A 118,052-nucleotide genomic window follows, 5' to 3' on the forward strand; every position below is an offset into this window, starting at 1 on the left:
CTAGCATTCATATGCTAATTATAATTGACTAGAGGATTTTTAAAAGTTTTAAATCACGCAAGTGGCAATTTCATATGTTAATTAGAGTTTTTAACATTTACTTTACTATCATTCATATGCTAATTATAATTGACTGGAGAATTTTTAAAAGTATTAAATTTAATATATTTTTAAAACTATCATTCATATATTAGAGTTTTTCACAATTTAATTTACTATCTTTCATATGCTACTTATATATGACTATTCGAATTTTTAAAAGGTTTAAATCATGCATGTGGCATTTACATATGTTAATTAGAGTTTTTAGCATTTAATTTAATATAATTCCTACGCTAAGTACATATGATGATTACAATTTTTATTAATTTTAAATCATGCAGTATGTACATACATATCTTAATTAGAGTTTTTACCAATATAATAATATCATTCATATATATGCTAAGTATATATGATTATTGGAATTTTTATTAATTATATTTGCTTATTACGATTTATCCACTTAATTTATTACAGACAAAAATAATTTTTTGAAGTAATTGTCATTAATCTTTGTACTTTAAATAATGTTAATGCATTAACTTCTATTTTATAAACACATATGTAAGCGAAAATCATATGCAGTGCTATAATCTTTAGTCCCGGTTCTTAACCCTAACCGGGTTTAAAAAGAATTTCGAAATAGCGGGAAAAGATATTTACTCCCGGTTGTTGAGAACAACCGAGACTAAAGATATCTTTAGTCCCGGTTGTTGAGAACAACCGGGAGTAAATATCTTTTCTTTACTCCCGGTTGTTCTCAACAACCGGGACTAAAGATATATGTATGTATATATATATATGTATATATATATATATATGTGTATATATATATATATGTATATATATATATATATATATGTATATATATATATATATATATGTATATATATATATATATATATATGTATATATATATATATATGTATATATATATGTATATATATATATATGTATATATATATGTATATATATATATATGTATATATATATATGTTACTTCGCATTTATCCTAATACATTTTTTTGTATCTTGCAGAAAAGACGTGTTGTCGGAGTCGTCCGTCAAGCCTGAGTGGAAGAGCTAGCCCTAGAAGGAATTGGAGCAGGCAAGTGACGTAATAATATAAATGATTGTTATATTTGTAATGCAATTAATTAAGATTATTAGACCTGTAATTAGACTTATCATATAAGATTGTGTAGTGTTCTAATATTATTTGAGTTTTAATATAAGATTATTTTATTGCAAATTAGACTTAGTATGACATTATTGACTACGAAATTGGTGCGACTCCTAGCAATTGACTATTGTAGTCTTAATTAGACTTAGCATATACGCACGAAACACTTAGCATACATTACTATTTTAGTCTTAGCATGTAATATTATTTGAGTTTTAATATAATATTACTTTATTTGTAATTAGACTTGGTATGTAATTATTGACTACGGAATTGGTGCGACAAGTAGCAATTGACTATTGTAGTCTTAATTAGACTTAGCATATACGCACGAAACACTTAGCATATACATGACTATTTTAGTCTTAGCATGTAATATTATTTGAGTTTTAATATAATATTATTTTATTTGTAATTAGACTTAGTATATAATTATTTACTAGCTAGGGTTGTATAATATACGTCACCTAGACTTAGCTTATATCACGATTTGTAATTAGACTTAGCACGTAAGGTTGTGTAGGGTTCTAATGTACGACATTTACACTTAGCATACATGACTTAGATTGTTAAAACATAAATGTCTCGTGACTTAGCATATACGCACGAAACACTTAGCATATACATGACTATTTTAGTCTTAGCATGTAATATTATTTGAGTTTTAATATAAGATTATTTTATTTGTAATTAGACTTAGTATATAATTATTTACTAGCTAGGGTTGTATAATATACGTCACCTAGACTTAGCTTATATCACGATTTGTAATTAGACTTAGCACGTAAGGTTGTGTAGGGTTCTAATGTACGACATTTACACTTAGCATACATGACTTAGATTGTTAAAACATAAATGTCTCGTGACTTAGCAGATGTTTCTTGTATCAACAGATGGCTGACCGCGATGAGGAACAGATATTGTACGATACAATCGCGGAGGGAAGCAGCCAGTACTGGAATGAAGAAGAGGGGAACGAGGATCCAAACCAGTACTTGAACGAGGAAGGGAACGTGGAGAGGGATGCGGAGGGGAACCAGCAGGGGCACGTGGAAAGGGATGTGGAGGGGAACCAGGAGGAGGAGGCTAGTGGTAGTCAACCCTCCGTTGGACAGAAGAGGGCACGCGGGCAACGAGGTGCAGCGAAGAAGCTTGAGGGTCGGCACATCATAACGGAAGTGGAAGAAGATGGACGTCCTAGTGCCCCGGCCGAAGCCGCCAAGAACTATGTACGTCACAGCGGTTGGGTTGTGCGGGATAACGTGCCTGTCAGTACGGTGTACTGGCGAAGAACAAGGGCACGCGGAGATCATGAGAGCTTTGTCCCAGATTCGGAGAAAGAGATGCTGTGGACCACAATGCTCGAGACATTCACCCTTCCTGCGGGTACAGAGGACAAAGTGAAAAGGTGGACTCTGAAGAAAATGGCAGAACAGTTTCAGAGCTTCAAGGGAGATCTGTACCAGAAGTATATACTGAAGGGGCAGACACCGAACTTCGACACATTCCCAAAGCTAAGGGATCACTGGGATGAGTTCGTTGCATATAAGACAGGTGAACAAGGGCAGGCGATGATGGAAAGAAACAAAGAAAATGCCGCCAAGAAGAAGTACCATCACCACTTGGGGTCAGGAGGCTATAGCGTCGCGATGCCGAAGTGGGAGCAGATGGAGGCTAGCTTGATTGAGAGGGGTATCGAACCGGCAACAGCCAATTGGCCGGAACGATCGAAGTTCTGGTACTATGCTCACGGTGGAACGCTCAACCCAGCTGATGGCTCACTGGTCTTCGGCTATCAGATACGAGAGGCTGCGCGACGACTAACAGATGCAGTGGAAGCCTCCTCTCAGGGCACGTTCCGACCAGACAGAGATAGGGACGAGCTGACACTCGCCCTGCAGACTCCAGAGCATCCAGGACGAACTCGAGGGAAAGGGGTGATTCCTTGGAAGATTGGTTTCAAGGAGGACATCCACACGTACAGGAGTCGGATGAGGAGCAAGAGAGATACCGAGGCGAAGATTGCAGACCTAGAGTTCCGGGTATCGAGCTACGAACTCAACATGCAAGAGGAGGTGGCAAGGAAGGTTGATGAACGCATGGCCGCACATCGGTCCCATGATCCCCAGCCGACCATTCCTCCTGCAATGGTGAGCCCGTCAGGAAACCGTAGCAGCTGCGCCTCAACGGGGCAGGTAGGATCACAGAGCATGGACGCCATGCAAACACAGGACGAATCGACCTGTCCCGTTGATGACATCACTCAGCGGACACCATGTGAGCTGCATATTCCTTTCAAGAACTTATCAATAAAGGTAAGATTTAGCCATTCCGCTAGTTGCTGCTTATATATGTTGATTACTAATAAATAATCTCTCACAACATGAAGGTGGCGTCGGGCATGGCCATCCCAACGGATCCTTCAGGTACTTACCACTGCAGGCCGATTCCAGCAGGATACTCGAAGGTCGAAGTTGAGTTGGTCGAAGGCGCATACGAGGACCTCGAGCTGGATTACCCTGGAGGAGACGGTGAGACGCATCTACGAGACACATGCCATGCCATTATTCTATGGCGCAGGCGGTACATCATCCTCCCTGGGCGACAAGCGGCGTCTCGTGCACCATCTCCTCCGGCTCCGCCATCTCCTCCTCAGGATCCTGCACCGTCTCCTCCTCATGCTCCGCCAGCACCGTCTCCACCTCAGGCTCCAGCATCGACTCCTCCTCAGGATCCTGCACCGACTCCTCCTCGTGCTCCTACACCTACTCCCCCGCAAGCTCCTCTTCCGGCACCTTCAAAGTCAAGGGCCCCCCCCCAGCTCCACCGCCTGCCCACACAAGGGCAACGAAGAAGGCGAAAGTTGACGCCGCCAAGAACAAGGACCCGGGGTACGATTGCACGCAAGAGGAGCTTGACGCTTACGTTGCATCAGAAGTCAAGAGACAATTCAAGCCTTGAAGTCCAGAAAAGAAGATTCCTATAGACCCCAGTGTCAGGAACTTCTTCAGGGGTATGTCTGCATCTGTCAAGGAGGCCATCAAGCTATCGGACTATGAGCGAACGCTGAAGAAAGCATCTTCTAGAAAGTCCAAACCAGTCCCTCAGCTTGGAGAGCAACCAAACCAGGAGATCGAGCCGTTGGTGACCGGTAAAGAAATGACGATAGAACAATTTATTACTGACACCGGTCTAACTACGGATCAATTGCTAGGAGTCGCACCAATCGAAAAGGCGGAAGTGAAATACATGTACGAACTCGGTAAACCGCTTGTCAAGCCTGAGCTGCTGCAGTCCCTACCCACACAAATGTACAAGTTCCATCAGCTGTACATGGAGATGAGCGCCACCGGTAGAGAGATGATCGGAGCAAGGATCAGGGACACGGGCTTCTTGCAAGGAGATGACATTCTCTGGATCAATTTCAGGGGAATCTATGAACTATACCAGCTGGACGCCCTCGACGTCTCTATTATGAGTTGCTGGATTTTGTAAGTATATCGTTCAGTTAGATTTCTTACTATACGTCTCCTTTAATTAATTAGGTCCTTGTATATAAGTAGACCATAGAAAATAATATACTCCCTTTTATCGTTATAGAATGGAGATTCAAAGGGCCCGACGGCGGAGGGTTTTCGATACTGGATTCATCGACCCTCGGAAAGTAAACGTCACAATGCTCGACCAATATCCACAAGAAACAGAGGACAATCTCGTCCATCTCCTGAAGGCGCAGCATTACAAGACGTTCATACTGTTGCCATACAACACAAAGTTAGTTTAATTTTACTGTCTTCCTACATACCAAATTTCATTCCCGTACGAACTTGCTAAGTGTTTCATATGTAATGCATCCCACGCACATTGCAGATTCCACTGGGTGCTTTTACTCATCGACCTGGAGGCCTGCACCGTCAACGTATATGACTCAATGGATAAAAAAGAGTCTACGTTTGACAAGGTTTTCGAACTTATAGACAGGTACCGTCATAAGTTCCTTTGTTAATTAAGAAAATCTTGTTATGTTAATTGCTACTACGAATCATAGCTTTAAACTCCATGTAGGGCTTGGTATCGGTTCCGTCATTTGGTCCGCGGCAAATGGAGAGAAAGACTTAGGCGGAAGTTCAAATTTCCTGTGAGTACACATGCTCTACATTTATATTTCTCCGATTCAAATACATACAAGTGTATATTAATTAGATCTCTCGTTGTTTGTCATTTATTTGTAGTGCGCAAAGCAAAAGCAGGGAACTAACTTGTACGGCTATTACGTGTGCGAGTATTGCCACTGCCTTGCAGACCAAATCATCACCACAAGAGAGCTCGATGTACGTACAAATAAATTCAAAATTTCATTACGTAGCGATTTCTTGTTTAATTACTAATCAATTTCATACATTCATATAGTTTATTCGCATGAGGGATAACCTGACCACACACAAGGAATTTATCGCGGCGGTTCAAGAACAACTCATGGGATTCATCAACGAAGAAATCCTTGATCCCAAGGGTGAATTCTACTACGACGGAAACACAATTCACCGGTCCTTAGCTTCTGAGCTAGCAGCGAGTACTACTACGTCGAAATCGTAGCTAGCTAGGACATATAATGGATTATAATTAATACATGACTACATATGTTTCTATATGCATGTGTACACATTTTCTATAATGTAAATATATTTTGTTCATATATATATATCTATATACATATGCATTTGCATAACATATATATGTATAAATACATATATATTATGCATGTATATACATATAATATAATATAATATAATATATACATATATATATGTATGCATATATATGTATTGAAACATATATATGCATGGTTTATATATATATATATATATATATATATATATATATATATATATATATATATATATATATATATATATATATATATATATATAAACCATGCAGCAACAGGGGCATGCAAAAAAAAAGGTCAGCTCGATCTTTAGTCCCGGTTGGTGTTACCAACCGGGACTAAAGATCGATCTTTACTCCCGGTTATTTCACCCGGGACTAAAGATAGCGATCTTTAGTCCCGGATTGGTACTCCCGGTTTGGAAACCGGGACTAAAGGGGGGTTACGAACCGGGACTACAAAGGGTTTCTCCACCAGTGGCGGTGAAGGAGCTCGACACGGACGACGAGGAGATCGAGGAGCGGGAGGCCGCCATGGCTAGCAACCAGCATCCTCAAGCTCTACCGCCGCAACCTCATCGAGTGCCAACCTCATCTACCGCCGCTCACAGCCGCCTCCGCGCCCGCCCGCCTCCGGCCTCGTCTCCTCGTCCGCCGCCCGCCGCCATCCTTGCCGCCGGCCGCCCGTCGGCGTCGGCTCCTCGCCCGCCCGCAGCCATCCATGCCGCCGGCCGCCCGTCGGCGTCGGCTCCTCGCCCGCCCGCCACCCGCAGCCATCCCCGCCGCCGGCCGCCCGTCAGCGTCGGATCCTCGCTCGCCCGCCGGCCGCCGCCATCCCCGCCGCCGGCCGCCCGTCGGCGTCGGCAGTCGGCTCTTCGCCTTCCCGCCGCCTGCTGTGTTCACCGAGAGAGAGGGGGAGAGAGGAGTGAAAAAGAAATGCTGACAGGTGGGCCCCACCTGTTTTATTTGTTTTTTTTTTGCTGACTGTACCGCCACGTGTGTGCCACGTAGGCTGAAAACCGCTTCGAATCGAGTTAGGGTTGTAATTTATCCGGTTTTAAGTGTTTGGGGTGTCAAATGTCCGGTATTGTAGTTTAGGGGGGTAAATCGTACTACCGCAATAGTTTGGGGGGGTAATTCGTATTTTTTTTCCATTAATAAATGTTTGCAATAATGATTTAATTAATTGTGGATGTCTAATTAAGCTTTAAGTATCTGCTAAGCACTAATACGATGATTTGTAAATGCTTCAGAGTTAGCACCCTTTAACAAGAAAAAAATGGTAATTATTGTTTTCTTTAATAAGTGCTCTCATCAAAGTACCTGCATTAATCGGAGATGGTTGAATTGTTAAAATGGTTTGTATGATACTATGATAGAAATGTGGAAATAAACCATAACGTACGGCCATTACATTACTACTGACTGCAAAAATAAATTTTGACACGAAACATAAGAACTTTTTATTCTTGCTGACAATATATGTGACATATATTTATTTTCTAGAGAATATATGGGAGTATTTTACTCATGACAAAAATCCATAAAAAAAATTTATTAGCATCCCGTGGGCTGTGGGCCTTGTAGCCATAGCAAGCAAGCAACGGCTGCAAGGCCAATAGGCCAACAGTAAGCAACCTGACAGGTCATACAAACCAGGCCCGCAGTTCACATGCCATGACAAAGAACCTGCCCACAAGATGACATTGTTTCAGGGGCCTATAAGTTAATTAGAAATAGTTTTCTGCCACATCACTCCCATAAAGAAACCATGGATGTGTCCAAAATTCATTTTATGAACATTTTTCAAGGTTATTCGTATCGATTTTTATAACTGGTTATTTCTCGTTTTCCATTAATAGGATTAATTGCATAAACAGAATAATATTCACGTGTATCATGAATAGCAGGGAATTATGTTTTTTAGGATTTTAACTCGAGAGTGTGTAACATAGTGTATGATGACGTCTCAAGGGTTTGGATGAAAATAAGGACAATAAATTTGTTTCGGAGTTAAAGGCATAGTCATATTATGAGACAATTTCGAAGGTGGGATTTTATGGCTCTTTTCAAAAGTTTGGATACTTTTTATAGTGCTCAAATGTTGGCTAGAACAAACCTAATGTTTATGAATGTTCAAATCCATCAAGAAACGAGTTTTGGGAATCATGTTAGATTTTGACAGAACAAATGGTTAGGAAATTCTCCCTTTACAGACATATCTATATCTTTATAATATTGTTCGTACGACAAGTGCTTTAATTGCAACTGTTATGAGTTCTGTTTCACTTAATATTTTCTTTCGAAGAGTGTTGAAACGTAGATAATCGACATAATTTTAGTTGCTTGCATATTCACTTGATTGATGAAAATGATATATTTAGGTGCAATCTTCATCGACATGGTCAATTTTTGATTCGTTTTGTTTATCTAGCATTAATTTACAATGGACACATGGCGAGAAATAAGATTATGTGGAAACTAAAACTTTTTATTAAAATAAATATTTTTATGTGGTATTTGTTCAAAGGCGTAATTTTAATCAAAGATAATATTTAGAAGAAGAAATTGGAATGGTAGTAAGAGATGTTACTTTTATATGAAGAATAAGACTAGCTAACATTTATTCTTCGGTTGTCATTTTTCTAAATTTCTTAAGAGAACAGTTCATATTTATTTCATCTTAAAACCCGCAAATAGTATCTCATATATCTGGAAATTGGCTTGTGGGTATTCACTTAAAAACCAAAAAAAAATCAAGTAGAAGCTTTCTCTTTATATTTCCTTTTTGATTTAATAAAAAATATGTTCTTAATAAATCTTCAATTAAATCTTATATACATGTACTACTTTTTAGAAAAACATGTCTCCAGTCTGGACACAACTTAAAAAGGTATGAAACTTGAAGTCAACGACCACGTAGATTTTTCCATTTTAATAATAAAATTGAATAGATGTATTTTTTTTCCATTTGTGTTGGAGTTATTAGTCTTATTGTCTCTTCGTATTGGAATTTTTAACAGCCCGATGTTGAACGAAAAATGCTTATAATAACACTGTACATGTAAACTCTATATACGCGATCACTAGAATTATCTAGGATCATTAGAATTACATAAGAGTACTGTAGGCAGCTCAAGTACTTCGGTCTCCAAACCGTTCAAACTCAAGACTTTATGCAATTTCCAAAAATTAAAAGAATCGCTTCTCATTTAGTAGGATGTGCTATTTTCTTACAAACTTTATTTGTCATAATCCCCACATGCCAAATACAGCATGGCGGCTAAGTACAGTAGCACTGTAGTAGTACTCCACCGTACTCCCTCTTTCCTATAATATAAGAGATTTTGAGTTTTTTCTTGAACTGTTTTACCACTCGTCTTATTAAAAAAATTTAGAATTATTTTTTTTGACTTACTTTATTATCCAAAGTACTTTAAACATAACTTTTCGTTTTTTATATTTGCATAAATTTTTTTGAATAAGACGAGTGATCAAACACTATAAACAAAAACTCAAAATCCTTTATATTATGGGACGGAGGGAGTATATAAGAGGTACGTACGTGGCGAGAGGACTTTGGTTGGAGTATCAGCAACAACCAGTCGGCAGCCCTATAACTACACTGGGTGCTGCTAGTACTCCTCAGTCCTCACCAATAAATAAGTAGGAGTAACAACTTGTAATGCATGCATTTAACATGTTGAGGGTCTTTGATTTGTAGCAAAAATATAAAAAAGTTTAGAGGATTTTAATCCTATGAAAAATTTTCTATAAATTCCTTTGAAACAAAGAATTGAATCGTATCATATATTTTAAATTCCTATGGACTATGGAATAGGTAATCTTATAGATTTTTTGAAAAAAGTTAGCAAGAGGTCCAATCTCTTGGATATTTTTAGTCTATCTCTCTCATCCAATTTCAATGTTTTTCCTATGGTTCAATCCAACATTTATTTCTGTGTTTTTTTTCTCAATCTTCTGTTTTATACTTGTATTCCTGTTAGAATCTTGTGTTTTCCTATTCATCTGTTTTTCTATTCATGTAATTCAAAGGGACCTTAAGTTTTTAGCATCAATTTCTCTTTAAACAATTCATCTCAACTTTTGAAAGTGACACGGTTAGATTTATCATTTCAAATTGGTTTTGAAACTTTGTCATGTTCTTTGTAAGTTTTATACTTAGTAATTAATAATCAAATTAGTGATGGGTGAATAGCCAAGTTGGTCATTGATGTTTCAATCTATTCATATTAATCATTCAAGTTTTTATTTTAATTCAAACTTGTCTTTGGATCCCCGTAGAAAACCATATGGCTAAATCTAATTAGCATCTCTCTTGTTAAATGACCCTAATACATTATTTTATATATATATATATGTATATATATATACATATATACATATATATATATATATAAGAAAAATAATGGAAATATATGCTGTACTGTTAAGGCGGTGAAAATATATGACGAGACCCATATAGACCTAACTTTTGGACATCAACAATCATATGATTTTTTTTCTTTCAAAAACTTATGCACAGTGAAATTTGTTATAGAGATAATGTATAGTAATTTATTTATGTATAAGAAAAACAATTATGTCTATGATAGTCATTAAAGCTCTCACAACCTTGTGTGAATAGGCTAAAGTAACGGCCGAGCAATACATGTTCAATACTACTCCCTTCGTCCCATAATATAAGAGATTTTAGAGAGATGTGACGCATACTAGTACTACGAATTAGACATACTCCTAGTCAATATTTGTATTAGAAAATATCCCTTGTGCCCCTAATTTGCATAGACTGAAAAATTAGAGGAAAAAACCAGATAAATATTCCATCTGTCCTAAAATATAAGGGATTTTGCTCCTGTCTAGATTCATGTACTAGGATGTGTCGCATCCCTCCAAAATCCTTTATATTTTGGGACGGCAGGAGTATTTATCTGTTTTTTTCCTCTAATTTTGTAGTCTATGCAAATTAGGGGCAAAAGGGATATTTTCTAACACAAATATTGACTAGGATTAGCCATGTGGCACATCAAGTGAATCCAAAGATGATCATAAGTCAAAACATATACTTACCTATGTGGATAAAATAAAACTCAAGGACTAATTGAACATTTGGTAAAACTTAATGGATTAGATTGCCTATTCACCCATTAGTATTTTAGTGCCTGAATACTTGTTGAAAACATCGTTTGTTTATTAGGACTTTTGCAGTTGGTAGAAATAAAGCAATGGATTCGAATATCCAAAAATTAATCTATATAAGTGTCATTTGGTTTATATGAATGAACTATAGAGAAACACAAAGGAATTTTTTTCTTAAAAATTGTAGAGAAAACCTAGAAATTTTTACATCCACTCAAACCTCTTAAATTTATTTATGGATTAATACGTACATGCATTTCTATTTCTTCAATTTTTCTTATTTTTATGGATTCAAATTCCTTTGAACTTAATGAGTCCTTATGACTATAGACCCTGTTCTTTTCTGATTACTTTATCATATTTTACATCAGTTTTTATTAGCACACTTTTCAAATTGCTAAACGGTACTTTTTTTAAAAAAACTTTCTATATAAAATAATTGCTTTAAAAAATATCAGATAAACTTATTTTTTCAAATTTATAATAATTCAAACTCAATTAATGTTGTGCTAAACGCTTTCCTATTTTCGTGCCCTAATTCACCTTCGCGTTCATCTTCCGTAGAAAACAAACATCACTGCGATACTATTTGAGAAGCTTCTGACAGCTGCAGTTTCTTCTAGAATCTTAAGATGTACGAAGCTCTCTCAAACAATTTATATTTTCATTTATATTTTGAGAATCTATAATTATAGAATTTAAAAGATAAATTAGAAGGTAGAAATTAGGAAACCTAACTTTTTCAAGTTCCCAACGACTGAATCTTCATCGGCTACTTGGGATAATCTTAATCTCCTTCAAAGGAATCCATATATGACGGCAGGTAGTAAGGCCTTTTTTGGTTTCCAAACAAAAACTTTTCACCCTATCACATCGAATGTTTGGACACATGTATGATGTCAGGGTTATGGATACTGCATACCTAATAGTAGTTGACTAAATCTCGACAGGACCCACCACATACCATGTTTTATACGGAAACAACCTTCGGATATAGGAGGAGTTCCGGATAAGAAAAGACAACTAGAGTTCTACATGGAAACCACAAGGACTACTCGGATTGTATCCATATTGGTTTCCCTAATTCTACTTGGACAAGGGGACACTTATGAGTATAAATACAATGCCCCCTAGGAGGAGACGGAAGACACCCACCACAATCTACGGAACAACAGAAGCCACAACATACAAGCCAACATGCGCCAAGACAAGACACCGGATATCGACTTCAGGGATAAGCACGACTAGTCCCCTACGGTGTCTCCGGATATTGTCAGGAGAGATGAAAGCGCTATCTCTGATCTCGCTGGGCACGGATTCGAGGAGGAAGACTACAATGTAGTCGACTACGAGTCAGACCTTCAGACCGCCATATCGACAACAGTTAGATAAGCTACCCCAAATATTGTACTGGTGTGATTATGGTGAATAAGAGCAACGACCGGCTTCGGCCAACAGGATGTAGGGTTATTACCTGAAAATTCAGGGACCCGAACCTGTATAAAAATCCTCGTCTCTGTCTTTTTTACCTCAGTCTCATATATATCCTAGTACCAACGATCTCCATACTATACAAATACCGGAATCGCGACATCAAACATGGACACATGGAGTATTAAATATAGAAAAAAAACTAATTACACAGATTGCGTGTAAATTGCGAGATGAATTTTTTAAGCCTAATTGCGCCATGATTTGACAATGTGGTGCTACAGTAAACATTTGCTAATGATGGATTGATTAGGCTTAATAAATTCGTCTCGTGGTTTACAGGCAGAATCTGTAATTTGTCTTATCATTAGTCTACATTTAATACTTTAAATGTGTGTCCATATATCCGATGTGATGTGCCAAAATTTTTCGGCTCGCCTAAAAGACATGCCCTACAGCTGCATCTGCAGTTTCAATGACTCCCCAGCATCAGTCGTTGCAAGTTGATACTACTACTAATTGGCATTCAATGAGGGTGATGCCAGTTCCCATGTTGCCCGGTTCTCTCTCTCATTCCCAGGCAAATCATCAATCACTGCACCCCCACCGTGCGGACAAATCTACACATAAATTTATACGGAGTAGTGATATCTATTTTTGAAGCCAAATGTACCCCTCGTCATAAAACTTGTTGCGGTTGAAACAACCTAGCTAGTCTTCAAAACACAATTTTTACTCACCGATCTCTATTGCAAAATATCGTAAAATGTAATATAATTATATTTCTATGAGGTAGCACGTTCTTTTCAACTTATTTATCTGATTATTGCCACAAATGATTTGCTCCAAGCTTATAAAAATACTAATATTTCTGAAAAAACTTAGTTTAAGTATATTGCTTATACCATCTGTTCTATATTATTTGGTAGTGTGATATATTTTATTTATCAAATAGATCACACATCAACTTTCATATGCATTTTATCATTTTAGAACACTATTTGAAAGCATTTTTCAAGGTGGATTTTAATTAATACACATGGAGTAAATCTTGAAAAAGGTATTGGCGTCTAACTTTTAAATACTTGACATGAAACATATTCAAAATGATATGCCCTCCTGTATGGATGAAATCATGAAAACAATCGAAAACGGTATATTGTCTTCGGAGACGATTTTCGATCAGTCGATGACCATGTTACCAATTAAACTATTCAATGTCGACAACAATATGACGCTGAAAAATTAGAAAAAAGACGAACACAAATGACACTAATACAGAAATAGCATCGGTCAGGAATTTTCATGACCGTCGTGACCAGAGCGAGCGGTGCGGGTGCCTACACATTTAAGGATCCTGTATGGTACATACATACATACATACATACATACATACATACATACATACATACATACATACATACATACATACATACATATATATATATATATATATATATATATATAGATATATAGATATATATATATATAGATATATATTGTTCAGGCCTAATATATAGTAGGGAAAAAAAGAGTTCTGCTTGATTTAAGATCCATGATGCTGTTGAGCTAAATATTCGGCCTCAAATCTCCATCTTCTGTGGCATGATGTAAAGGCAAAATGTCGGTACACTGCAGCAAGTAGCTTCATTTGGCCAGCTGAAGCCACAGAGATGCAAACAAAGTACAGAGCCACACTTTGGCAACCTCTGCTGTGTCCTGCCTGAGCCCGTGATACGGTGATAGGGCTGAAAGAGAACACAAGCGAGTCTTTGCCATTTTTTCCCCATGCTGCAACAGGAGAGTTTGATCATTTGGATGTCATCGCCAAGGGAGAAAACTCCAGCCGTTTCGGCCCAGAATGAGAGAGAGAGAGAGAGAGAGAGAGGATCATTCAGCTAGCTAGTAAGCAGGTGTGCATGTAGCTCTAGAGCTAGCAGTGTACTGCTGATTCTGTTCCTCCTGCCCCTTCTGTGCTTTATGTGTTCACCGAATCAGGTTTTTCAGCAGCATTGTGCACATTTTATTCATGGATCTATGTTGTGTAAGTGGATTTCTGGAAATTTCGTTCAGCACTCTTTTTTTCATAGAAAGTTTGCTTGAAAATTTAAAAGAATTAATCTAAAAAGAACAGGGCAAATTAATTAGCTGGTTAAGGGCAACTCACATTGCTTATTCTCTTTTTAATATAAAATTAAGAATGGGCGAGCTCGTTGAGTCCTTACAAAAATGTTGTGTTTATCACGTAGTATGGAAAACATGTCTTCACATGTTTATACAAGTCCTGCTAGGAACGTGAGAATTTCCAAATAGAGCGTCAGAAAATCTGTACACTTGCTGATGAGATATGTGCGAATATACTAGTATCAAATTGCATGGTGAAACTTATGACATCAAATCAGCCCAAATGAATTCAACGCTAATGAGGCTACTTGACACTATACTGAATTAAGCTATGACCAAGTAGTAGGAGCACTACAACTAGCTCAAACCAGACCAACATATAGTGTACTTATGGTCAACGGTGTTAATGATGAAGCAACTCTATCTGAGCTTCATTGAAACTTGGCACAAAGCCAGCAGTCAAATCGTTTTTTTGGCACAAAAGATACTTTAGCATACAATTACGTTTACTCAAACTAAGTTTGTCATGTATGTGTTCCCAGCTTTTCTTAAACCGAGAAAACTCAAACGTCACATCAAGTGAACCAGGACCACGGCCAATATGATCGTAATTAATCTCGATCGGTAAATTTGGCTTAAAAAACCCCACGTACTGGTTCTTAGTAAAAACATATTCGCGTACACATGGTCACTTGCTTGTATTTACGTTCTCGTTTTGTTTAAAAAAGAACTGACCTTAAATTAAGTTAATGTTGGTTTATACATTTGTATCAATACATCTATGTAGATTTTGAGGCGAAGATGATGGTAATAATTGAACCAGCCATAACAATTATAAAGTTAGAAAATGTAAAAGCAAGATGCACTTGATAGTGTAGTGGCAATGATGTATCGTACCTCGAGGTCTTGTGTTTAATTCCATGCTCACAATTTCTTTTTTGAAAATATTTGGAGGGACATCTCTCCCCCCAAATCTCTTTCTTTTCTTGAAAAGGAAAAAGCATTTTCTATTTAGTTTAAATATCTAAATACATGTTATTTTAGACTGTAATTTTGAACTTTACTGTTGACTTTTAAGAATTTTTGGTGGATTTTAGCTTGTTAATAAAAGTGACTAGGCATAGCTTATTAACTGGTTAGGAATCTTTTACTGAAAACAGTGATACAGGTGTTCACATTTACGGCTAATTGTTCTTTCAATAGTAGGAGACATAACTGTCGATAAGCAAGGCGTCTGTGATGTCACCCTAGTCTTTCAAATATACTCAAAAGGGTATGGTGTACGTATGTGCGTTCATAGGGGGTGAGTATGCGTGTCATATGTGCGTTTACATGGGTGACTAAGAAAATCCCATGTAAATTCAAATTCCAAAATTAATAAAAACATTGTTTTGGATTATAAATCCAAAGCACAACTCTAATTATCTTTAACATTGAGTACATCATTTTAATTACATTGTGTTACTTTATCTACCCATAAACCAAAACCCTAACATCAAAATCGTTATCCTGGTAGACAAACCAAAACCTAAAATCCTTTATATTTATGGAAATAGATAGTACTAGTAATTTCAATTGGAATTTACTCTGTTGCGGGACTAACATGTGAGTCAACAATATAACCATAATTCAACAATATAAACTGATCAATTCTTACCAACTGGTTTAGCTGAAGCAGAGAATTTAGTTAGAGTCAACAAAACAACCACTCAGTCCACATAAGCACAGTTCAAAAGAGAGATATATATTATAATCATGAGAAAAACCACACAAAAACCCAAACGGTGTGTAAACCAAAGCGTGTGGCCGTAGCAGCAGGGGCATGTGGGAAACAGAGGAAAAAAAATGATATATGGACCCCGGCAAAGACGGGAATGGATTTATATCGAATATAAAAAGGACCAGAAATTGTCGTGCTGTCAGGAAAGATCGAAAGCAAGATGGGAGAGAAAAAAATAACAAGAGAGAGAAGCGCGAAAGCGACGCTGCCCCCCGCCCGCCGCTGCGTAGACCGCGCCCACGGTGGACCAAAACCCTGCTCAGATTCAGATCACATGCGTGCGTGCATGGCGGTCAAGGCACACGAGATGCAGATCGGTTTCTCTGATTTTATGGTGGAGTGGAGTAGTAGTTGTTTATTAGTCAGGGCAAGATTTATTTTATTTTGTAAAGGTTTTTTAGAATTTTTACACAGTGTAGTTATTTCACTTGCCATTTGGTAGTACTAAGACTCTGTATTTTTAGAAAGTTGCTGGGGGTGTATTAATTATCTGTGCAAGTAGTATTGCCGTAAAGAAGATTAGGGTAGATGCATGGTAGATGTGGTTTAACATTCAATGTTTCTTGATTTTCAGTTGATTCTTAATTGCATGATATCGAGCCGGATAAAATGATGTATAGATTACAGAGATGTATCCTGCATCACATAAACATGTGCGTCACTGTTTGTGTATTAATTTGTATACCATATGATATGGTGTGGAAACAGATCAATAGTTATAGGTGTATTATCATATATCTTAGCCCCTGTTTAGATGGGACTGAAACTTTTTAGTCCCTGTCACATCGGATGTTTGGACACTAATTATAAATATTAAACGTAGACTATTAATAAAACCCATTCTATAACCCTGGACTAATTCGCGAGACGAATCTATTGAGCCTAATTAATCTATGATTAGCCTATGTGATGCTACAGTAAACATGCACTAATTATGGATTAATTAGGCTTAAAAATTTGTCACGCGAATTAGCTCTCATTTATGTAATTAGTTTTATAAGTAGTCTATGTTTAATACTCTAAATTCATCCGATATGACAGGGACTAAAGTTTAGTCCCTAGATCCAGACACACTCTTACAGTGGCTTGTGTATTAACTTTTGGCAAAGTACTTGTGCTACTTTACCACAGTGTCAACTTTAAGTTTTCTAATGTCATTTGTCAAAACTTTTATTTAATCAGCTAAAGTTAATAGTTCAACATTAAAAAACTTCAAATCTTCCAGATAAAACAAACATAAATTATATACCCTTTGGTAAACAACCTTTTGATGCCGCGCGTCCACATTCTAGGTGTTTGACGAAATGTATTATTTTACTATACAAAATATGCATCTAGAAGTAAACAAGACGACGATCTAACTCCATGGCTGAACAAAAACTAGATTTTAGCCACTCTCGATTTGACCAAGTTGTAGCACACTGGGGATGATATTTCTAATTAAAATACAAAAATACAGATTATATCTCGGTTTTCATTAGCACACTTTTTAAAATTATACATAGTGTGTTTCGTGTAAAAACTTTCTATATAGAAGTTGCTTTAAAATATTAGATAAATCCATTATTCAAATTTGAAATAATAAAAACTAAATTAATCATATTTATTCATACTTAATCTTCATCTTCATTAAGTTCGAACGGGCCTATGTTCTTTTCAGCTTATTTACCCAATTACTACCTCCGTCAAAAAAAAAAGAATTTACAATTGGATGAGACATTTCCTAGTACTACGAATTTGGACTAGGAAATGCGTTGTTATATTTTGGGACAGACGAATACTTTTTCGTAAAAACTTTTTTCTCCCGTATTTTTTAGACAACTTGTTCATATATTTATCAAATATCTAATATATTCATGGATTGATTGTTTATTTGAAACCCCAAACAATAGTAGTATTTTATGAGGTGAATGCACAGATTAGTTAGTGAGGTGGGCTCTCACTCAGCGAAAGGAGAGGCGCGGTGGTAGCAATAATTCGATCCCCAATTTGATAGACCCAGTCCACGCACCCCACCCATCGTCTTCCTCCCTCTCCCCTCCGGCCCTCCCCCAAGAGGAGAGAGAAAGTAAAGAGAGCAGCAAAAGTTAGACCCAGCCGTAGTGGTTGGTGCAGGTCACTAAGAGAGAGAAAAAAAAGATAGAGATAGAGAGAGAAAGAGAGAAGCAGCAGCAAGCAAGGCAAGAAGAAGAGAGAGAAAGAGTGATAGAGGAGAGAGAGACGCAATCGCTAGCGATAGGAATTAAACAAACAAAAGCGGCCTTGGAAAAAAGAGGAAGGAAGAAAGAAGGAGAGAGAAAGGAGGCAACTTGGCCAAGAGGGGGGAGTAGTAGAGAGGAGGAGGAGGAGAAGCCAAGAAGCGGACGGCACCAGCCATGCCGCGGTCGCCGTCGCCGCCGCCTGACAGGCACCACCACCACCACCACCCGGCGCGCCGGAGGGGGCCCGCCGGGGCGGCGGCGCCGCCGCCGCGGTCGCTGCGGCCGAGGAGGGCGGCGGCGCCGTCGTCGAGGCCGCTGGTGGACGACTTCTTCCCGTTCCCTTCCTCGCCGTCGTCGTCGCCGTCGAGGCCGCCGCCGCCGCAGCAGCAGCAGCAGCGGAGGCCGTCGCCGGAGCCGTCGAGCTCCGACTCGGACGGCCATGGCGGCGGCGGCGGGGGTGGGGGTGGGGGCTCCTCGGCCTCTGACCGACGGCGGCGGAAGCTCAAGCTCGTCGTGAAGCTCTCACAGCTCGCCCCCGACCAGAACCACCACCGGCGGGGCCCGCCTCCCCCCTCGTACTCGGACTCCTCCGGCGGCGAGCAGGAGCAGGAGGAGGAGGAGGAGGCCGGCGGCAACGGCGGCGACGACGTCAGCGGCGGCGAGGAGCGGGTCAAGCCGCCCAAGAAGCGCCGGATCGAGCCGCGCGGCGACAGATCTCGCCATCGGGAGGTGCGGGGAGAGACCGCCAACCCCAAGCTGGTCCCTTAGCTTCGCTGTCAAGCTTCTCTCTAACGCGAGATCTACTCTTCTCTTCTCTTCTCTTCTCGTCCCTTTCAGGTTGGTGGGAGGAGCGACGCCGCCAGCGCGCCGAGGACGAAGCGCCTCCCGGTGCCAGGTTCGATTTGCTCGCTCGCTCGTTCTCCTGCTGATCTCGCCGTGTTCGATGATGGGATTATGAATTTACCACTGCCTTTTTGTTGAGAAAAAATTTTTGACTTTTTTTTTTTGCGCTGATGGGTTTAGGGATGGCGAGGACGACGCCGCTGCCTGACCGGAAGGCGCTGGACATGATTCTCGACAAGCTGCAGAAGTGAGCTTTGCTTCTTGTTTTTTTTTTTTTGAAGCTTGGTTTACACTGCGAAATGGGATTCGTTTCATGGCTTAATGGGCTCGATTTCTGCTTGATTCTTCTGCAGGAAGGATACTTACGGAGTGTTCGCGGAGCCCGTCGATCCGGAGGAGGTGAGGCCGTTTGTTCGATCGTCATGCTTTGTTGGAGTTGCCAATTTATTTGAGGGGGAGTTATTGAGTGCTGATGATGCCATCCATGGTTGCTCTCATTGATGCAGTTGCCTGACTACCATGATGTGATTGAGCACCCAATGGACTTTGGCACCGTCAGGAGGAAGCTTGCCAGGAATGCATATCGCTCGTTCGAGCAATTTGAGGTCATACTTCCATCTTTTGTCCTATCTTTAGCTCGTTAAGTAGAGTTCGAGTTGCCGTTTTTGTTGTATCTTGAGCTGGTTAAGTACAATTCGAGCCGCCAATGGAGCATCGTCATTTGCTGGGTGTTGCTTTAAAGGATGTTACTATGCTAGCAAATGACACTGTAGATGGGAAGAAATGGCATTTCAGTTCGTGCTATATTTGTCTAGGTGAATTTCTCCTATATGTCCAAAACAGGAAAGTAGGAAACAGCAGTTGGTATGCTTTTCCGTTACGTTAGAAGCTTAGATAACGGATTTTATGCTGCAGCTTGACAAGTCCATTGGCATAGCATGGGCTAACCAACTCATCGCATGTTTACAGTTACAGCCCAACAGATGCAATGGCATAGCATTATATCAAATTAATCACAGGTTTACAATTACATCTGTAGATTTCGTCTTTCTACTGGTACTAGACAAATGACTAGCGGGTATCCTCAATTAGCCTTGTCTATAACAACTGTTTCATTATGAACTTTGGGGTTTTTGTACTAATTCATGCACACTATTAACTGTCTGTTTGTACTAGTTAGTATGCTGCTGCTTTTAAATGTCTGTACTAAGTGATTATACTATTTCAAATTGAGCATAGACATGACAGATTTCCCCCCATACTTTTCATTTCAAATTATTTGGTTTGGTTGTAAGATTTTGTCATGTTTGCCCTGATAACCTTGCACTGTACCAATATTATTGTAGTTAGTGATTCCAAGCCATATCAGCAAGTGTGTGGCCATTATTGTCTGCTAGTGTGAAAGAGTTCGGGCTAGGCACTACTTGTATAGTGTCAGGATGGCATCATATCGTCTAAGACTATGAAGGGTTTATCATGGAGGTTTAAAAGAATCTGAGTTAGCTTAGTGCATTTCATGAAGATCGAAGAAGGTGCAAGGGTAGCTTCATAGCTTGACCATCATCATATTCAGATATACAACCTTATGTTGACTGTAGACTGAACCAAACTGGCCTGACCTATTAGCTTGAAATTCTAGAAGTTAAGTTTTTTTTTGTTAGCCCGAAAAATCAAGATACTCTGCTCTCTTGAGCCGGAGTCAAGGCTGTAGGTTCAACAAAGTAGTGTTTGTTACTGCTGCGGTGCTGCCTGTTGTATGCGTTAGCTAATTGAGTAAACTAGCACACTTCATTGTTGGTTAATTTCTTTGTTTCCTTTCTCCCTTTGGTAAAAACCAAGAGCTTGATGTTGTCTATCAAAATTATGAATAATACATTGCACTCGGAGAACCTAGCAATTCATATGATATGCTTCTTTGAACTGCAGGATGATGTATTCTTAATTTGCAGTAATGCGATGCAGTACAATGCACCTGATACAATCTACTTCAGACAGGTGTGCAAACAGTCTTTTTTTCTTAAAAAAATTATAATGCTCGTGATACCGTGATTTGGCAATTTGCATTGAACATTTCTTCATGCAGGCCCATTCCATACATGAATTGGCAAGAAAAAAGTTTCAGGAACTGAGAGATGAAGGCATTCCCACTGAAAACCTAATAAAGAGTGAACAGAAAATTAGACCACACCCTAGCAATAGAGAACCAATTAAGAAGCCTGTTTTGAGGTATTCAGATGATGATCTAGGCTTCATGTCCCACAAAGAGCAAGTTAGTAGACCAAATTCCAAAGACTTAGAGGATGATCGAAAGTTCAAAGATCAAGTTAAGAAGACAATTTCAAGGAATTCTGAGGATGTCTTAAGTTCCTCTTTCCAGAAAGAACGAGTTAAGAAATCCAGTGTCAGGAATTCAGACGATGATTTAAGTTCCTCCTTCCAAAAAGAACAAGTTAAGAGGCCCATTTCCAGAAACTCAGGGGATGATATAAGCTCTTCATTCCACAAGGAGCAAGGAAGGAAAGTCATCTCCAGAAATTCAGAAAATGATAGAGTTGCATCTTTCCACAAACAGCATGACAAGAGACCCACTTCCCGGAGTTCAAAAGATGAATTGCCATCGCAGAAAAAACACATAAGAAAGCCTGTTTGCACGAATGGTGAAGAACCAGATTTCTCATCACACCGAGATTCAGTAGAGAATCCAGTTTGCACAAATGGAGAACATGTAGGCGTCTTGTCCCCGAAAAGGCTAGTTGAGAAGCCCATTTGCCGAAATAGAGATGACCTAGGTCACTCCCACAAAAAAGGGTTGAATAATAAGTCTATTTGTGGAGATGGACAGGATGATATGGGTTACTCCTGCAATGGAGAGACTGTTAAGAAGCCAGTGCGTATGAATAGCCAAGATGCTTTGGGTTCAGATGTTTCTGCTGCAACCATTGCTTCTGCAGGAGATGATTCTAATGGTTTAAGCATGTCGCAGGCAAATGCTGTTGAGCCCCAAGATTGTATTGCAGCCAACGGGTTTATGGACAAAGATATCAGTTCCCCACTTGATGAAATAAGATCTGAGAAGCCAGATGATATTTCAGGTACATATGTTTGTCCCAAGAGCTGAACCACCTCTCCTGAAGTGATCCACTAGTTAAAGTTGTCACTGACATACTACGTATTCATTGGATGGTCATACCTCGCCTTTTAGAACTTCAAAAAATAAGCTAATAGAATGGATCATTTTTTTTTCTTTTTTGCGATGGTGAATGGATCAGTTAGCAACAGCATGATATGGATAAATTCCCATGGAAAGGAAACTAGTCACCCAAAAATATCTTGGTCTTCTTTTATATACATAAAGTTGATCATCACTTCTTAAATCGTACTATATGTATATGGACTTCCTGTGAACTATTTAGTCAGTGATGTTAGAAAATGCTTAGCAATTACCAAGATAATTAATTTAATCATAACCGAGTTGCATATCTTGCATTTCCATATGAAGAACTGATGGAGCTAAACATTTATTTTTGGACATGTGATACTTCTATCTACCCAACTTCTGTTGTGTAATGACATCCTTGTTCTTTCCTTCACTCTTCAGCTAGGGAAAGTTCAGTGAAGCCAAGCTACAAGTCAATTGTAGTAGATGAGACACGACGCAAAACATATGATACATATGAAGAACAGCCTTCATCGGAATCTGACACAATTTTCGACGTATTCTGTGAGGAGCCAAAAGAGCTTGTTAATGTATGATAAACTAAAGCCTGACTCTTCTATGCTTCTTGGACCAATTTGATTTTCAGGTAAGCTCATAAGTTTATATGTGCCCTGCAGGTTGGACCTCATTCTGAGCACTCATATGCAAGAAGTCTTGCTCGTTTTGCTGGCTCACTTGGTACTCAAGGCTGGAGACTTGCTTCTGAACGCATTCAACGGGTATTACCCACTGATGTAAAGTTTGGACGTGGTTGGGTTGGAGAATACGAGCCACCATTACCACCTATTCTGTTTGTGCAAAACCAACCGAGAAGTCTGGTTAGCTCAGAGGCTAATGTACAAAGGAGTGCTTCAATGACTAGGAATAATGAAAGGATCAGACCAACAGAAAGTGTCAATCCAAAGGATATGAGTTTGAGTCTACTTAATCGAATAACCACTGGTAATAATGTGGTTGGAGTTCCTGGCCCTCTTGAAAGTCCAGAAATTAAGCCAAGATTATTCGGTGTTACAGCTGAGCCCCAGCAGAGGAGCACTGAAGCACCATCTCTGCATGAAAATCATCGGGCGCCTGGAAGTGTTGCAAAGACCAAAAGGGCACCCAGTGAACAAACAAGGAAAGGGAGCTCGTCCTCCAGTTCTCGCCCTCTTCAAAAGCAACCACAGAGGCCTGAAATTTCAAAAGGAGCTTCCAATGTGCTTGATATGCCTTCTTTGAACAAAATGACTGGCCAGCCCAGACCCTTCTTCCAACCAGCAGAAGCAGCTATAACTCAGCAAATGAGAAAAAGCGAGACACCTAAAAGTTCTCATCCACTTGAAATGGCACACCAGAGGCTTGAGTGTGCAAAAGGTGCTTCTGGTGTTCATGATATGCCTTCCTTAAACAATACAAGTGGGCAGCCTAAACCCTTCTTCCAGTCGCAAGAAGCAGCTGTTCCACAACCCAGAAATGAAAATACATGGGTATACCATGGACGACCTGGTGATGGGAAGTATGGGACAACCGACAAAAGCAGACCAATGAGCAGCATGGGTTTTATCACTAAAAATCAACAAGTAAATGCGGCCAGCTTTGCAATGAATTTGAACGGGCAAAAGAATGTCAATGACAATGTAAAATCAGTGGGATCAACTGTAATGCCTGTGCAGGTAAATACAACAAACAGAGGGCCTGATTCTTCCCGGAATATTTTCTCAGCATTTCCACCAGCTGTCAGGGAGAATCAGAGCATTCCATCTGCTCCAGTGGCTCAATCTTGGATCTCATTTGGTGCTTCGTCAGAGAGCAAACCAACCATTGTCAGTCCAACTTTCCATGATAGTAATTCTGGCTGGAAGATGCCATTTGCAAATGCCCGTCCTGATGAAGCAAAGATGACTGCTGTTCCACAGTTCTTTAGGCAACCCGTTCAGATGGTTAGAGAAAGTCCAGGGCAAAACAAGGGTTTGGTAATATTCCCCCAGTTGGTCCAGACAGACTTCTCAAGATCACAGGGCCAACCACAATGGCAAGGCCTGGTTCCCCCGATGCAACAGAAACCAAACAAGGATATGCTTCGCCCAGACTTGAACATCGGGTTCCCTTCTCCTGGTTCACCACCAGCTCGACAGTCTTCGGGCATCAATTTGGAAGCACAACAGCCAGACCTTGCTTTGCAGTTGTAAGCTTGGAACGGATAATGAATACATGTGACCACAGATTGAACGGCAGACTTGAACTTGAACAATTAAAGACAAATGGAAGTTAGGCGCAAAGCGCAAACAGCAGATTGGGACATCCATTAGATGGATCGACAGCAATGGAGCGATGACGATTCATGGTAGACCATCGTACATTGTTTGTGACTCATCCTCCATGTGCAAAGATATGAGAAAATGGATGGATGAACACCTGCTTAGGATGACATCATTATATATGCTTGGGCATTTTGTTCATTACCGGAGTTCAGAATCCAGCATTTTGAGTAAATGCTGTGGTGGCATGCTTCTTGGTAGAGCATGCTCATGATCCAAAATACTTAGCGCACCCGCCTGACCACACTATAGCTTTCCACGGTGGAAATTTTTGCACCAGAACTTAGGATATATCGTTCTTTCGGTAGACTAGAAGACTACGTGGTCGCCCCTATGTAATGCCCCTTGTCACATTGTATGTTTGTTGTAAATGGTTCAGCATTGAATAGATTGTTAGACTAGATCTTCTTTTCTGAATGAAATTGCTTCCCACTTTCATATTCTGTGCCAGGAACTGTGTTACTTGATCCATTCAGTTCAAATGACATGCTGAATGCGAACTGTTAATAACCCTCTCTTGGCAAAGATTCAGTGTACTTTTATGCTATCAGAGTGAGTTTATGTGCCATTTCACACTCCCGAGTCTGAAATGAGGGTTTTGGTAGGAATTTGTGAACTGTGAGCCTTGACTGCAAATTGGATGATTTCCACTGCTGTTATGCAGTGGTATTAATATGTCGATTGTTACTTAAATTTCTGGAAAAGGTTGGCTCCATTTCATCTACCTAGATTTGAATTTGACCATCCAAAACAAAATGTGAAGGGTAATCATATGAACATTTGATGAAAAAGACAAATGGGCATGGCGAAATGGCACAATTGTAACAACCAGAGATAGCTTTTGATTTCCTGAGAAAGCTCCAAGTCTCATGATTTACTCTGAACTAATACACGAGATTAATTCTCACACGGCACATGCCCAAAATTTACGCTCTCTCTTGATGAGTAGAAATTAGAGTATTGCTTTCATACTTAAGAGTTCTTCAGGTTGAAGAAACCGAGAGTTGACAAATTGGTGCAGTCAATCCTACTTCTCTCATTTGATAGCAGCCAAGGACACGCAGGAAAGTAGCCCTTTGCTGCACCTATAAACACCATAAGTTTTCAGTACTGGAAGAGTTCAGAAAGAAAAATGCAAGCGGTAGTACACAATGCCATCTCCATTTGAGAAGGACATACATAGTTCATCCATTTTTATGCCATGGACTGGATGTCTGATACCGATGATTCTTTACTACTACTCCTCAAAATATAACAATTTCTAGAGAATAGCACACTATATAAAATGAGGTACAAAGACTAAATTATCCTCCATTACATGCATTGGGTGGTGCTAGAGGGATTACGGCAACTTCACTAAAAAAGAGCACTTTAGAACCTAGAAATTGCTATATTTTGGGATAAATTTTGAGCGCTAGAAGTTGCTATATTTTGGGATGGAGGGAGTATATAAATTGCACCATTATTCAACTATATCTAAAGATAAGAGGACATTTACCTTCAGATCATTCAAAGCATTTTGCACACGTACTTCGGCTGTTGATGCTTCAAAATCAACATAGAAAATGTAATTGAAGTGCCTGCAATTAAGAAAAACAAACTTATTAAAACTGAAAGATGGCACTGAAGGTATCAAAATAAGCACTCTTTGAGAAATAAACTGTAAACATATATATCAAATCGCTACCCTTGACAAAGGGTAGCGTTTATCATAATTTACATGTAGGGGATTTAGTGGAAAAAGTGTGATTCGCTCTATTAATAACTGAGTTTGAAATGATATACTTAAGGTGTCCTTAAGTTTTTTTTATATATTCCAGCGACAACTTTAGTTCTTAGAAAGGATTTACATATATTTCTCTCAATAGCAAATTGCTACTTGGGCATGTTCTTTGTTCATGTGACAGTTTGGGAAAATTAAGAAGCATATTCTTTTTGTGCAGTAATATAATTGTCAATATGGATATTAATTAGCCAACTATTAGGAATGCATAGCCATATATGTATAGATTATATTATATCGTTGTATTCCTTGTATTCTCCTCTGATTGAGGATCTTGTACATTGGCTATCCTATATCAATACATGGTCAACCCTATGTTTAGGTGTGAGGTGTTCTCCCCATTCCTCTCTACATGTTATCAGAGCGAGGTTTGACGAAAATATGCAGAAGAGTGTGGAAGGGTGTGAAGAATCATGTGCTGGGTCTGAAGGTCCTTAATAGAAAAACCAAACTCATCAAACTCAATGGATCTTTTATTGTCACGTGTAAATTGATGAGCAGAAAGTAAATTGCGAACCAAAGAGGGGGCAACAAGAACGTGTTTGAGGTCAAATTTAGTGGTGCCGATAGGTAGAAAGGAGGTGCCACGACAAGGAACTGGAATAGAATGACGATTGCCAATGGTAATATAAGTGTGAGAGCTAGCCAAGCGAGTAAGGAATATACCGTCGGTGGAGGACATGTGCGAGGTCGCACTAGTGTCGAGGACCCACCAATTGGGGCTGTGGACCGTCATCTGGTTGAGGGTAGCAACAAGACTGGTCTAGTCCCAAGCCAGTTGGGCTTATAGGGGCGCCGGAGGCACACAACAACGGGCGACGAGAAGTACGGCCCAGTGAAAGCGGTGTGTGCTTGGGGGGCTCGCTAGGCCGGCTGTTGTCCAGCCCAAGGAGAGAAGCACACCCACGACCCAGCTAGACGCGGAGTAGTGAAGGAGATGCCACTATTGCTGAAGCCGCTGCCGTCATTGTTCTGTTCACCAGGGTGGCCACCGTTGCCACCGCCACCATTGCGGCCGGAGGTGCTGTTGCGGTTGTTATTGCGGCCCCCGTTCTTGTGCTTGTTGCCGCCACCATTGTGGTTCTGCTGCTGTCCCCTGCCACTATCAGAAGGACATGAGCCCAAGGCACAAGCGAAGGTGGTGGCATTGGCCGCGATGAGGGCGGTCTCCGATTGGACCTTCACTTCGTTGGCGATGCGAAGTTCCTTGAGGACAAGGGTGTTCCGCGTGGAGGCGAGGGAGGGCAGCACGGGAGCGGTCGTCCATGGTGCCGGAGAAGCGAGGATTGATGCCACGCAGGAGATTGAGACTAGCTGGGACTCGGTGACAGGGTGGCCGACAATGCGGAGGGCATCAACCGTTGTCTTCATGCTTTGACAGTAGTCAGAGATGGAGTGATCGCCCTGAGTCATAGGGTGGAACTCGTGATGCAGGAAGATCGCACAAGGCTCCTTCTTGGCTTGGAAGAGGTTGTTGATGGCGATCCACAAATCCTGAGCCGTCGAGGATTTCGTCGGCGACTGAGCTGAAGAGCCAACTGTGGAGGTAGCAATCAGCTTGCTCCTAGGCATTGTTAGGGTCAGCGGGTCGAGCGGCGTCGAGATGGTCAAGGAGACCAAATTTCCCGCATATCGAACGGAAGAAAGCTTTCCACTTGTTGAAGTTGGGGCTGCGGAGTTCTAGAGAGATCGGAACATGAGTCTTGATAGCAACAGTCATGTACGGGTTGACGAACACCGGCGTCAACAAGGAATGCATAGCAATATAATCTATACATATATGGCTATAAATTCCTAATACCAACTGAATTGCTTAAATAGAAAGGTAACAAATATAGCAAAAAGTGCAATAGTCTAATCTGATGCACCTCTACAAACTGAATTGCCTAGATACAAATGAACCTTTTACTTGACATGTTGCAAGCTTGCAGAAAATTTGTGGCTGTGGTTAGTATCAAGCATAGGTGAATCAGTCAGCGCGCTGCACCCATAAATTATTGAAACAGGATGGGAAAAAAAATGCTGGTAGCACATCCACTTTTTCCCTTTTTGCTCCATAATTTGATACACATAAGCATTTTTTACATAAAGAGAACTGTGTTGAAAGTGTAATAACAGTGTAGCGTACTTTTCATTTCCTTGAGTCCTCATTGGTTCGCGCTTATTTGGTCTGCTCTCAATCTTCAGTGCAACATAATGAAAGTTAAAAATACTGAACATGTTTGTGAAGAACAAATACCGGAAGCAAAAAGGGAAAAATAAATAGTTAAAGAAGTTAGGATCTCAAGTACCTTTGACAAATTTATATCCCTCATCCAAAATGCACTCAAGGCCTTGAAAAGTATGCCAGGCCCTTCTTCAAGACCGAAAACGATGCTTGTCTGATAAATCAGGGCAACTAACTTGTAGCACCGGGCATTTGATTGGAAAATGTAATAAATCATACTCCCTTCTTCCCTAAATGTTTGACGCCATTGACTTTTTTAAACATGTTTGACCATTCGTCTTATTTAAATTTTTTTGTGAAATATATAAAACTATATGTATACATAAAAGTATATTTAACAATGAATCAAATGATAGAGAATTAATAATTACTTTTTTTTTAATAAGATGAACGGTCAAACATGTTTAAAAAGGTCAACAACGTCAAACATTTAGGGATGGAGGGAGTATTATATTGAAAATAATCAGACCTTATATTGGCCATATTCCTTGGGGATGTCAGCAGTTTTGGCCAATACCAAGTATCTTGTGAGATTGGGTGAAGCATCCTGCAACATATTTCTCCAACTGAGTATCAGATTTCTAAATGAGATTGTTAACTAAACATTAAACAAGCAAGCATCAACTGGAGTCTTGGATGATCATCATGACTTGGTGAAGAGTTTAGCAAGCTGTTATAATTTCACACGATAGCATGACAACTATAGAATTATCTACACTAAAATCTATAATTCACAATCATCATTGCTAAGAGAACAAGCAGATATACCAGTGATAACAAAACAAAGAGTAATCAGAGAATTAACCAACGAGTCCACGTAAGTGCTAGGACACCATAGTTTTAGAGAGTTTCTCTTTTATCAACAAACTATTTTGGTTGGGATCAATGGACACCATGCATTTGTGGTTAAATTTTGCTTTTCAACACCTCATTTATAGACAATTAAGATATCTAGTATACAAATATCACCTGAAAGTTGCATTCTACTATGTTAAGCCCATACAATTCCGCCGCTTGAGCATTGCCTATAACTCCAGCATCTCCTAAATTTTGCATGGATATAATCTGCAAATTAATATCCAAAACCACATCAGGCTTTTTTCAAGAGATCAAAAGGAGCATGTGAAGTTTTTATTAGATACCTCGGCACCAGCAGCACAGTGGTCGACATTTTTCTTTATAACCCTAAGACTAGAGAGTGAATGCTCGCACTGAGCAAATTCCTGCCATATAAAACAAGTACAGATGATCAAGAAATTGAGTCATACTCCATTCCCAAGACTGATAATTCTCTATTTTCAGTCATTTTTGGAGCCTTTTCATTTGTAGAGATGTACTTGACTGTACATGTTTTGTCAGGCAAAATTCATTTTCAATATAATTGTTGCACAAAGTCATGGACCAACAACAAAAACTGCTAATTACTTATTTAGCATATCATAACCTCTGGATGGCTGAAAATCGTTCTCAAATCATTCTTCTGCACTCCTGGAAGAGCCCAGAGACACAGCTCTATCTCCACTTGAACTTCTTGCACAATATGCAACTTATGTCGAAGAAGTAAGTCATAGTTCTGGTGAAAGCTTCCAGTGGATGAATTTTCAATAGGAAGAACAACTATGTCAGCAAGTGAAGAGTCAACCGCCTGTGAATTATAGAGTGATCACTTTTAAGAGTAAGATATATTTGGAGCAAATGAGGTTTAAGATTAGAAGAACATATTTACAACAACCTCAAATGCAGCCACAAACTTTTTGCAGGGAACGGCTATACAGTCTGGGAAGGCCTTAAACACCATCTCCTCAATGGCCGTACCAGGTGAGCCCTACAATCAAGAAAAGGATGGCATCAAACATACTATACACTGTTAAATTAAATAAATATTATCAAGCATGATTGCATCTTGTACCTGATACGCCACATGGACATTAGCCCTTTCAATATCTAATGACTGATCAGTGGCAAGTGATGGTCCTGCACAAGAGGCCAAGAGGGTAGAGAATTGTAATGGGGCATCACTTACATATAGGAATAAGAAAAGTTGCTAAGATAGTCATCATCTGTTCTTGTCTCTGATCACAAATTATTGATTATATGCCCAAGAAATAAGCTCTGAAAAGTAGCTTGAGTGCTAAAGCATGCTCAGAAAATACTGTTGAACTTGCCTGTAGCACTAGACTTCGATATTTTATCAATAATCATAGCATCTCGATGATATGTGCGTTTAGAGCATATACTCCCTCCATCCTAAATGTTTGACGCCGTTGACTTTTTTAAATATATTTGACTATTCGTCTTATTTAAAAACTTTTGCGAAATATGTAAAACTATATGTATAAATAAAAGTATATTCAACAATAAATCAAATGATAGGAAAAGAATTAATAATTACTTAAATTTTTTGAATAAAATGAACGATCAAACATGTTTAAAAAAGTCAACAGCGTTAAACATTTAGAGACGGAGGAAGTATTATCTAAAATCACTTCCGTCCAAGAATCCCAATAGAATACCAAGATCGCATAAACGGAATTGACTTACGATATGCTAATGAGGCCACATACCAGAACGTACTGCAATTGAACAGCACCTAATTTATACACATATCAATCTTACAACTTTGACAGCATGGAATAAACTGCATTTGCATTTAACAATACAACAAAGGAAAGGTGAAAAAACAATCCAGAAGAGATCAGAAATACGGAATAAAGGAATGCTATTCTTTCAGAGTTTCCAGTGACCAACAACTTGATAAGTTAGTGGAGAACCTGGATCGGTGCTTGACTTTGGTTGCTGCCAGTGGCCGTGCTGGCCCTATCGTGTGTCACAATGGCCGCGAGCATGTGACTGTTTGAGCATGGACATGACAGAGACCGATCAAAGCAACAGTAACCATGTCTTTTGTTTGGATCCCTCAGGTAGGTAGGTTTTGGTTGAAGTACAAAGAACGCATTTTAGGTAATATGAATAACATGATCAGTAAATATGATCAAATAACTAACAAGTACACATTCCTTTGATTTATAAATACATATATTAATGTTCGAAGTATTATTTGGGGCACGTTAATATATACCCTGCACGAGGCCTTGGCCTGGATAAAATGGAGCAAATTTGAATGGATAACGGTTATAGCATATTATATACCATATTATTTTAGCAGATTGGGATTTGGTGCGGATGCAAACGAAAGTAGTATATAATCAGAGTAGTCTCGACTTAAAAATGGATCAAAATTATCGGATAATACATGCATATATATAAATGATACAACAAAGGCAATAATAAGTAACAACTTAGCATCAAACAATGAAGCCAGTTATGCTCCCAAGCTCACATGAGTCGTTAAGGTAAAAATATAGATAACCATTTGAATGGACCATAATGGTGTACGGAATCGTATGGTGTTGTGATATACTACCTCCGTCCCAAAATGTAACAATTTAGAATTGGATGAGACGTATCCTGTATCTGAATAAAGGTCTCTCCAGATACGTTCTACTAGGTGTCCCATCTAAACATAGGTTGTTATATTTTAAGACGGATGGAGTAGCCTAAAAATGCGTATTATCGGATAGCCCTTTTATCATATATAATCCGTATTAAAAAAAATGGATAATCCACATCCATTGGATTTTAGGAATACAATGCCCTAATCCAAATCTATCTGATTTTAGGAAATACTTATATATCCTCACTTTAGTTCGATTCTTAAGTGGATCGAATCAGAAACTATCTGATCTATTTTCATCCATGCAACCTCAGTGAAGCCGGGTAGTAAGGTTTGATTTCCTAGGCAAGTGTAGGCCATGTACTTATTGATACAAAAATTCAGCTTGTGCATGGCCATGAACGATTTAGACTTGGTTTATTATCGGATCATGTGGAAGAAAATACACGAAAAATGGTGGAATTAATCAAGCTTACCGGAAAGGAAACCAACAGATGTGCACTCCATATGTCTCCCATCAGATGCTCATATATATGGAGAGAGGGAGAGACAAAGACAGCAACGAGCACGCGCATGGAGGGAGCCCGGCCGCCTCGCCGGCCCTACGGCGGCGGCGACGGCCAGCGGCGGAGGAGGCGAAGGGGAGGGAGGCGGCGGAACCGCGCGGAAGCGGGAGAGGGGCGACGCCGATGCGCGCGCGGGACTCTCGGATCAGATCTCCGGCGGGCAGGGGCCAAGCTTCTGAATATTTTGGACCGTGGGATGCGAGATGGACGGCTCAGATCCAACAATCTAAGGAATTCATTAAATGGGAGGTTTTTTTTTATTTCTCTAATCTATAATATATAATCTATCTTAATTGTGGCAGTAATAATGCAGACCGTTCAATCTCAAGAAAGAAAGAAATAACACTGTGTAATTACTTTACTATGTACACTATCAGCAGCACACAACAATGGTAACCAATGCTTTAGGGTGTGTTTGGATGCCCCTTTACCCAACCCCTCTCCCTCGTTTTCCGCGCGCACGCTTTTTAAACTGCTAAACGGTGTATTTTTTTGCAAAAAGTTTCTATATGAAAGTTGCTTAAAAAATCAAATTGATCCATTTTTAAAAAAAATTAGCTAATACTTAATTAATCACGTGCTAATGGACTGCTCCGTTTTCCGTGCGGTGAGATGGGTTCCCAACCCCAGATTAGGAACACAGATGTTAGAGAGCATATCTTGGACTCACTAGTGTGTGCACATTCTTTAAAAAACAACATCAAACATTCTATTAAATAGCCCTCCGGAATCTTGCTATTTAGGAGTATTAAACGTAGATTACCGACAAAACCGATTCCATAACCCCTAGGCTATTTTGTGAGACGAATCTAATGATGTATATTAATCAATGATTAACGGCTGATTACTGTAGCATCACTGTAGCAAATCATGGATTAATATACCTCGTTAGATTCGTCTCACAAAATAGCCTAGGGATAATCATGGATTAATATACCTCGTTAGATTCATCTCGCAAAATAGCCTAGGGATTATGGAATGAGTTTTATCACTAACCTATGTTTAATACTCATAAATAGCAAGATTCTGTAGGGTTATTTAATAGCTCGGAGGATCCGAACAAGACCTTTGTATAAAACCTAGGTTTTGTGAGACACGGTCTCAAAACCTATATTGCCTTGAAAATAGTGGTCTGGCAAGATGAATGCCCAAACCTTTTGGTTCTCTAAAACATTTTGGCTATCGTTTTTTTTTCTTGGATGTGGCCTCCTATTACAATTTCTTAGTGAATCATTATTGCGGGGTTTTCCATCATTATCTGAAGTTCACAAATCGATGCCCAGTAACTAATTGAAGCCCGACAAATAGTTGAATTTCCCGGTTATCGTGATGACCACTCAAATTTCATTGAATTTTACCAAGTTACCACGTCATCAGGTTGATAACCATGATAATCGAATGGTCACATCATTTTTGCAAACCCTGCTAATATGATCGCATATTGAAGATTGCTAATATGATCGTATTGAAGATTTCGATTCTATTATTAGGATTATTATCTAGTTTTATTTTTGATATTTTTAATTAATTAGAAAAAACATTATCGTAAACATGCTTCCTAACTACTAAACGGTACATTTCGTGCAAAAGTAAGTTTTCTATATAGAAGTTTCTTTAAAAAATAAAGTAAAGTTATTTTTAAGTTTGAAATAATTAATACTCAATTAATCATATATTAATGACTCATCTCGTTTTATGTCCGGCTGATTAGCTCATGCAAAATTCTCAGTCGAACAGAGCCTTAGTGGTGGCGGAGCCAAAAGCTTTTGGAAGTTTGACCAATGAGATAGCTCCAATTATCAGGGGCGGGCCCAGGATTTGAAGGTTGGGTATTCAAAATAAAGAGGGGGAAAATTTTCTACACTCAAAAATCATAATAATTGGTTTATATAATATCACATACTAGTAGTTATATAATATATAACATATATAACACAAAATTGAGCATAAGTTCATATATATATATATATATATATATATATATATATATATATATATATATATATATATATATATATATATATATATATATATATATATATATATATATATATATATATATATATATATATATATATATATATATATATATATATATATATATATATATATATATATATATATATATATATATATATATATTTCAAATACACAAAATCACTCAAATTTTTCAAAATTTTCAAATTGTGAGTATATACCTAGTTATAATAACTCGATTCATACCTATACCTTTCAACAAAACAACTCAAATTTAACTTTATTTCACAATCCATGATTACATACCTAACTAATTATATGTATGGATGCTATATACCTAGAATCAAAATCTAACAAAAATAAGTTCAAATTCAGTTCAAACTTGCTTTGAACTAGTTAGTAAAGTAGCTAATGTTAATATCTAAGTAATTGAAAAAGTTTCATACTCATTTGAATTAGGTATATACTCAATTTCAACAATGGTGCCCGGGCACCATGGAGCACCAAACAAATTTACTATATATATATATATATATATATATATATATTTTGGTTGGGTAAAATGGAGTGAATCAATTGTGCTAATGGGCCAACAAAGAAGGGGGAGGACACATCCCAAAAAGGATGGTTTCTTTGCTTGATGGGCTGTTTGATGTCTTTTCTTTTATTTTTTGAATACACATATAAAATACATAGTATATATATATATATATATATATTTTGCCAAAATTCTTGGGCATTCATTTCAATACCCTTGAATTGTTGAAGGCCCGCCCCTGCGTATTATTGGTTTATTAGCCATTTTCAGCAAATATAACATGATATGTTTTTTGCGTCAAGCCTGAGGGGCGGCCACCCTTCAAGCTCGGAAGATATTAAAGTCACTTTTGATCATCATTCTTCACAATCTTCGCCACTACCACCTTAAGCGACTCAGTATAGGATCTTGCATCCTCTCAACATATTCTTGCGAAACAACGACGCTTGTGAGACATCATATGTATAGTGCAATTCCATTGAAGCCCATCTTCAATCCACCCCCCCAACCTTCTATTTCCACGACACCAATTTAGTCAAATAATAATTGTTAGGTAAATACAATTTCATCTAGCTAAGTACTCTTGAATTAATATTATTGCTTGCTTCAACCACACACAATGTGGTTGATGCACAAGTCCATCTACATCATATCCAACAGCCAAACATCAAGATGTTATTATTTACTCCACAAATAAATAACTCATTGATGTATTAGGCCAAACATATCATACCAATATGTTAAGAGTAGGTACAATAGTCTGACAGAGAAAACTAAAAAATATTCCGCATCATCTGATTCCTATATGGAGGAGAGAGACAGAGTAAGCAAGCAGCAAATCTAGCGCCGACGAGAACACAATTCCATATATGCGTTGCAGCATGCATGCAATTGCTATAGGCACTAAAAACATGTTTTATGGGCCCCACCACCACCCCTTGCAATCCCGTGTGATTTTTCCCTTCCCCGTTCTGTCTGGCATATCAATCGAAGCTCGTCTTGCGCATACCACCTGCTCCTCTTTCACTGGCCTGCCTCACCCGATCTCCTAGGCCCCACCGATGGAAACACCGCCGTGCATTAGATCTATGCCCATCACCCTCGTCCATCTGCTTCCACGGTCCATGCAATATCTCTTGTGTGAGTGATAGCGAGTGGCACTTCTGCCAGATCGACACCAGCCTACCTAGCCAATCGACGCCCATGTTTTCTCCTGCTCACCCTCCAAATCAATCAAGGCGTTGTCGCCATGCCATGCACTTTGGTTCTCATCGAGCAACAACAACTTCTTAATTTGACTTGTCATCATGTAATCTCCTCCTTTTTCTTTTTCTGCTTCTTCCCCATTGCATGCTTGTCAAGTCTGTGGAATGCATGTTGGTGGTCGGTAGTTTTATTTTCTATGATTGTTGAATTATCTGGTGTGCTGCGACTTCGTATACATTGATATTACCCATACAAAATTAATTATTTGACTGATGAGATACAGTCAACATAATAGACAACCTATCGTACTAGTTGGATCTAATATTAGCTGCAAATTGATGTGGAAATGGATATAGCCAGCAGTTGGTTATATTATTGACCTTGCTCTTACAAGTGATGCTCAAAACAAGACACTAAATGTAACAAATTCAAACACATTGTAATAACTAGGTACGTTACCACAAACAATTATAATTGTATGCGATTCGGTATGGACTAACACTTCTCAATATGAAAATATTAAAGTCCTATGTCTTCATTGAAGGGCTCCTACGAACCAGGTCTCTCTTAACCCTTTTCCTCACCAAAGTACCATGAAGGTCAAAATTGATAGCCACTCATGTTCCTCTTTTCCTTGTGAAGGTGAGGCTGAACCTTCACAAATGATCCTACGCACACCATATGCATCAGGTGCTCATGAGTGACCACCTCAAACAGTAATATAAGATATGGCTCTAGCTTGGAAACGAACTCGATAAATTTGAAGCTTACTAGCACTTTCCACTCATTAACTTTCACTCAAATGTAGGCAAAGGGGAGAGATGAGAGCTCTAGATACTGTGGAAGATTTGTTTCAACTTTGGGAACAATAGCTCCTCAAAAGGAGAGGTAGAGGAAGTTAAATACTCCACCCACAATGGACTAGCCATTAGGTACTGATTTGAAAATCTTGGAATTTTTCGGTCAAAGAGGAATGTCTAGTTAACCACACATCCAACACCACGCTTAGGTAGAGAAACTCTTCTCAGAATTTCCAATCCGAAGTTAGGTAACCCCAACTCCAAATTCTCACTAGGTGGATACTCACTCGGTGCTTCTTAGAATTTTCAGTTCTCCAAACACGACTATAAAAGTTTTTCTGGTTATGATCATTTGCGTATCATGCAAAAAGTTCCTACCCTTGTTTTCGTTCCATCTTACGGTACTTTTGCTTATTTAACAGAGAATTTGATCTTCCCTTGTTTAAATTCATTTTTCAAGACATTTTATTAATGATTTGGGGGTAGATTCCCATAAATGTACTACAAACTTTGGATGTTCTGATATGCGGTTAGATTATTTTGATGTATTTGTTTTTAACAAACCAACACTAGAATATATGAGAAAAAAAATCAATTGTACAAGTATGGAAAGGAATTGTACGTAAAGAGAGGACTAAGGTATAAACTCTGGAAGCCATTTTGCTAGCTCCTCTTAAAACCCAAGTTTTTTGGCCTCCTCCATTTACAACTAGCATGATCGTCGAGAGCTCTTTATATGCTGGAACACTCTATGATCTCTCGCTCCAAACTTCTCATGCCTTTAGTAGGATTAGAGTGTGGACTAATGTATTGGAAGCATACATGTGAAGGCATCATATATGCATGCCAACTGATCAACAAAAACTACTATTCTTTACTATTTAAGAAAGGAAAAAGCCTAAATACCTCTATAAACTTTGACTGAAAGTTCATCTAACACCCTAACCTTTAAAATCGATCATCCAACCCTCTGAAGTATACAATACCATTCATACAACACCCTAAGGTAGTTTTGAAAAGTGGTTTTTATCTAGTTTGGATATACGTTGGATTAGTTTATCGACATGACATATGCATTGGACATATATGTTAAAATCTCCACCTAAATGTTTCCTTTTTTTTTTACCCTTTTAGCTCTCACTTACAAACAATGTCGATATAATATTAGTAGGACGTCACTAGAGTGTATAAATTGATGACCGATGATGGATGATATGTAAATATGTGATATTAGCTATTCAAAACCGTTCTTTTAAACTTCCAATTACGCATAGCCAGCATCCAAAACCACGTAAGGTGTAATATGAACGACATTGGGGTTGGATGTCTCTGGTTTTAAAATCTAGGTGCTAGGTGAACTTCTATCAAAGTTTAGAGGGTACTCTCTCCATCTTAAATTAGTTGTCTTTTTAAGATTCAAGCTTTGTCCCAAAATAGTTATTACAATGGAGTACTATCTGTCCCATCAATCACTTCTAATTCAAATTTATCTCTTTTCTACCCTTGGCCATCCTTCCATATCCAACCATGCATCATTTAATAAAGGGCATTGTAGTCTTTTTTCATAAAACTTAATCCATGCAAAACAACCAACTAATATGAGACGGAGGGAGTATATCCTTTAATAAAACATGACAATTAAAAGCAGCTATGACATCAAATCAGAACAACCCACTAACCTCTTGCACGCTGTGCACGTGCGCATGTATACGCACCCTTGGTAGCCGGTCGAAGCCTCACGCCGCCGCCGGCCGTAGCGATGATCCCCGGCACAACCAGGCGGCGTCGTCGCGCCATGATCATCATCCCCTCGCCGCCACCACCATCATCCATCCCCGCGTAGCCAGCACAGGCGACCGCCCGCCGCGACATCAGCCGGCTGCTTGCGGCCACCGTCGTCGCGGCGGCGCCAGCGAACACCGAGAGGCACGAGGCGGCGGTAGCCATGGCGCTGGCCGGCCGACGACGACTAGGGAGATCGATCGAGCCGGAGAAGGGGGAGAGAAATCGAGAGAAAAAGATCGAGCGGTGCGTGTGACGCTAGGGGAGTAGGGGGTTTAAATTTAGCTTGTAGCGATCGAGAGAGAGCTTTCTAGCTGCTTTCGGCGAAGAACAACTAGCGAATTGAAATCCGGAGCCGTTTCGAGCTGCTTTTGTTTTTTTGTTTTGTTTTTTTTTTTTTGCGTGTTTTAGTTTGCAAGTTTGTGGAGTACTTAGCTGGCGAGATAAGCAGGCGTTACTATACGTGTTAGTTACAACCAGTGAGTTGTCAACTGTAGAAGCTCTGATGCAAAAATTACAGTTGTAAAGCTTGTAATCTGACTTAATTACAGTTGCCAGCTGAGAAATGCAAAAATTGGACCTGACTTTATGAGGGGGAAAATTAAACACCAGCTGGTTCTCTCAATCCGGTGGATGTGAAATTGTGAATGTATATGTGATCGACCCACTTCATCACAACTAAAAATCTCATGATTATGAGCAGCTCCATCACTTAGCAACCTAGCATTTTCACATGTTTTTTCCATTCGATTCATGCAAATAACCTCCCTCATGCAAGAATCACACCGACCAAATAAGGTGAATCATCTAGAATTGATTCACCTCTTTATATAGGGGAGGTGAAGTGACCAAAACATCCCTCCATGCAAAAATGAAACAAACCAAATATAGACATCTCCACAAAAATTAAAAAGTTTTTATTGTTAGTTGAGTCCTTTGCTCCAAATAGATTGATCCGTAATAACACCAATCCTCTATGACCTTATTGACACGGCACGGGACGAGCCCATTCCTGACAAGTGATTTAGAAAGGAGTGAACGAACTACAGAATGTAGCGAGCCGCCCGCGCCTTGGTGACCTAACCACTTGAAAAGCAACAATCTTTTCTTTGACTTAGTCACAAGACGAGTAAGTACCATTCGAAACCAGAGCCGCCTGCACTTTTTAACCAGGAATACCAGGAGAAGGATTTGAAGACGTTCTTAAATAAGCGGATGGGATGGTTTGATGGCTCTCCGTCGCACGCCACACCACGCCTTGGCCCTCGGTTCAGTGTGCACGCATGGCTGTCCATCCACTAGTTTAACAAGTCAACGGTTACACCAGTTTACAACCTATTTAAGTTGAGATATTTTTTTATTTGGTTTTTCATGTGGTATTAATCCTAACATTAATTGTGAGTTTTTAAAATTTACTAGAATTAATTGGTCTAAGCCTGATTAATTCTAACATCTCGTTCCAATAGAGTTGTCAAAATGAGAAGCCCTACCAAAATTTTCCTCCATGAAACTCTTGGTTAATGTAGTACCACACAAACAACTATACTTTGCAGTGATATTGGTGAATTTTCTCAAAGAGATGTCCCATTTGAAACATTTTTACGGTCAAACCATCAGATCTCAAGTGCAGGAAAAAGCACCACCACTTGCACTTTGTTCACACGGAGTTGGAGTATTAGGCTTAGGCCTTCTTTGGGAAATTTTTTAGGTTTGGTTATCAGATATACAGAGACATATTTAAAGTATTAAATATAGTCTAATACTAGTTAAATCTAATTAATCAGTCATTAGCAAATGTTTACTGTAGCACCCTATTATCAAATCATGGCGCAATTAGGTTTAAAAGATTCGTCTCGTAATTTACACGCAAACTGTGTAATTGGTTTTTTTAAATATGTAATACTTGATATATGTGTCAAACATTCGATGTGATGGGTAAAAAATTTTCTCTAGTAAAAGGAAAACTCCTAAATAACAGCAGTAAAAGGAAAACTCCTAAATAACAGCATGTTCGTGTACGGTACCTGCAGAAATATCACATCAGTTTATGCATTGCATCTTGCATGGAAGTCCAAAAGATGGATCGAATCTGACTATACTGTCGTACTGCCCTCCAATATTTGTCCAGTTGACCGTAGTACTTGTTGTAGTCATGGTGGTCTCTAGGCTAGTGTAGCGTACTTGAACGCCGTGTCATTACTTTTGGGGGCCCTTACGCTGAGAAGTTGGCATCTGTCTGATATGTAGGCCCAATTGGTTTGAAGGACCAAAATTGCTCGTGTAAAGTTGTACTTCCTCCACAAATTTAAGAGATTATTTTTTAAAGAAAAACTAGCTGGGTGGCTCGCTCAATTGCGCGGCTAGCACCTATATAAAATTATATATTTTTAATATTATTTTACTTAAAATTTATTAAATAGTTATCCCGTTGTCTAAAGACTTTAAACGACAAAAAATTATCATACTCGTGTTTCTAATTTTATTGTTTTTAAGTCACACCAGTTGCTACCCCTTATTTATGTCATATTCTTCTTTATTTTCTTACTCGATATACCACTGTTTCTATTCATTCTCCTTAAACTTTTAAAAATTGGATCTTATGGTTTTTAGAATTTATTGTCCTGTTGGGTTTTGTTTTTATATTTTCTAAAAGTCTCGTCAAATGCTGCCATTATACTCTACGACCGTCCACTATATCTTCTTTTTATTGTTAGTGGTATTTTAAAAATAACATAATTATCGTTTAGTTTTTTTTTACTTTCTAGAAGTTCCGCCAAAACGTCAACGACTTTGTCACTATACTTCTCTACGGCTCGCCCGCTGTCGCATTTTTTTTATTGTCATTGAGATTTAAAAATCAAACATGATTATCATTGAGATTTATTTTTTTACTTTTTAGAAGCCTGAACGTTTAAAAAATAGACTTTTAGTTTTTAGAGTTTATTGCCTCGTTGGGTTTTTTTTTTTTTTATAATTTTTAGAAATCCTGTCAAACGTTGTCACTATACTCCTCTACAACCCATCTGTCGCCTACTCTTTATTGTCATTGGAATTGTAAAAATTGATCATAACTATAGTTGAAATTTATTTTTTACTTTCTAGAAGTCCTACCAACCATTAGCGGCTCTGACATTGTACTTCTGTACGACCCGCCTGATGCCTCTCATTTTTATTGTCATTGAGGTTTTAAAAATCAAATATGCTTATCATTGGGTTTTTTTTTTTTACTTTCTATAAATCCCGCCAACCGCCTTGACCGATTGCTTCATGACCTGCCCGTCGTCCTTCCTTTTAATCGTCATTAGGATTCTATTTAGTGTTTTACTCGTATTTTTTAGATGTCCCATCAACCGCCACCACTCTACTCCTTTATAGGCCTGTTAATTAATCTTGTCATGTGTTTTAGATGGTCTTTTCTGTCAATAGTCTTTATTTTTTATCACCAATTTTAGATATTTATAAATTGTATTCCTACTTGAAATCTCTTTTTAATTTGTATAATTTCAGATTTTATTTTATTTTTTATTTCGAATTTTAATTAATCTACTGTTGGGTTCTTATATGTACTCTTGTTTCAATATTGCTTATATTTAATTCTGAATTACAGTTAATTTTAAATTGTATTCCTACTTGAACTCTTCTTTTATTTTTCTTTTTTCTACTGTAATTTCTTTTTTTTATTTTTTATTTCGATGTTTAATAATCTCATATTGGGTTTTTATTTGTTAATTTTAATTCTGAATTTTAGTTATTTTAAAATTGTATTTTTCTACTCAAACTCTTCTTTTCCTTTTTTGCTAATTTCGGGTTTTATTTTATTTTTATTCCGAATATTAAATAATCTCGTATTGGATTGTTACGAGGACTCTTCTTTCAATAGTGCTTATTTTTAATTCCGAATTTCAACTATTTTCAAATTGTATTTCTAGTTGGACTCTCATTTTCTTTTTCTTCGATTAATGTGGAAATTTCTAGCCCCCACAGCGAACGTGGTGCCTCCTTTCAAGGATGTTTTAATAATATAATAGATAAGGAAAAACATAGTACAAAATAAGATAGTTGGACGAATACTAGACAAAAGTAAATATATGATGAATAAAATAGTACAAAAGTTGACAGATAAAGAATAAACTAGTACAACAGTTATACCTGGAATTACAAATCTATTATATATGTGGACAAACCAAAACGATATGATCCTTGTATTTATGGACAAAGAGAGTATAATGATTTCTCGAGTTTTTTTTTCATAGATTAAAGAGATAAGCCAGGTGAAATTAAATGAGGGATGGTTGTGATTGCTTTAGATAAGGAAGTAGGTAAAGAAAGTAAATGAGAGATGGTCGTAATTGATTGATATGGGAGAGTAAGGTAAGAAATTGCTATATTCTATGATAAATTTTGTACCCTAAAAGTTGTTATATTTTAGGACATAGACAATAATATAATTTGTGCTTACAATTTGAATCAGCACAATTTAGCTCCCATCAACGTGCTTACGGGGAAGAGTCATTTTTCTGCATTTCCCCAAACCATAACATAGACCCAATCAGTTGCTCTTACTTATCGGCACATATTTTTTTTTCAACACAGAAAATTTGTAAAAGAACATTTCAATTACGCAGCTGAAAAGGCTCCATAGCAAGTAGACACCCTGTGACTGTAGAGTTTTCAGCAATTGAGCTACCCGTGGTAAAAAAAACTGCCATTTTTCACTGCGAGTCCAGGAATGTTTTTGGCAGCCAAAATTGCACGGTAAAGCCTGAGAGTAGGGCCGATGATCCTGCCCTGCAAAGAGCCGACACACACACACACACTGCCATGGTAGGCCAGTACTACCGACACAGGAAAAGGAACCATCGAAACGCATCGATCCACGGCATGCAGCCACACCGCCACCTCCATCCAACACTCCCCTGTTTCCATTCCATCTGCCTCAAAGGAAAAAAAAAAAGCACAAATGTACACACCAGTTCAGAAGAGTTCAGAGTTCATCATTGAGACACTTCATGAACTCTTCTTCCATCCAGAGTTCCAGACCAGATGATTCAGGCAACATTGTATAGATGATTCAGGCCAGGCCGTGTTTAGTTGTTTAGGTGTAAAAATTTCGAAGTATACGGACACACATTTAAAATATTAAACGTAGACTAATAACAAAACAAATTACATATTCTGTATGTAAACTGCGAGACGAATCTATTAAGCCTAATTAATTCGTCATTAGCAAATGTTTACTGTAGCACCACATTGTCAAATCATGACATAATTAGGCTCAAAAGATTCATCTCGCAATTTACATGCAAACTCAAACTGTGCAATTGGTTTTTTTCGTCCACATTTAATGCTTCATGCATGTGTCCAAACACTTGATGTGATGAAATTTTTGGAAGTTTGAAGGGAACTAAACACAACCTAGATAGGATTACACAGAAAGAACAGAAGGAATCCATGTAATGATTGAGCGTCTCGGTTCTTGCGCAGTTTTACAACACAGCTGAACAATCAGTTGAGAAGAACAGGAGAGGGGGGGGGGAGAAATTTACCAGGCATGGTTTCACAAGCTCTATTCCCTGGCATCTACTGATAACCATTGTGCTTTTCTTCTTGAGTAGTGCAAAGCTAATGCTAGGTATTATTACCAGTGGCATGGCTCTTCCCAGATGATTTGGTAATTACAGGTTCTGGGAGCTCTCACTGAACCAGGGCCACTGGATCATGTAACCTGATTCTAGCTAAGCTTGGTCTCTTTGGTCTTCCCCTTCTTAGTCTTGGATGACTTCTTGTCTTGGCCCTTAGACCCGAGGCTTACCCAAGTGTAGTCACTCGGGATCGTGAACGGGTCGGTGTTGTCCGCAACCTGCGACAGGTTCACCGGCTTCGATCTGGAGTTCTTCAAGCCCCACTTCAAATAGGAGCTCTTCTGAGTGTCTGGTTTGTGCATGATGGATCCCGGACCCGGGCTCACCAACAGGCTGGGGCTTGACATCGGCGTGAAGAATTCCTCCGGCTCGAGGAGAGGGACGAACTTGGTGAAGGTGATCACTACCCTCACCGTTGGAACAACAGGAATGGCAACCTGCATTAAAAACAGAAGTATGGATCAGCTGAATTCATACACTTCAACTTCACAGAATGTCTCTAGAGTAGCAAAAATGAGTATATGTCCATTCCAGCAGACCAACTCAATGTCTCCCACAATATTTCTTTGGAAGCAAAATGATGCATGAACATGATGAAGCAGCATAAGGATAGTGTTGAGCATGCAACTACAATGAGTACTACTTTTGTAAACAATGCATTGAGTAAGCTTGAAATGTTCCATGCTTTTTTATCCTAAACCAGCTTCTAGCACGACAAGGTAATAACATCCATCACCAACTCCTCAAATTGAGCAAACCAGGAAATTCCCTCTCGGTGCAGATCAGCATGTGCACCGAGTAAACTTCATTCAATTTTTGTCCTAAATGTTGTCACACATTTATGCACATCAAGCTTGCGCTATTGTACAATGAACAGTGAAGAACGGTTCACGTATGGATAAATGGTCCCAATGTAGCAAATGACAATAAGTCACCTAACAGGCTAACACCTAACATTATTATCAGATTGATGACAAGAATTTCTAGTGCACATAGAGATAATTTGCTCATATAAATTTCAAGGAGATAAGTTCTACATATTGCTGATGCTACATTAGTGATGAGTTAACTGATATGCCCATTGACTTCTGCAACCACATTGCCAGTACCAGTACTGAAGAATGAACTATGAAGAATTACTGAAACATTCTAAATTCTTGCCAAATTTGCAAAATGATGAATTTGCTTCAGCTGAAACACTAAGAATTTCAGTGCTTCATGCAAGAATTGGAGCAGCAGAATGGTAGAATTGGTGGTTTGTTACCTTCACCGGGAATGTCCCCGGCGGGAACTTGGTGGTGAGCAGCTCGCGGAGGCGGCGCACGGCGCGGACGCGGCTGGCCAGGATGTCGAGCAGCGGCAAGAACTCGTCGACGGTGAGCGGGAAGTCCTCGGTGAGCCAGACGGTTGGCCGCAGCGTCTTCACCGTCTCCTCCTCCTTCCACCTGGCTCCCCCCGTCGTGGTGGCGTGGCGGCCGAACACGCCGCCCTCGCCGCGGCCGACGGACGCGCACGCCGGGAGCCGCCGCGGCACGTCCACGCTGTTCCGCCGCCTCTGCGGCGTCGCCATGTGCGACGGCGGCGCCGCCACGCTGCGCCGGCCGGGCACGTAGCAGCTGCGGCGCGACGGGGGCGGGGGGATGTCGGCGACCAGGAAGTCGCCGTCCTCGTCATCGTCGCGGATCTCCAGGGGGAGGAAGTCTTCCTCGTCGTCGTTGTTGTCGTCGTCGTCGTCGTCTCCGGCGAGCTCGAAGGTGAAGTCCTTGCGGCCGGCGTTGGCTGCCTTGAGCGTGCGGAAGGAGAAGACGACGTTGTGGACGTCGAACACCCGAGCCTTCCACTCCCCGACGCTCTCCGTCTTCTCCTTCCGTAGCCATGTCGTCCTCGGCACGAGCCTCGCGGAGGAGATGTTGAGCCCCGGTCGATACGCGGCCGCGTCAGATGTGGCCGAATCCTCGTCGCCGGCGGCCGCCGCCGCCGCGAACGCGTCGTGCACCTCGCGCTTGCCGCGGTGGAGCACGAGGAGCGAGCCCGGGGGGAGGTGGCGGCCGCCGGCGTCGGCCTCCTCGCCGAAGAAGAGGAACGAGTGGTCGGCCCGGCGGATGCGGAGGCCGTCGAAGCCGGCGAGCGTGGTGTCCGCGCGGAGCTCCGCGCCGCGCTTCCAAATGCGGTAGGTGTCCGAGGGCGCGGCGCGGGAGAGGAGCGGCACGACGGAGCTCTCGAAGTGGAAGTCCACCTCGAGGTAGAAGTCCTGGACCCGGCGGAGCGCCGCGGACAGCGCGGGGGCGCGGCGGCGGAGCTTGGCCCAGGCGGCGAGGCGGTGGGCGCGGAGGAGGCACGCGGCGATGTCCTTGCAACCCAGGCAGAGCGCCTCCTGGAGGGGCGTCCACCCGGCGTGGTTCTGGAGCGTGGGGTCGGCGCCGGCGGCGGCGAGCGCGGAGGCGAGGGAGGGGAGCCTGAGCCTCACGGCGAGGTGGAGCGCGGTGTCCCCGCCCGGGACGTCGCGGCGGTCGAGCGCCCCGGACACGGACGCCGCGAGGCGGGCCTCGCGGGCGGCGTCGGCGGCGGTGAGGATGCGGCTCGGGTGGGCGAGCGGCGGGAGCCCATGGAGGACGCCCGCCAGCCCGGCGGCGTCCCGCAGCGCGACGCGGTGGTGCGCCGGGCTGTGCGTGTAGTCCGACGGCCGGATCGGCGCCGACGACGTGCGCTTCGGCCGCGCCGCCGCCGGCACGGGGGAGGAAGGGTCCTGGACCGGCATTGCCTGCTCCTGCTCGGGGCGCGAGCTCTCGGGATTCTCGCGCCACGGACGGCTAGCGCAAAGCTCTAGCTCTGGGAGAAGCTCTGCTCCGCTCTGCGCGGCGCAGTGGTGCGGGGGGAGATCGAGCGGAGTGGTGACTGAGAGCTCCCAGCTGCTGCTGAGGTGAGGGGGTGGGGAAGAGAGACTCGAGCGAGCTGACGGATAACTGGGCCGGGCCGGGCCGGGCCCACAAACCGGAATTTGCTCCACTAAACGGCAATTTTTTTATATTTTAATAATCCAATATCTACAGCTCCGTCCATCCTAAAATATACTAGGTTCCTCTCAAAATGTAATAATTTTTAGCTCTATATTTAAATACAAGTATACTCGAATATGATGGGGCTTTGTTCGTTTGTATGCAGTCATCTGCGACTATATTATAAGCATCACAACTTATGCTGCGGTGCTAGACTGTGCAGCACAGCAATCACTTCCGAACATCCTTATAGCTAAAAATCACTATATTCTACTATAGAGATGGTAATAAATTTTAACTATTAATCTAGATAAGTTTTGAGATGGATGTAGTATAATTTTTTACCAAATCATGATCTTATTTCCACTAAAACTGTCATATAATACAATTAGAAATTGCTATAAAATTATTTACACAGATCCTCTTGCCATCCAAATAAAAATAGAAACTAGTTGGATAAAGTAGCAATAATACTACTACTACTGTGGTATACTATATGAAAGTGGCAAGTGAGCGAAAAAAACAACAAAAAAGTGATGTTCTATCGAGGCATCAACGTGGCGTGTGGTGAGGTGTGTGAGTACGACAAATCGAGCTTTGTGGGGTGGGCCAGGGCTGGGCCGGGGGCCCGTATCTGCCATCTCCTCGCTTTATTACGCTAACTGCCCCTGCATCTCTTGGGTTCTGGTCAGCAACTGCCTGTTTACTGCTTTTGCTTTTCTTTACCGCTCTTTGGAAATTTGCAATAAGGACCTTGAGATGGTTGTGTATTGTTGCTGCGTCACGCTGGAGAAGGTTTTCCTTTGGGAGGATGAAAAACCCCTTCCAGTACTTTTTTTTTAGAATACCTTCCAATACATCTTGAAAAAAGATTTATTTTTTAACGAAAATGGAAAACTATTTTGGCAATACTTGAAAAAATATGTACATAACAGGCGAAAACAAATTAGCCCTAGCTCTATCTATGTCTATGGTCAGACTCTTAGTCTCATCTCCGATATAGAAAAGGAAAAAAAAAAGACAAAGTACCCGAGTAAAAAATGATATATTTTTTTTTCTCAGGTAGGTAGATACACCTATAATTATATATAATATCATTTAGTCGCTATAATAGATAAAATAAATAAATAAATAATGACCAACCGCTAAATTTTGTTACCAAACCATTTCTTCATGGTGGCACTTAGGCACGATCCAATCATCCAAAGAGGGGTTGATCAATGGATGCTACACATGAACAACCAAAGTATGAGGGTGTATCATGCAAAAACCGTGGATTTCTCTTTAGCTTTTCCTTTTCCTTCTTCCCCTTCTTCCATGACCAGCCTGGTTATACAATGCAGGCTGGTATGGACTGCTCTACTGGTCACTCACTCACTCACCTATGTAGTGTGATCTGATACCATCTGCCTTTTGGTGAGTACAAACCATGGGATCTCCTTTAATTGGGACGGGAGACGGTTGGATCATCCCTTTGCCTTTGCTTTTCTTTGCTCCTCTTTTCTTCTTTTCCTCTTTGCCTTGGAATCCTCCAAACTAGGGGGTTTTACCTCTTTTCTTCTTCAGAGAATCATCCAGATTAGTACTGAGATTAAGCTAGCACTAGTGTACTAGCTCTTGGGGTCCATGGATCATGGATGGATGCATGCATGGGAGATGTTGTTGTCGTTGTTGCAGGGTCCACGTCGATTTGGGGAGAAAAGGAGAAAACAAAGAGAGAGAAAAAAAAGGGAGGATCACCTGTGACGGGGAGTCGGGGACACTGTTCCGTTGCAGTTGCAGCTCTCATCTCCGGTTTTTGGACCACACCTTCATGTTCATGGATGATGATGATGTGTGAGAGGCTCCAAGTTTAGACACCAAGGCCTGAAGATTCTGCTAAAACGCGGGAATTTCTTACGAAATAGTAGGAGTAGTGTAACTCTGTTTGGTGCTGATGGTAATGCTTAAGGGATTTTGATTATACAGAATATAGTTAAAGTCACTCTGTTATGAAGAAGGACGGAATGGCAAAGGGCAATGGGCATTGGGCAATGTCGAGGGATCTTTTAGAACGCAGAAATTTTATAGATTTCTTGTTGACTTGATTATAGCGGTGATTTTCCTCGCGGTTCTATATTTAAATTAACTATTTTGAAAAACAAACTTAACTAACACTCGTCCGTATCAAAATATAATACTAACTTCTATTATTTAAAAGTTATCCCAAAATATAATAATCTATTCACCAACATTCTATTCTCAACCAATCATAGCGTGACCAATTTAATTTCTCTATATACTTTTTTTTACCTATCATAATATTTCTATATTTAATTTTATCTACTTTCTTAATATAATTAACCTTCTTCTACTGTGGAATGGAGGTAGTAGCTTAGAATAAAGGATGCGAAAACATATTTTTGAAGATTTAGGCCTAAGTTCGTTCTAGGCTTGGCTACTTCGACGTTTTCCGTGAGCACGCTTTCTAAACTCCTAATCGATGTATTTGGTGCAAAAATTTTCTACATAAATATTTGTTTAAAAAATCAAATAAATTTATTTTTTAAGTTTATAATAATTAATACTCGATTAACTATGTGCTAATGGTTTGTCACGGTTTAACTGCCACCCCCAAAAATTTCAGCCATTCAGCTGATTAGAATGCAGCCTTGGAGCAAAATAATCCACGACAACAATCCAATGAAATAACTGAAAAGGGTAAGGGTGGTTCCATTCATCCGAAAATTCTAAAAATCATTACTCCTAGAAGAGGAGACCTGAATAGCAAATGGCTACTCTCTTTATCTTAAAAAAAAAATAAGAGTGTGGCACAGGAGATCCTGGGCTTCCTGGCTTGGGAATCTAGTGGCAGTAGTATAGTTGCAGTGGTAGTACTAGTAAACACACGGATCTAGGATTAAAAGAGAGTTCTAAAAAAAGGATTAAAAGAGAATTATTAAGACAGATTGGGGTCAGTGATTGTGAATAAAGCCACGCAACAACGGATTGGTGAGAAAGAAAGGGGCCCAAGCCCAACAAGGCATCGGGGATGGAGATGAAGCATACAAGTAGACGTTGCACGGGGTCAGGGGCCGGTCTTGTCTTCTTGCTCTTAACACTCTTTCTCCTCAAGATCTTCTGTGCTGCCACTGTTACTGACTAGTTTAAGGTCTGGTTGGAGAGGTTATAACTGCTGCAACGTCTACCATAATCAGAAACTTCCCAAGCAGTTTAGATTTTAGTCTAGATTCTAAGGGCCAGTTTGGTTTGTGACCAATGTTGGCAAGTTTTGGCATGTCAATTTTTGGTAAGGCTAACATGTGTTTGGATTGAAGCCAAATTAAACTAATTTGGCTATTGAATTGGCCTATGTTATATAGGCATGCCAAAATTTAGCTTCAATCCAAACATACACAAATATTGTTGAGGTTGCCAAAAAATTGGTAAGCCTAGGGCCTGTTCACTTTGATGCCATTTTCAACCTTACCAAATTTGGTAAAATTGCCAAAAAAGGCTACATTTAGTTTGCTACTAAAATTTGGCAACTATATAAGAAATCCTACCAAAATTTTAGCAAGTTACCAAAATTTTGGCAACTATGCCAAAATTTGGTAAGGTTTTTTTTGGCATCAAAGTGAACAGGCCTCTAATTTAGGCCTCAAACCAAACTGGCTCTAAAAAGCTGTAGCTATAGAATCCAGAAAATAAACTAAAATTCATAAGCTGAAAAACATGCTTTTTTATATTCTTATAAGCTATAGTTAGCAACCAGCTGCTTCTTAAAATTTTAAACCTCCAAACATACCCCTATGCTCCATTGGTGGTGATTAATTCGACAGGTTGTACGGCCGGCGCAGAAGATCCTCACGACAGCGTGGGCGGTGGAACCAATCAGCACTGCGGTTGAAGCTATAGTATGCGTGTCCGCCTCCCATGCGAAGGTGGGGGGAGAGGACAGAGGAGGTCCACTAGCTAGCTGTAGCAGCAACTGCAACTGCAATTATCCACACGCGTCCACGCCTACAAGAACAAGCCGATTTGATGGATGGATGGATCAGTCGGGGGGTGTGTTTACTGAAATTTTAACAAATTGACCCTCATAGAAAACTTATTTTAAGATTGGACTGTGCCAAAATCTAATTGCAAAAATAAGCAGTTGGCTCAACGCCATCAAGTTAGACGCTAACATGTAACTTTTCAACGCCGATAACTGGCGCTGAGATCCTAGCAGCGCCAAACTCATTGGCGCTCCACCTCGTTTTCGTAAGTAGGAGTTCCCAACTCCCTCTGTCTCGTTTTCCGCGCGCACGCTTCCCAAACTGTTAAACGGTGCGTTTTTAAAAAATGTTTCTAACGAAAATTGCTTAAAAAAATTATATTGATTCATTTTGAAAAAAAGCTAATACTTAATTAATTATGTGCTAATGAACTGCTCCGTTTTCCGTGCAGAGAAGATGGGTTCCCAACCCATCTAACAAACACAGCCTTAAGCGGTACATGGGGTCAGCGCCAAAGAATTTAGCATTGACCCTCTGCCACGTGGAATGCGCCGCCAACTCATCTAGGATCTTAGCACCAACACTACGGGCGCTGAGACGTTATATATCAGCGCCAATCTTCATAGCGCTGAGCTGATGGCTTAGTTTTGCAATTAGTTTTTAGCATGGATCAATCTTAAAATAAGTCTTCTTAAAGGGTTAATTTGTCAAAATTTCGGGTGTGTTTAGATCAGGGGTGTAAAAAGTTGGCGTGTCACATCGGATATACGGACGTACATTTGAAGTATTAAAGTTAGACTAATAACAAAACAGATTATAGATTCCGCCTGTAAATTGCGAGACGAATTTATTAAGCCTAATTAATCTGTTATTAGCTAATGTTTATTGTAGCAATTAGGCTTAAAAGATTTATCTCGCAAATTAGTCGCAATCTGTGCAATTAGTACCCGAACACCCTATGCGACACCCTATATAATATCTGATGTGACATGCCAAAACTTTACACGTATGGATCTAAACACCCCCTTAGTTGTTGGTATTACTACCAACTTGTGCTAGAATTCAATTGCGCATTGCAGTAAGTACTCTCTCCGTTAAAAAAAATCAATTCTAAAAATATATGCGAAATACACGTTATTCGGATACATCATCAGAATTGGTTTTTTTTATAGAGGAGTATTTCCTCCATCCTAAAATATGTATACTTCTCTAGTTCTATCAAAATGAGTGCACTTCTTTAGAAGAGCACTTATTTTGGGACTAAGGGATATCATTTTCATATACTCCTAAGTGGATGAGTTTATTTATTTGCAATGATTACTTTCTCTATAGGTAAATATAAGGGACTATGTTTTTTTTACTTTATCCATCAATGTAAAGGATTTGTGATTCCTAGATGAGAAAAATACGGTAGTGATTACTCCCATCCCAAAATATACGGGATTTTGGAAGGGATGTGACATCCTATTATTACGAATCTAGACATACAGTTTGTTCAGATTCGTAGAAATAAGATGTGTTACATTCTCCAAAATCTCTTATATTATGGATGGAGAGAGTAGATAGCTTAAATAAAAAAGAGAGAACATTCATTTTTTTATAGTTTATTTAATGTACCAATCCATCAATGCCCTTTTTTTAGAGAAGGGTATTTTTTGCCCGGCCTCTACATCCAACCGGATATATGCAGCCTTTTCTAAATTAGGAACTTAGCCTATCAAACAGAAAACTTAGCCCTCAAATAAACCCAATCTGAAATTCGCTCCTATGGAGATTTAAACTCAAGACCTTGAGGTGCTACTCAGGTCACTGCAACCACTAGGCTATATGCCCTTTCACTATCCATCAATGCCATGAACCAGTCCACCAATAAGGTTGTGCTCGCTACAATGTTTTTATTGAAATTACATGAATAGCCCACCTATATACCCATGGCTGAATTCCTAGATTTTAGAGTGGTTTAATCAAATTCAGAATTCGTTCTTACCGAATCACGTGAAGCGTTGGAGTACTAAGTGATATGTGTGGTTTGATATTCCCACATGAACTGTTGGAGTTACTCCTACGTCTATACTTTATGGAGTAGTAATATAAAAAAGAGCCGTTCATCCCTAACAATCCTACGGGTCAAATCAATTGGTTAAATCCCTACCGTCCATTCGTAGAGCCCTTTCACCCTCCCTACCATCCACCGCGATTTCACCCTCCCACAGCGACATCATCCTATCACCACCGCCATTTTTCGCCCGCCCACAGATTGTTATGGCGAGAGGATGGTTCTACAGTTGCTTACCACAATGACATCATCCTATCACCACCTCCATTTTCGCCTGCCCACAGATTATTATGGCGAGAGGATGGTTCTACAGTTGCTTACCACAGTGACATCATCCTATCACCACCTCCATTTTCGCCTGCCCACAGATTATTATGGCGAGAGGATGGTTCTACAGTGCTTATTTTAGAGGGAATCGGTTATGTTTCATGTAAACGTCAACGATTTGGAATAAGTTTATTGCTTATAACAATAAATGGAATTGAAGTGATACTTTTGACATAAACGTGTATTGCACGTGCACGGTTACTAGTGATATAGCAGCAACTATATTTCTTGATATGATAATGTTTGGTTCAATAGCGGTAACTCATGGAGAATTAACGGACGTATTATTCTGACAGTTGTCATTCTGAACAGGAAAGCCTGTGAAGAGAACAAACGCTGAAGATGGAGTTGAGCAAATTCATAGTGCAACAAAAAACATCTAGAGGCAGAAGAGATGTCAGGAAAGAATGATGACGTCGAATCGATCTACGCTGTTATGCGACCCAAAATCAATATTTTTTTAGTTGTTCTGGATTGTGATGCATTCAATATTATGCAAAAACCATAGCATATATATAAGTCTGAGACTATTTTCGTGTTAAATAGTGCTCTCGGACAACGTTGCTTCAATTATTGGTAGCCATGCACAGGCCAACACTCCGAACGTCACACTAACAAGGCAGACAAACACAAATTAACATTCCATCCCAGCCATTTTATTGATGTGCCTGAGCACCACAAGACAAAAATTACAAGCATCGTTCACACCGACATCGCATGCATGGCGGACCATGCATCTTCGCCAAAGTTGGTGCTGAATATGGCCCCTAATCTTTGCCAAAGCATAAAGTTCAGGGGTTCCATCTCAAACGGAAGGAAATTAAACAGCAAATCAGTATGGCTGGGACAGCGCAGTAGGCCAGTAGCTAGCGCCTAGGCGGTAGCGCCCGCAGTGGGGGGCATTACCTAGCGGCCGGAAGGGAAGGCCCGCCGTCGATCCCCGCTGGACCCCCATCGCCGCCGCGGCCGCCTGTCCCGCCCTCCTCACCGCTAGCGCCATCGCCTCCTTTGCCACCATCGCCACCCGCCTTACCCGGCCCGCCCTGCTAGCCGTCCCTGCCTGGCGCAGCCTTCCTGGGAATATACTGACACATCATTCCCTTATTTACTTAACCGACTTATATCAGGAGAGAGATATACGCGGTACATGCCATAACAATACCAGACTAACATATAGCAGAAAATGCGAATCGGGCCAGCCCATTAACCCTCCCTGCCTCTCAGCTGTACATCTGGATCGGACGGCCGAAAGGAATAAGTTGACGGCCTACATTGTATAGCAAAGGAGCATCGTCGAGAGTCGAGACATGATGGGGACAAGTGGCATCATTTGCGTTTAATAATGGCATTAGAGGTGACACAAACACAAACAGATGATTACAAACATCCAGCTGTCGCCTGCTCCCAAAAAAGAGTAATCATATGTAGAGGAAAAGCACTCGATGCCATTTACGTCCATTCTCGATTATCATCTTACGAAAAAAAGGAAGAACATATTGAATCTAGCGTCGCGCATATGACATTACCGCCTAGCAATAACTGACGGTGCCATGCCAAATTGATAAAAAGAAAATAACTGATAGAATGAGACGAGAAGAAAACACCAAATTGATAAAATGAAAATAACTGATGGAATGAGACGAGAAGAAAACACGGTGCAGTCTCCAACATCAACAACAACTACCAAAAAAAAAAAACAATCATGCGTGCAACCATGCGAGATATGACGATTAAGAAGGCCTTGATTTCTTATTGGCCTGAATCAGTTGCAATTAACAATGATAACAGATAACTGAAATTGAAACGCCCAATCACACTTCAGACTTAAAACACGTTGCAAATGCATAATGGTAGAATAAGAAACGTCATCAACCCAGAATGAATAATATCAGTTCTATGGGTCGTTCCAACTTTCAAACGATAGCATACGAACCACTTAAAAAGCTAAGGACGCATTAGACCATTGAGGCAATCCAGCACAGGGACATGCTATGTACACAGGAGGTTGACCATGACACCTGGCCATCCATGTTTATTTACAGCAGCAGCAACAGTTGATGAATTACGCAGAGCCGAATGTGTTCTCGCCACTGTAAGTCATGTAGAGGAAGCCGTCCTCATCCTTGTTCTCTTCGTAGATTGCAGACATCAAAGAAGCTGCCAATAGAATGTATGCGCAAAATATAAGGAAACCAAAAGGGTAGGTGATATGACAATGACAAATCAAGAACAATGAATTTACCAGTTGGCGGCAATGTGTTCTTCACAAAGACAAAGATGGCCTTTTCTGGGCTAAGCTTAATCCTCTTCCGAACCACATAGACAAACTGGCCAACAGTAAGATCAGCAGGGACAAGGTACCTACATCAGAAAAAAAAAACAAAGATGTGTGTATCCAAGAGAAGGTTAATATTTCAGGATTTCAATTCAATTAATAGCAGATGCCTGGGTATTCTAAGTCAATAAGCAACATAAATAAAGAGTACTAAGTACTAACCAAACAAATAGAACATAGCAAGCCAAATTCCAGAGAATACAGGACATCTAAAGCGAAATTAGGCCTGATTGAGTTAGATAGAACCCAATGTGAAAGAAAAGTTGCTCCTATTTTATCTTCCTCCAACTAAAGCAGGTGTTAAAAAGGAGAGGAAAAATGGAAGCCCTCTCATACATAAAAAAAAAGCTTTAGTAGCTGATATAAGCAACCATGAGATAGAACATCTCCCGTCATAATAAAGGAGATGTGGAAAAGAAAGCTTACTTCTTTTTGTCAATTTCTGGAACATCGGTCTTGTCAGCCTTCTCAACGATCACCTGAAATAGCATATCGCAGAATTTTTGATAAGACAGATGCATATAGGAGATATGCACAAACGAAAAAGTAAACAGCAGAGATATATTACCGGAATTCTGTCTGAGTACTTCTCACGGATCCTGGCAGATTCTGCTTGCCTCCTTTCTGCAATATCATTCAAAATACAAACATCATAAGATGCTATATGCAAATTACATGTGGTTGACATAAACATAGTCGGGAATGTTTTTTTTTTCTTTTCACAGTTGGTTCTGCTACACTAATGGAATTAGGGGTAATCTGTGCTAAGTGTAAAGCAGATAAATAGAAGAAAAAATATCATCTCAACCTCTTGTACAAGCTAGCTTTTCTTAGATTAGCAAATATGTTCAAGGCTCAATCAAATAAATACAAAGTACAGCATGTTCCAACCACCAGTAAACAGGGTACTGCTAATCAAGAGAATCATGATATATTGAAGACTGAAGTAAACAAGTTCAATACATGAAACAGTTTATTATTGAAACAACAATGCGCATTGAACACAATTCAATCATAAAACAGACTAGATCAACAAGAACAAATATGTTTGCTTAATTGGACATTTGATGTTATCTGCCACGAGTAATGGAACTACCGAAGAATAAGCATTGTGTTACGAGTAATAGAACTACCGACAAAAATCTATACAATAAGCATTGTGTTAGTCCGAATATGATGAAAAACCCTTTTGCAACTGGGAATAAAACAAGTATCCCAGAGTTTAAACTTTTGTTCTGGAAACAAGCGACCGTAAACTACAGAGTCCTCTTCTGCAACTAAAAAACAGCTCAAGACCAATATGCAACACACGCAACCAAAAGAAAAAATCAATCCTTGGGTGGGCCAAATCATACTCCAACAACAAACACAACGCCCGACAAAACAATCCCACACACAAGGCAGTCTCCACAAAAGTAGTACTCATATATAATCTACAATCAGATCATCATATACCACACAAAAACGCAAAGCTAGTTCCGATTATAAAACGCCCATCTACAAACTCGCAATCAATCTACCACCACACCATCGATCGAATCACAGATTGCAACCTAATCGCAACAAATTGACAGGGCAAAGAGGTAATGGGGCGAGAGAGAAGAAGCAACAAACCCAGTGGGTGCTCGAGCTTGAAGGAAGTCCTGGCCATCTCCAACCTGCGAATCAAATCATCAATCGATCATCAGAAACAAACCCCCAAGGTCAACGTCTCCCCTCGATCAAACCGATCCACCAAAAGAAAAAAAAAACAAATCATCCGCAGAAACGAACGCAGAGGGAAAACCTCCCGAATCCTCGCGAATTCGGCCGGCTCCGTTGGGGGATCGAGACGAGAGGCTCACCGATCGAAGGGGCGCTGCCGCGGAATCGATAGATCGAGGCGGGGGGCGAATCGATTTGGGGGGCGAGAAGTCGATCGGCGGAAGCAACCGGAAGGAAGGAAGGAAGTCGCGGTAGGGTTTGGTTTGGTTGGTGGCGTGTCGCCGCTATTTAATGGGGATTTCTTGTTGCGGATTTTGCGTTTAACCCCTTGGATATTGCTTTAATTCCATCGTTAATAAATAAAGTCTACGGCTCGGAGTAGAGTTGTTAAGCGTTTCCTTTTGGTTTACCACTTTCCTTTACTTTCACGAGGAGTTATATAATATATTTACAAAATCTGGAATATACTGTATTAGGTTTAGTGCAAATTTTGTGAACTGCCCCCTCGTTCATACTCACCGGAAAATCACATCTAGTATTACTCTACATCTATTACTCTATAGTCCATTTAAGTGATAGTACCATCATAATTTTTTCTTGAATTACATGAAAAATTGTAATAGTACTCCCTCCAACTTAAAATATAACAAATTTTAAGTGAATGTGACATTTCCTAGCACTACAGATCTGGTCCCAAAATATAACAAGTTTTGAATGTATATTTTTGAGTGGATAAGATATATCATAGTCCTATTAATCTGAGAAGTATTACGTAGCTGAATAAATCCTAAAATATAACAAATTTTGAGTGGATGAAAGACATCCTAGTACTATCTGGATAGACATATATCCAAATTATTGCACTATGATAGGATATGTCCTATCCACTTAAAATTTGATCTATTTTAGTACTAGCTACTATTTAGCTAAGTTGGACAATGGGACATACATATTAGTATCATATTAGTTTTGAAGTTTACTTATTCAGGGCTGTTTCTTTAGTTGAGAGGAAAGTTTGGATTTTGGTTGAAATTGGAGATGATGTGACTGAAAAGTTGTGTGTGTATGACAGGTTGATGTGATGGAAAAGTACTGAAGTTTGGATCCAAATTTTAAATCTAAACACAGCTAACTTGAGTTTCAAGGCAAAACCTACGATCATATTAGTTTTGAAGTTTACTTATTCAGGGCTGTTTCTTTAGATTAACTTGAGTTTCCAGGCAAAACCGAGGGTTTATATTAAAGAATCAACGTTGAACTTTCAAGATCTCCTCGTTATACGCTCCGGCCCATAATCGAAGACGTATAGGAGTATATCGTCTCTCTTATCCAAAGCATGATTGATTAATAAAAAATCAATAAAAATATAATTTCTTTTAGATAAGGGAATTGTTTGGACTTTCGGGGCCGAACTCGTTGCCGACGAGGCGACGACCACGCCACGAGGTAGTTCTAGCTGGGCCGACTTCGCTGGGCCTAGTGGGCCCAGGCCCAATTTGTTTCCTCTAAGAGAATTTTGTTTTTCCTCTTTTTGTTCCATGGAGTTTTTTTTTCCTGAGAATCTTTAGCTTCCGTATATCCTCTTACGCATGGAGCATATTCTCATCGTGGTTGTTGCAATGGAAGAAAATAAATAAATAATAAAATGTTTAATATTTTATATGGTGAGCATTATGATGCAAGCTACATGAGAAATACTCCCAAAGAAGAATGAACTGATCATAGATTCATAGTATTCCTTGGCAGTAGCTAGCAAATTAAAATAAACTCAAACTCACTATGTTATTCACATCCTATTCTTTTTAGAACCTTCTGATAATTATCATTTACCAAAGAAACTACTAGTACGTATATATAAAACAAGAAGATCTTAAATTTTTTTTAAGATAATAGAGTATAACATCCCGGCCTTTGCTCAAGAGAGCTACAATTCATTATTATAATCTAGCACTCGGGTGGTGTTTGAATCTCCTGAAGATAAAGATGAAGATACAGATTAGTGTTTCACGCAAAACGAAGTGGTAATAACGTGTGATTAATTGAGTTTTAATTATTACAAACTTGAAAAATGGATTAATCTGATATTTTAGAACAACTTTCATATAGAAAGTTTTCACACGAAATGTACCGTTTAGCAGTTTGAAAAACGTGTCATTTTAATCCAAAAGTTTATCCTCAAACTTTAGAGGAAACGAACAGGGTGTAGTTCAAATAAGAAAGCAAACATAGCGGAAAGATAAAAACGAACCAATAAAAGATAAGGAGAACACATTATTGAAGTCTATCTGTGAATCTCCACCCATAATTGGCAAAAAGCTGCATAATCGTTGACTCAAGCTTGCGGCATGCAACTTTTAGGACCTCTCCGTCTTCGTCACACCTTTGTAACTTTGCCCAACACCGGAGCCAATATGTTGCCCTGAAAATTACCTGTATATTGATGCAATTATTTTCATATGCATGGCAACTGCCTATTAAAATCTCTGTAAACCCTTTAAAAATCAAGCCATGACTAATCGCTTGGACTTGTAATTTAGTCTGATTTGGCAGCAAATATACATGTCAGAGCATCATTTGGGGAGACAAATTGACAAACCTCTAATGTTTGGATCATAACCATCCATGCACCTGCATAGTTATATATATAATTCCACATCAACTTCAACTACTACAGAGCCAAAAAATATATATATTGTCTTTTTAGATACTACGAGTACAAGAATTCTAAATATTTTCTTAGTAGTACTTGAAAATTCTCCACTGAAAGTCTGAAACACGTGGGTATCCAACGATATTACGATAACTGCTGCTTACTTAAGGCCGGTAAACTAAGCTTGGACTTGCATTACATGGGATCAAAGTACATGTCTAGCTCTAGCTTCAAGCTAGCAAAATACACACACACAAAAATAAGTGGTCATGCAGACATGCACCATATGCATATGATCCTTACAGCTTAAAATACATTACAGCGAAGTGATAGCTAGCTAGACAGCTTACACTAACCTCACCCTAATTATCAGTAGCATTAATTAATTAACTACGTACACTGCAGGCTTTGAGGTAGTAACATCAAAAGAAAGCAATATTGCAAGCAGCAACATGCTTGCATGCATTTCCAAAAAGAAATCTACCTCACTTACTTCTAATTACTCCACTACTATATATTAGATAGCTATAGCTAGTGTGCACGCACATGAATGCAAATTAGCTCGTCGTCGTCGTCGTCGTCTTCTTCTTCTACTGCTCCGATGAGAAGGCGGTCTTGGGGAGGACGGCGTCCCTGACCTTCCTCATCTCCCTCCCCTTGCTCCTCCCCCCGCCGATCTCCGGCGCCGGCGCCGCCGCGTTCATCCGCTCCATCTTCCTCGCCAGCCACTCGTGCGGCGGCAGCATCATCATCATCTCCTCCTCCTCCTCCTCGTCTTCCTCGCCACCGCCACCGCCGCGCCTTGACGACAACGACGACGACGACGAGGAGCCGGCAGCAGCCGCCGGGATGGCAACCGGCGCCGACGACCTCCCCTTGCTCCTCCTCGCAGCTGCCGCCCCGCCGCCGCCTTCCTCGTGCTGCCTGTTATTCCTGGCGCCCTTCGTCGTCCTGCCGGCGAGCGCCGCCGCCGCCGCTTCGTTGCTCTGATCGTGATGCAGCACTTCCCACACTTCTCCCTCGTCGAACTCCTCTTCTTCCTCCACTCGACGTACCACTCCCGCCATGGGCGCTAAGCTGAGCTAAAGCTTTCTCTCTAGCTATAGCTTGGTGTGAGCTAGTGTGTGATGATTTGTTGCGTGCTCAGCTAGCTGTGAGGCTGGCACTTGGCATTGGCAGCGGGGAGCATACTTGTCACAAGCCGAACAATGCAGGACGAGACAAGATTGCACTGGTGCCGCTCACCGACCAACAGACTCACAGGTGTTTTCGCTTGAGCACGCACTGCTTCAGTGAGGATACTGGATACAAGTATACTCCAGCTAGCAGCAGTGGCCGGCCTTGTTTGTGTTCAGCCACATACTATTTTTGCTTGGGAATCTACGAGGGACTGCTGCAACTTCTCTCAAGTCTCAAAACAAGAAACCCCCTTAGACAGTCTAACATTTGATTCAGATTCCGAGAAGTCGTAGAATCTAAAAAATAAACTAGAAGCTAGCCAGAATCTAGAAAACCTAACTTTCTTCTAATTAGCTGTTGCTTCTCAAAATCTTAAGCTTCCCAAACATGCGCTATATAACTATAGCTAGCGAGAATTTGTTATTGATCAGGCAGTCAGCGATATGGATGAAGAATAATCATTAAACAGTCATAGTGTACTGTATGTCTGTTTGCTAACACTAATAAAAATATGTGCTAGCTCCTTAGGTCATAATATATTGATATTCAAATCTTCAAAATTTTAACTGGATTTTATATTATGTGCTTATTACTCCCTCCGTCTCATAATAGGTGACGTTTTTGACTTTTTATTTGCAAAGTTTGACCATTCGTTTTATTTGAAAAATTAGTGTAAATATAAAAAAAATAAGTCATATGTAAAGTACTTTTGATAATAAAGCAAATGACAAATAAAATAAATAATAATTCCAAATTTTTTTTGAATAAGACGAATGATCAAACATTGATAAACAAAAACTTAAAAAGACAAGTAATATGGGACGGAGGTAGTACTTTAAATCCTTGGTAAACGCAAAATATAAAGGATTTTGGTAAAGAGTTGACGAGTTAACGCAAAAGTTTAGAAGAAAACCGTGGGCGCGAGGCTAGCCATGAACGAGAACAATATATATTTACAAACAAGAATTCAGCTATACATCGAAAGTTCCAAAAAATAATAACAAAAAAAAGCCTAAATTAGCAAGGGAAATAGTTCTAAAAGAAAGCAAGGGAAATATTTATCCATTCGAAAAACATCATATCAAATCACAAACTAGCCAGCACTCCATGTGGCGCGCAGGGCCGCACCTCTCTCACTGTAGTCAGGTCACACTGTAGCTAACTAGGGGTGGATATATAATAAGCCATCTCGGTTTGACAAGCTTGCTTGCTTAGGCCCTCTTTGTTTAGACTTATAAGCCAACTTATAAGTCAAAAAGTCTAAACCAAAACAAACAAGCAGCTTTTTTATTTGGCTTTTTTAAGCCATAAGCCACTCTAACACTATTAAGGCCTTCTTTGTTTAGGCTTATAAGCCAACTTCTAAGTCGAAAAGTCTAAGCCTAAACAAACAAGCAGCTTTTCCGTTTGGCTTTTTTGAAGCCATAAGCCACTCTAACACTATTAAGCCAAAAGCTAGGTTGAAGAAGCTTTTTTGGCTTATGTGAGGTAGATGTATGACTCAACTACTAAACTTAGGACATTAAATCCACCGGCTTATAAATCATTTAAGCCAATAAGCTGACTTAAAAGTCTAGCCCAATAAGCCTAAGCCTAAACAAAGAGGGCCTAAGCCAAAAACTAGGTTGGAGAAGCTTTTTTAGCTTATATGAGATAGATGTATGACTCCACCACTAAACTTAGGACATTAAATTCACTGGCTTATAAATCATATAAGCCAATAAGCTGACTTAAAAGTCTAGGCCAATAAGCCTAAGCCTAAACAAAGAGGGCCTTAAGCTATCATTAAGCTTATTAGCTAGCGCTGTTTACGAGCTCTAGTTTATTCGGTGGCAGATCTAGAAATTTTTACAAGCCTGGGCAAACCTAATAATAGAGAACTACAATTAAATCCATACAACCACGTGCATGATTTAGTATAGATCGAGTTCTAATTTATAAAGAAGACAACCAATGCACGAAATTATATTGATGAAATAAAACTCGTTAATTGTTAATGTTGAATACTAGACATTATAATTAATTATATGTATATAGCTAGTCATTTTGCTAGTATATGTGCTGATCCACTGATCTCATCCATTAGAACTAGTTGATTAAGCATGTAATTTGCTACTAGTAGTATTTTACTCAATTGTATGTGGCTGAACACCTGAACTTGTATCTAAGCATGGTAATTAACATAAACTAATAACTACTCACTACTATAAAATATCAAATAGGTGTCGGTACTATAGATGCCGGAAGTGCTAAAACCGGTACCTATAGGTCTTTTACCACCTCAGCGGTCCGAAAACACAAAAAACCGGCACTTTTAAGTAATTATAGGTGTCGGTTCTATAAAGAAAACCAACACCTTTAATTAAAGAACCGACACCTATAATAATTAAATGTGCCGGTTTTTTTTAAAAAAACGACACCTTTGGAATTGAGCCGAGCCGGACCGGATGAGATATTTCTTCTCCCGGCGGGGCTCACACCCGGTGGAGATAAGGTCGATTTTTCTCGACTTCTCGTCTCTCGCTCTCGAGGCGCCCTCCCCTGCGCTAGATCCGACAGGGCCGGGAGGGGAGGCGCGGTGGCGGCTGACGGCATGAAGGGGAGGCGATGGTGGCCCGGCAGGGGCAGGAGGGGCGGAGACGCCCTCCCCTCCGCCAGATCCAGCAGGGGCGGGAGGGGAGGCGCAGTGGCGGTGGACGACATGGAGGGGTGGCGGTGGCGGCCCAATGGTGGAGGGGAGGCGGTGGTGGCCCGGCGACGGTGGATCCTCGGGGCAACGGCGGCGGTGGCGCCCTCCCCTCTACCAGATCTAGCGGGAGGTGAGGCAGCGGCGGCGAAGGCGGTGACGTCGACGTCGGGGGGCTTTGGATCCAGCGGCCTCTTCGGATCTGAACACCTAGTGAGCTGATGATTGTCTGAACATTTGATTCAATGATGTGAAAATTTGATGAACATTTGATCAACTTGTTGTTCATTGTCTAATGTGAAAATTTGATGAACATTTGATCATGAGCTTATTGTTGATTGTCTGATTGTGGATTGTTTTATCTTCTTTTTTATTTATTTATGGTGCTTTGAAGCATCGGCTCAGCTCAAATTGAGCCGAGCCGGAGTTTTTTTTGCAAATCATATACCTCAAAGGTGCCGGTTTGTCTAATCAGTGCCGCCAACGTGGTGCCGGTTGGGAAAACCGGCACCTAAGGGGGTTTCCCAACCAGCACCAAAGGCCCTTTATGTGGTAGTGACTGCACAGTACGGCTACATCCGGTGGAGCTTGGGCACCTGCCGAGGCTAGCTGGGCCCTGGCTCCGCCGCTGAGATTATTCATATCACCTCAACAGTTTTAACTTCAACTTATTATGTGTAAATAAAATAATAAACACTAGCTAGCAAAGTACTAACTAAATACAAATAGATTGGAAATATAACAAAACAACAAGCATAAATTGATAGTGTGGCCTTATATACTAAGTATACACTAATCAAGCTCACCCACATGTTGGGTCGAGCTAGCTAGCGAGCTAAAATTAAGCTAAACTTGACCGGATTTATTATGACTATGAGCCCCTTTAAATCGTAGAAATAAAAAAAGGGGAAAAACACGTGATTCTGATAGGAATATAAGTACATAAAGCACAGAATTACAAAACACAGAAAAACACATGAATAATCATTTAGTTAGACCGCAAGAAAAATAAATACAGTAATCGGATGAGAGAGTTAGGTAGACTCAAAGGAATTTCTTCAAGAGGTTGGACCTCTTGCTGAATTTCCTCCAAAACCTACATGCAATGACCCATTCCATAGAAATTTTATAGAATTTGGAAAACTCCAATCCTTCGAATTAAAGGGCCAAATAGAAAATTTTCTATAGGATTTCAATCCTATGAAATTCCTGCATAATCCTTTGATTCAAAGGGGTCTTGTATTTTAGGCTGACTTTGAAACTATTGATATATATACCACTTGTGTTATAGTGCATAGCTTGGTCCACATAGTATGTTTAAGCTGATCTGTAACATCCCGGCCTAGGGCTTAATAGGATTAATAGAATACTCATATCAACAAGTTGCAACTTCTTTTCCGGAAGCCAATCTCCAAAGAACTCCAGGGTTAAGCGTGCTAGGCCTGGAGCAATTTGGGATTCGAATTTTCCGGGTGCACACGAGTGAGGACAAAGTGTGCAGAAAAGACATGTGTTGGTCTGTGAGGGCAGTCTATGACCTATAAAAGCTATCAGATATAAGTGGGCCCGGCCTGGGGGAAGGCGGGACGTTACATGATCTCCATACGGGCCCGGCCTGGGGGAAGGCGGGACGTTACATGATCTCCATACTAGTTGATATACCACTTGTTATAAGCTAGTTGTACCACCTGTTATAATGTGTAGCCTGGCCCATAGAGTATGTTTGAGCTGACCTCGAAACGTACCGTGCTTGTTATAGAGTGTAACCCGCCCCACTAATTATGGGCCACCCAAGTGTAAAGACCAACTTGACTCGATTTATTTTGACTATGAGCTCAAGTATGTTTAAGCTGATCTCGAAATTAAACAAGTTGATATACCACTTGTTATAGTGCGCCGGACCCACTAACCATGGATCACCCAAGTTACATTGGGTCTGTTCCACCATGGATTCAATCAGAGTCATAACTTTAGATCGTGGACTTACACAATCCAAAAGACAGTCTCATGGATAAGAACTACTCATGTTTGAAGTTGTGTTTTTTCATCATCAATTATCGATATGAGATTTAACCCAACATCTCGACACAAACACGTCAACATATATACTCCATATATATGTATATGTAGAGACATATATCTATAACTAATATAAATATTCGTATTTTTCCGGTCATCACATATAATTTCGTCCGATTTTTCGTCCATACACAATCCGATTAGGTTAGAGATAGCGATGGAAAAAAAATTGCAAAAAAAAAAAAATCGGCAGCCGCCGACGCCACCACCGCCTGCCTCCGGCTATCCGGGCCGCCGCCCCGCCGGGCCGCAGCCGCCTCCATGCCGCCGGATCTAGAGAAGGCGAGGCCCGGCTCGCCGCCTCGACGCCGTCCTGGCCGCAGCACCGCCGGATCTGGCGGAGGCGAGGTCCGGCCGGCCGTCTCCACGCCGTCCGAACCGCCGCCTCCATGTCGACGCCGCCACTGCCACCGGATCCGCCGCGGGAGGAAGGCGAGAGGGGGCGGAGCGAGCCGCCACCGTCGCCACCTCCGGCGGATATGCCGCGGGAGGGAGGCTAGAGGGGCGCCAGATCATTTCCACCGCGGCCCTCGGCCGTTGCCACCGCAGCCGACGCCACCACCGCCACTGAAGGGAGAAGAGACGGGAGGGAGAGAGGGAGGTGGAACGTCGCCGCCTGTGGGAGGAGGGGAAGGGGAGCGTCGCCGCCGGTCGGGGGAGGGGGAAAGAGAGCGGCGGCGCCGGTGGGGAGGGAGAGGGGGAGCGGCGGAGGGGGAAAGGCGCCGCTGCGCCGCCGATGTAGTCGTGAGAGAGAGAGAAGAGGGGAGGGGAAAGGGAGCGTCGCCGCCAGTGGGGGGAGGGGGAAGGGGAGCGGCGGCACCGGTGGGGAGGGAGAGGGGGAGCGACGGAGGGGGAAAGGCGTCGCGCGCGTCGCCGATGCAGTCGTGAGAGAGAGAGAGAGGGGAGGGAAATGATTTAGGGTTAGGGTTGCCGTCCTTTTATATATGTACGAATCAATCGTGACCGTCGATTAGATCGGACGGCTGCGAATTCTCCTGCATCGGGCTGCCGTTCCCGGGCCGCCACACAATTGGGCCACGTGTACGCTCCGCACGGATAAGTTCAGTTTTGGTCCCTCAAGTTGTCCCCGAAACTTACTAAGGCCCTAATCAGTTTATTTTTCAAAGCAACTGATTTAATTTTTTAAAAAATTACAGAATTTTGTTTGGAACTATTTTGAGCCATTTAAAATTGCTAGGAAATTATGATCAATTATTTAATCACTCAGTAGATTCAGTAGATTGTTTCAGGTCAAAATAATTATTATTTCCTTAAATATTAAATTATTTCTAAAATTCGAACATATTCCACTACAGATTTTATTTCGATACTACAAGGTGTGTGTTTCTTTTCCATTACAGATGACTTTTACCTTTTTCCTTTTGTAGCACTAAAAAAATGAAAACATATAATAATAGAGTGCAACGAAACGTTTAACCCCTCTTACTAGATCTCTCGTTGCAAAGCACGGGCATATTTGCTAGTACTTCATATATATGCATATGTAGAGATGTGGTTGGATCGGATAAGCTGAGTGACGAGACGGGGTAGCGGAGGGGCTGCGATTGGGTGGGAGGCTGCTCGAGGCAAGTACAGATTCGCCTGTGCCCCTTGTCTGCAGGAAGCAAGCAGCCACAGCCAGCCAGCGAACCAGCATTATATTCATCCAGAGCGGCCGGATCGATTCACGTCCAAGATCGATGGACGTGAATGATCGATGGATGTGATGAGAGGTCGGCCATGGCGCATTGGCGCTGCCGCAGCAGGTGAAGAAAGAGGCGCGCAGATGGACCGATCGATGCGACGGCCCGGCCGTGTCTTCACTTGCGCACAACGCCACAGTCGCTCAGACCTGTACTGTGTACTGCTGTACAATACTACTGGAATACTCAAGCACAGGTCGATATATATTTGGCACGACATCTTGGCTAGCTGCGTGTGTGTTTTTTAATTTGGGGGGCACAATAGTTATTTGGAAAATTGGTTGTTTCAATGTCATCGAAAGTTCGCAAGTGTTACTGTTAAGTTTTCACTCATAACGCCTCAATGTCATTATGTCATGTGTGCAAAGACGAGATTAATATTAATTGCCCTCATCTCTTTCAGCGTCTTATGCATGGTCTTGTATTCTCGTTGTTTCTCTTCGCGAACGTACCCGCAGCAGCCAGCGTCAGTGCCCAAGCTCATATCGCCCCGTGCCCAAGCTCTCTTGCTTCCCATGGCACAAGCTCGTGTGGATGGCAATGGAGGGACACCGATGGCTGCGAAGCCGGTGCTGACACCGAACTCATCACCAAAGAGGACATGGAACATAGTATGGGCATGTTGGCTTCGTTTGATTTAGATTATTGAACGGATTGTTGCCATGAATTATTCGCTTGATGGATAAATTGAATATTTTGAAAAAAAAACTTACCAAATACTCTCTCAATTTGAAAAAAAACCAATCCCAGCTATGAATCTGGACACGCACATGTCTAGGTTTATAGGAAGGATTGTTCTTTTCTTGGGATGGAGGGTGTAGTTTAAAACAAGTGATCTTAGCAACATATCTTTTTAATTTGGAGCAAACAATATGTTTCAATAATTTGGTGAATAATTAAAAAAAACCTAAGCAGACCAAAAAGGTGCATGTCCAGGTTCATAGGATTGATGGCTAAAATAATAGTTATATTTTAAATCTATTATTGTACGAGTAGCCTAGTAGGTAAAATATGAACCAACACATGTATTTTTATGCATTGTCGAAGCATTAGTAGGCACTCGGAAGCGGAAAGGGATTCACAAGAAGGGGAAACATTCCTTAGGCCGAGTTTAATTCCCAACTTTTTCTTCAAAATTTCAACTTTTCCATCACATCAAAGCTTTCCTACACACATAAACTTTCAACTTTTCCGTCATATCGTTCCAATTTCAATCAAACTTCTAATTTTAGCGTGAACTAAACACACCGTTATTCAATCAACAGTTGAATATAAAAATTAGAGTTGTCTATTCCGTGCCCTTCCTTTCTACCCCTACCAACGACTTAATTTCGTACATGCATTTATGTCCAGCGTGTATCCCTACCAACGAGGAGAGAAGCTCGATCATAACATACTAGCCAGAGGGAGGAGGAAAGTTTGGGCATTTATGGATTTACCGAAGTAAAATGTGACATATAGGTGTGAATTTTAAAATTATATGACAAACAAAGAAACAAAAATAAGAGTATGTCACTCAACTTTATGGTCAATTATAATTTCTCGTTTCTTCAATATGCATGTCTTAAGGGGTGGAGGAAAAAAAACCCGCAAGCCAATGCAAAGACCGGACCAAACTGAACAATAGTTTCTTGTTCGTTTTTTTCTCAAATTTTTTAACCTTCGGTTTCTGGGTTTTTCTATTGGCCTTGTTTGTTTGAACCCACTAGTCGAGAAAATCGATACGTCCCTAATCTTAGTCCACCAACCATCTGGCCCAAGGCCCACTCTTCGGAGCAACAAAGTGAAACACAGTAACGTTGCCGCCTCAACTAATTTCTTTGTGAACTAGTGTACTTCTTTTTGGGATTCGTTTGATGTTCTTGAGAGCCAAAGTGAGGGAAATACATATGGCCCTTGCCTTCCTTTCAGAAAAAAAAAGACACATAATAGCACAAACTAATATCCAATTCAGAGTATGAATGACATTACCAGCTAGATGCTTTGTTTGCTGCATATCCTGGTTCTTGATCTCAACAAAGGCAAGGAAAGCCAAAGGCGTGCAAAGAATTTTTTTTTTTGCGAGGAAGGGTAAATCTATTACTCAAATTTAGCGTCATCACAGATTATCTGTGATATAAAGTTACAAGACCCTTCCAACCAGAAATCAGAGACATTCTCCGACCGTGCTTTATTCGCTAACGCATGGCTAACCTGGTACTGACTCCGATGAATCTTCTTGACGACGAAGGCGTGCAAAGAATTGGAAGCTGAATCCTAGCTACAAGATCAAAGTTGTCAGCAGGTGGATTGTAATCATACGTGCAATCAGAGGGCAGCTGCATTGTGATTCTGATCTTTAACAATTGGATCAACAAAACCAAGGAATAACATGCATTGTGCCTGCATATATTGGTAAAAAAGAAAAAGAAAAAGAAATAAGAAGAGAAACCTCGATCTTTCATTCATAATCAATGAGAAATTACAGTTGACAGATTGCATGTTCTTCTTCTCATGCGAAGAAATCATCCTATCTACGAGAATTTACAAGATCGCATTGCCTTCCATGCAAACCGAGAACAGAGGAAGACATGTTCTGATTCCTACAAGCTTCTGATTCCACCTACTGCACCTACTGAAGAACACTGATCACGATGCCAACAAGGCCTCGGATTTGGCCCGCAGCTGCTCCTTCTCCAGCACAAACATCTTCAGCCGCGGCAGATTCTTGCCGGCCTTGTTCGGCCGCGGGGCCGCAATATTAGCCGGGATCGGGGCCGGGCGCGGCGCGGGCAGCTTGACGTCCTTGACGGCGACGCGCACGGCACGGAAGGGGTCGTCGCGCGGGAAGTTGCCGTTGTAGATGACCTCGAGGTGTCCGTCGTCGGCGTCGGAGACGACGACCGCGCTGAGCCACATGACGAGGCGCAGCGCCGTGGTCCCTAGCCTCCCCACCGGCGTGCGGACGCGCACCTCGTCGCCCTTCTTGAAGGACATCTTGTTGATGGGCGATCCTGATCCTGACGGCTTCTTGGAGACCACTCTCCCCTGCGCCTCGACGGCGAGCTCAGTGCGGCGGTGGATGATCGGGCGCGAGGAGCGGGGACTCGAGCGGCGGGGAAGCGCCATGGACGAGCGCCGAGAGCTGCTGCGATGATGGGTGGAAGGAATTGTGGTGGGGGCGGCGCGCTTGGATTTATCGGCAGCCGAGTCCGAGTTCGAATTGAAGTCTGTGAAGGAAGCAAAGCGTGGCTGTCAGACACAATTCTTCAATCCGAGCTCGACTCGGAATCGGAGACGTCCGTTACGCCTCGCCACCATCATGCAATCCCGAATGGCGCCAAGCAGGCGGGAACGCGAAGCTAGGTGTGTGTCGCCGCCGCCGCCGCCAGCGGTGGACAAGGAGATGACGGCGGCTCAGCTTCCACCATCTCCATACGTAGAACTGGTCGCAAAAATTTTTATTATTTCTAATTGTATTTCTACGTAGACTCATGTTTCAATATTCTTTAATTTTTAATTTTGAATTTCAGTTACTTCTAAATTGTATTCATATATTGATTTTAGACTCTACTTCCCATGTTGTTTTATTTTGAATTTTAGTTATTTGTAAATTGTATTTTTTACATGAACTCTAAACTCTAATTTTAATTTTATTATGTTTATTCTGAATTTTAGTTAGTTTTAAATTTCTATATGAACTTTATACTCTATTTCTAATATCCCTTATTTTTAATTCCGAATTTCAATTATTTCTTAATTGCATTTCGATATAGACTCTATACTCTACTTCTAATATTCCTTATTTTTAATTTTAAATTTCAGTTATTTATAAATTGTATTTCTATATGGACTCTACTCTTCTCTTCCAATATTTCCTTTTTTAAAATTTTAATTCTGAATTTCAGTTATTTATAAATTGTATTTCTATATAGACTCTAATCACCTCTTCCAATATTCCTTATTTTTTTAATTCCGAATTTCAACTATTTCTAAATTGTATTTCTATATGGACTCTGTTTTTCTTTTTCTCCGATTAATATGAGAATTTCTAGTACGTGAGAGTGAACGTGGAGACTCCTTTTTCTATCTATCTATTATATATTATATACTAAATAAAAGGCCATAAAACTTTCTACAAACGCTCTCAAGCCGCCACGTGGGACTCCTACAAACGCTCCTAGGCTGCCACGTGGCACTATCTAATCTCACCGTTGATTTTCACTTAAATTGGTGGACCTGTTTATTTACACCATTAGATTAGATCTATTATTAAAAAGGTGATAGTTTTTCCCCTTAAAAAACATATGCAACCGGTGGCTGGGAAAAGGAAAGAAAAAATAAATGTCCCTAGGGAAGTACAATTAAAAAACGGTATTGCTAAATTTGTGTACAGTCGAATGTTTTAACCGTGAGATCGTCCAGTAATATTCGTTTCAAGCACTTGAAGGCTGCACCCCATCTTACAGCTTATGCGAAAGAACCAACTGCACCTAATCAAGCTCTAAACTCATTAGCACTTCACCTCCATCGTAAAACTAATAATTATTTATATATTTATACGAATTTACACTGTAGTTACACTCCACTTATATATATAATTAGTATATAAATTTAGGATTTATATATGTAATTTTGGGACTTACATTATAAATACACTAAAATTGCATATGTAATTCAGGGAATTACAATGTAAATACATACCGACTATTTTTTGGTGAAAAATATGGCGCCATAAATATAGCTACTCCCTTTTTAAAAAAAACATATAAAGCTACCTACTGTTAGCTGGAAGAAAAAAAAATAGACATCTATGTACGATAAAATAAAGCAAAAAAAAAAAGCGTACTATAAAGCAAAAAAAAAACGTACTTAGTATCCGTGGAAAAACTACGGTCTAAAAATAGGATTTTGTATAATATAAAAAAATAAAATATAATACTACATAATATACGGAAGTATATGCATGTAATCGAGATCTATAATAAACCAATAGATTAGATCTTGTAATTAAATTATAAGAAAAATCAATTTAATTTGATTTATCCATTATTTTTAACTATTAAATCTATTTTTTAAGAAAAAATCTTGAGTCACCGTGTGTCACGTCCTATAAAAAGGGAAAAACCTTAGAAATTCTTAGAAAAAATGAAACACCTCATCATTGGCTTTCACTTAAATTATTTAAAAAAGTTAGAAAAATATAATATCCACCTCCTCACCATCACATGTACACAACACTGCCATCCCCTCCCTATTGTTTTATCTATTAAATAAAAGAGAAACAATAAATAATATTTGATGTTTTTTTTTAAACAAAGTACAAACGCGGGCGCTCGCAACGCACGCACAATCACTTCTGTGAACGCACACATGCAAATACCCCTTTGAGTATTTTGAAGAGACTAGGCTGATATATTTTGAGATTGACGAAATCACCACGTACGTCTTGATATCGACGGGTACATTGCCTACTACTGAAAGAATTTGTTAAGTCTGAACTCGAGCAAGTTCCATCACAAGAAACCTAACCGGTTGAGCTACGTTCATTTCACAATAATATTGGATATTAAAACAACCATAATTTTTAAGCTACATTCTTGGAGTACTCCTATATCTTTAAAACCGGTAGAACCATTATTTCTAACCGTTAGAACTATCTTATAAAAGGAAACACAAGCGTGTATTCATGGTATGTCACATTTCAAAAATATTATTGTACAATTATATTTCATCGTTATCGTATGCACGTTAGCTTGCGTGGAACCTCTTACCCACTCTACATGAAATGTTCATAGATGGACCAACTCTCAAACTACATCAATCATATTAGGCTATATAAACCCATATATTTAGTGGAGCTTCATGTCTCACCCAATTCATCATCGAATAAACCATAATAATACATATGCAATTGAAAAAAAAAGAAAAATACCTTAGTTTACCTTACACTTACATTTCGTTGACATGTTTTCTAAAGAAAATAAGTCTACCTTCTTTTCAAATGATGAAGAAGATTATAAATAATTGCTTATAAATATCAGGTAAATATGATACTGCTATAATATAAAACTAATAGGTTAGAAAATTAAAAAGCAATTAATGTCGACGAAAACAATTTACGAAGAAATCATGGTAGATGTTCTATGGTTGTAGATGTTCTACGGTTGATATTTTGCTCTTATAACTGTGTCAAACATAGTGTACAAAACGCATGCCCACGCATTCGCGCGGGCTACATTCCTAGTTCCTTTAATAAGTTAATAGATTTCCCTTATATTTTGCCTAACTGGAAAAAAATCCACAAGAGATTGGGTACCTGTTGCGTCCAGAACTATGCAAGAATCAAGATACCTGCATAACATCTAATCAATATTTACAATGTTCTTCGATGACAAGTATGACGGTCTATCACTTTGTTTTGCAGCCTGTCTAGGTGACGTAAGCACATATTCGTTGAACTTTTTTTTGTTGTCGTGAGAGCAGGGTGTCATTGCTACATTTATAGTTTTTATGTGCCTAAACTATTCATCAATGTCCTATATTTGCCTAGTGGTTGCAGTGACCTGAGTAGCACCCAAGGTTCTAAGTTCAAATCTCCATAGGAGCGAATTTTAGATTGGGTTATTTGAGAGCTAAAAGGTTCTAAGTTCAAATCTTCATAGGAGCGATTTTAGATTGGGTTATTTGAGAACTAAAATATTGCATATGTCTAGTTGGATGAAGAGTTCACGTAAAAAATACCCTTCTCAAAAAAAAAAAAACTATTCATCGAGGTCCTAGGTCCTATATTTGCAGTTTTTAACATAATTGTTGGATGTAGAGTTCGGGTAAAAAAATACCCTTCCCTAGAAAAAAAAACTTTTCATCGAGGTCCTTTCTATATTTGCAGTTTTCATTTTTAACATTCTTAGTATACATAATTGTGTATTTCCTATGATGCTCTTCTTTGTAAAGAACTCATTGATACAAACTAAATGAACAATTTGGCACTTCTATAATCTGTACAAATATAAGCCTGTGAAAAACATTATATGTTCCTGACCTTAGTGCGCTAAGTGTAGAGTAATTATACATTTAACATGGATTGGTCAATTTATGTTATTGATCAATTACTTGAGTTGTGATGTTAATATAGGTAATTAATTTATTGATCAATTGCTTGTGATGCTTGCAGAGATCCAAATCGTTAACGCGCCTGTCTTGTGCAGTCGTGCTAATGGATTTCATAAAGGGAGAAAACAGAGTCTGAGGACGAAACCTTCATCATGAGTGTCATAACACACAACATGATCTACGATCACGCGACACGCCCTGCAAGGATGCACAAACGTTGCTCCAGCAAGCGTTGCAAGCTTGAGCTAAGATGCGAGCTATATTCGAGGCCACTAGGGATGTAAGCAGTCTAATCCACAAATCTATTTATAGGCAAAATTAATGGGTAACCCATAGATTATAAATGAGTTTATGGATCGATCCACTTGCATTTCTAGATGCGGCAATCTAGGTTACGATGTGGAAATCCATGGGTAACCACTTATTTGACACGTAAGTAAGTTTGCAGGTCGGTTCGCTTGCATGGCCACTATTGTCAGTGTCCAAGTCATTGATGGGCCATGGTCAGATAATGTTCGAGGGCAAATCATCTGCCATATCTCAAGCGTCGATAAAATGGATGTTCTGCTGCTTGATTCACATGTGAGGGCATAGCATGGATTGGCTGCCAATTAGCAGTTGTGTTTCAAAGCTCTTTAGTATTATGGCCCTCTTTATTTAGGCTTAGGTTTATTGGTCTAGACTTTTAAGTCAGCTTATTGGCTTATATGATTTATAAGCCGGTGGATTTAATGTCCTAAGTTTAGTAGTTGAGTCATACATCTACCTCACACAAGCCAAAAAAGCTTCTCCAACCTAGCTTTTGGCTTAATAGTGTTAGAGTGGCTTATGGCTTCAAAAAAGCCAAACGGAAAAACTGCTTGTTTGTTTAGGCTTAGACTTTTCGACTTATAAGTTGGCTTATAAGCCTAAACAAAGAGGGTCTATATCTACGTGTATTTACCATTACCTAGCACGTGTTTGGACAGTTATCCGGCTCGACAATGTTTAGATAGTTTTTAGCATAAATTTGTTATAATAGCATCGTTATAATGTTAACACACGCTTAAAGAGATAAGGTGGTAAATCACTTTTTGTTGCACATTAGAGATAGCCTTATATGTAGTGGTGATTTTGACACCTAAAGTTATCTTTAGAGAAACAAACGAATGAGGATTGTTTTTCTTTAGCAGTAGAGTAAAGCATTGTGATTGTAAACTTAATATTTGTCTCAAACAATACCAACAAGAGAGAGAGGCAAAGATAGTATTGCATTGATCATGAGATAATAGACGAAACAGATCGCTCGTGTATATATAAAAAAATCTTGATCTTTCATTCATAATCAATGATAAATACACTTCACAGATTACACGTTCTCTTGCGAAGATTTCCAGTAAACCATCCTATCACAAATACGAGATCACTGTGCCTTCCATGACACCAAATAAACAGAGGAAGACATGTCTGAATCCTACAAGCTTCTGCACCTACTGAATAACACTGATCACAATGCCAAGAACGCCTCGGAGTTGGCCCGCAGCTGCTCCTTCTCCAGCATCTGCATCTTCAGCCGCGGCAGCGACTTGCCGGCCGTGGTCGGCCGCGGGGCCGCCATGTTTGCCGGGGTCGGGGCCGGGCGTGGCCCCTGCAGCTTGACGTCCTTGACGGCGACGCGCACGGCACGGAAGGGGTCGTCGCGCGGGAAGTTGCCGTTGTAGATGACCTCGAGGTGTCCGTTGTCGTCGGCGGCGTCGGCGTCGGAGACGACGACCGCGCCGAGCCACATGACGAGGCGCAGCGTCGTTGTGCCTAGCCTCCCCAACGGCGTGCGGACGCGCACCTCGTCGCCCTTCTTGAAGGACATCTCGTTGACCGGCGATCGTCCTGACGGCTTCTTCCCCTTGGCGTCGACGGCGCGGTGGATGATCGGGCGCGAGGAGCGGGGACTCGAGCGGCGGGGAAGCGCCATGGACGACGGCTACGAGCGCTGCTAGCTGCGACTGCGACTCTGCGAGGATGGGGTGGAAGGAATTGTGGTGGATGCAGCGCTAGGATTTATCGGCAGCCGAGTCCGACTCCGAGTCGAAACCAATGAAGCTAGCTACGTAGCACGTCGGAGACGGAGTTGGAGTTGAACTCGGTGATTAGCTTGCTGTGATTAATGGCTAATCCTTGTGAATTCTGCTCTATATATACACGCGGCATTGTTGAAATCGCAGATTTCTCGAAGCCTAAGCCGAACTGGTGGAGGTGTCGCCGGAGGGGCAGGGAGACGACGTACGGCGGCTCAGTTTGCACCGTCTCCATATGCAAACATCAATCGGAGAAAAACGGAACGAGTGAATTATCCGCTTCATTGACAAATCAAATATTTTAAGAAACAAGGTTAACAAATAGCTTAAAACAAATGATATTAGCAATGCAGTAGAAAAAAAGGTTTTTTTTAAAGAAAGTATATTGTTTGAAGTGTGGAAGAAATATTCCGTTTCAATAATCCATAAATAATTAAAAAATGAATTGAGTAAACCATGAGTAGAAAGTTAAGAAGTGGGGGACGCTAGTCCACCAACAAATAGGAATGCAAGTGGGGTTGGCTTGTGGGCTTTGAGGCCCCCATTGTAGTTATATTTTGAAAAAAAGTACGAATTACCCCCTCAATAGTTATGGTCGTCTGATTTTTAACCCTGAACTCTAATACCGGTTATTTTTAACCTTGAACTTACAAAAGGGACGAATTACCCCCCTAGATCGACCCAGTGTAGTTTCAGTCCTACGTGGACGCACACGTGGCAGTCTGGTCAACCAAAACAAAAGAAAGATACATGGGACCCACTGTCAGCCACAACAAATAAACATGGTGGGGCCCACTGTCAGCCCAATCCTCTTCTTCTCCCCCTCCTCTTTGCGCCTTCCCTTCTCTCCATCTCTGGCACATCAAGGCAGGTAGTGGAGCTCGCCGTCGATCTCACCGCCTCCACGGCGAGCTCGTAGCGGCGGCTGATCTGTGCACACGCTCGCCATAGAGGAGGAGCATGAGCACGCCTAGCATGGAGGCGGAGACGAGAGAGGCATCGCCGCGCACATGCTCGTCGGCGGAGGACATCGCCATCACTGATCCATATTATATTCGACTTCCAATTTAATTTATTTGTGCAGAACAGACCATTCTATTGACCTGCACATTAATAGGCTTCTATTGGCTATGATCATCGCCTGCTAGCTACCCATCGTGTGGCATCGTCGGCGAGCTCGCCGTTTAGATTGATCCTCTCGCTGCCGCTAGATCTCACCTAATTCCTATGCATGCAAACCGTGTACGTAAATGCACATAACCACAGGAGCATGCCTATTTTCTCTCCAACTAACTCGCACACATAATCCAGTGATTAGCCAAGAAAATCATATTCGTATTACGGATCGGTGACCAGTGGCCCCACCAGCTGCATAAGGGTGTTCACGGTGCAGCTATCGCACTTGGTGAGCCTCAGTTGCCAACTAGATCCAAAGCCCTCTAAATTCACATACTCAAGTGTAAGTTCGTTGTAGTGGGCCTCACCATTATCTTCTTTTTTCAATCTTCCCTTCCCCTTTTTCCTCGCAGTTCTTCTTTCTCACTTTCCCCATCGGTTTAGATGGCACCGAGTGGAGCCTCGGTTGGAGCGGCGGCGGGGTGATCCAAGCGGCGGCAACGGCGGCGGGCAGAGCAGCGATGGCGTCGGGCTGAGCGGCCAGATCCAGTCAGATCTGGCTTTGGGCGACGGCAGCGAATTGTGGGCAGGGGGGAGGGGAGGGGGGGATGACGACGCGGCAAGCTCACTAGAACTGTCGGATGCGGCGGCTTTTCGGACACGATGCGAGGTTGACCGTGGCTTCCTCGTCGGCATCGTAGCCACCGGTTCCTCGCCGGTGCTAGTGACGAGCTTTGCAGCCGCCGCCCCACCCTCTTCACCTGCACCAACAATAACCTCCCCTCTCCGCCACTAGCCCGCCATTGTCTTTCCTCCTGCTGCTGGTTCCGGCCATGCACGGAACTAACGACGCTCTCACTCACCCAATTTTTTCTGAAAAAACTGACGAGGCTCTGGGTACCCAAATTGGACATGGGAACCCCATGAAAACATGGTCCCCACTCCATTCTCTCCTTCACGTAAGCATTTCGTCTATGTAGTTGTTTGGGGCTGAATACCACGAAGGCGCACTGTGAACGCCCTAAGAAGTCCATGCAAAAATACATGCAAATGTACTTATCTACCATGATGCTTTTTTTTCCCAAATCTGCCACAACTTCTACTTTGGATCAAAATATATGGATGGCTCATATATCCATCGGAGGGTACTCTTCCAAAAAAGAAAAAAAAATCCTTTTCTATTGGTCTTGTTTGCTTGAACCCACTAGCCGAGAAAACCGTTATGTCATATAAATCTTATCCACCACGCATGACGCATCTGTCCCAAGGCCCACTAGTTCAGCAGTTTACAGCTCTTCGGAGCAACGAAGTGAAACAAAATAATGTTGCCGCTTCAACTAAATTTCTTTGTGAACAGAGTGAACAGACTACCACTAGTTCTTTTGGGATTCGTTGATGTTGTTGAGAGCCAAACGGTTCGTCTGAACGGAAAGTGAAGGAAATACATATGGCCCTTGCCTTCCTTTCAGAAAGAAAAAAATTGACACAGAGACTGGCACAAACTGATATCCAAGTCAGAGTAGAAATGACATTACCAGCTAGATGCTTTGTTTGCTGCATACCCAGGCTCTTGATCTCAACGAAGGAAAGGAAAGCCAAAGGCGTGCAAAGAATTGAAAGCTGAATCCTAGCTACAACATCAAAGTTGTGAGCACGTGGATTGTAATCATACATGTAATCAGAGGGCAGCTGGATTATGATTCTGATCTGAACTCTTGGATATCAACAAAATCAAGGATAAAATATATTGGTAAAAAAAAATATAAAGAAGCGAAACCTCGATCTTTCATTCATAATCAATGGCAAATTGAAGTTCACACAGATTGCATGTTCTTCTTCTCATGCGAACAAATCATCCAATCTACGAGAATTCAAAAGATCACATCGCCTTCCATGCAAACCAAGAACAGAGGAAGACATGTTCTGATTCCTACAAGCTTCTGCACCTACTGCTACTACTGATCACAATGCCAACAAGGCCTCGGAGTTGGCACGCAGCTGCTCCTTCTCCAGCACAAACATCTTCAGCCGCGGCAGCGACTTGCCGGCCGTGTTCGGCCGCGGGGCCGCCATGTTTGCCGGGGTCGGGGTCGGGGCCGGGCGCGGCGCGGGCAGCTTGACGTCCTTGACGGCGACGCGCACGGTCCGTAAGGGGTCGTCGCGCGGGAAGTTGCCGTTGTAGATGACCTTGAGGTGGCCGTCGTCGGCATCGGCGTCGGAGACGACGACCGCGCCGAGCCACAAGACGAGGCGCAGCGCCGTGGTGCCTAGCCTCCCCAACGGAGTGCGGACAAGCACCTCGTCGCCCCTCTTGAAGGGCATCTTGTTGACGGACGATCCTGATACTGACCGCTTCTTGGAGACTAGTCTCCCCTTCGCCTTGACGGCGAGCTCACTGCGGCGGTGGATGATCAGGCGCGACGAGCGGGGACTCGAGCGGCGAAGCGCCATGGACGAACGAGAGCGCTGCTGGGAGTGCAGAGGATTGGCGGAAGGAATTGTGGTGAATGCGAAGGGAGGCGGCCGCGCATGGATTTATAGCCAGCCGAGTCCGAGTTGGAATTGAAGTCGGTGTCCGAGTTCAAGTCAGCCATTAGCTTGGCTGTGATTAACTGATCCGGTATTCTACTTGGACAATCTATTCATTCTCTGCGCGGCATTGTTCAATCTGAAGGTGTCGCCGGAAGGTAAGGGAACGGCGGCTCAGGTTGCACCGCCGCCATAAGCAATACCAATCCCAAAAATGGAACGAGAGATCGACTGATAGTCTGAAACAATACATATGTGGTTATATTGGGATGTGGATTTTCATCTCTCGAGTGGATATCTCCTTGTTGTTTGCATATCATCTAAATAGTCATTAAAAAATTTGAAAACAATAGACAATATAGATTAATATGAAATATATCACTCCACAAACATAAAGACCAAATTAAACTTCTACAAGTTACAACAAAAGTAAAAAATTAAACTAAAAATAGTTATCGTACATTCATAGCTATATTTGTTATTTTTATTACAACTTATAGGAGTTGAATTTAAACTTGCATGTTTGTAGAGTGATATATCTCATATTAATATATGTTACCAATTTTTTTAAAAAATTTTTTGATGACTATTTAGGTGGCATGCATGAAACTCCCCTCGATGGATGAAAACACTTTCCCGTTATATTGGGCCTCTTCAGATTACGGCCAAACTTGATGAGCATGACTATTTGACCGACCAACCACTTGTGTTATTTTATCAACTTCACGTAAATCCCCACGTGTCAACCCACATCTCTTCGTGTTCTCTCAAGGGGCCACATGTCAGCGCACGACTTCTTGCTGAAGACATAACACACCGGTTTCAATTGTTAAGATGCTAACATCAGTGCAAACTTAGGTACCTAATACCCAATGTAGTACGAGGTATCCAATACCCAATATCAGGTTTGGTACCTACAGGTATCAACCCGATCTAGGGACCAAGTACCTAATACCTTAGGTACCCGATACCTAGTACCAGGTCTGGTACCTACTGGTATCTGACCGATATAGATACTAAGTATTTTAGGTACCCGATACCTAGTACCAGGTCTGGTACCTACTGGTATCTGACCGATATAGATACTAAGTACTTTAGGTACCCGATACCTAGTACCTGGTCTGTTACTTATGGATACCATCCCGATCTAGCGACCAAGTACCTCGATACCTATAGTATCAGGTCTAGTACCTATGGTACTAACTCGAATAATCTGGGTACCAGTTACCTGATACCTAGGTATTAGGGACTCGATACACAGACATCAAATACCTTGTGCGTATCATGTATGATTCGTGGGTATCAGGTCTTTGCGCCAACGAGAGCCATGAGGAGTACTATACATATGGCCAAGCTCTTAACTCTAGTGGCTAGTGCATAAAAAGACATACTAGAAGTGTGTTAGAGCAAGTTTAATAGTATAGCCAAATGTTAGCTCCAAATCATCTATAGCTAATCTAATAACCCATTCATATAATAGTTACCTATAAAAATATACTACACCATTAATACCCGGTCCTACCTCTCATACACACACAACGTCTTAGAGTCCGTGCTGCAGCTGGCTACAAATCTGTAGCCCGCTTTCTTCTCTCTCTTCTCTTTTCTTCTCGATATATAGTTATAGCTAGCTTACAGCCTGCTATTGTACTTACTCTTAGAGGTCTCTAGTGTGAACTTTGGCTGCATAAAAAGGTGTACCAAAGAAAAGCTAGTACTACTTAGAAAAGTATACTAAAAGTATAGTATACAGTAGTACTAAAAAACTACTAGTATAGTATATAGTAGTACACAGGATGTGCTATTCTAGCCTCTAACCAGCTTACCACGGTCTACCTCCTCACGTTACGCCTAAGCCACCTTCGCATGCACTCAGAGCATAGCTAAATCATGGAAAATAATGGTTCACTCATAACTAATCCCGTTGTATAGACGATATCTTGTTTCCTAGTTGTTCTGAAAAAAAAAAAGAAATCCTTTTCTGTTGGTCTTGTTTCAAAAATGCTATTTATCGTACGTGCGCCTGACGGAGAGAAGAAAATGCCGTGCGCTATTTCCCAACCACCTGTGACTCCCTCTGTCTTTCTCGCACCTCCCTTTCTCTCTCTCACGTTCGATGCTGTTTTCTCTGTTTGATGCCACAGCCGCCGCCTTCACCACCATCGACGCCATGTTGGACGTCAGTCGTCAGCTCATCCGTCCAAGGATGGAACAAGGCATGCCGCCTGATTGTGATTGAGGGGTGTTTACATGGAGGCAGAGGCGAAGGTTGGTCGACTCACACGGAGCAGCCTGGCAGCTTCTTGTCCGGTCGTGAACAGCAGCATGGTCGTCTTCTTCGTCACGGTTGTCGCCAGAGCTCTCGTCTCCGCTTGCTGGATGTCTACGGGTGTCATTTTTTCGGTCTACTCCTGCACTGCCGCCATTGGAGGTGAGGGAGGAAGCCAGCTCTGACTGATATCTTCACGATTTTTTTTTATGTTTCAGCCGATGTATCTCGATGTTTCTTTGTGTTGGATCAAATTGTTACAGCGAGATTTCTTATGGTGTTTCAATTTTGTCCTTTGATTTTTATGGATTTGTTGATGTTTCAGTAATTGAACTTTGATGTTACATGTTTCAATCTATGATTCAACCGTGTTTCATCATTTTAATAGTCTGAAACATGTGTTAAGCCAGTGGAGAAACATTCTTCTTAACAAACTGAAACAATGCCCGATTTTTACAACAAAAATCAGGAGCCCCATTTGTAGGTCCTCCGGTCTTGTTTGCTTGAACCCACTAGCCGAGAAAACCGATGTCACATAAATCTTGTCCACCACGCTATTTGTCATTTTTAGATTTGGCAATTAATTATTTGTCACTCCTATCTCAATGACATGTGGGTCCACATGGGTCTATGATATATGGGCCCAGTGGTAAATCGTTAATTGCCACACCTAAAAGTAGCAAATAGTTAAATATCTCTGACGCATTTGGCCCAAAGCCCACTACTTAGGGTCTGTTTGGTATAGCTCCAACTCCTAAATATAACTCCAGGAATTGAGTCTGGAGTGGAGTTGTGGAGCTGCCAAAACCCAGCTTCACAACTCTAGTATATTTTGTGAGAGAGCTCCACCCAACTCCACTCCCAGTTTTGGTGGAGCTGAAACTGTTTGGCTGAGCTCCAGCTCCAGGAGGGGTGGAGCTAGAGCTGGGGCTGTGCCAAACAGTCCCTTAATCCGCAGTTCGGCAGTTTACATCTTTTCGGAGCAACAAAGTGAAACAAAATAACATTGCCGCCTCAACTAAATTTCTTTGTGAACAGACTACTACTAATTCTTTTGGGATTCGTTGATGTTGCTGAGAGCCAAACGGTTCGTCTGAATGAAAATTGAAAATGACATTACCAGCTAGATGCTTTGTTTGCTGCATACCCAGGCTCTTGATCAACAAAGGCAAGGAAAGCCAAAGGCATGCAAAGAATTGGAAGCTGAATCCTAGCTATAAGATCAAAGTTATCGGCAGGTGGATTGTAATCATACATGTAATCAGAGTGCAGCTGGATTGTGATTCTGATCCGAACACTTGGATCAACATGCATCATGCATGCATATATTGGCCTCGATCTTCCATTCATAATCAATGAGAAATTACAGTTCACACAGATTGCATGTTCTTCTTCTCATGCCAAGAAATCATCCTATCTATGAGAATTTACAAGATCACATTGCCTTCCATGCAAACCAAGACATGTTCTGATTCCTACAAACTTCTGCAGCTACTGCTACTACTGAAGAACACTGATCACGGTGCCAACAAGGCCTCGGATTTGGCCCGCAGCTGCTCCTTCTCCAGCACAAACATCTTCAGCCGCGGCAGCGACTTGACGGCCGTGGTCGGCCGCGGGGCCGCCATGTTTGCCGGGGTCAGGGTCGGGGCCGGGCGCGGCGCGGGCAGCTTGACGTCCTTGACGGCGACGCGCACGGTCCGGAAGGGGTCGTCGCGCGGGAAGTTGCCGTTGTAGATGACCTCGAGGTGGCCGTCGTCGGCATCAGCGTCGGAGACGACGACCGCGCCGAGCCACATGACGAGGCGCAGCGTCGTGGTCCCTAGCCTCCCAACCGGCGTGCGGATGCGCACCTCGTCGCCCTTCTTGAAGGACACGGGCGCCGGCGACGGCGCGGATGACATCTTCTTGACGGGCGACCCTCCTGACGCCTTATTGGAGACTACTCTCCCCTTGGCCTCGACGGCGAGCTCACTGCGGCGGTGGCTGATCGGGCGCGAGGAGCGGGGACTCGAGTGGTGGGGAAGCGCCATGGACGAACGAGCGCTGCTGCGAGGATGGGTGGAAGGAATTGTGGGGAATGCGTAGACGGAGAGTGGCGGCGGGCTTGGATTTATCGGCAGCCGAGTCCGAGTCCGAGTCCGAGTTGAAATCGGTGATGGTAGCAAGTCGGAGACGGAGTTGGAGTTGAAGTCGGTGATTAGCTTGCTGTGATTAATGGCTAATCCTCGTGAATTCTTCTCTATATGCGCGGCATTGCTGAATCCGAGCCCGATTAGAAATCGCAGATTCGCGCGCGAAGCCTAAGCCGAACTGGTGGAGGTGTCGCCGGAGGGGCTGGGCGACGACTTACGGCGGCTCAGTTTGCACCTTCTCCTTATGCAATACGGAGACCAATCGGAGAAAAGCAGAACGAGAGATCGACGATGGGCATATGTGTCCGGCGTCAGTCGGGAATGAAGCTCGCTGAGGAAGCTCTGGACGCCGGCGGCGTCGTTCTTCTCCGATGATCCTGTGAACTGCTGCCCGTCAAAGTTGCTAACTTGCAGCTAATAGACGACACGACACTGTTTCAGTTGTGCACGGTGAAGCAGCATCACAGGTTTGCTTGCTCGAGGAAAGTGAAGCAAACAGAAAAGAAAAGGAAAGGAAAAAAAGGAAGTGTCGTCAACACCAAAATCACACAAGAAAAGGAAGAAACTGCATACGGCGATATCCCTCCTAATCTAGAAAGGCAAGTAGAGGAGATTGCAAGATAGTAGTAGAATACTCTGCTTGTACATTTGGCATCGCTGAATTGAAATCTTGTGTATCTCGCGCGATTAACAATTACATCGATCGAGTCGGATCGATCTTTTTTCCTTTTTTTTTTCGTGCTATCACAGAAATTACAGACACAATAGCAAGAGAGAAAAAGGAAGTAAAAAAGAATAGAGTAGTATATATAACAGCAGCAACCTCAGCAGCTCAAGCGAGGTGGATGGGATGAAGAAATGAGTTGATTGGATTTAGGCGAGGGCGTCGGCGCCGGCGACGATCTCGAGGATCTCGCCGGTGATCTTGGCCTGGCGCTGGCGGTTGTAGACCATGGAGAGGTTCTTCCGGAGCTCGATGGCGTTGTCGGTGGCGCTGCTCATGGCGCTCATCCTGGCGGCGAGCTCGCTGGCGAGCGACTCCTGGAGCGCGCGGAGGATCTGGCTGTTGAGGTAGAGCGGGAGGAGCGCGTCGAGGATCTGGACGGGGTCCTGCTCGAACTGCACCACGGGTGAGAAGGGCTGCGTCTCGATCTTCACCTTCTCCCGCTCCACGGTCAGCTTCCCTTCCTTGGTGGTGAGCCGGAACAGCTCGTCCTCGGTGGCGTCCACGCACACGCCGTTGATGTCGCAGATCTCCCCCTTGGGCGACATGGGGAGCAGCGTCTGGATGATGGGGTCGGAGCGGACGAGGGAGACGAACTTGGAGTAGAGGAGCTCCACCTTGTCCACCGCCTCGGACACGAACAGCGAGTAGACGAGGTCGCAGATGGACTGGGAGTCCTTCACGGTGGGGATGCCGTTCACCTCCAGCGTCCGCTCGGTGGGGATGAAGGGGCGGCGGATGAAGTAGGCGTTGCCCTTCTTGCCGACGCTGACGACGGTGTACTCGAGGCCGAGCTGCTTGAGCTCCTCGATGCGGGTCTCGGCCTTCTTGAGGACGTTGTTGTTGAAGCTGCCGCAGAGGCCGCGCTCGCCGGTGAGGACGACGAGGGCGACCTTCTTGACGGGGCGGATGCGGGTGAGGGGGAGGTCGATGTCCTCCGTCTGGATCTCCTGGTTCATGTTGTAGAGCACCTCCACCAGCGCCTCCGAGAAGGGGCGGGAGGACACCACCGCCTCCTGCGCCCGCCGCACCTTGGCCGCCGCCACCAGCTTCATCGCCTCCGTGATCTTCTGCGTGTTGCGCACCGAGTCGATGCGGCTCCGCAGCTCACGCAGCGAGCACCGCACCACCTGCAGGCGGCCGCTGCTGCCGCAGCTAGGAGCGGAGCGGCGGCGGGTGGCCAGGGCGGAGGAGGACCAGGCGGTGGAGAGGTGCGAGCACGACATGGCTGGCGGGTCACCGGCAACAGCGGCGGCGGCGGCGGCGGCGAGTGGAGGGAAAGATTTCGGATTGGGTTTGGGTGGAGGTGAGGCGAGGCGAGGCGAGGGGCCGAGGCTCTCCAGGCGGAAGTAGGGCAGGTGGGGTTTTCAAGGCGGGGTGAGTGGTGGAGGAGGCAGTGGTCGGATCATGTGGATGGATGTGCTGCTGCTTCTGCTGCTTCCATTTCACTCGAATCATTTTTTGGCTTGGCCCATCTGAAACTGAAAGAAATACTAGCATATTGGAAAAATGAAAAATAAAAGGAAAAGAGATACTAGTAACTCACACTGGCTGGGACTCAGGATCGTGCTGAGGATATCCTGGCATCCTGCAGTAGATATCAGATACTACCCAAAAAAATAAAAATTAACACAAGCTTTAGACATGATGGTTAGGTTAGCCAAGTTTAGTTCCCAACTTTTTCTTTAAACTTCTAACTTTTCCATCACATCAAAACTTTTCTACACACGTAAACTTCCAACTTTTTTATTCAAACTTCCAATTTTAGCGTGGAACTAAACACAGCCTTAGTACTTGTGCTTGTTGCTTTCAATTTTAGCAAGGAAATGATTTTATTTATTTTACCAGTTTTGCTGTAATTCTTCTGCATATATAGAATTGGTGAGCACAAAACTTCATGGCAGAGGGAACAAACAGATGTAACCCAGTTCTTTCCAGATGTAGAAACAAGGTAGTACATGAATATAGAAGGGCACAGTACAGGTACAAGGTTCAGGTTTAATGAAATGGAAGTAACTTCGAATGTAAACTAGAACCTCAGGGTACAACAGCAGCAGCAGCTAAAGTCTCGGATTGATCTGCAGCAGGAGGTTTCTTTGATGGCTTGTAGACACTGAAATCGCCAAAATCCCGCCGTCCACTACACAGCAAAGAACACAAGGTATGCATGTCCAGAGGGTCAAAGATAATTGTCCAGGAAAAAAAAATCATCTAACAGAAAAAATCTTCCAAATCTACCTACACATAGTTGATAGATAACCAGGGTGATTTTGCACCACAAACATGCGCAATTATCAATGTGTGAGAACAAACCGAGTAGCAAAACGACAGGTGAATTCACCTGTGCTTTATATTCCAGCCCGAAGGCAAATAACGAGGGTGAAGAGAAGCTACGAAGACCTGCCTCCACCGTTGGCTGAACTGGTTAATGGCCTCCTCGCCACCGTTGGAAAGCAAAAGCTCCACGACCTGTTTACCGTGATGCCCATGACCTAACAGGGAGATCTTCTTGTCACCGTTTTGGGGAATGGCTTGGTTAGAATTGTTACTGCCGCATGGATCCCTGTCAAGATCACCGTTTGCAGGATTACCACCTAAGCTTGCTTGCTGCACGGTGTCTGCCTCAATGCTAGAGTCAGAAATGGGATTAGCCATACGGGGTGGATAGATTGTGCTTTCTTTGCTCAGAGTTGGACCATGTATCTTATTACCCCCAGAGCCTGGCTGACTGGTATGTTCATCAATACCTAGCTGATTGTTATTCTCATCAATGTCTGGATGACTGTTATTCTCAACTCCATTTTTAGAAAATTGCTCAGCATATCCATTTTCTGGATCATGTTCATTATTCTCAACAATGCCGTTGCTGTTGCTTTTTCTAATAACATTTTGAGCCTGGGATCGGTAAGAAAAACCATTTTTCTTTGAATGTCGCCTTCGCTCATTGGGACTCATGCCAACAAGTAATGCCATCTCAAGATCTTCAGGAGTCACATCCCTACCACCATAGTATGACTTCACAATCTGCAAAGAAATGAATAGGTCAGCAATACAGATTTAAGGCTAATTATAAGAACAAATTTGGTCTACTGAAATATTGATGATAACTAGCATGAAAAGTTTCAATAAGACAATGTTGAAACTGTGGTGAAGCCCAAAATACTTGAAGATTCTCATCACCTGCATTAGCTCTTCATATCTCTTCAAAGGCATATTGGATCCATGTCTTAAAAGGGCCATTGCAGCAGTCCTCAGCTGCAAAGGAGACACACCTGTTCCATTTGATTTATCTTCAGATAATGATGCACCAGCTATTAAACTTATATCACCTGAGTTTAATATCTTCTGTACAAAAAGCGGCACCCCAAATTCTTTGGCTATTTGCCTCTTGTACTTCTCAGCTGCTGAATGAGCAATTTCATGGCAGTCTACGCAAAGAAGTACAATATCATGTGAACGATGGCTCTTCAGATGCTCTGGAAAATGCATCCTGTAGCACGATGGTATAATTCTATATCTGATATAGTGGCTCTTTTCTCCACATCCGACACAAATATTTTTCTTGCTCTGAATATAGAAGTCATTATCCTCATCCTCTGGGCGACCCTTAGGTTCAAACAAGAGCACAATTGCTGGAGGATTATCTTCTATTAATTTTGCTAAATTACGTTGAATATACCTGGAAAGAAGAGTCGGTCAGTTTGATAAGATAACCATGATTTTACATACCTATAAACACTAAATAGTGCATCTAAGTGACAAACCATTCCAACTTTTTACGGTCACAGTAGCAAAGCAGTCTTCCATCACTGGCGTAGATCCTGCAATTGTGATATACTGGGGACTTGCATGAAAACTTTTTAATGAATAATTCCCGGGAAGCCTTTTTGTTAGTTGGTGCCATCAACAACTTCTCCCCACTTGATGCAAAGGAGAACATATTTTTTTGCTTCAAACTCAGCTGTGATACAAGGTTATAATTAAAAACTGATAGTCGACATAATCTACTTGGATCTTTGTACTTCTCAAGCAAATTTTTAAAGATGGCATCCATGCTGACAGTGATGTCCTCAATCAGATAGCGAAGTTCTTCAGCGTGAGCAACAACAATAGGTGAAGGTGGCGGCAAGGAAGGATACACAGTTGAATTGCTTGTTTCAGTTTCTAATATGGCAGAACACACCTCAGTTGGACCTCTTGGAACACTAACAGCAAGGGAAGCTATAGCTTGGTCTGACAGGACATACCGTAAGCTCTCATCATGCATGCGAGCCTGCAATGAAGTAATCAAGATAATTGAAGAGTCTGGAAATCCAGAGACCAGAATCACAAGAAAACAGATATGTCAAATTATTGGGTGCAGCAACTTAATATATGCAGAAATAGGAAAATACAATGTGTGAAGCACCAAATACAGCTAATAGATTTAACAAAAAGCTAAGAATATACCCTACGAAAATGCGAAAATCAATTGTTCTAAAAGAATAAGAATATGTTGGCTGACCATTAAATCCCTCCATGCACAAATTTTCCAAACAAGATCCTACAAAAGAGCAACAAAATTGAGAATTTATTGAAATCACTGGCAAGCAGGCAAACAAATACAGAAAACGAGCACCTTCACTTCACTTGATTTATAGGAGTCAAGTCCATGGCTTTGCAAATTTTTTGACAAAATAGACGCCGCAGAGGATGCTCCTGGTGGACATTCAATTTCCTTTGCATACAGTTGCATACACACCATATTTGAGCGATGGCTGGCCTCGAAGAAAAAATTGATTTTGTCATTGGGAGAGTCTGAAGCATCTGATTAGATATTACAGTTTATCAAAAAAGTGAGACAGGGAACAATGGAAATAATTATGTAATTTGGTTTCAGGAAGCAATAAAATATCATCAATTCAACACGGAATCTCATTTTCTTAAGCTGCATAACAGGATTGTATAGGCTAATAGACCAATATATTTTCTTACAAAGCTAAATATTTGCTGATATTATTATCAAATAAGTTTTAGATACTTGATCCAGAAGGTTCCAGTTTATGCACAGGTTAAGGTATTAGTACATGAAATTTTGTTTTTACTTGTAGCTTGAAAGTTACTGATCCCCTCTGTCCTATAATGTAAGATATATTTCATCTTGAACATAGACCAAAGAGTCATTAGACGTTACTTGATTACTCTCTAATTAGTATCTCTAAGGGCTGCAGTCCAAAAAATATGCCTTACATTCTTGGGTGGAGGAAGCATTCAAAAGAGAGTACAATAGATAGTGCATATCTTTATATAATTTTTTCATAGATGGTCCTCCAGACACAGCTCAAGGACTGGAAGCTTTTTAAAGTTTAAGCATAACAGACTAAGGCTGTGTTCTAAGCTCCCCTTTCCAGTTTCCAAACTTCTACTCCCTCGTTTACCATGCGCAGGCTTCCCAGATTGGTAAATGGTGCGTTCTTTGCAAAAATTTTATATTGGAAAGTTTATTTAAAAAAATCATATTAAATTATTAATCCATTTTCAAGTCTTTTAAGCTAATACTTATTTAATCATGTGCTAATGAGCCACCTGTTTTTCGTGCCAGAGAGGAAACGTTTTGAACCTCTAGGTTGGAACGCAGCCCAACAGAGCTACATCAGTAATTTACATTTGCAGAAAACAATGTGCTCAGCTGAACTGAAGGGTGAACATAGAACAATCCAGATAAACTGATGCTTGTGAGCTCATGTGAAACTAATTTAGAGATGCAGGGAGTCATGAGTTCTATTGTCTAGGACTCTAAGATGTCAAATGTAGCTGTCTGTGGTAATGCTGTAATGTCTGGTTGGATGGGATATGTCCATCCATGTTTGGTTGAAGGGCAAGGTTGGATGGGATATGTTCATCCATGTTTTTAAGGATGAGGATATACAAGTTTTGTGTTTGGTTGTATGGATGGGATGAGCCAACTTTTTGTTTGGTTGATAGGATGAGGATGCATCGGATGAGATTAATTAACTAATTATAATATCTTAATTGGCATAATATTACTAGTTATACACTTACCGGTTGGAATTAACACTTGTTGACACTAATCTTGCCATGCTAACTACTAATTAATAGCAAAACATGCTAATACCGTTAATCATACTCTAATCAACTCACTAATCATGTACTAATCAGCGTCCTAAAGAAGGTGGATGGCTTCATCCGGCCAAAAGAACCGGATCCCTTCATCCAGCATATTGAGAGAATATTCTCTATTCTGGGTCACCATATCCACCCTGTCCTCCAACCAAACACCCCAAAAAATCAGGCGGCCATCTCCCATCCAGTCCCATCCACCCAACCAAACACACCCTAATTGCCTTGTTGACTCAGTTTGCTGAACAAATTACTATCTTGTAACAACTAAAAGTAGCATATAGTACATATTGGAAGGGAAAAGTTCCCCTCCAAAAAAGCAAGGGGAAACTCGACATAGGAACATAGATCATACCGTAAGTTTTTGCATGAAGCTCTGATGCCAAACAATTTGCAATGTACAACAGATAATGCGCATCACAACGGGCATACTGAATCATTTCTGGTGTTAGTGGGCGTAATCTCCAATCCTCACGCTGAAATATCAGAATCAAGGAGAATGAACCGTAAAAATGAGAGCAACTGTGATGCTGGAAAACAAACTGCTCTTTCCGGTCAAGTATATCTGACGTTGGGAGTATCAGTTCTAGTACTCCCTATGTCAAATATACTTGACTGGAAGGAGTAAATTTTGCAGGCACAACTAAAAGGTCATCGATTACAAGTAGGCAGAAGGAACTTGTTTATCATTTTCTTTTACATGTCACCTATTTAATAACAATTGAATGCATAAGGAAACAGGCTTCTAAATATCAGCTGAGATTGATTAATGGAACAGAGTTTCGATCAAGAATTTGTATGAGGATCAAATGGAATTGAGTAAAAGGGCAAGGGAATCATGCATAAAGTAATGCAAGTAGTGACAAAATATAACTAAAGATGTGACAACCATTTTAGTGACATGCTTTAAAGGATGTAAAGGCACAAATTCAGAAAACCACCACAATTTAGGGCTTAGTACCACTGACCACCATTAGGTATTTAGGTCAACAATCATTTATTTCAGTAATGGTGCTTAATATTTGTAACAACAGATAGTGCAGAAATGACTTAGAATCTACTGCTACACCAGTAGATTCTGAAATCAGAGTAACAATGCATAACATGAGCTTCCATAGGTGCAAAAATGAATTTGAAAGAACCTACTGCTACATTATTATTCTGAAATCACAATCAACAATGCATAACATGAGCTTATGCAACTAATGTTTTCTAGGACATGAAAGCTTCAACAAAAGCTAAACATATATCTTGCTAAGCTCATAAATAAGTGCAACACAAATGCTCTAAATGAATTGGCAAAGATTCTCTGTAACTAACATGGTTAAACATTTTGTAGCACCCTGTGCACCATTGTGTCTAAAGTGCTAAAAAGAAGTAATCATGTAAAAATTGAGGCGGCAGATGAAAGCTAACCAGCTACTAAACAGTAAACAAACCAGTAAATAAGCTGATGAAAACACTTTAGTGGCTTTAGCAAGCCAACCTTAATAAATGGCCTACCTGCATTGTCTTGTCTGTGGTCACTCCACAATATAATTCAAGCAAATATGCTAATGACTTCTGTGGTTTTGATAGAACCTCACATGCCTGCAATAAATTACTTTCATAAGGCAATTCAGAAAAGGGCATACATGCATAACATAAATAATAAAGTGAGGTCCGGTGAAAAAAAAATGAACATCTAAGATAGCATAGGTGAATAACTTTAGGGGCAAAGTTGCCATTAAACAACCAATGTTCAATGACCAAAATATTCATAAGAAGGTGATCTCTACTCTAGATTATAGGAACTGGTACCAAAAAAAGATGTTTTCATCGTAAACACATTGTAAATCCATAAATCTTTTCATATTGCAGTAAACCAGTTATGAAATCATTTCCCCTGCTTAAACCATGAATACATTTCTGGTTGAAACTTGAAGCTAAAATCAAATATATAAAATTGAAACATAAGAAATTGTAATCAAGCGTGACGAACTTTAAACTATCACATATCATAATATTGGTGATGATGCTTAGCAGCTCATTATGTTGTCCCATGAAAAAACTATAACCACTAATGCAAAAATGAACGGGAAGCACACAAATGTAGGTCAGCAATTGATTGGCACTGCTGATGTTCTTTCATTACATTAAAGAAAGTAAAATATGCTCACATCTAATGAGATGTCCAAGTAAAATGATGTTTCATGACCTATTGCCATATCTACGTACAGTATGGCATGTAACTTGCTACAGTGAAAAGACATGGCAAGCAAACATTATATGCGACAAAAAACAGGCACAGTTCGCTCGCATGCTGGAGAAATCTCTGCGGAATGGTATTAGATGTTTCATCCAAGACATGCATACTGTAGGGGGACTTACCTTGGCAGTATCAAACATATTCACAACATAAATATGAAAGTCTCTCTGAAGCCAAAGAACATCATTGTCAGCTCCATGGAAGATCTGACAAATAAGTAGGGAGAAGGTAAATGAAACTGCATTTAATAAAAGAAAGCAACACAGATCTTCTGCTGAGACGATTATACAGCAATTGATTTTGGCTAATAGTCAAAAACTCATTAGAAATTAGTGTAGGTGTCTAAAAAAGGCCTCTGCCACTACATTGCAAAGAAATGAGATTACAAGCTAAAATAGTTATGAGCTCTGAAGGAATTCATGAGACTATCAAGTGCCAGAGACAATACTGAAGGTTCCATATGCACAAAGGACAGAAAAAGAAAAGGGAGCAAGGATGGTAATGAAACAACTCAAAACCGTAGTCTAGGGGTTAGAGCTAGCATCAGTTCATATACATAAGGATGTCTATACGGCTTTGTAAAAGTTTGCTTCACTGTGGTTTATTTTTCTCCATGGTGAAATATCAAGCAGACATATCGATAACTAAAACTCTACCAATGTCCAAATGTTCACTTGCTAAAGTGTGATCATCAGTTTGATAGTGAGTAATAGACAGAGAAGAGTAAACAAAAGAGAGAGAGAGAGAGAGCTGACAAAGAATAATACATGAAAAAAGTTAATAATAACCAGACAGGAAAGGAAAAAACAAGAACCAAATGATTCATATAGCATTGATTCTGAAGAGCCAAGGGTAAACGGACCATTTCTGGGCAAAATAGTAAAATGTCTATGAGAACACTGATGGACTCATTCAGCAATCTTATCTTGATCAACCAAACACCCACCGTACCATGTAAATCATCCATGCTGTTAGGGCCCCATGTTCCAGAAATTCAAATTTACAAGAAGATTTAAGGGCTTTAGGTTTGTTGGATTGATTTGTTAGGCCAAATACCAAACTCAGCATTCGTTCATTTAGAGTGTTCGGGGCCCAGCTTCTATAGAAATTACATGTCTTATTAGGATTGGCTGAAAAAATTTTTGACTTATTGTCCTTCAAACTTCCATATTTTGGTTGTTTGTGTATAGTGGTTCCTGGCCCTGCAGTATCAACAACGCAGCATGATTCTTGGAAAAAAAAATATATTACTACCTCTAATGCAGAGACACATAATTATCTTTCATGATGGCTGAGAAAGAACAATCCACCATCTTATGGATATCATAAATTAGAGTTTAGTGGGTTTAAGCTTGATACAAACAGGAAATTAGACTGTCAAACAAACCACGTTTAGGAGGGATGAACTATGAAAGCTCTAGGCTTAATCCCTCCTGCACATCAGACAATGTGAATCATGTGTTATGGTGAAAATATAATAATTAAAAGGCATTTTTACATTGTTTTATTTATGGACCATGGACCATGGCTCAGCTCTTTAACCAGAAAGAATCAATCTCTGAACTTCTCTAGATATCTTTTATAGTAATCTTAGTACCAAGGGTGCACACAAATGTGACGCTGGTGGAAACAACTTGTTTACACCATGTTCTCCTACACCCTATCTCTGTAATCACAAGTGTAATTTAAACTTTATTGGAATAACATGTAAATCAATTCACACCATCATCTGTACTGCACATTCCATAATTCTAGAGCTTCCAAAGTTGGACAACATGCAAATCCATCACAATTCAAAAATACAAATGGTAAGTGGCAAAATCACTTTAAGCAGAACTGAAAATGAAAACTAATGGTTTCCAGTGATATCAGATATAAGAGATGCACAACCTTACAGATTGAAGGATTGGCAAAAACTGGTCGTAGAATGCTCATCACGTCATGCAGCGCTATTGTGTCTATTAAATAATCTGCCTTCTGGGTAGAGATCTAAAAATGATATTTATATGTCATAATCTTAACAGGCCAATAAGCAACAGAGCAATAAGAAGGTATCCACCACCAGTTACCTGCATTAGTGCAGTGTATCCCAAGAATGACCGAAGGCTATGTTGCTCTGTATCAACAGCAAAAGCTTTTTCATCATCCAACAACCTAGCCAGGTCCTCCAACTGAGCATCTGTTTCGACCCAATTGTATGAAGTGCTCATTTCTGGGCATCGATCACCAGGCATAAAATTCTGAAAATCAGGTGGGTTGTTCAGCAAGGAAGTGATTTCCTCCTCAAATGGATGCACCTTTTGTGATGACTCTGTATCGATAAGAAAAGGAAATGTGTCACCTACTCAATGTGCAGTCAATTCGCTTGCAGTATGCGCATAGAGACTATGGTGAAAACTCATGCAATCAAACTTAAACTCAGGCACTTGTGCTTTCAGCATCTCCTCTTACTAACTATCAATAACGGTTTATGCACTTGTAGTAATTTAATCGATCAATCTTTTCAATTTACTTGCCTAACTAGGAGTCCCTAAACATGAGATGCAGTAACTGTACCAAATATTGTGAGCAAGGCTGTGCAGTACAGCCTTGTAGTAAACTTACTAACTCATAATATTTGAGAAGTAGGAATCTTTGGTAAAGTTAATAAAAGTCCTCGTGAAGTAGTAATTTTGATCGATCCACCTTTTTAATTTTTGTCTAACTAGGAATCCTAATTCCTAAACAAGAGATGCACTAACTGTACCAAATATTATGGGTAAGGGTGTGATGATGTACAGTAATGCATTGATAAAGAAATAGACAAAGCATGCAATGTAAGGACTACCTGACGAAGCTCCACGTTGTGTTTTCAGTGCACGTTGATAACTACCTGACGAAGCTCCAACAAGGGAACTGGCATCATGAAGGCCCCTTCCTATGCCAAGTAAGGACTAACACGCTGTGCAATCAACTAAGCAATCGTTTCCTTATGTTCCTCGTATGCAAAGAGACAGGTCCAGATCTCCATAGTCAATCCTCAAGCTCGGAGCAACCTTGCACTCAAAATGTTCGACGAAATTCCCCGAAGAACCAACACGCTATTACGTCCCCCCTAATCCTGCCTTAGTCTCCTTAGCGTACCAACCGTTCGCAGAATTCCCAATACAACCACACATCTACAAGGGCAAGGCAATGCCGAGATCAAAAGAAACAGGAGCAGGGTGACCACACCTTGAGACGTCGGCTGGGCCTCGCTGCCGTGGTGGCCGGAGCCAACCGGTCCAGCACCCTGGCGGCGCAGGTGCTTGAAGGCGGAGTAGGAGTTGTCCGCGACCACGCGCCTGAACCGGGCCTGCGGCTTCTCCTCCTCCTCGCAGGCTCGGCGCGGGCGGCGCCCTCGCCGTCCCCCGAGGAGGCCGGGCGAGGCTGGTGCGCGAGCGCGACCCCGTCTGCGCCGGCGGTGGAGGAGAGCCGCCACCGCGAGGGCCGCGAGGCATGCGGCGGCGGCCGCGGCCGCGGCGGCGCGCGACCTGAGGTTGGCGGTCGGCATGACGTCACGGGTGGGACGGGTTGGCGACCGGAGACGACGGCGAGAGGTGGCTCGGTTTCGGTTTGACCGTTTTGGGACTCGAAGCGTCGGTCTGCCCTGCAACCAGCTGACGTCAGGCAACGGTTTGGCCCATCACTGATTTTTCTATGGGCCACAAAATAGCCCAATTATTGGGATGAAATTCTGGGCCTATTTGACTTGCAAATAAACTTTTGGACCAATTTACGTGCACCTTTGGGCTGAATTTATTCTTGTTTTAGTGACATTCAATATGCTATCGCGTCCCGAAAGTTTTTCATTTTTCTTTGCCAACCGATCTGCCCGTCTCCCGCCGCCGCCGCCGCCGTCGCCGCCTCCGGCAGGAGGCCCAATCCCCGGATCCGCCCGCGCCGGATGCTCCTCCGCCGCGCCGTCGCCGCCGTAGCGGAGCGCTCCTCCCGATTATCGCACTCGCGACCCCTCCTCCGGCGCGCGGGCTCTGCCTGCTCTAGCCTCACCACCACCACCACCTCCCAACATCGTCACGGCCGCCGTCGCGCGCCGCCGGCTGAGAGCAACGCCCTCACAACCACCGCCGCGCCACGCCCGTTCCCGGACTACTCCCCGCCCCGCCCGGACTCGCCGGCCGACGACGACCTCGCGCGCCGCCTCGCCGCCGCCGTCCTCTCCTCCCCTAACCCGGGCTCTCTCCCTCCCCTCCCCTTCCTCCCTCTCCTCCGCCCACTTCACCTCCTCCTCGCGCTCCCCCTGCTCGCCTCGCACCCGCACCTCCCCACCATCCTCCTGCCGCTCCTCCTCCTCTTCCCCTCCGGGCCTCGCCCGCACCCTCACCTGCTCCAGTCCTTCGCGGTCGCTGCCCACCTCGCCGCCGTTCGCGATCCCGGCGCCGCGCGGGCCATCCTCGTTCGCGCCCTTCGCTTCCCGTCCCCTCATCGGCATTTCGTCGAGCAGTTCATCTCCACCTACAAGGCCTTCTCCTCCGACCCTGTCTCATTCGACCTCCTCCTCCTGTGCCTCCCCTCCGCGCCTCTCCTCCTCCGCCTCCGCCAGTACGGCATCTCTCCCTCCCCGGAGTCCTGTAACGCGGTGCTCTGCCGCCTCCCGCTTGATGAAGCCGTTCAGTTGTTTCAGGAACTCCCGGAGAAGAACACCTGCTCGTACAATATACTACTCAAGGCGCTGTGCACCGCTGGCCGCATCAAGGATGCGCACCAACTGTTTGATGAAATGGCATCGCCGCCAGATGTTGTAACATATGGCATTATGGTGCATGGGTATTGTACTCTTAGTGAGCTGGAGACTGCGATTAAGCTGTTAAGTGAAATGGCAGCAAGGGGGTTGGAACTCAACCCAGTAGCCTATACTAGTGTTATTGCATTGTTGTGCGACGAAGGGCAGGTTTCAGATGCTGTGAGGGTGGTAGAGGATATGGTGATGCATGGAGTGGTGTTGGATGCAGCGGTGTTCACAACGGTAATGAGTGGGTTCTGTAGGAAAGGTGATTTGGCAGCTGCAAGGAATTGGTTTGATGAGATGCAGAAGAGAGGGTTGGCAGCTGATGGAGTGACGTATACTGCGCTGATCAATGGCCTTTGTCGGGCTGGAGAGTTGAAAGAGGCAGAGAGAGTGCTTCAGGAGATGGAGGACAAGGGATTGGATGTTGATGCGGTCACATATACAGTTCTCATTGATGGGTACTGCAAGGTTGGGAAGATGACGGAGGCCTTTCTGGTGCATAACAAAATGGTGCAGAAACGAGTGACACCAAATGTAGTGACATACACGGCTCTGTCAGATGGACTCTGCAAGCAGGGGGATGTGTGTGCTGCTAATGAACTATTGCATGAGATGTGCAGCAAGGGGTTAGAGCTGAATATTTTCACATACAACTCCCTGATCAATGGCTTGTGCAAGGCTGGCAATTTGGAGCAAGCTATGAGGACCATGATAGACATGGATGAAGCAGGTCTTAAACCAGACGTTTACACATATACAACTATTATTGGTGCTCTTTGCCAGTCCAAAGAGCTTGACAGGGCTCACAGCCTTTTGCAAGAGATGTTAGATAAAGGAATTAAGCCTACTATTGTGACTTATAATGTTCTAATGAATGGCTTTTGCATGTCAGGTAGGGTAGAAGGAGGTAAGAGGCTGCTTGAATGGATGCTGGAGAAGAACATCCACCCAAATACCACAACATACAATTCTCTTATGAAGCAGTATTGCATTGAAAAGAACATGAAATCAACCACCGAGATCTACAAGGGAATGCTTTCACAGGAGGTGGTACCAAATGAAAACACATATAATATTTTGATCAAGGGACATTGTAAGGCAAGAAATATGAAAGAGGCTCTGTATTTCCATAGTGAAATGATAGAAAAGGGATTCAGGCTTACTGCAAGCTCATACAATGCTCTTATAAGATTGTTGAATAAAAAAAAGAAATTTACTGAAGCGAGAAGATTATTTGAGAAGATGAGGAAGGAACGTCTTACAGCAGAACCAGATGTATACAACTTTTATATTGATCTCAGTTTTAATGAAGATAATTTGGAGTCAACCCTTGCACTTTGCGATGAACTGGTGGAAGTCACTCTTGTGAAATCTATAGCTGACACGGATGATGACTTTGCAGAAGAGCATATATGTAAGTAACATGCTTTGGCAAATGATATCATCCTAATCTATTCAGGATTGGCAATGTGTAAAGTGAACCAAGAACACACAACAGACAAAGCACTGCCCTTTTTGCCATGCTGAAATAACAGTTGAGGTAATCATTCATTTCATCTAATCACTTAAATCAATCATCCATGGACACTTTAGCAATTTCCTGCATTTTCTTATGATTGATGATAATATCCTCTATTTACAGCGATCATGAGATTCCTTGAAGAGATGTGGGAGGTTCTTGGATATTACAGATACGTATGGGATTGCTCATCATGGTTATTATGCAATTTGCAAGGTAAGAGACAAAATGCACATTGAATTCATTGTTTTATTTTCCGAGTATTGCCTGCCGTTTTCTTGTACAGTTACTATATGACGACATTTCTGGGCTCTGGGAGCACCTAAATTTTGGTGATTGCAACCAATTTAAACCCTTCAGAAATTTACAATTTTCTTAAACAATTGGTAACATAGAAAATGATTTCATTAATCACTCCACAAACTTTCAAGTAACATTAGGTGATGACATTGTCAAATCTGTACCGACTACATAGTGTTAACCTGTGTGGACTTATGTTTGTACCTCGCATTGCCATTGGTTAGGAAAAAGTTTTGGAGAGCCAGTGCTTTTATTATTTACTACTTATGTTTCAAATCGTACTAATAAGAATTCCTAGAGCTGTCCAGCTACGTAGAGTTAACTGCTTGACCTGTGTGGACTTATGTTTGTAACTCACATCGCCATTGGTTAGGGAAAAGTTTTCGAGAACCAGTGCTTTTATGTACTTATGTTTCAAATTGTACTAATAGGAATTCCTATAGCTGTCCAGCGTTTGAATGGCAGTTTTTGCATAATGCTGTAAACCTTGTAGAGAGTTGGATATCATTTTTTGTAATTGTGCCTTGCCTACATGGCTACAGGTCTATTACTCCAGGCTGCTTGAGTTGATCTGCCACTGTATTACATCTGTTGGTCAAATCAGGACTCTTCTGACACCAGAGTCCTGGTGAACTGATGATGTCATGTTGACCTCAAGGTCACAACACACATAAGATCACAATTTTATAATTAAGTAAGGTTAAGCCACACGATCACACATTCACACATATATGCATAGGAAAAAAAAGGGAACTGTACAAGTATCTGTATTTACATATAGGGTTAAAATCATTACCTGTGTTAATCCATGCAGTTAGATCATTCAATATTGTCATGCCTTGACATATGCGTACTCAACATCCTCTTCATGACGTGTGATCAATAAATTTGTGATATTTTTTGACAGATAGACCATCCTGTTGCTGTGGAGCATGTAAAGAAATAAAGTGATGATTCTTACAAGCACTTAAGGCCATGAGAAATGAATACTGTTCACTTCTACAGTGCCTTTTGTATGATCCATATCTGATAGTGTGATGGAGTAAGTACTCAAGTCCTATCCTCTACTATCAAGTTCAACTACTTCAGAACATATCAGTGAACCAAGGACTTCTTTAGCTGAACTTCTGCTAAACTGCTTAGCGTTTAATCTTTATGATTGGATGTTATTTTGCCACCATTACAACAACATTGCAATACCTTGTCTGCTGAGTCCTATACATGTCCTTGTTGTATCCTACTAGTACTTTTTTTTTCCTCTTAGTTATATGCTCCATTTTTTATGGTGTACACAAGTATATACACCGTTCTTTCAAACTTACATTACGTTCTGGAATTATGCTTGTGAATCTTAGCATGCTTTATAGTTCCTTGTGTTGCATACCATAAATATACTGTACTGTCAAACTACTTATATTTGTAATATGGTCTGATTCTCTAAAGAAAAAATATATATAGCCTGTACGAAAAATGTTATGTACTAATGTACATCTTGTTGTGTGCTTCTAAGTTCTTGCATCTGATTATGAGTGGGAAATACAAGTCTGCAAACTGCAATTGTGGCTCATTCCTTGTTCAATGGCATGATTGTAGGGAAAATTTTCCATGGTATTGTTGGCAATTTCTTATCACACTGAAAGTATTACAATGATGATGGTCTAGCCCAGAGTTGGATGTTTGGACTTTGGAGCACAGAAGGTAATAACATTAGTTTGCGAGATTGCCCTTTTTGGCCTTTTCAGATGATGATGATATACAAGGAGATAATTGGATTACTGTTGCATAGCTTCAGCTTCCACATAAAATGTGTTTGGTGAGAGTGAGTGAGTGACAAACTTTTACCTAGTGTTGATAGGGAGTTGACATCATGGAGCTATGCTATCGACATCTTTTCACTACATAATAGGGCAGTGTTACCCTTCTAACCATGTCTCAGTGTGAAGCAATATAGCTGTACTATTTTTACAACAGCAGGGACATTAGCTGCTTAAGTCAAGCACCAACTAGCGATTTTTGTCCTAACTGACACTTTTTTCGTTAAGATGCATTTGTTCAGTTTTACAAGGCCCACCAGATATAGCAACCTTGAGCAATTTCTTTATGATGATACACTTGTGTAAAAGTAAGTAGCAAAAATGACCTCCGCTTGTAAGTTCTAATTCATATCGATACACAATCTTTGCTTCCAATGGCCTCAGATGGTATACCTGTTGGTATAGCACTATAGCTACCGGGAATTCTGGAACCTTGAACTATCTGTGGCTAAAGACATGACAAGTTCCCTTAACCCTTGACAGATGGCACCATCTCATTTCATTTTGTTAGTGCTTTCCTACAAACCTGTGATTCTTTCGGTTCTTTTATAATTGGATGCCACGTACTCTCTCCTTCAGTTACAAAAACATGTCGTTTTGGACATATCTCAAGTCAAAGTTTAAAAACTTTGAACATCCATATATTATAAAATATTTGGATTAAATTTATAAAAATCATGTTTATAGATTTGTCTTGAAAAGGAAAAAAATATTTTTTAGTATTATAATTAGCCTTTTGAATATTTTGCAATAGATAGAAATTAGTGATCATAGCTGCATTTTGAAGACCACATCGATGTCCAAAATGGCAAGTGTTCACCGTTTTTTTTGACAAATTGACCCTTTTCAAAAACTTATTTCGAAACTAACCCCTGCCAAAAACTTCAACCAAAAATAGGCCGTCGCCTCAGCGCCAAACACATTGGCGCTGACGTTGGCCGTGTTAGCGCCAACGGGACTGGCGCTGACATTGTGCCACCGTGGCGGCCGGGGCCGATCCCCAGCTGACGTGGCAGCTATCTCAGCGCCAACCGGACTGGCGCTGAGGTGGGACTTGGCCGCAACCCCAAGGCCCAGACCAGCAAGCCTTCTGGATGGCTTGCGGGCTGGGACCTCAACGCCAGCCAAAATGGCGCTGATCTTGGGACTGGCGCTGAGGTGGGACTTGGCCGTTTCGGCCTTGGCCCAGCGAAGCAAGCCTTCTGGATGGCTTGCGGGCTGGGACCTCAGCGCTAGCCAAAATGGCGCTGACTGTGGGAAACTCAGCGCCAGCCAACCTGGCGCTGAGGTGGGACTTGGCCGTTTCGGCCTTGGCCCAGCCAAGCAAGCCTTCTGGATGGCTTGCGGGCTGGGACCTCAGCGCCAGCCAAAATGGCGCTGACTGTGGGAAACTCAGCGCCAGCCAACCTGGCGCTGAGGTGGGACTTGGCCGTTTCGGCCTTGGCCCAGCCAGGTGCACTGGCGCTGAGTTTGGACATGTCAGCGCCATTTTGCATGGCGCTGACGTCCCAGCCCTGCTAAACTTTAGCAAAACTTTGCACACAACACAGGCAAACATCAAATGACAGAAATTTACAGGCAGTAATATATCCAGAGAACCATACAAAACATACATCCATCCATCAATCCCAACATCATTCCATACATCCATAGAATCCATCAATACATCCATATATGAAGTCCATACATATAAGAAATAAAAACATCCCATCGATCCTCGGCTATACATCCAGTCGAGTCCATACATCCAGTCCATACATCCATCGAACCATGCATCAAGTCCATCCATCTATCCATCCATCCATTGAACCATGCACTCACCTCCTCCTACCTCTAGTGCGAGGACGAGGCACGTCGGGGGTGTACCTCCAGTCCTGCGAAGGAGCCCGCCGGCGTCGTGGTCGAGACGGGCCGGGCTGCAAGATATCCGGCTGTGACGACTCTGGTGCGTCCTCTAGCTGCGAGGGACCGAGCTCATCCGCCTCCTCTTCTCTGTCCTCATCCCCTTCTTCCTCCTCATCTCCTTCCTCCGCCTCTTTGTCTTGCTCGCCCTCCTCGTCACCCACCTCCCCTTCTTCATCCCCCTCTTGGTGGGCATGAGCATGTTCGACCACATCAGTCGACCTGCAGCCGAGCCTTGCTGCCAACTTCCGACATCGCTGCCGTAGTCTCTGCATAAAAAATAATCCATGTTAAGTTATCGCTTTTGGAAGAAAACACCGTAGTTTCATCTCTTTCCAACGATTACCTGTAGGGCGTTGCGGAGGGTGCCGCCCTCTCCTTCGGAGCCAGGAGCCGTGCCTAGCGCCACTCCCGCGTCGTTGACGGTCCGCAAGAGCTCTCGAGCCTGTAGGATTGAAATGAAGTAAGTCACAACATATATGGCATTGAAATGAAATAATATACAACATTAATGCTAGAAACTAACCACTCTGTCGCGAACAGGTCCCGTCTCGACCGTGGTACCTAGACGGGTACGAGTATCGTACTCGTTCTGCTCCTCAACATCCTCGGGGTCATCCGCTATGTCGGCTAGTGTCCAAGCCGGACGTAGGACAAGACGGTAGGTCCTGTGGAGCCACGCCAAGTACAAGTCGAACTCCGTCCCGTTGTGCTGACCCTGGTCTGGTACTCCATTCTCCTCGAACTTCTCCCATTGCGTGATATGATCCTGATGGTAGTAAGCCCAATCAGTCACCTTCTTGTTCTTCCGACGGTCCACCCTGCACGTATGCAAAATGTCCAACTCAAATATGTAGTAAATGTTGAAGTGACTGATTGGGCAAGCAAAATAAATTGTTAAGTGAAATTACTAACTTGTGTAGGTCGATACTCGTGGAGAAACGGTGTGGGATTGTTTGAAGCCTCCCGAATTGCCGCATCACGCGGTGGCACATCTGGAACTCCACTGCATAGAAGCAGATCAGTGGGCACCGTAGGGTCTTCAACGCATCCTCTATATGGCACATGGGATTCAGTTCTAGCTCGAGCACTTCCTGTGCCTGATATGGCATCCACACCACCTGCAGCAACAAAAATAAAACACATTGAAGCACATTTAGTACTATATAGTAAGAAACCATCTTCATGTGTGATAGAACCCCGAATAGCTTACATGTTCTGGCTGTAGGTAGTCCATCTCGTTTGTGTAGTGGTAGTACGCCAAATTCCTGCGGCCTACTACTGGAGATGGGACCGATTCCCACAGGTGAGCTACAGTGGGACGTCGGTCTGCATCCTGGTGCGGCCAAGCCTGATGGGTCCTCCACATGGGCCGACCAACTGGAAGCCTCATCCACATCCAAACCTGCGTCACATACGTTAGCTTCCAACATGTTAGCAAGAAATTGAAATGTTATGAAACATAACATGCGTGAACTTACCTGTAGCAACCAAACACAGCCTGCTAGGTTCGCGTCCCCGCCTTGCCTTCGGCAAGCATCACAGAGTTGCCGGTACAACCAGGCTAGGGCAGCCGACCCCCAGCTGAAGGTACCCGCCTCGTCCCAGTCCGCGAGCAACGGCAGCCACATCCAAGAAGCCATGTCTCCACCAGAGTCAGGGAACAGAATACTGCCGAAGATGTACAGCACGTACGCCCTGCAGTATCGCTGTACTGTAGCCTCGTCTGCCTCAGCGGGACACTGACCGAAGTTGGCTCGCAACCAACTCAAAGGAACCCCTGATGTCTTCGTCTGCCTCTGACCATCAGGTGCCACTGGAGGCTCCAGACCAAGGTACTCCTCGACCCTCTCCCTCCAGTTCCCCGACGCTGTGTCACCTGTAACCGGAAATTAAATGGAATCATTAGTAATTGCAAAAAAATTAACAAATGAATACGAAGACTCGTTAGTAATTCCCTGACGCTGTGTCACCTGTGACCGCCTGACCCCGGATAGGAAGACCCAGGATCATGGCGACGTCCTCCAGAGTGACCGTCAGCTCCCCGCACGGTAGGTGGAAGGTGTGTGTCTCTGGACGCCACCGGTCCACTAGGGCCGTCAGAGCAGCGGCGTTGTACAGAGGCACCGGTCGCTGCGCCATGGTCACGAACGCCAAGAGCTTCGCCCGCCGTAGGTACGGGACGTACCGGTCGTCGAACAGTATGTGCGCCGTGTGACCTCTGACTCGAAGGGTCTTCAAGCGCTGCATCAATAGACAAACATAATAACATAAAGTTAGCGACAATATATCATATACAAGGGTTGTGGAAAATACTTCATGCAACTAGGAACTTTAATTTTGGGATTGAGCAAGAAAACTGAAAAGAAGATCTGTGTGTTTACATGCTCTGCTTTGAGGCTCATGAATTTTGATTTGAGATATCTCTATGATGGATGATCTATCTGTACGAACTAAAATCAAAGAAGAAAAAATAAATTCGATCATAAAAAAATGGAATATTGTTGATGCTAACCTCTCCGCTGGCAATCTGTGGGGCCCGGTGCTTCTCCTCGTAGAAATCCTCCAACCCCGGAAAGTGCTCCATCCTGCAAATGAAAATTGAATCATTAGTAATTGAAAAAATATTAAATGGAAAAATCACAATGAGAACGGAAAGGAGGACAACGGAAAGTAAACATTGAAGCAACAATATGAACTTAGCAAATGAATGTCATCCAATCCCACCTGTGTGCTACCCTCACCACCTCCCCCCGTCCTACGGCGCTTTTTCGGTCGATCCTTAGACTTGTCTCGCTTCGGGCACCTAGTTTTCTTATGGCCTAGTTCGTGGCATAGCGAGCATCTATTTTGCATGACCGGCTCTGAATTTGTATTGTTCGGCTTTTGTGACCGTCGGTTGGCTGAGCCTTTATATGCTTTGTCCATATCGTTCTTGAACCTTCTTGTCCTTCTTCTTCCTCGTGTGTTGTTCTTTAACGACAAGTCGGGCACGAAGAACTCTCCATCATAACTTGGCCACTGCGATGGATCTAGGTAAGGTTCAAACCTAGGGGAGTACGAGTCCTGCACAGCCTTATTGGAAGCTTCATAACACATTCGGGGGGCCACCTCCACATCCAAACCTCGCAACATACAAACGGTTATCATGTGGGAGCATGGCAAGTGATGGAGCTGAGGGAACTGACAACTACATGTGTTATCTCTCGCAACCACGACGTAGTGACGTCCACCCCATTGAACCCCAGCCGCCGTGACTCCGCCTTGCTCGCTGACCTCATACTTCATCGAAGGGAAATCAAAACATGCTGCTCTTTGCCCCAAGGTTCGTCTTTGCTGCTCCTCCAACATGTCCTTAACTTTTGTGGGCCACTTCTTTCCACACAGGATATCTACAGTTGCCTCTTTGTGTCTATCGACAAACCAACTATTGCACTTCGAAAATGTGTATGCCACAATAGCTGTAACCGGCAGTTTCCGAATGCCTCTCAATACATTATTGAAACTCTCGGCCATATTACTAGTCATGATGCTATGACGACGCCCGTTGGTATCAAATGCTCTTGCCCATTTGACCTTAAGTGGCATATGGTCTTCTAGCCACTTCTTTGGCCTCTCTCCGACCACACCCATGAGGCGTTTTATCTCATCTAGGAACAATGCTTTCTCATTTATTTGACATATGCGCTCAAGATCTTTCATCTGATCAGTCGTAGCTCCAGCTGTGTAGAAGTTAGCACAGAAGTGCCTCATGCACCACCTGTGGTGAATGGTTAGGTGATGAGGCATGATGTGGATGATGGAGTTCAAAATGCCAGGGTGTCTATCAGAAATTATACACACTTCTCTATTAGGACCGATCAACTTGTTTCTCAACATGTTGATGAACCACTCCCAGTTGGATGTATTCTCCTTCTCTACCAGAGCAAACGCCAAGGGAACAAGATGTAACCCGGCGTCGACCCCTATTGCCGTGAGCAATGTACCTTGGTATTTACCGGTTAAGAAAGTGCCATCAATTGCTAGCACCGGCCTCAAGTGCTTGAATGCTTCTATGGACTGGCCAAATATCCAATATGCACGTCCAAATACTCGCCTCTGTACTCCATCCACCATCCTGGACTTCTCGGGATGAGCCTCAACACGGAAATGCATGGTAGGGTTCTTTGCTTTGATGGCACGCATCAGTGTAGGCAAGCGAACATACGCCTCGTCCCAATCTCCCCAAATAACCTTCATAGCAACTTGCTTAGCACGCCATGCTTTGCCATACGTAGGCCGATAGTGCCATATTTGCTCAACTGCCTCGACAATCGCTGCTGGAGATAAAGTTGGTTCAGCTCGCACAAATGCCTGTAACCTGTTTCCAATAAACCTTGAAGTAAGTTGCAAATGCTTGCCGGTTACTTCCGCACTACAGCATGTGTGGTCTTCGCCCACCCTAGTCACCCGCCACCTATCTCCTCCACTCTTCCTTACATTAATCTGCCATTTGCAATGGCGATCGAGACAAGCCACAGTATACTTTACTGACGCGTTAGATTCCTTCACATGGTACGGCCGGTGGACACGGATAGAATAACTCTGTAGCCATATTTTCAGATCATCCATCGATCGAAACTCCAACCCCTTCCTTGGTTCATCACACATTGGTTCGAAGGCACCGTCATATTGTGGATCCCCATCAGCAATTGCTAGCCCAGATCTGGTAAGATCCTCGAATTGTGTTATTTCCGGGTTTCTACCCACCAGTTTCGCAAACACAGTCCTTTCATGCTCTGACATCTTACGCACTGGACGATCATCATCGGAGTCGGAAGCGGACTCATCCAATTCATCCTCTGTATCATACTCCAACCAGCCTGGGTTCAATCCACTGCGTATCATAGCCTCCTCACACTCCTCTCGGGTATAGAATTTCAGCCTAGCCAACTCCCTTAGGCCCATACTTACATTCTTAGCATTCGCTTCTTCCTCAGGCAACTCCACATCATCTCCTACCTCCCGACCATCCTCAACATCTCCTTCCTCTCTTACCGGCACATTCTCCTCCACATTAACTTCCTCCCTTAACGGCACATTGTCCTCTGCATGTACTTCTTCCCTTAACGGCACATTCTCCTCTGCATGTACTTCCTCCCTTACCGGGTCATTCTCTTCCCTGACCTCCACATCCGCCATATCATTTACTCCCTCGCCCCCCTCCACGTCTTCCTCAATCAATTCTTCCTTCCTACTACACCTCTCCGACAGTTCATGACAACTAATGGGTGATTCTATGAGTGGACTTTCATTAAGGTCTATAAGTTCTTTCTTCCCTATCCTACCATCTTTCTTCCATGCAAACACCTCAAGAGATTTGAAATGTGACCCCAATACTATATCTATATATGTTTGCCATTCGATCTCTCCATTCAAGTCTAACATAAACTTATGTGACATGACACCGCCGCCCACATCGTATCTCCCTTGCATACCAACCGACTCATCATTCCAATCCAATTCATGCTTGATGCGAGACATTAACTCCTCAAAGGTAGGCTTCGCAAAAAACACTAATTGTCTAACTGTCATTCCCTCAAATTGGCTTCCATGTGTACTTTCATCTACCACACAACCACCATAATGAAGCCGGACCAATCTATCCATCTACAATTTTTAACCCATGCATAAACATTAATTACTTGAAAATAATATGTAATTACCATTGCAATACCAATACTTCAAAAGCTAACAACATGTCTAATTTTTCCAATAAATAAGTACATTACTCAAATACTACACATTATTGATAAAAAAAAACTCTACTCCTACAAATTACCTACCCTTCACCACACATCAACCCCTTTCAAACCCTCTCAATCACCACAAATCCATCCCACATCCTAGGCCATCACCACACATCCATCTCCCATCAAACCCTAGTGCATCACCAAACATCCATCCCAAATATATTTTGTCAAATGTATCAATAACAACCAAATGGATAAAGATATGCCACCTCCACACTTCATCCCCACCCATATTATCCATCTAATAATCCATCCTTAGCCAACTATTATCAAACCACGTCTACAACCAAAACAATGCAAAATATCCAATAAAACTTTGGGGAACTTAGGGTTTATAGAGGGGTTTACCTTCTCTTCCGATCCCAAACTCAATGCCGCACAAATCACCTTCGATTAGAGAGGTTTTTGGGGGAGATTGGGCGAGGAGAACGCGGTGGCGACCGAACCCTAGGCGGGCGGCTGGGGAAAAAACGGAGGAAGAACTGGCTGGGGCGGCCTCGGCCGGGCTCTAAGTAGCCAAGGTCAGCGCCAACTTACTTGGCGCTGAGGTTGGGCACCTCAGCGCCGAAGCGGTTGGCGCTGAGGTACCTGCCACGTCAGCTAGGGGATCGGCCCGGCCGCCACGGTGGCACAATGTCAGCGCCAGTCCCATTGGCGCTGACACGGCCAACCTCAGCGCCAATGCGCTTGGCGCTGAGCCGACGGCCTAGTTTTGGTTGAAGTTTTTGGCAGGGGTTAGTTTCGAAATAAGTTTTTGAAAAGGGTCAATTTGTCAAAAAAACGGAAGTGTTCATGACCGGGTGGGGTACTGATGCTGTGGGAACCAGATCCTAAAGCACTAGGACGTCCAACGGCTCTCGTCCGTCCATTCGGCATCGGACGGAGTAGAGTGAGCACAGCGGATAGACTCGGCCCATATGGTAGAAAAATCAGCCCACGCGATCCTCAACCATCGACGCCACAGCCGCGGCCGGCTAGGAAGCAAATGGGGGAGGGGAGACCTCTGCACCGTCGGCGTCGTCGCCACCGCCACAGCCTGCGTCTCCCGCGCGAGGGCCCCTTCGTTGCCACCATCCTCTTCTCGGCCAGCAAAATCGGGATGGCTCCTGATTTCCCGTGGTCTTCGGCCGGCCGCTCACTGCCGCTCGTCGTCTCCTCCGGCGCATCCGCGGGTGGAGTGGATCCTGGAAGAAGCCCCTCCCCTCGTCGCTGCCCTCCTCCCCATCTCTCGCCCCTGCGTTCTCTCTCCCTTAGCATGTTGCTGGCTCGCTGCCGGCAGTGTACTCCTTCAAATCATCCCTGCATAAAAGTTCAAGGGGACTCCTGTTAATTCGTTAGTAGCAGCAGCAGCAGGTTATATACACTTAGCAGTTGTTCGAGGTTGCCGACTGATTCCTAGTTTCAATTTTCTTGAGGATGAAAGTAATATCATCACCAGAACCTACTACAAGGGCTTGCAATGGCAGCATCTTGAAAATCCTAGATCGAGATCTAAAATTGATATGAATGGATATTGTAAATTGATGTGAATTGGGATTGCAAGTTTGTAACTCAACACTGAATGTGATGACTGAATGCCTTTGCCAATTGAGATTGATTGTTGTGTCTATTTGAGAATGTGAAGATTGTAGTTGCATCAATTTTTCGTTTTCAATTCAGTACGTTTAAAGGAATTGAAGTGAAACTTCAGTCTAGCAAAAGAATGTCACTTGTGTTGATGCTGCTTCGACAGTAAACATTGAACATTACAATGTGCTGTTCTTGCTGCATTGAGCATTTGACGAAACCCTAATGTTTGCTTGCAAAATGGCAAAAACAAAGGTATATTCGCATATACATCATTAATTTAGTGCTGCAATTTGAGAACGGAACTGACATGAATACAGACTTGGATCAAATCTGTGTTGAAATTGCAACACTTATGATGCTCTTAACAATAAATCTCACAACAATGCATTGTTGCTTTGGACAAGTTGCTTCCCTCTTGCTGCATCTTCCATGACAGGTTGACCTCCAAGAGTCATGGTTTCGTCAAAGCGGACGGTCCGCGACCTCCACGGCGGACGCAGCGGAGGCTCCCGTTCGAGGGAGGACATGGAGGCGCAGCCGCGCAGGCTGTGGTGGTGACGCCGACGGCGACGACTTGCTTCCTAGCAGCGCCGGCGGCCGTGGCTCGGAGGTGGCGACTGGCGTCGATGGTTGTGAATCGCGTGGGTCGATTTTTATACCATATGGGCCGAGCCTATTCACTATGCTCGCCTCGACTCCGTCCGATGCCGCATGGACGGACGAGAGCCATCGGACGTCCGCTACGTCAGAGGATCTGGTTCCGATGCGGTGAATCAAATTTCAAGGGCTGGTTTTACAGTCTCAACTGCATCTTCAAGCTGTAGTTTGTTTGGAGGTGGAATAACTCAACCTAATTTGTAAGTTGTCTGCTTTGCAGGAGAAGTTTCTTTCTGCCTGCACAAATTGGTTAGGAAAGTAGTAGGAATCAAGACAATGGACAGGCTTTGGACAAGTGAATAACTATCTGGGGACTGAACAGGGATTAATAAGCCAATTGTAAACAGCAGCTATCCGTTTGGATGAGAGGAGGATGAAGCAAACCACTGGGAATTAGAGTTGAGAAGCCGCCATGAGTACATCATCTTTATCCTTCACTTTTGAGAGATTATTAATACCATTTACTTGGAAGGAAATGTTGGAGTTGCATTGAATTTTATGTAGATACATACATCTTTTAGATCTATAAATTAATTAAAGAAATCATACTTGTGCATTTTAGAGTGAAATTTAACGAGTATTAGAGAACCCAATTTCTGCCTTTATTGTAATTTGGGAGCTTGATACACCTAGACATGTGCTTCACCACCTTGATCCGCCGTTCTCCTCCTCTTCCGCCGTCGTCGTCGCCGTCGCAAGCAGGCATAGTCCGCACCTCCATGGCGGTGATGATGGCGACAGGGTCCCTACGCCTCCATTTGTCGAGGGGGTCGGTGGCGAAGAACCTGACGACGCAGAGCTTGCCGGAGCCGAGGCTGACGAGGTGGCGGCCGCAGCTGAACCACTCCTTGGGCGGGCGGAAGTCCTCCCACACACCGCACGCCCTGTGCGGCGCCGCGGCGAGGTCGGCGGCGCAGAGCGACGACGACCCGTCGGCGCGGGAGAAGCCGAACCACAGGTTGCAGCCCGGGACGAGCTCGGCCTTGCCGGCGAACGGCAGCTCCCAGTCGCCCTCTCTCCTCCAGGCTTGCCGCTCGGTGTCGAACGAGTAGGTGCCGGGGCCGGCGCCGGCGCCCTTGGGCGTCGTCCAGACGCCGCGCCTGGGGTCGAGCCGGGAGCAGGGGCGGACGGAGGCGACGCCGTCCTCCGCCGGCGCCGTCGTGGTCCAGATGCCTGCGCCGACCACCGCGAGGGCGGTGACACGGGAGCCGGGGAGAGGGCGGCCGATGCCGTCGTCGGCGTAGGGAGGGCCCGGGAGGCGGCGCCAGTACCAGTCGGCGCGCAGCGGGTCCTCGACGCCGTCGTACACGAGGGCCTCGAAGCAGGTGGCGCGCCGGGCGGCGTGCGAGGTGTCGAGGACGTAGAGGCGGTCGGCGACGGCGGCGGAGACCGGGACGCGCTTGTCGGAGAGCAGCATGTGCCCCGGGCCGACGGCGCGGGCGGCGACGTCGTAGATGAGGGTGCGGCGCTGGTCGTCGGTGGCCACGATCATGTCGCCTCCGTCGGCGGCGCGGAGGAGGTGGTGGAACTCGAGGCCGTTGGTCTCCGGGCGCGTGGCGAGGCGCGTGGCGGGTGGGGGCAGGACAGCCTCCTCCATGGCTCCCGGGTCCGGGACGTCGGGGTCGTCGGAGCGGAGGAAGAAGGGGGCGACGTCGATGTGGTGCACCGTGTAGGTGTAGGTGCCGTCCCTGTAGTCGGTGAGGCACAAGTGCACGTGGCTCCGCTCCTTTCCCGCCATACTAGTAGTCAACAAACACATCGTATCGTATGTACTGTAGCTTAATTAGCGAGGCTATATACGGGCGCGCCGCCAGCCAGCCAGACCGTATGTATCGCCATCGGTATCGGTCGCACTCGGCCGGCCACTCTTTTTCTTGCGGTCCGACTCGCACTCGGCCGGCCTCGAAAAAGCTAGCTCTGGCCTCTGGCGCGCGCGCGCTCCGGGAGTTGAAGTACGGAAACTAAAGGGTTAGATTCATGCCATTATGAAATGTAAACAAAACAAGAAGTGCTGGCGATTGCTACAGAAGGAGCAGATCAGACTAGACTTAATCAATCTGAAATCAGCTAAAGAAGTGGTTCATCATGTGTTATTACTAGAAGAAGAATGTAGGATGGAGGTGATACTGCTTCTGTGGAACTGGTGGTTTGCCCGAAACAAAATCAACGCCGGGGAACGTGGGCTACTGCCAGAGAAAGTTGTGCACAGAGTGAAAACGCGATGGTTTAGGAAATGGCTGACCCAAACACGCTTGATACGCGTGTTACTGCTGCTGTGATGAAACACTGGGCACCGCCCCCCGCAGGGAAGATTAAACTCAATGTTGATGCTGCATACCAAGCAAATCGCAAGACGGGTGGTTGGGGGTTTGTGCTGCGGGATGAAGAAGGGCATGCATTACTGGCAGGAGCTGGACGGCTGGAATTCGTTCATGATGTTGTTTCGGCGGAAGCAAGGGCATGCTTATCTGCCCTCCTGGCCATCTCGGTGCAAGGTGTGACTGAGGTGGAGATCGAGTCTGACTCAGCTATTCTGGTCTCAGCAGTAACGTCATCCTCCCATAGCCAAGCTGTTGGGGCTACAATTTTCGCTGAAATCAAGATGCTGCTGCAACTTCATTTTGCTAATTCGAAGGTTTCCTTTGCCCCTCGATCCTGTAATAATGTTGCTCATAATCTAGCCAAGATTGGTGTGAGTTGGGACCCGGATCAGTCTGTGGTCTGGGTTGACCCCCTCCCGTATTTTGTACGTACTCTGGTGATTCGTGATCGTACTGAATCTCCCCAGTAATAAGAATGTGCGGATGAACCTCAAAAAAAAAAATCGTAAGTTGTAAAATATACCATTACTTCATCTGTTTCACAATGTAAGATTTTCTAGCATAGTCCACATTCATATATATGTCTAGATTCATTAACATCTATATGAATGTGGGCAATGCTAGAAAGTCTTACATTATGAAACGGATGGTACTATTCAGCTATTTTTAAACATGTCATTACAATTTTACATGTATTTGAGATATGCCACTATTTAACCTATTGATGCAGTTGTAAAATTTTTAGTACCAAATTGCCCCTTTATTTTACCTTGGTCCATATTCATCTTCTTTCCCCTTCCCCTTCCGTATCTGGATTTGACGGATTTCAATGGGAAAAGAGGCAGGGAGATGAGAGAAAAAGCAGTGGTCTTGTTGACTGTCTTTTCTCCTTTAGATGGCAGCATTATGGGCTAGATGGGCCAAAATGTGCGCTGCGGGTGCATACGCGCGAGAAAGGAGGCCTGAGCTCAGTTCGCAACTTTTATAGCAACATGGGCACCTAGCGCACACATGCTGACGGAGGAAGTCGTGCGCGAGGCCTATGTGCAGCCTACCTCTCTTCTTCCTCTCTCTACCTTATCCCATACGTCTTTCTCTTCGTCTTCGCGTCTCCATCGAGCGAGCGACGACAACAGTGATGGTCCCCTCTTCCCTCCGGTGAACATCCCCAACACAGAAGGTGACGACGACGATGACGATGGTGCGCGAAGCAGGCGAGGACTACAACCCTCGGGCGAGCTCCCTCGTCCTCCACCGCCACCGGGTTTGTTCTTTCTCCTCCACCACCCCACCCCCCCCCCCCCCACCGTAAGGCCGCCTGGCCTTGCCAGTGCCGAAAGGAGTCAACGTGCTAGAGAGGCCCTACCCAGGCGTCTCCCTTGCCTCACTCTGCCAACGCCACCAACATTGGCCCACCGTCGCTACTGAACCTGCAGTTTCGGCCATGCAACCATCGCCTCGTCGCCCGCCCTTGCCTACCACCCACTGCCGGTCTGCCGCCTCCTACGGCACCCCTCTATGCCCAATTCCCCTGCATTCCCTCCACAACACCACCCCTCACCCCACCCTTAAAATCCTAACCCTAACCCTAGCTTGTCGCAACATGTTCGGAAACCGTGCGCGACTTCTCTCCCCTGCACACCAAAACCTAATTAGGATTCCTGGTTTGTAACTCGTCATGCGTGCGTACCAAAACCTAATTATCGGCCTCTCTCACTCCGTCTTTGTTCACGTCCTCATCACCCTCCTCTCCATGGCTACGTACGGCTTCGGCCACCGTGGCCTTGTGTAGCGCCCGTTCCGTCGTGGCGCCTAGCGGGAAAATTAATTTCTAAAAACCTTAATTGCGAAAATTGTTTCCTCGCTTGCAGTCAGTCTCCGTGCCATTCCGGATCTCAAATCCCCGATCTATCGTCAAGTTCAAGTCCCGAATCCAAATCCAAACCCTAATCTCAATTATCCTTCCCAAATCAAATCCCTCCGCAAAAGTCTATTTTGCCTCCCTCAGGTTCGATGGGCCGACTTCCTCTCGGCCCATCTCTCTCTCTCTCCCTCTCTCTCTCCCTCTCTTCCCGCTCTGCCCGTGAGCCGCGCCGAGCGCCTCCCCCTCGCTCTCCCTCTCCCCGCCTCCATCCCCGCGAGCTCCCCGCCCGCGAAATCGGCTCCGCGCGCCGTTGCTTCGCGCACGCGCCCGCGTGGTCGCCGCCCGTGCCGCGCCTGCGCCGTCTGCGCTGCCCGGCCCCGCTGCCTTGCCGCGTGCCCGAGCCGCGCTGCCCAAATCGCCGCGCCGCCCGTTGCTTCCCGCGCGCGCACGCCGTGATGGCCGACCGCCTGGCCGCCGCCGCCGTCAGCCTCTGCCGCGCCTGTCCGCGCCTGCCGTCCGTGTCGCCGCTCCGTTTCAAACCGCCCCCACCGTCATCGCCGTCGTCATCGACTCGGCCCCGCCCCTCCCCGCGCGTGCTTCCAAGGAAAGGAGGCAGGGCTCCTCCTCATCGCCCTCTCTC

The 118,052-nt window shown here is 42.6% G+C and overlaps 10 protein-coding genes and 1 long non-coding RNA gene across 23 annotated transcripts; 3 read left to right on the forward strand and 8 right to left on the reverse strand.

Annotated features, from left to right (window-relative positions):
- The first annotated feature begins 18,688 nt into the window (after positions 1-18,688).
- Positions 18,689-25,384, forward strand: LOC4343362 (uncharacterized). The gene is made up of 9 exons (XM_015791403.3): positions 18,689-19,318; positions 19,427-19,484; positions 19,613-19,679; positions 19,786-19,831; positions 19,939-20,037; positions 21,359-21,427; positions 21,516-22,524; positions 23,031-23,179; positions 23,267-25,384. Exons 1-9 carry the CDS (start codon positions 18,764-18,766, stop codon positions 24,815-24,817), a joined length of 3,603 nt encoding a protein of 1,200 aa, XP_015646889.1. The 5' UTR covers positions 18,689-18,763; the 3' UTR covers positions 24,818-25,384.
- A 381-nt stretch (positions 25,385-25,765) lies between these two features.
- On the reverse strand, positions 25,766-39,589 carry LOC9268104 (arogenate dehydratase/prephenate dehydratase 1, chloroplastic). Of its 8 annotated transcripts, none has more exons than XM_015791405.3 (11): positions 39,177-39,589; positions 30,866-30,930; positions 30,689-30,781; positions 30,401-30,601; positions 30,099-30,179; positions 29,926-30,021; positions 29,426-29,503; positions 29,021-29,110; positions 28,858-28,910; positions 26,445-26,526; positions 25,766-26,031 (listed from the first exon to the last, which is right to left on the reverse strand). In XM_015791405.3, the coding sequence occupies exons 1-11, from the start codon at positions 39,442-39,444 to the stop codon at positions 25,930-25,932; spliced, it is 1,209 nt and encodes a 402-aa protein (XP_015646891.1). In that variant the 5' UTR covers positions 39,445-39,589; the 3' UTR covers positions 25,766-25,929. The 8 variants fall into 8 exon arrangements, with proteins under 8 accessions (XP_015646891.1, XP_066168641.1, XP_066168644.1 ...); XM_066312544.1 differs by having other exon boundaries at positions 30,686-30,781; XM_066312547.1 differs by lacking the exon at positions 39,177-39,589 and adding an exon at positions 32,887-33,155.
- A 5,115-nt stretch (positions 39,590-44,704) lies between these two features.
- Positions 44,705-47,828, reverse strand: LOC4343364 (uncharacterized). The gene is made up of 2 exons (XM_015790033.3): positions 46,186-47,828; positions 44,705-45,358 (listed from the first exon to the last, which is right to left on the reverse strand). Exons 1-2 carry the CDS (start codon positions 47,677-47,679, stop codon positions 45,011-45,013), a joined length of 1,842 nt encoding a protein of 613 aa, XP_015645519.1. The 5' UTR covers positions 47,680-47,828; the 3' UTR covers positions 44,705-45,010.
- Positions 47,829-56,004: 8,176 nt separating this feature from the next.
- Positions 56,005-58,647, reverse strand: LOC4343365 (autophagy-related protein 8A-like). Its single transcript, NM_001403062.1, has 6 exons — positions 58,460-58,647; positions 58,230-58,273; positions 57,184-57,239; positions 57,042-57,094; positions 56,523-56,641; positions 56,005-56,437 (listed from the first exon to the last, which is right to left on the reverse strand). The coding sequence occupies exons 2-6, from the start codon at positions 58,264-58,266 to the stop codon at positions 56,343-56,345; spliced, it is 360 nt and encodes a 119-aa protein (NP_001389991.1). The 5' UTR covers positions 58,267-58,273; positions 58,460-58,647; the 3' UTR covers positions 56,005-56,342.
- Positions 58,648-61,166: 2,519 nt separating this feature from the next.
- On the reverse strand, positions 61,167-62,096 carry LOC107275348 (protein S40-5). The gene has a single exon (XM_015790512.3). It carries the CDS (start codon positions 62,034-62,036, stop codon positions 61,560-61,562), a length of 477 nt encoding a protein of 158 aa, XP_015645998.1. The 5' UTR covers positions 62,037-62,096; the 3' UTR covers positions 61,167-61,559.
- A 24,339-nt stretch (positions 62,097-86,435) lies between these two features.
- Positions 86,436-87,879, reverse strand: LOC4343366 (ATP synthase subunit gamma, chloroplastic). The gene has a single exon (XM_015791366.3). The coding sequence runs from the start codon at positions 87,762-87,764 to the stop codon at positions 86,688-86,690; it is 1,077 nt and encodes a 358-aa protein (XP_015646852.1). The 5' UTR covers positions 87,765-87,879; the 3' UTR covers positions 86,436-86,687.
- Positions 87,768-98,518, reverse strand: LOC107275761 (protein RRP6-like 3). 4 transcript variants are annotated; one of them, XM_066312597.1, is made up of 14 exons: positions 98,120-98,518; positions 96,976-97,217; positions 96,797-96,895; positions 95,029-95,112; positions 94,162-94,248; positions 93,014-93,134; positions 91,157-91,344; positions 91,043-91,081; positions 90,303-90,811; positions 89,719-90,217; positions 88,880-89,562; positions 88,575-88,678; positions 88,085-88,126; positions 87,768-88,019 (listed from the first exon to the last, which is right to left on the reverse strand). In XM_066312597.1, the coding sequence occupies exons 1-12, from the start codon at positions 98,436-98,438 to the stop codon at positions 88,576-88,578; spliced, it is 2,973 nt and encodes a 990-aa protein (XP_066168694.1). In that variant the 5' UTR covers positions 98,439-98,518; the 3' UTR covers positions 87,768-88,019; positions 88,085-88,126; position 88,575. The 4 variants fall into 4 exon arrangements, with proteins under 4 accessions (XP_066168694.1, XP_066168695.1, XP_015646845.1 ...); XM_066312598.1 differs by having other exon boundaries at positions 87,773-88,013; XM_015791359.3 differs by lacking the exons at positions 87,768-88,019; positions 88,085-88,126 and having other exon boundaries at positions 88,480-88,678.
- Positions 91,687-92,501, forward strand: LOC136357362 (uncharacterized). Its single transcript, XR_010742681.1, has 2 exons — positions 91,687-91,984; positions 92,120-92,501. It is a non-coding gene; the product is annotated as an uncharacterized lncRNA (long non-coding RNA).
- A 227-nt stretch (positions 98,519-98,745) lies between the features above and the next one.
- LOC4343368 (pentatricopeptide repeat-containing protein At1g05670, mitochondrial) lies at positions 98,746-103,682 on the forward strand. Of its 2 annotated transcripts, XM_015791361.3 has the most exons (4): positions 98,746-101,214; positions 101,317-101,409; positions 102,401-102,535; positions 103,087-103,682. In XM_015791361.3, exon 1 carries the CDS (start codon positions 98,832-98,834, stop codon positions 101,094-101,096), a length of 2,265 nt encoding a protein of 754 aa, XP_015646847.1. In that variant the 5' UTR covers positions 98,746-98,831; the 3' UTR covers positions 101,097-101,214; positions 101,317-101,409; positions 102,401-102,535; positions 103,087-103,682. The 2 variants fall into 2 exon arrangements, with proteins under 2 accessions (XP_015646847.1, XP_015646850.1); XM_015791364.3 differs by lacking the exons at positions 102,401-102,535; positions 103,087-103,682 and adding an exon at positions 102,036-102,187.
- Positions 103,683-105,242: 1,560 nt separating this feature from the next.
- Positions 105,243-111,544, reverse strand: LOC9270814 (protein MAIN-LIKE 1-like). 2 transcript variants are annotated; one of them, XM_066312136.1, is made up of 8 exons: positions 107,937-108,050; positions 107,725-107,797; positions 107,183-107,453; positions 106,691-107,088; positions 106,423-106,614; positions 105,736-106,330; positions 105,556-105,654; positions 105,243-105,478 (listed from the first exon to the last, which is right to left on the reverse strand). In XM_066312136.1, the coding sequence occupies exons 2-6, from the start codon at positions 107,794-107,796 to the stop codon at positions 106,055-106,057; spliced, it is 1,209 nt and encodes a 402-aa protein (XP_066168233.1). In that variant the 5' UTR covers position 107,797; positions 107,937-108,050; the 3' UTR covers positions 105,243-105,478; positions 105,556-105,654; positions 105,736-106,054. The 2 variants fall into 2 exon arrangements, with proteins under 2 accessions (XP_066168233.1, XP_025883050.1); XM_026027265.2 differs by lacking the exons at positions 105,243-105,478; positions 105,556-105,654; positions 105,736-106,330; positions 106,423-106,614 and having other exon boundaries at positions 106,951-107,088; positions 107,937-111,544.
- A 2,150-nt stretch (positions 111,545-113,694) lies between these two features.
- On the reverse strand, positions 113,695-114,987 carry LOC4343369 (uncharacterized). The gene has a single exon (XM_015791365.2). It carries the CDS (start codon positions 114,984-114,986, stop codon positions 113,808-113,810), a length of 1,179 nt encoding a protein of 392 aa, XP_015646851.1. The 5' UTR covers position 114,987; the 3' UTR covers positions 113,695-113,807.
- Positions 114,988-118,052: the final 3,065 nt, after the last annotated feature.

Source organism: Oryza sativa, chromosome 7 (assembly GCF_034140825.1).
Source record: "Oryza sativa Japonica Group chromosome 7, ASM3414082v1".
NCBI classification, from domain to species: Eukaryota; Viridiplantae; Streptophyta; class Magnoliopsida; order Poales; family Poaceae; genus Oryza; species Oryza sativa.

What these genes read in the sequence shown, in the direction of transcription:
- LOC4343362 (XM_015791403.3), top strand. Translation starts at nt 18,764, where the DNA reads ATGCCGCGGTCGCCGTCGCCGCCGCCTGACAGGCACCACCACCACCAC. An exon ending in GAAGCGCCTCCCGGTGCCAG is followed by an intron (nt 19,485 to 19,612) that starts GTTCGATTTGCT and finishes TGATGGGTTTAG; the next exon opens with GGATGGCGAGGACGACGCCG. An exon ending in GCTCGTTCGAGCAATTTGAG is followed by an intron (nt 20,038 to 21,358) that starts GTCATACTTCCA and finishes TTTGAACTGCAG; the next exon opens with GATGATGTATTCTTAATTTG.
- LOC9268104 (XM_066312543.1), bottom strand. Translation starts at nt 39,444, where the DNA reads ATGGCTACCGCCGCCTCGTGCCTCTCGGTGTTCGCTGGCGCCGCCGCG. An exon ending in ACGTGCACAGCGTGCAAGAG is followed by an intron (nt 30,931 to 39,176) that starts GTTAGTGGGTTG and finishes CCTCTTGTGCAG; the next exon opens with GACCATCACTTGCCACTGAT. An exon ending in ACTGTGCTGCTGGTGCCGAG is followed by an intron (nt 30,022 to 30,098) that starts GTATCTAATAAA and finishes ATTAATTTGCAG; the next exon opens with ATTATATCCATGCAAAATTT.
- LOC4343364 (XM_015790033.3), bottom strand. Translation starts at nt 47,679, where the DNA reads ATGCCGGTCCAGGACCCTTCCTCCCCCGTGCCGGCGGCGGCGCGGCCG. An exon ending in CGGGGACATTCCCGGTGAAG is followed by an intron (nt 45,359 to 46,185) that starts GTAACAAACCAC and finishes TTTTTAATGCAG; the next exon opens with GTTGCCATTCCTGTTGTTCC.
- LOC4343365 (NM_001403062.1), bottom strand. Translation starts at nt 58,266, where the DNA reads ATGGCCAGGACTTCCTTCAAGCTCGAGCACCCACTGG. An exon ending in AGTACTCAGACAGAATTCCG is followed by an intron (nt 57,095 to 57,183) that starts GTAATATATCTC and finishes ATGCTATTTCAG; the next exon opens with GTGATCGTTGAGAAGGCTGA. An exon ending in GAACACATTGCCGCCAACTG is followed by an intron (nt 56,438 to 56,522) that starts GTAAATTCATTG and finishes TTCTATTGGCAG; the next exon opens with CTTCTTTGATGTCTGCAATC.
- LOC107275348 (XM_015790512.3), bottom strand. Translation starts at nt 62,036, where the DNA reads ATGGCGGGAGTGGTACGTCGAGTGGAGGAAGAAGAGGAGTTCGACGAG.
- LOC4343366 (XM_015791366.3), bottom strand. Translation starts at nt 87,764, where the DNA reads ATGTCGTGCTCGCACCTCTCCACCGCCTGGTCCTCCTCCGCCCTGGCC.
- LOC107275761 (XM_066312597.1), bottom strand. Translation starts at nt 98,438, where the DNA reads ATGCCGACCGCCAACCTCAGGTCGCGCGCCGCCGCGGCCGCGGCCGCC. An exon ending in GCTTCATGCAAAAACTTACG is followed by an intron (nt 91,345 to 93,013) that starts GTATGATCTATG and finishes ATATCTAATCAG; the next exon opens with ATGCTTCAGACTCTCCCAAT. An exon ending in GTGCATGGAGGGATTTAATG is followed by an intron (nt 90,812 to 91,042) that starts GTCAGCCAACAT and finishes ACTTCATTGCAG; the next exon opens with GCTCGCATGCATGATGAGAG.
- LOC4343368 (XM_015791361.3), top strand. Translation starts at nt 98,832, where the DNA reads ATGCTCCTCCGCCGCGCCGTCGCCGCCGTAGCGGAGCGCTCCTCCCGA.
- LOC9270814 (XM_026027265.2), bottom strand. Translation starts at nt 110,858, where the DNA reads ATGGATAGATTGGTCCGGCTTCATTATGGTGGTTGTGTGGTAGATGAA. An exon ending in GTGGTGAGGGTAGCACACAG is followed by an intron (nt 107,798 to 107,936) that starts GTGGGATTGGAT and finishes TTTCATTTGCAG; the next exon opens with GATGGAGCACTTTCCGGGGT. An exon ending in CACAGATTGCCAGCGGAGAG is followed by an intron (nt 107,454 to 107,724) that starts GTTAGCATCAAC and finishes CTATTGATGCAG; the next exon opens with CGCTTGAAGACCCTTCGAGT.
- LOC4343369 (XM_015791365.2), bottom strand. Translation starts at nt 114,986, where the DNA reads ATGTGTTTGTTGACTACTAGTATGGCGGGAAAGGAGCGGAGCCACGTG.